Raw genomic sequence first — 139,745 nt, 5'->3', positions numbered from 1 at the left:
AAAACCCCTGTTGGTTACTCTGCATATCTAAGGATTGCAGTGAGCAAGGGCCAAAGCAAGGTAAAACCAAGTGGCTTTCTGTACTTTCCAGATCTGATAGTTAAGAAGTGCCCATCAAGAGCTTGTTTCCTTTCAGTGACAACATTTCTAGGTTGTAGGCTTATTAACCCCATCAGCTTTCTGCTGCTCCAACAACTTGGGAATTTATCTGTTTTAATGCTTACTATGGGGGAGATATCAAACTCTATGAGGTGACTTCTTCAGAGTTCTGCAGAACTGACACAGTCTGGGAAGACTTGTACCCTGGTAGATATGTTCCTGAAGTGACTGACTGTCTTTAGGTCTGTCAAGCTGAAAGCAGCTTGCACATGCACTGGGCATTTTCTTCTCCTGCTCTGAGATCACAGAGAACCAGGTAGATTAAGACATCTCCTCCTGCACAAGCTGTTCCCATATTTATTTATTTATTTTAAATTGTATTTTTTGGAAGACCTTTAACTTCATTCTTTATCTCCAAAACTAACAAGTGAAGGGGAAATTTTTGCACAGGAGATAAACAATTGCATGAGTAAGGCATCATCTTCCTGCTCTAGAATGTGTGATAGATACACATGGAGCAGGAACACAACAGCACAACAGCACACAACAGCAGTCCTTACACATGCAGTACTGGCATCTGCAGTGTGCACTTTTGGAATAGTCTTATGGTGAGCAGGTGAGGTCCAGTGGTGATCAAGTGATGACATACTATAAGAGAAGTCTAGAAAAAAAGAGATCAGTCAACTTGTTCACTCAGTATACTGTGAGAAGGTTACCCAACAGTTCATTAAAATCATTTAACATCTACATGGTAGTGTAAATCAGGTTGTGAAGGTTGAAGATTCCCTTCACTTCAATGCGCTGGCGGTATCCTTTGTCTACATCCAGTTGTGTCAAGAAAAGCAGGTTTGGCTATGGAAGGAGCTGCCTGATGTGGACATACTCCATATCTGAAGGAGAAGATGAATCTCTTCTCTGTGAGCCACATTTGCTATTTCAGTGGGGTCCAATGCTGTCTGGTTTTGACTCTGCAAGCAGGGAAGGGCATGAGCTAATTTACAGCTTTCTGAATTTGCTGAGTGAGTGCTGTGGGTGCCAGGGAGGCTACCAGCCTGCCACTCAGAATGAAAATGACGTAGAAAGCACTCTGCTTGAGGCTCCTGAAAACCTCACCATTCCTGCTGCTGCTGGGGATTGCTGTTCCCTGCCACAGGCAAATAGTTCTGACAGCTGTGATCATGAAGAAGAAAGTGAAAACCAAACACACTGAGCATTCATACCCAAATGACATAATTGAATTTCAACTCAATATTTGATGTTTTGGATCCTGTCCTATAATTTTTAAGGAACCAGAAACATTGGTGCAGATATTTTCAACACACAACTAATGTATTCAGTGCATCTAGCATTTCTGCTGGGCTGGTGGCATGTGTTACCCTAGCTGCAGCACCATGAGTCTTCAGCCCCCTTGGACATACTCCCCAGTGAGTTGGCTGATTCCCCTGCCATATGAAGAAGCCAGTTTCACAGCTATGACTTTGATTTCAAACACATCCCTCAGTGCCGGCAGTACTCAAAGGTGCCTTTTGAAGAGCTAAAACAAAGCTTTTCATGCTTTAGAAATGGCTTCAGGGATTTTCAGTTCAAAGAAGCAACATCCACAATGCAGCCAACTTCAAAACCCAACCATACTCACTGAGTCCCACTTTGCTTTTCCATTGGAGACTGATGCTGTGCCTGACCAAGAGTAAAAGAAATAAATTTGTTTGCAGTTGATGGAGCCATTTCTTTCTGTTTGCAACACCTGTGAATGGTAAGCATCACGATTCTGGCAGATTGCTGGATAGCTAACAATTCAAGCTGAAACATCTGTGCATCAGATATGCATCACTGCTGATCCATCCGCGAAACACATGAGATGGCAGTTGATTGACTTGCAATTGTCTGGTCTGGGTAACTGACTTGTAGGAGAAGAGAAATTACATAGCAGAGTTAAAGTTGGTCCCCCTCGCCTCTCCTTTTTAGCTATACATTTTTGTTACTCTGTTCGCGTTTTTGCAGTTGTTTTTTCTTACATGGTACAGTTATGGTGTTGAATTTGGATAGGAGAGTCAAAGCCCATATTTCAGAATGGTGGGAACACCACTGGTCCTATCAAAAATAACTGTATCTGCAAATACCATCAGCAGGAGTATAAATTAAATGTTACAAGATCTTCCAGAAACTGGTTTGGAATCTCAGTGGGAATACCGGTTATGTATTTTATATGTGTACAGACTGGCAGAAGATCTTCTTTAGAGAAGCCCTGCAGAGAAGGGCTCGGGGGTCCTGATGGACTTGGAGATTCTGGTGGATGAAAAGCTGAACATGAGCCAGCAGTGTGAGCCTGCAGCACAGAAGGCCAACAGTATCCTGGGTGGCTGGCAGCAGGGAGAGGGAGTGGAATCCCCCTCTATTCTGTCTTTGTGAGGGTCCATCTGGAGTACTGCATCTAGGTCTGGGGCACCCAGTGTAAGGAAGATGTGGTCCTGTTGGAATTGGTCCAGAGAAGGGCCATGAAGATGACGACAACTGGAGCACCTGTCCTGTGATGACAAGTTGAGGGAACTAGGCTTGTTCAGCCTGGAGAAGAGAAGGCTCTGGGGAGACCTTTTTGCAGCCTTCTGATGCTTAAAGGGAGCTTATAAACAGGAGGAGAGACTGCATTTTCCACAGTCTGATAGTGTCAGGACAAGAGAGAATAGTTTTAAACTAGAAGAGGGAAGATTTTGGTTAGATATTAGGAGAAATTTTTTTACTCAGAGGGTGGTGAGGCACTGGCACAGGCTGTACAGAGAACTGTGGATACGCCATTCCTGGAGGAGTTGACAGTTTGGATGGGGCCTTGGGCACCCTGAACATGGTGGGAACTGGAAATTGATGGGCTCTGAGGTCCCTTCCAAGCCATGCTATTCTGTAATTCTATGATTTTGGTATGTTTCTCAACTAGTTATAAGAAAAGTTTGGGATTTCTCTTCTTATTTTTCATTTGTCATTTAGGTCACATTGAATCAAAGAATGTCAACGGTTTACAGGCAGGTTCGGCCCGGTTCCATGACAATTGGTGCGGGGGACCCATGGACCCACACCCCAGGAAAGGGAAAGGGGGAAAGGGAAAAGGGAGATGGGCCTAGAAACAAAACAGCAGCAACGATCTGAGGAGGAAAGCTAATTTACTAAACAAGATATTGGAAAGGAAAATAACACAATATAATACAATGTAATTGGAATTGAAGCTAATAAATGAAATAAAATGAGCAAGAGAGAGTGTCCGATAAACCGAAAGCCTTACGCTAAATGCTGAAGGCAAGAAGGCAGCAAGCACCCACTGCTGAGTCGATCCCAAAGGAAAGAGTGTCCCATGACTGCAGACAGTTTTTATCTTTCCCTCTGAGCGTAAACACGTAAGAACGCAAAGCATCACAAAGTCCTCTGGGGAATGTAGTTCTTCTTCTCTTCTGAGACAGGAATACCCATAACTATTGATGAACCATGGAGTTGGAGCATTAACTCTTTAACTCCCAATACACCACACGATGTCAAGATGTGGAATGCCAATGCCAAAAATCATAAAACCATGACAAAGAATTAGATGTTGGAGGTTAAATTCTTATGTTCTGCCTCACTGATCGTGCTTATGTAGATCACTGCCACTCTCTTTGCTTCCTTTTGCCCAGTTCCTTGGAACATTGGCATGTACTGTTGCAGCCTTTGCTGGTTAAACTCTTGGACTTCTGGCTGCTCATGTAGTGACCTCTAAAAATGCAGGAACTCATGAAGATAGTAAGATGATGTAATATGTAAAAAAAATAAGCTGTAGCTCAAGAATTTATGTAGCCTAATTGGATGCCTGTAACTAGTAGAGTTCCCCAGTGTTGGTACTGGACTCAGTCTTGTTCAATATCTTCATCAGTAACCTGAACAAAGGGATAGAGTGCACTCTCAGCAAGTTTCCCTGATAATTCAAAGTTGGGAGGAGTGGCTGACACAATGAAGGCTGTGCTGCCATTCAACAAGACCTGGACAGGCTGAAGAGTTGAGAAGAGAGGAACATAATAAGGTTCAGCAAGATCAAGAGTAGAGTCTTGAACCTGGGGAGGAATAATGGCATGCATCAGTACAGGTAATGGGCTGACCTGCTGGAAAGAAGCTCTGCAGAGAAGGACCTGAGTGTGCTGGTAGCCAAAAGATCATGAGCCAGCAGTATGGCCTTGTGGACAAGGAGATCAATGATGTCCTGGGGTACATTACAAAGAATGTGGTCAGCAGGATGAGGGATGTGATCTTCCCCCTCTACTCTGCCCTGATAAGGTCATATCTGAAGTACTGTGTCCAGTTCTGGGCTCCTTGGTTTAAAAAAGACAGGAATCTCCTAGAAGGGGGCCAACAGAGGGCCACAAAGGTGATAAAGGGTCTGGAGCACCTCTATTATGAGGAAAGGCTAAGAAACCTGGGACTGTTCAGCCTGGAAGAGAAGACTGACGGGGGGTTTCATTATTGTTTATAAATATTTGAAATGCAGGAGTCAAGTGAGTCGGGGCAGACTCTTCTGGGGCATGCAGCAATAGAACAAGGGACAGTGGGCATAAACTGGAACACAGGAAGTTTCACAATAACATGAAGAATTTCTTTACTCCCACAGTATTCTCCTAAGGAAACTGGCAGCCCGTGGTGTGGACAGGTTCACTCTTCTCTGGGTGGAGAACTGGCTGGAGGGTCGTGCCCAGAGGGTAGTGGTTAATGGAGTTAAGTCCAGCTGGCGTCCTGTTATGAGTGGTGTCCCCCAAGCGTCAGTTCTGGGGCCCATCTTGTTTAATATCTTTATTGATGACCTAGACGAGGGAATTGAGTGTAAGCTCAGTAAGTTTGCAGATGACACAAAGCTGGGAGGATGTGTCAAACTGCCTGAGGGTAGGGAGGCCCTTCAGAGGGATTTGGATAGGCTGAACAGCTGGGCTGAGCAAAATGGGATGAGGTTCAATAAGACCAAGTGCTGGGTCCTGCACTTTGGCCACAATAACCCCATGCAATGCTATAGGCTTGGGGCAGAATGGCTTGAAGAATGTAGAGAGGAAAAGGACCTGGGGGTGTTGGTTGATGCTCGGCTCAACATGAGCCGGCAGTGTGCCCAGGTGGCCAAGAAGGCCAACAGCATCCTGGCCTGTATTAGAAATAGTGTAGCCAGCAGGAGCAGGGAGGTGATCATCCCCCTGTACTCAGCTCTGGTACGGCCGCACCTCGAGTACTGTGTTCAGTTTTGGGCCCCTCACTACAAGAAGGACATTGAGGCCCTGGAGCGTGTTCAGAGAAGGGCAACAAAACTGGTGAGGGGTCTGGAGCACAAGTCTTATGAGGAGCAGTGGCTGAGGGAGCTGGGATTGTTCAGTCTGGAGAAGAGGAGGCTCAGAGGAGACCTTATTGCACTCTACCACTTCCTGAAGGGGGGTTGTGGTGAGGAGGGGGTAGGCCTCTTCTCCCTGATAAATAATGACAGGACGAGAGGGAATGGCCACAAGTTGTGCTGGGGAAGATTTAGATTAGACCTGAGGAAGCATTTCTTTTCTGAAAGAGTGGTCAGGCACTGGAATGGCCTGCCTAGGGAGGTGGTTGAGGCACCATCCCTAGCGCTGTTCAAGAAGCGTTTAGATGAGGTGCTAAAGGACTTAATTTAGTAGTTGGGTAGAGATAGTGATAGGAGGATGGTTGGACTAGATGATCTTATAGGTCCTTTCCAACCTTATGAACTTATGAACTTATGAACTTAAGAGTAACAGAGCTCTGTTACTGCTCAAGAGAAGTTGTGGAGTCTCCTTATCTGGAGATATTCAAGACTTGTCTGGATGCTTTCCTGTGCTACATACGTTTAGGAAACCTGCTCTAGCAGGGGTTGAACTGGATGATCTCCAGAGGTCCTTTCTAACTCCCGCAGTTCAGTAATTCTGCTATTCTGTGATAACTGTCACAGTAACCACCATATCCTCCAGTAGAATATTAAGAGAGTAACATATCCTAGTTTGGAATGGAGTGGTAATGAGCATCAATTCCTAGCTTCACACAGGACCACCCAAAATTCAAACCCTGTGTCTGAGATTGTTGCCAAAATGCTCCTTGATCTCCAGCAGCTTGGGACCATGATCACTGCCCTGGAAAGCCTGTTAGCCTAGAACTGTGGCATTCCTCTGTCCCTCTAGCAATTAGAGAAGGATTCACCTATTTTCAGTTCAGTGGGTCTAACAGCACCTAAGGTGACAAAAAAAAATAAAATAAAATATCTGCCTCAACTCACTTAGCTCTGTGTTGCTTCTGTATTGCTATGGGAAACAATAACGAGGTGTTGCTGTGAGGTCTTCAGGCAGATGTGATCAAACAGTTATAGTACAGAAAATATTCAGTAAGTTAGAAGGTGACAGCTTTACATAGACATTTCTGACTGTAACTGCTGTTGATCAGCCATATCTAAAAAGCCAGCAACCAAATCGTTTGCTGAAATCATGCCATGCTCTTGTTCCCTGTGCTGCTCTGAGACCAATGAGAATGGAGTGCTTCTGTGCAGGCATTATTGGTTCCTTAACCTGACATTTCTGAGATGAAGAGAGATGAAGGCTTGTTTTAACTGCCTGGTGAGACACTGTGGCTATTATAGTTGAGAGAAGGGATCTGCCACACAGTTTAAAATCATCACCACTTTAATGATCTTCTTTCTGATACTCAAGAGTAGCTTTATTAGTACAATACTTACAAACTTCCCAGTATGACTGATATTTGGGTAACTGCTTTACAGAATGCCTTTGATTCTTGGTAAGAGCAGAGCAGTCATTTAGCAGCTGGCCTACACAGCACATGAATCCCCTTTTCTATAGGCATCCACTGTGTCAGCGAAGAAATGTCCTCATGGGAGAGGAATCTTTTTAACCTAAATCTGTGGTTCAGGTAAATGCGCGTCAGATGCTTAGTAGTATCATGTTAGCTAGAAGAAGAATCCCTTTGAAGAAGTGATATTTCTGCTTAAAGAAACAAGATATTGGAAGAAAAGCATGGATGTCATCTATGTGCACAAACACCCAAAGGGAGGGTGTAAAGAGGATTCAGGCTCTTTCAATGATGCAATGGGCACAAACCAGGTGGTGCATTGCTGGCACAAGTTGCCCAGACAGGCAAAGTCTCCTTCTTTGGAAGTCTTCAAAAGGCATCTGAACATGACTGTGGTCAGCCTGCTCCGGCTGACACTAGGTAGTACCACTTACTGCATAAGGTTGATTTGCACTGTTGAATTTGGGAATAAAGAAGAAATGTGTTTCAGCATTTTTCTCAGAAGGAAAAAAAAACACAAAACAAAAACAAGCAACCAACGACCACCAACAGATATCCTCTAAGATACCTCTCTTATTCTTATGCCTGGAAACAGGTTGACAAATTTGAGACTGCATGAAGCGTGCCCAGCTCAGATCCAATCTATCACCTACAAGTAGAAGAGGTACACAAGGTGAAATGTCCCCAAGTAATAAAAAGTAGTAGCAATCTGTTACATTATTTCACACTTGAAACTCAAGCAGAGATTTGGTTTGCTCTTTCATAACTAGACAATTCTTTGACTCAAACAACATGCAAAGCCAGCAAAGAACTTTTTTCTTTCACAGTACAAAGGAAATGTGATCCAGATGCTTGCACAGCTGCTGGTAGTGAACAGCAGTACAGTGGTCTGGATGAATTTTAAAATGATGCCTTTAACTGACTTTAAGAGTAAGTAATGACAAAGTGTTCAGTAAATGTTTGGTTGGATATAAAAAATGAAAAACTACAACAAGGTCTCATAGATGGCTCTCACTTGATTTTGGCGAAATTTTTGAATGCTATCTCCCCCAAAACAGCCCCTGACACTGAGTAATTCATTCTCTACATGTGTTGATAGGGGTAGTTTTCCTGTGCCTGTCTGGGCTAAGCCCTGCTCACTAGCCTCATCACACAGCACAGGAGATGAGTAACACTATTACTGCTGGGATGACTTGCTGCTTGTGGAAACTGGCCTTGACTGTGTGAGAGCTCTTGGGATCTTCTACTCCACCACCAACATACTCTTGAAGAAGAACACAGGGACTGCAAAGAACAGTGCAAAATGTCTGAAGACATGGAGTTTCTGAAGCTGTTCCAAATAACTCAGAGCACCTGCTACATGAGATACAAATGCCATTTTTGAATGGTCTTCTTCCTTTTGCAGACTTGGTGGAGACAATCTGGGATTCTGAGGCCAGGGTCAGCCTAAGTTTATGCATACCCAGTTGCGCGGCAAAGCCCTGAATGAGATCCCATATTCTCACTGTTCGTAGTTAGACGCTATCTCTACAAAAACCATGCACCAAATTTAGCAGAGGCTTTATGGGTATAACAGATGCTTACATGCACAAAAGCAGCATTGTGATTGGCTAAAGAAAGGCCCTCCTACCACTGAGTTGGCCACTGTAGCATGGATGTACCATGTCTCCTGTAGTTTCTGTGGGGCTTACTTCTGTTACTCTCAACTCTTGTCATTCATCTTGTAGCGGTTCAGCTATGGTGGAGATGCAGGTATTTTTACATGTGTGAAATGTGTTGGTATTGTAGTTATCACCTCCTGATTCTGGTGGGCACTGGGGAAATGACAGATGTCATTTGAAGACTCAGATGTATGAGGCAGAGCCTCTGGCCTAACTTTTAACAGACAAAAATTTATCTTCTGGTGCAAGTATGCACCTCTGGGCTACTTTGTACACAGTGCAGACAAAAAGACAATGCCAGAAGATGATTTCTCTCAGCCAAAGATTTCTTTCTGAAACCAGAAGGGTTTTTTCTCAGTCCTTGCCCTTGCTAAAGGAAATAGGTGTTACCAGCTTCAGTGAAAGCTATATAAACTGCAAGGAACCTGTTGCTTCCATTTCATGGCTAGGTTGGCTTGAAGTATGGCTTATTAGAAATGAAATTTTTGTCATACAGATAAAAGTTTCAGGCAGTCCCTGGGGGAAAAAGAAGTGGTTCTACTTTGATGACAGTGTAAGTTCTCTGACTTTGATGAGGCATTGGTAAAAGGCTTAGTAGTGAACTCTGGTTTTAGAGACCATGTAGGCTGCAAGGAGCTCTGCACAAGATCTCAGCTGAATGCCGAAGAATTCACAAGACATTCAGAAACACACAACCCTTGTTTTGGAGAATTCATCATGGAAAGGGTGGTGGTAGGCAGAGTATTCTTCTGTCCTCAAGGAATTTAAAGGTGGCAATTTGGGTCAGATTCCTTGCAAAAAAAATCAGTAAAACTGGAGACATGCAAGAAGCCACCTGCCTTCCACCACCCCAGTCCGGTAAGCAGCATGCCATGAACAGCTGAGAAAGTGTAGTTGCCATTAGACTTCCAATAGCATCACCCTTTTGCAGGGCAGAGGAGTGATGGGTCTTAAGAGGTAGGAACTAATTCATCTGACAAAATAGGCATAAAATAAGCAGAATATTGGATAAGAAGTGCAAATTTTTGTATGAAGGAACCAAAGAGTGTTCAAGTCAGACTAAATTCATTTACCTGAATTTACTCTGTTTTATTTAAGTGAAGTAAAAATAGCTTTTTAAGAATGAGTTACACTTACGACTTTGCGTAATGTATGACTTCATGAGGACAGTGTTAAGCTAAGCTGGTCTGCTGTTTAGAAAGACTTCTATACAGAATTGGATCAGGCAGTAATTCAGTAGTGTTGATCACAGGTGCAATATTTGCTGGAGAGTTGATCTCTTCCATCTCATGCAGTGATGCAGCTAGATTTAGAAAGCAAATGTTTGGGGGCAAAGGTTTTTGGAGTGGTTAGCTGAGTAACATGACTTGTTTACTGAAGCATAATGAGAAATTACAGCAGAAATGTTCTGTATATTCCTTACTATTGGTTGTAAAATGGAACATTCTCTTCCTAATATCTTAGTGAGTTTACTACTGGAACAGCTATTTATTGTATACATAGACATAGATCATGGATTCAGTCCTAAATTTCAAAGGAAACACTATCACCCTCTTTCCCTCCAGTTTTGAAGGCATGTTGTCTCCATGACACCTAACAAAAGCAAGTCTTAGTCCTAAACTTTCTTCTGCTTTTTCCAGTAGCATTTGAGACAGTAAATATACATAAATATATCAAAAATAAATATACCAAAATTTCTTAATTACAGAGAGTCCTGGTTTTAGCTGGACAGAATTTATTTTCTTTATAGTGTCAGGTATTTCTTTATAGTGTCAGGTTTTGGCTTTAGGAGAAAAACAATGTTGATAACACACTGATGTTTTAGTTGTTGTTGAGTAGTGCTGCACAGTGCCAAGGACATTTCAGTTTCCCAGCTTCTTGAACATCCCTGCCAGCAAGAGAACCAAGGGCAGAAGGAAGGGGGTGGGGACAGAACCAGCACAGCTGACCCAAACTGCCCAAAGGGTTATTCCATACCAAATGGTGTCATGCAGAAAAGGCTTGAAAAGCAGTGGGGATTTGTCTGGATGGACAGCTGTTGCTTGGGGACTGGCTGGGCACTGGTTGACAGGTGATGAACAACTGCTTGTGTATCAGTTGGTCTGTATATATGTATATACATAATTATCATTACTATTATTTCTCTCTCTTCCTTTTATGTGTCAATAAATAGTTTTAATCTCAATCCATGAGTTCTACTTCCTTTTTTTCCAATTCTCTCTCCCATCCCATGGAAGTGACCCTTTGTGTGGTGCTGAGCTACCTGCTGGGTTAAACCCAATACAGTGTTTTACACTGGGGTCACCTTATTCTTATTCGTCTTGATCCATGACCCTGACCATCAAAAGAGAATATAGACAGCAGAGGCAGGACCAGAATAGTGTGTTCAGTGTAATGCCATGTGGACAAAGGTAAGCACAGATATGCAACCTGGCCCTTAAATATGTCACAGTGTGTGAGGACATATGAATTTCAACCCTTCTGAAGAATAAAGCCTGCTCTGGGTGTGGAGGCACTGTCTCATGATTAGCAAACAAGGTGCCAATCCACATTAAGTCTTCATCTCTGCATTGCAAAGTTCCTCAAAGAGGGTGAGAGAGAGCAGGCTCATCAGTACTCTGGAGTCCAGCATGAAGCTGGCCTATGGGTAGGGACTGAGGTGCAAGGAGGGTGCACTAAAGCCATGAGAACTTGACCTGTACATAGGGCAGGAAGTAGCAAAGTATAATTGTGTCCCCTGGAGCTATGGAGAGAATCTCAGGAAGCAGAGTGTAAACCATCCTGCTTCCTGTCTCTGGGGTTTTGCCAGGGATTAACAATCCTGTTTGCTTAGGAAAGGTACTCTGGTCTTGGGAAAAGTACTCTGGTGCCTTTCATGCCTGCACTGCTGCCACTGCACACAAAAGCTGGGGAAGAAAACTTCTTAAGCAAGCATCTTGAATCAACATGGGGCAGGGCTTGGCAGAAAACACAGCCAGCCAGTACTCTCAGCTCCACTGAGAAGAGCTGTGTAATTTATGGGCACGCAGGGGCACACTCATGTGGAAGTGCAATCTCCTCCCTGCGTGTAGGGTTACAACCTGTGGGCCATTTTCAGTCCTAGCCAGAAGCTTACTGTGCCAACACAGGAAGACCAAGTGGTGAGGAAGTGAAGCCCTTTCACAACTATGGCCACAGACATGCCAACTGTGTGACAAGCTTCCTTGCAGGCTGTTTTTTAATAGGGAACTTCCTTGCAGGATGCTGTTGGTTTTTTTTAGCACAGACTGGGAACTGCTACCTCTCAAATCAGCTTTTGTGTTTCTAATGTTACCACCGCAGAGACAAATTAATCTTGCGACTAATTCACCTGTTTTCTATCCTGAAATACCTAGAAGTCAGCATCAAAAACAGAGCAGTAGCATCTTCCCTTATTCATCCTAAGACACTGTACTCACCCTCCATGGCCCTACTGTCAACCTCCACTGAATGTCTAGCCTTTAAGTATGGTGCTTTTTAAAAAGTGGTTTTCTTAAGTGGAGATGTTGACTTATTTATGAAAAGCTGCAGGATGCAATTACATGGTAAAGAAAGCCTTTTCAGTATAAAACTGATGCTCCAGTACCCACTGTTGCTCAGTCAGTTTGCAGCTAAACCATGCCCGTGAGCAGTCATTTTAGTGGGCTTCATACATCCAGCTTAAGACCAGAAGTGATTTCGCTGTATTTGTAAGCCTTGCCAGGCTTGAGCTGTATGCTGGCAAGGGGGCTGGACAAAGAAGTCCTTACTAGCAGTGTGTATTAGGGGCACGGTAAGTGCAAACAGGCAGAAAGCTTCTCCTTTGAAGGCTCAATTCAGGAAAACAGGTATCTTATGATGCAAAAAGCAGAGGCAGTGCAAAGACTGGAAGCAGAGCTTGGGCAGCAAGGCTACAGAATACATCTCATTTAGGGGGTGAAAGAGGTTGTGAGCCATGTTCTTGCATCACAGGTTTTGTGATATACAGAAAAACACTTGCGCCATAGTCCTAAGGTGCAAGATGGGTATTTTGTTATGATTCCTCTTTCCTTATAAGGAACTGCAATTCTACAGGAGCACATTTCATAGAATCTTAGAATTACAGTGCAGCTTGGGTTGGAAAAGACCTTAAAGACTCAACCCCCTGCCATGGGCAGGGCTGCGACCCAGCAGATCAGGATGCTGAATTACTCATCCCAAGTTATTTTTTCTGCAGATGACTATTGGCCTTAGAGAAATAAGACTTGGAGTAAGTACCAAATGCTCTTTGAAATCTCCCTTTCTATCTTTTGCAGTTCTGACTTGCGCTTAAGTATACACTTAGGATGCAATCCTGTGCAGTCTGAGTCAGGAAAATGTCTCCTACCCTCTGTGTGCAGTTTCAAGAAAGCACATGGAATAAGCTTGTGGGTGGGCTCCTGTCACTGATAAAAGCCAATACTCAGTGATGTAGGGAGAATGAGGACTATGGCAGTTAGCTCAACTTCTCAGTGTAGAGACAAGGAGGCCTGTGTAATTCACGGAAGTCCTTCTTTGGACCTTCTTACATTATCCATCTGACAAGTGTTTCTGCCTGACTGGAGATGAGATGCGATTCACAGGTCCTTCCACTTTCTTATGTCAGAAGAAGGTTTTTCTATCCAGAATCTCACCTACAGATCACCCTCATAAATGCTTCTAAGGTTTAAAAGAAGCTTTCATTTTTAACAGTAGCAATCATAGCAACTAGATAGGAGCCCTGCCCACCGCTGAAAGCCTAAGAAATGTGGTAGAGTAGCTTTAGAGGATGGGTCTTGGGGTCAGAGAAGAACTGGCTGGCTTGGCAACGATTTCATACAAATGGCTTGGTACCACTGCTTCCATGATGGATAAAGATACTTGGGGAAGAATGTTTACCGAGCACCACTCAATGGTTTCATATGTACTCAGTGTTAGCCTCACACAGCAATGGTGACTCCAGCCACATTTGATGGTTTTGGATTATGTTCTGCACAGCAGCATGTTTGATTCAGCCTTGAAGTGGAGACATGGTTCACCTATCTCCTTCGTATTAAGTATGCATTCAAGAACCCCACTGCAGCTTGTACATGCTGCTGTTACTTTCTTGTTCCTGGCATCACATTTACTTGAAAGACCCTGTAATGATGAAAAAAAATGTGTCATCATGATAGTCAAAGGAGAGATAACTGGAACTCCATTTGAGCACACCTTCAGGACTTAGAGACCAATACAGTAATGGACAGAGCTACTAGCAGAGAGTGCAAATTCAGACTCAGACTACACAGCAGACCCTGTAGAAGTTGTCACCCTACCTGACAAGAGCTGGACACTCTTCTGCCTCCTCAAGAAAAAGAAAAAAAATGACACAAACAGTTGCCATGACTAAAGGGCAATTATTACTACCCTCACTCTGCAGTGATATTTCAGCACATAAATTCAGAATTAAAAATTACATGCCCTGTATGTCAAGACACAGTTCTGTTTCTTAGAGCAAGTAGAAGGCATATTTATCTGTTCATTTTTTTTGTTTGTTTTTATTGATGGGAAACTGAAGTTCCCAGATGGCTGAAACTAACTCAAGTTCTGACTTAATACCAATGAAAATAAAGGTGGATTTGAAATTTAATTCAGGTTCGCTGCATTGATGGGCTGTCATACAAGTATCTTCACAATTGCATAGAGGATAATCACTTACAGGCTCATATTCAGCTATGTGGTCTCCTGAGAAAGAGCAAGGCTAACCCCAAACTACATGAAACTTTTTCATTTTTTTAAATTTTATCTTCCTTAACCATTTTGCAGTATGTGAAGAAAACTGCTTATGTAATTCTTTGCAGGATCTGAGCTTTTCTGCCCTGAAGCAGAGATTGCCATTTTTTGTGCATGACTGTATAGCAAATAAGGCAGGAGTATCACTGGTCGCTTGCAGGCCTGCAAACAGATGACCATGAAGACGACACACTCAGTTGCTTCTCAGAAGTCAGGCCTGACTGAGTTTGCTTATACAGGGCAATTCACTGACAATACAAATTGCCTGACTTGACCCTAACACTACAAAACAAAAAACAAAAAACAAAAAAACAAAAAAACCCCAAAAAACAAAAAACAACCCAGCCCCACTGAAGCTGGTAACAAATTCATGTTAGATCCAGCTGGCAACTGGCCATGAGTGGCGTTCCCTAGGGATCAGTATTGTGGCTAGCCCTGTTTAATATCTTCAGTGATGATCTGAACAAGGGTATCGAGTACACTCTCAGTAAATTTGCAGATGACACCAAGCTGGGAGGAAGTGCTCACCTGCCTGAGGGTAGGAAGGCTCTACAGAGGGATCTGCATAGGTGAGATTGCTGGGCTGAGGTTGTCTGTATGTGTTTCAACAAGATCAAGTGCCAGATTTTGCACTTTGGTCACAATGACTCCGTGCAATGCTACAAGCTTAGGACAGAGTGGCTGTGAGGCTGTATGGTGGAAAAGTATATAGAAGTGCCAGCTGACAGCTGCTTGAACATCAGCTCATGTGAACAATGTGCTCAGGTGGCCAAGAAGGACAATGGCATCCAGGCTTATATCAGTAATAGTGTACCCAGAAGGATCAGGGAGGTGATTCTCCCTCTATATTCAGCTCTGGTGAGACTGCACATTAAGTACTGCATTCAGTTTTGCGTTCCTCACTACAAGAAAGACACTGAGGCCCTGGAGTGTGTCCTGAAAAGGACAATGAAGGTGACAAGGGGTCTGGAGCACAAGTCTTATCAGGAGCAGCTGAGGAAACTGGGACTGTTCAGTCTGGAGAAAAGGAGGCTCAGAGGTGACCTTATTGCACTCTGCAACTCACTAAAGGGAGGCTGTGGTGAGATGGAGGTTGGTCTCTTCTCACAGGTAACAGTATTGGGATAAGAGGGAATGGCCTCATGTTGCACCAGAAGTTTAGGTTGGATATTAGGAAGAATTTTCTCTCAGAAAGAGTGGCTGTCCAAGGCGGTAGTGGAGACACTGTCCCTGGAGTTGTGTTTCTCTTTTCAGCCTAGCACAGCCAGTTCTGGGACCTTCTCTCTCTTATCGATGCAATTTCCTGATATAGCCATGACGCAAGCGCCAAACCATCAGATGAATGCTAAGTCAGGGACTGACTAGGATGAGACATCGCTTCCAGTTGTGGGAAATCAGTTAAATTCACTCAGACTACTTTAGTTTTATCATAGAGGTGTGCTATCCCAGCTGCAGTACAATGACAACATGATTCTGTCACCCCTTTGAAATGCTCCATAAACACACTATTTTCAATTTGCATAAATTTTGAGTTCTCTGTTTACTATATTACATTAGATGATGCATTATTTATTTTTACAATCTTTTTATTTTTTCCTCCTAATTGTTGTTTAGAGAACATAGAGTTGTTTAGAGAACATAATTCTACTCTATTTTTGTGATTTGGCTGACTGTGCCTGATACTTACAAGTAACCACTTTACTCTGTAATATATTCCCCCTATTTCCCTTCAAGCTGAACTAACACTTTCATACAGTAACATACTACAAAGTTCATCAACTCTTTTCATCTTGAGGTGTAACTGGGGATCCATGTTTCTGAATCTCTGATGCAGACATCAATACTTCTAAACAAACTTGATTTCAAATGCAGATAAAGTAGACTACTTTTTCTCAGCTCAATGAAGAAAGCTCCTTTGCCTCCTTTATTATCTGCTTTATGATATCTGTTCATAATTTAAATGGTAAGAAATCCTAACATCATCTTTCATGGTATTTAAAATGTATGTTGAATCTAAACTCATGCTAACTGTGCTAGTCAGAGGGTGAATCATGGCTGACCAGCCTTTAACAGCTTCAACATATTGTGTTCCAGAGTCTGTGCAAATCTCTTTTGTGTCTTATTTTGCTCAAGACTGCGTTTGCCTGTACAAAGTACTTTTCTTTCATACTGCTAATTAATACTAGGTAGCAAAGGCACTCACACAAGCTCTAGAGGCCTTTCAGAAGTGCCCATCCTGTACCCATGAAGTGCTGCACACACACATGTAACTGCAAAAGCTCTGGGCTGTCTCTTAAAGACCTGCTGGCAGTAGGACCCACCTCTGGTGTCCTCTCAGCCATCTACATACAGCTGCTTCTATGGCCTGGGAATGTGATTCTAGTTAAACATCAGCAGCCTTATGAAAGAGACAAAAATGTGCTAATTTTGAGTACAGCCCAGTTCACAACTTGGCCCTGAAATCTTAAGGCCCTAATTCAGGTGAACGCTTTAATTAACCTCTTCTATGGGAAGTACAGAAGCATGTCCTTAACATCAAGCACACGCTGAAATTCTGTTGAAATCATTTTGCAGGGGATGGGGTAAATCTAGCAAAGCTATAAACAGGACATTTTTAAACGTAAAATGCTGATTTTATCCCTTAGGTCTCTGTTAGTAGGTCTGGGATGTGGCTTTCCTTTGATATGTGGCAGTGAAAGTATAAATTACTTTGAAAGTCACTACAAAACATTCTCTGTGTCCTTCCTTTTCTGCTATTTTCTATCAGCAATTCATCACAAAGAAAGCACTTCCCACCAATTCAAAAAAGCTGAGCAGCATCTTAATTTGCATTGTCTGTATGCACGTGAGATGTGTGTTTCAGAAAGTGTTGCTACTTATTTTCCACTTCAGAACTGAAAGAAACTAAGAATAATCACACAGGAGGTACCTAGTCAGCCTGGCAACACATCTTTGTCCCCTGGAAGATTTATTCTTATTCTCTGCAGCTCAATCTGGGCACTCTAAGAACAAATACTATCTGGCTTCCATGCCCAGAAAGCCATCAGTCTGGGTTACTACATTCCAAGGCAGAAACATACTGTTGATGTGTTTTACGCCTATCTGCTAGGGTGACACTTGTTTGGAAAAATACTTTACTGGAGGGCAACTCACTTTGACGTTTCTAGCATTGAATTGGGGATATTCTGAGATGACGGAGAAAGATGTCACATCATCTGTTCTTGCTCTGATAGGCACAGGAATTTCTGTCAGGCTGGCAGATGGCAGGTAGCACTATTCCCCTCCCCCCCCCCCCCCCTTCACCTCCCTTGTTAAAACAGAATAATAATTGAAATAGTTGAAATTACAGTTACCATATATTGCATGAATGCCATATTCTTTGCAAGACAATACTTATGTTTTTTGTTACTAAATTGTCAGCATGACTTAAAGGAAGAAGATGCATTTAGTATGTAATTGGTATCATTCTCCTTTTCAAAGTCCAAAACACAGTAATGCACATAAAAGGCAAAACAACAAAGAGTTCTGGCTGTTGCTGCCTTCTCCTTGGGGACAATGCTTTGTACTGCAAAACCAACCTGTCCAAATGAAGGCACAGATAGGGATCTCTGCTCTCTTGGAGTTAGCGGGAAATTTGTCATTGATTCTGAACCCTGGATCTGAGATTTGGATCTCCAGGATCGAAAGAGATGTGCTTAAAATTAAAAATAAAGCTGATGGGACAACAGCTGCCTGAGTCTGCACACAGCCCAACAGTTAGCCAGCACTTTGCCCACAGTTTGGCCTGGGGTTTTTAATTAAAACAACTGTGGATGATTCAGGAGGAATAGCTCCATGCAACATCTCGGTGGGCAGTGGAGGGAGAGTTTTCCAGCCTTAAGAGGTTTACTTCCAATAAACCCTGAATGTGCTAAAGCTAAGTTATTTAGTACTAAAATGATCAGAAAGATGCTATCGTAAACTCAAAGTTAATAAAAGTTTGCTATTAATATACACATGACAAAAACAAAATAACACCAACAGTTCTGGCAGGTTTCACATTTGATCATCAGCAATACAAACTTCTACAAGGATTAGATATCAGTCTCCTCAGAAAATACTGGCGAGGTCTACAAGCAGAGATGGCGATACGCCCTTCAGCGCATTTTTTATCTTTAACAGATCGCACCACTTATGCAAAGCATACTGGAAACAGTACTGATGGACAAACAGCACGATGACACAGCCATGCTGAAACGAGTCAAAGGCTCTTGCGTGCTACAGTTGGTCCGAAGTCGGACGGGCAACTAAGAGGCTAGCTAAAGATCGCAGCTTCGATTCTTCACTACGGGAAGGGCGGCAGGTGGGCACAGGGAGGGCAGGGCCGGGCCAGGGGCACAGCTTCCCAAGGTCCTGGGGCCGAAGCGGGCCCGCGCGGCGATGCGGACGGCGGGCAGCGGGGCCGAGGGATCTCCAACAGCCGCCGCCACTGCTGCATCTCCCGCCCCCGTGCAGAGGGCCCCGCGCCCTCCCCTTCCTCCCCCCGCGACCCCCCCCCTCCCTGCGGCACGGGACCCTTTAAGAGGAAGGGGGAAAAACTGGAGGGCTTGACCCAGGGGATGAGACCGCTCCCACGAGGGCCCTGAAACTGAGTGCCCCGAGTAAAAGAAGTTTAAAAAAATAACAATACAGTCAGGAGAAAAATAGCAGAAGAGACGGATATTTATAAAGAGAAAAAAGAAGGAGAAAGAAAAAAAAAAAGGGGGGGGGGGAGGGAGGAGGGGTGTGGAAACAGGAGAGAGGAGGGGAAAGAAAAAAAAAAAAAAAGAAACGCCGTCCTCAGATTGTGCCAACTCCAGGATCGAGCAGAGATGGTGCACCCCGGCTGGGTCTGCCTGCTGCACAGCCTCCTCCTGCTGGCCAGAGCGCGGCAGAGCCGGGGCCCCGCCGACGCCTGCTCGCTCCGTGGAAAGGTAAGCTACTTGTGAGAAGGAGGAGGGGGTCTCCTTCCCTCGGGGGCAGCCCAGCGCTGCGGGCGGCTCACCTGAGGATGAGCGGCGTGGGAATAGCGGGGCCCCGGGGATCAGCGCCCGCGGAGCCAAGCCACGCTGCGATCTGGCTGAGCCCGCGATGGGGGACCGCCTTCAACCTGAATTTGCTCCGTGAGAGGAGCCGTCTCCAGACCCGACGGCACTGCTGTAGAAGGAGCGTCCGGGAGGAGCGCGCTCCTCGTGGGGACAGCCGGTTGGTTTCCTGCTGGAGCCGCAGTGTAGCGGGGAAGGAAGGCTCAGCGCAGCCCTTTTGGCAGAAATACGGCTACAGGTTGTGTGGGGTGCTGTTTGTGCTCTGATTCCACCAGCTGCATGGTTTGCCACGGGGAGAAGCGCAGCTGAATGCTGTCTGCTGCAGGTGATGCTAAGGTTGATGTGACACTTGTTGGCAGTGTCATGCCCGTTCAGATGCAGGGAAAACTTGTTTCTTGGTGAAGCTTCTGTGGTAAAAGCGCACAGAACTGTGTAAGAAAAGCCATCCTGAGCTTACAGTCTGTCATTAGTTCTGACAGTACATACAGTGCATCCGTGTTCTCTGTAGGCCTCTGCTCGGACATGGAAGCAACCTTTCACGGTCAGGGTGGTGTGTATGCTGCCACTTGTTACAGAATTATCTGAGTGGGTCTACCTGGTCCTGCTCCTCTGCAGTGGGCACATAAAAGTCAGGTGCTCAGAGCCCCTTAAGTGTATCCACCGAACCCACTCAGCCTGACCTCAAGTGTCTCCAGGGATGGGGCATCCACCACCTCTCTGGGCAACCTGTGCCACTGCTTCACCACACATTAAAAGACTTCTTCCTTATATTGAATCTAAATCTTCCCTCTTTGAGTTTGAAACCATTTTCCCTTTGTCCCATCACCACAGGTCCTGCTGAAGAGTCTGTCCCCTTTGTTCATACAGCTCCCCATTAGATACTGAAAGGCCATGACTGCGTCTTCCCAGAGCCTTCTCCAGGCTGAACAGCCCCAGCTCTCAGCCTGTCCTCACAGGGCAAGTGTTCCATCCATTGGATCACTTGAATGTTTGCCTGGCTGAGGCAAGGAGGCCCCACCACCATGGTCACAAAGAGAACCAGAAGGCATTGGAAGGAAGTGCAGCGGTGCCACACAAGGGAAGTAACAAAGCCTCACGGCAAGATGGGAGCAGTGAGAAGGCTTGATACTACCAGGAAGGCCCAGAATGCTCCATGGCCTGCTCTTTCCCTCCCCATGAACCTAAACATATCCGTTTCCCTAGCCTCAGGGCCTTGCTACCTCTTGCTGATGGTAGTGGGCCCCGCTGTCATGGAGCTGAGGCATCTCCAGTAGCCCAGGACTTAGGACACTGGCCAGTGGAATGGTCTGTCTGCCTACGTGGCCACCCTCCCCATGGCAATGGACTGCAACTGGGCAGGCCTTGATGTCCCTTGCAACCCGTGCCATTCTGTGGTTCTGTTATATGGTTCTGTGAGACTTCGGAGACTTATTGGAAAAATTGAAGGTGAAGTGCTCAGTATTACAGTTAGAGCTGCAGTCAGTAATGAGTCTCATCATTTTTTTTTTTTTGCATTGTAAAAGAGAAAGACTCAAAGACAATTAAGAATGTTGGAATCTGGTAGCACTTCCTTTTTGCTTAACGTCAGAGCGTGCTGTTAAATTTCAAGCCAGAATCAACACCGTCATGTGTGTGTTTGTAGCTGGTTAGTACTTAATGATATGTGTTCCTGGTAGGGGGCTCTTTTCTTTCTTATATGAGCTGCTCTGAAAGTAATGCCTCCTAATTTATGATGTCTGCCCACACCTTCAGAGGTGGATGTTGATGGTATGGCAGTAGAGGTTGGACCTTCCAGCCAATATTCCACTACATTCGTTGACATGTGACAGATGGCAGCAGAAGAGCAGTCAGTCAGAATGGTGTCTGATGTGGAAATGAAGAGGAAGCAACAAGTGTGGCAGTGAATTACTTCCATACAGAAAAAATAGCTCCCCTGACATTCGCTGATGCTTGTTGAATGTTTCTAGAGACCAAACAGCGAAAATATGAGCATGGTGAGGCAGTGGGTGGTGTGTTTCAGCAGTGGTGGTGGCTGCAGCGTGTCACCTCTGCTGGTGCAGATGTTTATGAGTAAGGCATGCAGGCCTTTGTTTGTTGTTGGTGAAAATGCACAGCTAATGGTAGTGATTGTTTTGGAACTGAGAATTTGCTCTAACAAATAGTGTTATTATGCTATTTGTTGTAGTTTCCATGGAAATAACTGGGAGACGTTACTTTTGGAGTGACCTCTGAATTTACTTCAGTAGAGCAAGTAGTGAATGTCTGCTTTTTTATTTTTTATTTTTAAGTAATGAATGTTTTGGCTTTTTAGTTAAAAATTCTTTAAGAATTTTTTTTTTTAAATTTTTTACTTTTGTCAAAAGGAGACTAAATTGTGTGTTTTTTGATAGTTGTAATAGTAGCCAGCACAGTGTTTATCTCTAGGTGAGTTCTACTTACAGTCTTAGCTGAGTTTTAGTGTCAGTAATGTAAATGGGCAAAAGCTTAACAGAACAACTTAAAAATGTGCCTTACATTTCTCTGTGCATTATTGTAGTGGCATGAGGGCATGAGCATAAATGAGAAAGGCATGATCTTTGCCTCAATTAGGTATAAATGAACACGACATTGTAGATGAGGAGGAACACTATATAGGGAGGGCTACAGGACTGCCTGCCTGGGTAAAAGGCATGCCACGTGCTCTGGTTTTTGTAGCAAGAAACATTTAAGAGCATTTTTTTGGACTGAGAAACAATGCAGTTTTGGGCTGCTGTTTGGAAGACTTTGCTATGGGATCAGTGTGAGGGTTTGGGGCTCTGGAGGACTGTGAAACAGCAGAAGGCAGCTGCCTACTTAGCAAGTAACGCACTTTATGCTGGAAAGTTTGTAGTCAGCATAAACAGGGATCAGAAGGCAGAAGGAAGCAGACGCAATGTGACTTGCTCAGTCACTTGGGCAGACCTGGGACAGGCTTCCTGTGTTGGGAGTTCCTATCTAGTTCTTCACTCCTCATACTGCAGCTGTCCTTCCCTTGAGATCCTCTGTTCCCTGGATCTCCACTACCTGTTCCTCTTAAATTTTCATTTTTTAAAGTCCCATTGCTCTGTTTCTCCTTCTATGGATGCTCAGAGTACTGTCATTGGAGGCATTCTTTGTTTCTCCTGTTTTTCTTTGTGTTATTTCCTGGATGTTTACCATTATTTTATTCCTGACTGTCAGTATGTCATGTACCCCACTTTGAGCTTGTTTCTCAGAAGAAAGATAACAGGTCCTTTTGGCACTTCTCTTCCAGGAGAATTGTTGCCTCACCTGAAGGGATTTGTGCATTAGCATTTGTATACTTAAAAACTACTTTCCTTAGTAGACCTAAGAAACCCTGCAGGAAAAGTAAGCTACTGGAGGTCATTAAAATGAGCTGTATTGGAGGCTTGGCTTCCTGAAAGCTGGAAAAAGACTGGAAAGATGAAGAACATGCCTCTCAGTCAGAGCCTCTGTTCTGCTGAAGCAGACAGAAGGAGGCAGGAGGTAATGGGAGTTTCCAAGACCACCGGAGGACAGCCAGCTTCCTGTTTCAGGAACGATGCTGGGATATGGAGCTGATGATGTACTTGGGGTTCAGCTGTCACTCCTCAATACTTCACTTTAGTCTCCCATTCCTCAAGCTTTTTTGTTCATTCCCAAACCCTCTCTGAGCTGCTGGGGAGAAACCCCTTGAAGTGCACTACACTTTCCCTGGTTTTCTGCAATGCCTGATACTTTTAAACTCTCATTTTGCGAAACCATTATCTGTCCTTAAATGCGGCCCTTTGCAGCTCAGGCTGGGTGCTTGTGTAGACACGTTGGGGTGGGGCAGCGAGGCTTTCCCCATCTCATGGCAGGGAATGAATTCCGTAGCTCTGCGTGTCCATATGTTCAGTGTTAGCTTGAGCAGTTCCTTTTCCTTTCCACCCACTGTTTGCACCACCACCTTATTGTACTTCTTCTGTGTTCAGTTGTATGGTCTGAGTTGGCTGGAGAAAAGGTTTATTTCTTCTTTTTACTTTTTTTTCCCTTTTCTTTGCATGTATGTGTGTTCAAAACAAACTTTTTGCTGGGCTGGAACCCTGAATCTGTTCACAGTCAGGTCTTGTTCCCCTGGGAATATACTCATCATGCTGAACATCCAGAAATAATTGGATTCGGGGCTCCTCAGCAGAGATTAAACTCAGTCCTAGTGGAGGCGTGCTGTAGCAGAGAGCACATGCTGTGCTTCATTTGATGTTGCCTGAAATCTCAGTTGAGCACTGAATCAACAGACCTCACATGGGAGTGCCACTCTTCCTCAGACTACCCTCCAGTTCTCTCCTTGCTCCTTGTTTTAGTGATAGTGAATAAAGTATTATGTGCTACCTGTCAAATCTGGGAGTGGAAATAGAACACATTGAGAACTGTACATGAATCTGGCTGTTTTCTTATTGTGTTCATGAAAGGGAAATTCGTGGAGAGCCCAGCACACTCTGCAGCCTCTAGGAGGCTTTCATTCTTTTGTGCCCCTTTCTGAAGAGCTGTGTAGAAGGATCTTGCTACAGACTGGCTGTAGTACCCTTATCTCTTGCATGCTCTCAGAGAAATGAGGTGAGAGAGAGAGGCTGCCAGCCATGGCATAAGTTGCAATCTTGAGCATGCTTTAGCACTGCTCCTGCACTGTCTCACAGCCACCTAGCACATAGCTTAAGAGTTCCCCCTTTACGGACTTAGGGAGAGATCATGCTCTTGCTTTTCCCTCTCTGAAACTGGACTGAAAAGTGGTGAGCTTAAGGAGCTGCATCAAGATGAAAATAGAACCATCCTTCAGCCTTTGCACCAGCTCTGGGTAGTGCTTGTGAGCCCAGGCAGTCTGAGACAAAGGTCCGTTGCCCTGGGACAGACTGCTGACCGTTGTGGAAGTGCCTGCAGTGTGCCCGGCTGTTCTGTTGCGGGAGCTCTTGCTCACTGCAAGATGGAGAAATTTTGTACTGGGGAGTCCAGAACTGGACACAGTACTCCAGGTGAGGCCTCACCAGGTCAAAGAGAGGGAGGATCATCTCCCTTGACCTGCTGGCCGTGCTCTTTTTAATGCATCCCAAGGATCCCATTGGCCTTCTTGGCCACCAAGACACACTGCTGGCTCACGGCCAGCCTGTCATCCACCAGGACACCCAGGTCCCTCTCCTCAGTGCTCCTCTCCAGTAGATCATCCCCCAGCTGTACCGGTGCATGTGGTTATTCCTCCCTAAGGTGCAAGACTGTACACTTGCTCTTATTAAATCTCATCTGGTAGTATAATTACAAAAGTTGTGGTGATTTATAGAGCAAAAGAAATGAGAGTGGAGTGCCAAACACCTTTCTATCTGGTTTGTGTGCAGTGGTCTGGAGCAGAACTAGCACTGCCAGATATCCTGTGTCTGGGCTTCAGCCTGCTAGGTGGCTGTATGCAAGAACTGGACTGAAAATGTAAGAGGGCTGGTGGCCATTGGTTCCTTATGATTCCTGTGGTTATGCCTGTTTCTGCATGTATGCAATCAGACTTGCATGAAGTGGTTGACCTCCCAGCCTCATTCCTGTTCTAGGTGCATCTTACGTCTTTTTGCCTGCTTGCAGGTAGAAAACAGCACTGCTGGTCATTCATTCTTGCTGTCTGCTGTCTACTTGTATTTTTTCTCAGTGCAGAGGTGTGTTCTTCCATTTTCCCTCCTGGCTAAACGCAGGAGTAGATCCTGTCTGGTTTCCTTTCTTGTCTTCCTGTGTATTCATTTTCTCATGTACTTTCTGAGTCTGTGTTGAATTCATCCTCTGTCCTGTATCCTCCTTCTCTCTTAGTACCACGTATCATTTGTTCTTTTCCTTGCATGGTCTCTAGGAATGTTTTCATGGCCTGTAATTTAGGAGACTGTTCCAAGACTGTCTGTTTGGATACAGAGATTAAAAGGGCGTTAACCCAAACTCAAGTCTTGGAGGTGTCTTCCCAACCTTTGACGTGCTGCAAAAGTGTCTGAAGACTGCTCTGGTGTTGACTTGATTGGTCAGCATGCTGGTGAACCATGCTGGCAGCAGCACTTCACTGAAGTGCTGCTTGATCCATGGCTTAGGCTCGATGTAAAGTTCTGGAAGAAGGTTGTCGGGAATGAGCCAATCCAGAGCATTTTTGTAAGATAAATCTTCCTGACGCTTATTCTTTAGCAGTTCTTATAGGCAATGAGTTTCCAATAAATTACTCCAAGAAGCCTCTTCTGCATTTGGCAGTCAGACAGGTATCTTAGATCAGCGCACATGCACACAGCCTTGGAGCTGAGGTTAGAGTTATATGTTGGCTAAAGACTGACCAGATGTTTGAATGCATCTGGAAGCTGGTCCTCCTTCTTAGATATGCGAAAGTGGTATACCTCTTCCTGTTTGCTCAGGGAGATATGAACTGTTCTAGTAGGGACCACTGCACCTGAGATGAGAGTCATGTCTGCTGCTGGTGTAAAGTGACTTCTTGGATCCAGGAAGGACCCATTTCCCCTATTTGCTCTCCTGTTCTGGGAAACTACTTAGGGCTCAAGCACACTCCACACACTAGTGTTTCTGGAAATGGTGTGAGGCACATTTTGCTGTAGAACAACGTCTGATTCTGACTTAATGATAGCTGCAAGGTTCGAGAGACTTCTTAAAAACTTTTACAAATTTTCTTTTAAAGAATATTTTTTTCTGTGGCCTGGGAACACAGGCTGAACTTGGCCTGCAGAGTTTCTTTCATTATTTTTCTAAGGTATTGCATGTGTTTTTCTGGTTGGTGAGAAAAAGAATTGGGCTGAGGGGTCTTGTCTACATATGCCACATTCTTGTAAACTGTATTCCTAACTGCTTCAGCAAGAATTTCTACCATGTAGTAGTAGTTGTTATTCATTTGTTTATTTCTTGTTCTGGGTGGAAAGTTCTCTCAGGGTGACCCCTGATTATGTGTCGTGGCAACTTCCTTGAGGGAAGAGTCTTTTCTGTGCTGACGTAAGATGTGCCAAGGTGATTGACAGCCTGCTGTCCCCTACCACCTCAGCAAAGCGATAGCAACTTTTGACTTGATGAAAGATGGAAGCTGGATAAGTGTTTTGCAGAAGCATGGCCTGCTTGGGCTCTGCTGTTGCTACTTCTGGTGGATACTGAGGACATGCGCTGGGATGATGTTTCTTTTGAGAAGCTATGATGCTGCCTTCCAAGAGGAGAAAGCGAAGGCCATCCCTGTAATGCTTTTCATTAATTAAAAGTGAGTTTTGACCTCAAGGCCTGAGAAGAAAAATACTCAAGGAAGACTTTGTATGTACAAAGCCTCTTTAGTAAATGTATGTGCTAGCAAACTGCACAGCCAGGTGACCTGCTAGGTTGGCATATTGTTTCCCATTAGCCTTGTACTTGGTGCCTCGTGTGAGTGTTCGTACATACTGAACTGTGTCTCCCTCTTCCCTGGCAGAGTGAGCTGAACTCCTTCCTGTGGACAATCAAGAGAGATCCCCCATCTTACTTCTTTGGTACCATCCATGTCCCATATACCCGTGTCTGGGATTTCATCCCAGAGAACTCCAAGAAGGCCTTTCATCAGAGTCACATTGTGTACTTTGAGCTGGACCTCACCGACCCCTACACCATCTCTGCTCTCACCAGCTGCCAGCTGCTGCCTCAGGGGGAGAATCTCCAGGATGTACTGCCCCGTGACATCTACTGCCGGCTCAAGAGGCACCTAGAATATGTCAAGCACATGATGCCATCTTGGATGACTCCAGACCAGCAAGGCAAGGGGCTGTATGCAGACTACCTCTTCAATGCCATTGCTGGCAACTGGGAGCGGAAGAGACCAGTGTGGGTGATGCTGATGGTGAACTCTCTGACAGAGGTAGACATCAAGTCTCGAGGAGTTCCTGTCCTGGATCTGTATCTGGCCCAGGAAGCAGAGCGGCTTAGAAAGCAAACAGGTGCTGTGGAGAAAGTAGAGGAGCAGTGCCACCCACTTAATGGGCTTAACTTCTCTCAGGTGAGACAGTGGCTTGCAGCATGGCACAGGGCACTGGGCTGGCTGCTGGGGTGGACATGTAGACAGCAGGAGCAAGGGGGTTGGCCTGGAGTGAGTGCTTTCCACGCGTCGTGTCTGGAGTCTCACACTTGCTGCCCACAACCCTTGTCTCACCATGTACCTGTGGGAGAATCTGCTTAGCTGTAGGAGTTTAGATTGCCTCCTAAATTTGTTCAGACTTGGCCTGAGGATATCCCTCTCCTCCTCCCTGGAAAGCTTTTGGCAGGCTCCACCCCAAATTACACTGGACCTTTCGATGTCTGCTCTCTGACCCTGCCAGGCACATTCGTAGTAAATGCCTGGGGGAGGCTGGGACTCAGTGTCTAAACTTGCTTTTGTAATAGCTAATTAAGGGGAGAGGTGTAATTACTTGGGAGAAGGGGGGCCATTGTGGGTGAAGTTGGAAGCTACCTTTCCAACCTTATGAACCTATGAACCTGTTGTTTGGAAAAGTAGCTCAGCTGACCTCAGTACCCTGAGGAATAGGCTCATCCTCTGTATTAGAGTGATTTTATTTATCTATTTATTTATTTTCTTCCTGTGAAGCACAATGAGAGTCAGTGAACCCCTCCCCCGCCTCTTTGTGGAGCTTCATGGATTAGTGCTGGCTCTTCTGTGCTTCAGACCAGGTGGAATTTAGTACAGGTGTACATTCAGTGTCACACCAGACAAGCTGAACAACATCAGGTTGCTTGTGAAGTCTCCAGACTTGGACTTACTGTGCCAGGACACCATGTGTATTGCAGCCCCAGTCTTGACTGGTGGGACTGTAAGCATCCAGAATGTCCTTCTTTGGGATGGGAAGAGCTGAAGGCAGGGTGCAGTCCAGCAGGAGCAGGAACAAATATCTGCTACCCCACCTAGTCTTGTCTGGTTCCATCAGTGCAGAGTGCAGTGTGTGCACTTGCACAGTCTTTAGCTGCAAATATGTCACCCTCACTTTCATTGTTTGGATCAGGGCAGCCTCATGTTTGCGTTCAGCCTTTGCTATCGGAGCTCTTAGTCCTTGAGCTCTTGCTGTCTGCTCTCAGCTGATGCAGTCTCATCTCCTCCACCTCCTGTGTGGCTGAGGCTTTTTTGACATCACTGCCTGTATTTTCCTTTTGCTGACAGTGCCCCTGTGGTTTAATGTGATAGGAGGAGGGGGCTGCATGATTTCTGCGCTGTCTTGCAAGGTGGTGACAGGGAGTCTGAAAAACATAGGTTGCAAATCGTGGCCTGGTTAAGTCTATGCAACTGTTGACATTTAGTTTGGGCTTTCATGCAGCTTTTTTCAAAAAGTGGCAGTTGGTGTGCTATTTTCCAAGCATAAGAATATCAGCTGGCAAGTCATGTGGGCTGGGGACACTGAGATGTGCCACCCAGAGTTGCCTAACCTTGTGACATTTACTGTGCATCTTGTGAGACCTCAGAGCCCATCTGAGGGAGTCATGGTAACCAGAACTGCAGGGGGAATAGCCCTTGTGAAAATACAGCCCATGAACTACCTCACAGTAAGAGGAAATAGGTATGCAGATGCTGCTCCTTGCATGCCTTCTGTTGGAGCACAGCAGCTCATTTGCAGGGAGAAAGAGCAGGTCCAGAGCAGCTAATGCACTGTAAATTCACTTCTTTCTTCCTGCCCACTGCCATCTTCCCCATACAAGTAATATTCAGGAAGAACCACAGACAGTTGTTTTTTAAGTTTCTAAGCAAATGCTGTGGTTGTTTCACAGTCTGACTTGTGAACTGCTATTGCTGGCAATTCTGTAATTTTTAAGAGCCCTTTTCTCAGTTTGTTCAAGCAGTTGAATTAATTACGTGTTTATTATAAGTCAAATGAAGATTCTGAAATAGGCTCTTTGAAAATTATTTCCTTTGTTTTCATGCCACTATTTGGGAACTCCTGGTATCAGACCACTATACTGTGTCTGCCTTTCAAGTAAGTGGCAGACACACAGAGATGACATAAAACTCTTCCGAGGAATACAAAGATTTAAAACTATAAAGAATGATATATAATCCATTGCAAGCATGGCTTTTTGTTGTAGCAAAGTTGCAGAAAGATGATTTCCTTGGCCAACTCATAAGTTTCTTGCTCTGAATTCATGTTTTTTTCACAAGGCTTACTCTTTCTTCCGGTTGTGCTATGTTCTAACAGCTTGTTGTGTTACCTGGTGATGAGGACTTCTAGGCTACTTGCAGGCAGTACTTTCTTATTAGCTAGGTCCCTTCTTCTATCTGTGTGACCAGACAGGGCCTCATTAGTATGAGTATGTAATTGCAGTTAAAGGTCTGGAGCAGTTGATCATTTATTAGCACCCCAGAGTTGCTCGAAGCACAAGATGTGGACAGTTCCAAGCTATACACTTCCCTTTCTCTCTCTGTGGAAAGTGAGTCAGTACTCCTTGTCATGGGGCTTTTTCTCTTTGTATTTATTCCAATTTTCTCTTTACTTTTTGTTTTATGACTTTTTTTTATGTGCCATATCTCTTTGTTCTTGCTCAACTCAGCTGCAGAAATAGCCAGGCTGTAGAAGTATTACTTCTGTATGGTGCACCATGGTGCGTACACAGCCCATGCTGTATTCTACTGCCTTATCAATTCCAATTCTTTTCCAAGATACAGGCATCTTTTGGGAATGTGGAAAGATCTGTTCTGGGACCATGGTGTTAGTTTTCCTTTTTCATGCTGACCTGGGATTGTTTGAGTTTTTTTTCCATCCATGCCACCTTCTTTCATGGGTAGTGCCTCCCTCATTGCACTACCCTATAAGGATGCAAGATTCATTCTTAGTGGCATCAGAGCTTCTAGCAGCTAAAACCTTTGCCGCTAAATGCAGTCTACCATATTCTGTCTAGAATCAGTCCTTCAGATCTCATAACCATTTCTTTAAAGCTGTGCACAAGCTTGTGTTTGATGGATAATGCTTACCCCAACCTAAGGGCTGTGGAACTTTGCTTTTGACTCCAGACGATAGTGTTGTGAATATCAGTTTGGTGTTGGCTCAGAAAATGAGCTGGCCTTGGCCTGTGCTGTGCCATGCCCTTGGAATTGTGCTTTGGCACACACTAGTGGTGCCAGGCTGTTTCTATAGTCTAGATGGAGCTTGAACACAAGAACTTGTGTCTTCAGTCTATGTGGGAAGAATGCTACAGCATATGAACTCTGCCCAACCATCACAGCTTCTCAACCATGGCCTTGGCCAGTTTGGCTTCTGCAAGATCACAGAATAGCTTGGGTTTGAAGTGACCTTAAAGACCACTAGTTTTGAACACCTCTGTGTTGGAAGAGTTACCACTTACTAGATTAGGCTGCTCAGGGCCCTGTCCAACCTGGCCTTTAGCACCTCCAAGGATGGAGCAAGGCTTGGACACCTTTTGTGAAAGAACTTAAAAATTCTTGATATGATAATTGTTTTCACCACACTGTTGTCCTGTGTTTGGACCTCACAATAGTGCTCTGATCCTACCTGAGCGTCAGGATACATGACTGCATCTCCAAAAAGTACTCAGCTTGCTGTTTGGCAGTAGGACACAGAGAGCCAGGAAGGACTGCTCCTGAAATGGTGTCTGGAATTGGGCCTTAGCTTTAAAAAAACAAAAATAATGAACCTGATCTGTCAGCTCCATGTCTTCCTGGACTGGTGGCCCTAAGCCTGGATGCAGTACTGCAGGTGCACTGTGTGTGCATGTTAGCTACCTGACATGATTTTCCCATTGAAAATGCCATTTGCTCTGCATATTGTTCAGTGGAAGTAGAACACATGAGGCAATAAACTTGTCTTTCCTCCCAGCTCACAAAGATAACCCCTTCCCGGAGGCTTTCTCCCAGTGTTGTATGGTGACTGTGCTCACATATGCTTCTTTCCTCAGTTAGGAGGGACTAGGAAATGAATTATCTGAGAACACTTGTGACAGATTATCTTTGTCTTCTCTGACAAGTCAATACCAAGCTGGTGGACTGGCTGGCAGGAACACCCAATTGAAATCCTCTAATTCTGGTTCAGAGCACTGTTGCTATGCAAGAAAATAGGTGCGGCAGAATGGGCTAGAAGGAGGGAGCACATAGAAGCTCTGTGCTGGATCTCTGCTTTTTTCAAGCAACTAAACCAACAGTGGAGAGCAGGGAACATGGAGAGGATGTGTGCTTGGTGCCTTGCTTAATTAATTTTCACCTTGGTGTTTACTAGGACTCTTAGGTACTTCTTTGCTAAACTGCTTTCCAGCTGGATGGCATCCAGCATATCCTGGTGCCTGAGGCTGTTTCTGCCCCACATGCAAGACATTGCATTCTCCTTGAGCTTTTGTGTAGTTCTTGTCAACCCACCTTTCTAGCCTGTCAGGAGTGCCTGTAGATGGCTACCTAGCCCTTCGATGAGTCAGCTACTCCCTTAGTTTCATTTCATCTGTGAACTTAGCAAGGCTGCAAGCCATTCCATCTTTCAGGTTGTTAATGAAGGTGTTAAACAGGGCTGGACCCAGAACTGACCTCTCAGGCATACTGCCACTTGGTGGCATCCAACCAGACTTTGTGCTGCTGATTGCCACCTGCAGGACCCAGTTTCTCACTGTATGATCATCCAGTCATTCAGCATATTCTCTGTTAGGATCTTACAAAAGGTAGTACCATAGGCTGTACTGAAGTCTGGTTTCTTCTGTCCTAAGCTATTGTCCCTTCAACAGATAGCTGATTCTCATGGGCAGCCCGCGAGAACTAGGGCTTGTGAATGTGAGGCTGCTCTGACCTGTATGAAGAACGTGTCAACTGCATATTCTTCTTAGTCGGGTGGCCTGTGTCAGACACCCATTACAGTGTCATCTGTCATCCCTTTAATTCTGACATATAAACTCTCAGTCAGTTCCTCTTCCATCCCCAGGTGGAGCTTCAAGGACTTCAGCTGTTATCTCACATAAAGGGCAACATCCCTCCTTATCTCCCTAGCTTGTCTTTCCTGAATATCCTGTATCATAGAATCACTTGAGTTGGAAGAGGCCCCTATAGGTCATCTAGTCCAACTCCCCTGCAGTGAACAAGGACACCTACAGCTGTATCAGATGTTAAGAGCCTCATCCAGCCTGACCTTTCTGGTCTAAAAACCTCTTTTAAAAACAAACAAACAAACAAACAAAATTATTCCTTACATCCAGTCTAAATCTCTCCTTCCTTACTTTGAAACCATTTCTCCTTCTCCTATCACAGCAGACCCAGCTAAAGAGTCTGTCCCCTTCTTTCTTACAGTCCCAGTTTAGAAATTGAGAGGCCACTACAAGGTATTCCTGGAGTCTTCTCCAGGCTTCTTCCATCCCAACACTCCAGTCCTGGAAGACATCCCAGGTCCTTGATCCTTTCCCAGCAAGGCACATTTTCTATGTATTAACTGTTCTCTCAGCTCTTCCCAGGCTTTCCATGGTTGACCAGCACCTTATATCCGTGGTTGTCATGTGCATGCAGTGGCAGTGTACTCATTCTCATGTTTACTTCTTTTTACATTTTATTTTTTCTGTGGTTCTTGGAGGCACAGTTGTTTTCTGACTGCTTGGATGAGTCGTTTTCACTCAGAATAAGAATGAGAGTATTACTCTTTTATCATGTTCCTGCCTCTGTTTTGCTCCCTTGCCAAGATGAACTGCAAGCTAGCAAATGATCTGTTTTAACAAGAGATCTGGATTAAACAGTACCCCTGCTCTGTTCTAAATATTTTGCTCACCAGCCTTTGCTTTATCTGCAAAGTTGATTACTTACAGCCTGCTTTTTGATTGTTTGCTTGGTGATTTTTTTTTTTACATCCTCTAGGACATTGATATTGAATGTATGTTGAATTCTTGGAGGACAAAGGACTTACTCTGCAAAGCACATCAGTAGATGACACTGTTACTTGTCATCTGCTGTACATTTTCAGGACTTTTATCTTCCATTTCCTTTCCAACCCCCTGTGATTCTGTGATTTCAGTTTCCTCTAGTTTTCAGCAAGTGATTACTTGTTTATGGATTTCTCTGAATTCCTACTGCTATACAATCTATTCAGAGATGTATTCATTTATTGCCTTTACTAAGTAAACTTCTTGTAAAAATATGTGAAGATTTTTGTCTGGAATATGGTTTCCATATATCCTTGTTGTCTCAGAGTTTTCTGTAATCCTATAATTATTTCCTGTAGTTTTTGTGGAGGCTTTTATTAGCCATATCATTAGAAAGGGTGAATGCGGTCTGCCCGCGGTGGTGGAGTCTCTTGCTCTGGGGATGTTCAAGACCTGCCTGGACACCTACCTGTGCAACCTGAGCTAGGGAGCTGCTTTGGCAGGGGGGTTGGACTCGATGATCTCTAGAGATCCCTTCCAGCTCCTACAATTCTGTGATTCTGTGATGAGGAGGCTGAAAGACAATTTTCAGATACTTATTGCTCTGTCTGGCCTAACACAGAGAGGGAACAGCAGGAATAATTCATTCTTGTTTTCAGCAACAGGTAAGATTGGATCCTTTGATGAAATTGTTGGTCAGCCTGCAAGATAGATCATGTTCACAGAATATGTTGTTCATTTCTAGCATATCTGAATGAGGGATGCTTGGAGACCAGGAGTGTGAGCAGTTTTAAAGGAAGTAGACAGGTCCCTGAAGGAACAGTAACACCAGTGTGTCTCACACATACCTCAAATGCTTCTTCTCATTCAGGATGTCCTTCTACCTCTGATAACTTGAAGTGGTGACAGGGGAAGAAGCATTCAGTAAGTGCTCTGACATTGGAGTTAGGCATGTGCACCTTCTCTGAGCAGAGGAAAGTCAATTGCAAAATGTATCTGGGGCATTTTTTTTTTTTTCCCAGAGAGGAGACAGTGGTGAGCAGCTGAAGTGAAGGGTCTGAACATTGTAGAGATACTGAACAATGCATATGTTGCTGGTAGGTGTGCAGCCCCCTGGCACTGCCTGGAAAGCCTTGTGCTGTGCCTGCCGCTGGTTCTTGCTGAGAGTGCTGGCCACTGGCTGCCTGCACTTACCTGCTGGTGAGTGCTCCCTGTCCTCCTGGTCCTCTTGATCACCTTCACAAGACAAATGCCACAGTGGGCTGGGTTGGTACTATTTTTCCCTCAACACTGGACATGCTGTGCCTTTGGAAAGCTGCAGCTTGTCCTTCCGGGCAACTGGACAAGGCACTGCTTCTATAGGGTACAGTGGCCTTTTTCCTTCAGAGCTTGAACCCTACATGTGCAGTGCTCCCAGTCCAGTCTCTGAGGGCCATTCTCCCTGTGAAGCAGCAGTGTGAACTTGGCTGCAGCTTGCTGTACGTGCTGGGTCTCCAGAGTGGATTCTTAGAGACTAAACAACAAAAGGGACCACTTTGGTGTAGCTTTCCATAATGTGATCTGTGTGTAATGGATTGAGGTGGTGGAAACACAAGCTGATGCTGAGCAGTATAAAGCTAATTCTCAGACTCAACAGCTTCCAAGTCCCACTGGCTCACTGGGAGCAGGAGGCAAGTGTGGAAGCTGTTGACATGAGCATCAGCTGATCCAAGTTTGGCTCTGTCCTTGCCAAGAAAAATGAGTGCTTTTAATCCACATTTCTCTCCTTTTGATTAGGATTAACTTTTTTGAGCATACGGTGGTCAAATGTGAGCCAGCAAGCACTAGGGGAGCAGCTGACTGGAGATCCGAAACCACTGGGTGTTTATGGAGGGACTCATAGAACTTAAGAGTAATTCTGTCAGTCAGAACCAAATGCGTAGCTCTGTTTAGGTCTGCAGTTTACCCTGATCACAATCCTGTCACATAACTTTGTAAGGGAAGATGTGGCTGGTCTTGTACTTTAGTTTATTTCTTTACCTTGCTTTGACAATATTAGTAGGATTTCTAGCTTTGGCCAGAACTGAAGTGAATCCTTGGCAAAAAAAAGAAAAAGAAAAAGAACTACAAATAAACGCAGTGTTTCAGGCTTGAACTTATATGAAGCATCTGGCAAGTGCATCACAGGAATGTTCTAGCAAAGAACATGGAATTGTTGGTTCATGGTGTTTTATTTTTATTGTGTTTTTTTTTTCTCATGTGTTTTCATGTTGATTTATTTTGTTTTCTGTGCAAAGTTTTTTCCACAGAGGCTTCATTACCAACAGACTTAGTGCTATGAATCTGACTCTCATCTTGTTTAATCAAATGCTTAATTCCTGTTTGAGTTACTTGTCACTTATCAGTGTGTCTTGTTCACTCCCTTTCCTCCCCACAAAGTAATACATAAGCTCAAATTATCTGGATTCTCAGTTTCTGTGTTTTACTGTAAAGAACTCAGAGCTAGCAGGTGCAACCTGATCCAGACAGCAAGCTTCACTCATCTCATGTGTATATTCCTCTCTCCGTAAGATAAAAATAAGTTGCTTGCTGCCTTTGTTGGATATGTCTGCTGGTGAGGTGTTGTTCCCTGACGGAGTTGTGACCAGTGCTGGATGCTCGCAGTAGCTGTGGCAAGAGACCCTGCTGAGATGTACGGCTTCTGGGTAGAGCACCATGCCAAACTACTGGCCTGAGAGCCAACCTGAATGCAATTAGCTCCCTCCACTTTTTAGAATTGGCTCTTGTTGTGTTTCTGGAATGTTGCAGGGAACGAGCTGTCCTGCCCAAGGAGCGATGTGCTTTGCCTGACTGAGCTTGGAGCCTGCTCCAAGTATGTGATTGCTCATGCTCAAAGAAAGGGAGCATGGAATTACATTCCTCCTGCTTTTCTGGTGGGCATCTGGTGGCATTTTGAAGAGCTTACTGCAAACTCAGAGGAAATATTTGGGCTTCTTGTGGAAAACTATTGCATAAATAACATGAGAAACTCTGAACCAGAGGGAGGGCTGCAGCCCTGTGGAAATGTGCTGCTCTATGCATCCCTGGGCAGGGTGTTGAGGACCCTAATATTTATACTACAGCCTTGGATTCCTCTGATGCAGTGTAGGTAGAATTTTCATGTGGTGACTTGGCTCTTGCTGGGATTGCTGGATTAGCTGCTTGAAGATTTTCACTGCTGCAAAAGCTCTAACTTTTATCTGGATATTGTCTTAAGCATCTCCCCGCATCTCTGTCTTTCATCAGACCATTCAGGCCTGGTCCCTGGCATGCCTAAAGATAAAGAGTGGAAGCCAAGCCTTGTTACTGCTTTGGTCTTCCTTTCTACTTGCTTTGCACGAGAGAGCTGCCTCTGTTACTCAGGTGCTCCCTAAAATGGTATCTTTCTTTACTTCTTACTCTTCCACTTTGCAGACAAAAGGGCACATCGCAATCTGTGGAAAAGAAGACTGAAGCCGCTTAGTTCTACAGTTGTACAAGTTCAGTGTAAAGCTGACTGTCCCACGTGTTTTGTAGTACTCACTGGTGCGTGCAGTATGTGCGCGTGCGGTGGCTGCCGGCACACTTGGCTGTCTCAGCAGTGAAGACCTACTCTTATCCAGCACTGCACAGGCAGGTTTGCTGCTGAAGGCATAAGATCTGTTTAGAAGCTCTTACCTTATTAAGGCCCAACTAACCCATTCTGCTGGGAATCAGCAACACTGTGACCACTTCTGTGTACTGGTTAACTTAAGCAATATTGTATTCCATGCAAGTCTTACAAGAATTCCCCGGTTTCCATCTCTGTGGAATTTAGGGATAGGCGATGAAGTACAAGCATGCCAAGTTCCTCTGTAGTTTTTTGAGGGAGGAATTAGAATCTTGTTGCTGTTGGTAGATCTGGTAAAAAGGTATTTGGGGATGTTTAAGATTCCTTCACCCAACATGTTGCAGGTATCCTGAGGTGAAATGTGTGTGTATATACTCTCCTTGGAACCACCAGTGGGTATCTGTTGGACAAGTGGTGGTGTGCTTGGTGACAAGCTTAAGATGTTTAAGTGTCTCTGTTCTTACAAGTTCGGCTTTTTGCTTTCAGTCTTTTAGCCATTTGTGCTCAGTGAGAGCTTCAGTGTTTGAAAAACCACACTGGGAGCCACATTTCTAGTTTCCCATGTGCCTTCAGAAAGACTTGACTGCAAAGCACAGGGATGGAAGGAGCGGTAGGGAGGAGCTGTTGTGGGAGTTACCACTAAAAAATAAACATAACAATGCAGCCTAAGGCTGCCTTCTGGGCTGTTTCTGCCATGCAGCCAGTGGTAATGTGTTAGGCTAGGGTAATTTGATCACTGATTTCAGTCCTGTGTGAATTTATAAGGCCTGTTAATTAAGATTAATGGGCTATTGTTACAGATGGAGTCTGGTGAGATGAGCTGCATGTTTGGAATGCTTAAAAATAAAGAAGCTACGACCATGCTTTCTAGAAAGTCCAGCATGGAGAAGGAGGAGAGGATTGCACTGAGTATCTTTATTTGCTGTGAAGGTGTTGGCAAGTTAAATGAGGATGACCTGAAGAGCATGGTGCTGTAGCTAATGAACACTGCTGCAGGGGGTGGGTATGCTTGTTAGCCGTATTACACACAACTTGGGTGAGCAGGTTCTTAAAAATCTGCTAGACAAAAATTGTTCTTCCATTTTTCAAGCAAGTTTTTATGGCACTGGAAGAAACTCCTGACATGCTGAAAAGTGTAGGTGAATAGCTATCCAGTAGATATTTAAAGCTCACTTTGAAGTTACATGATTTTAGAGCTCATCCAGGTAATAAAAATAGATTAATTGCTGAACTGATGAAATGTTTGCTCATGGCTGAACTTAATTTGGTATGTGAAAAGGGAATACAGAGTCCTGACCAGTAATGTGTGCTGTAAAGGGGGCCAATTTCCCCAAGCTGAAAATAATTACAGGCCAAATAAAGTGGGAGGAAAAACTTTTCTTTAGTTAAAAAAAGCTGTTTGGGTTAAGAAATGAAAGTGGCAGTAAAAACCCCAAGATACAGTGAATGAAAAAACAGAGGAAGCAATGTGGACAAGTAATCTGCAAGGAAATGCAGACAATTGATGAGAGAACTGAAGGGTACCACTGAAGAAGAGCCTTTTGGCAGTGAGTTTGGAACAATAAGAAGGGATTCTTTAAATATGTCAGAGATTCGTGAAATTCTGTCAGTGATACAGGCTCCATGTTGAACACAGTTGCAAAATTGTTGCACATGAAATAGAAGGGGCAGAAATAACCAGTAACGATTTCTTGATGTTTGGAAAGAAGATGACTGTGTATTCATGGCTTGGTCATAAGGGAATATTTTCTGCTTCTGTAAGAAATAACTTCCAGTAATCAGGAAAAATGTTAAATGTCAGTATTTTTAAATGAATGAAACATTAACAATGGTTTACTTACAGTCCAAAATATTTAGACTATAAGCCAAAGATCTCCTTTAATTGTTAATGTAAGCACTTGAAAAATTTCAGGGAATAGAAAAAAAGCTCCTCTGTCAGTATTATTATGATAGTTTGTCAGGCTAACCCATCCCATTTTCACAAAGGATAAAGCCAGTAGGCACTGGAGATGGTGAAGAGCTGTAAGAAGGCAGCAGTATGACAGTCAGTTTCACTTGTAAGGAAAACATGGCCTGTCAGTCATACATTATCTCATTTTTATATGAGTTTTGGTGATAAATGTCATGTTGATGTAAATATATGAAGACCTGAAGAATTCTGATTTCTGTATAGAAGTAAATGTTACATAAAATCAGTGGCTTACCGCAAGATGTACATGAGAAAGGGAGAGCCAGACAATAGCTGGAAATGGAGAGCCTTCCTCCCCCAGGAAGAAGGGAAACTGAAAATCACTTGCAAAGGAACAGTGAGAGTGCTTTTTGTGGCCATGCACTACGCGGTGGCTTTGTCTGTGGTTTAAATAGCAAATAACTATACAGAGATGCAGTTCATGTGGGAGATGGAGGGCTGATCAGTTACGCAAGCAGAGAGAACCACCCAGAAAATTGGACTCTTCTAATGCTGCCAAGTGTGAGGTCTTAAATCTAGGAGCAAGGCGTGGAGGTCATGGTAGCAAGGCTGGAGGCTGTATCTGGAATACACCTCCAGTGCAGGGGGCTGGGAAAATAAGAAACTGACATAAGAGCTGAACAGAGGGCTGAAGCCAGGAAAGAGATTGCAGTCCTCAAAGGAATGAGTGGTGTGAGCGGGAGTGAAATATGCTGGGGAGCCCAAACCTGGAGCCAGTGCTTCTGGGAGCACTGAAAGAGAAGCAGGGTAAGAAAAGAGCATCAAATTCAGTTTGGGTACAAAAGGAGAGCAGAGTGATTTTTGAGTGAAGAGATCTGTGAAGTTTGTTCAAGACCCAAGCCCAGTAGCCTAGTTGCTGTCAATGCATACCATCAGGCTGGAAAATATCATTGATTTTTTGGGAGGCAATTCACCGGTTGAACAAATTTCCTCAGGCCCTGGTGGAATTGCTATCATTCCAGGCTTCAAATGGCCACTGAATAGCTCTCTGTAAAGTAATATTTTGCTCAAAAAGATTGCTAGGTGGAGTTTAAGGGCTGCTGATTCATACATGGAATCAATGTACATTTCACTCTGTCTTATAGAATACTGATTTGGGGCATTTAGACATCTGAAATTAAGGCTAGACAGGCAGTTTCAAGCAGCTTATAGATTCTTGAGGGTTTTTTTTTCGATCTCTGTCTTTCAGGTTAGAGCTTCTAAGTTTGTTTTCTAGTTTTTCATGTTGTCTCAAAACCACCCTGTGTTTTTCTTCAGACAGTGACAAGTAAGAAAAGAAATTATTAAAGAAGAAATGCACTGTGCTCGAGGACAGGGAAGGTGGAGGCCAAGTGCCATATGTCAGAGCTGTGTACCTTGTGCTGCACAACCTCTGCCCAGGAACTGGGATTTCAGCAAGACTGGAACGACATGTTGGACCCCTCACTAGAAGCAAGATGTTGAGGCCCTGGAGTGTGCCTCGAGAAGAGCAATGCTGTGAGGGAGCATAGGTCTTACAGGGAGCTGCTGAGGGAGCAGGGATTGTTCAGTCTGGAGAAGAGGAGGTTCAGAGGAGACCTCATCACTCTCCAGTCTCTATACCTACCTGAAGAGAGGTTGTGGTGGTGGGAGTTGTCCTCTTCTCCCAGGTAACAGCAATAGGGAGAGTTGCAGCATGTCTGCACAGTAGCATTGTAATGATTTCTCTGGGAGTGATCAAGTTTCCCTTGCCAAAAGTTTAGTTATTATTTTAGGCTAGTACTGTTTGGCATTAAGAACTTACATTTCCAGGCCTATTTCTTCAGTCTGCGCTGAATCCTGGGGCAGTGGGCCAAAGGAAGAGTTGGAGCTCATTCCTGCTATCAGAAAACTGCAAAATGTCACTGTGGTGCCTCTGCTATAGAGAGCATCCTGACTAGGTGGAGAACCTGGACAAGCATACTGGCTTGCTCAAGCAGCCTTCAGACAGGAAGCATTTCAGGACTGTCATGGCATTTTGAGGACTTGCCTCAGCCTGGGGCTGATGGAGTGTAATGCTGTATGATGTCTTGAAGTTGTGAGTTTGCAGGGGGCAGTCCTTAACAGACAGTCCATGATCACTACTTCATCTGTTTAACCTGAGGCAAGTGGTGTCACTTTGAAAGGAGTCCCATGCTGGCTCCCACTTGAGCTGAGCACTGGTCGCTTGGAAGGGTGTCTGCATGGCTGTTTGCTGGTGTAAGGTGTGTTCCACAGGCAGTTCAGCGAAGCTGAATTGGTGTTCTCTGCATGGCTATGCAGTTATGATCTCTGGTGCCCAGGACTTATGGTATGTACTGGTCACTGGAGAGAGAGGCTGTTTGTGTCTGGAGGAAATGGACAGATGGCTGTAGAACTGTAGACAGATCGGTAGATCCACAATGTGCCTGCTAAGCCAGAACCTGGGGTAGGAAAGACTGGAAAAAGGAATCCTGCTGCTCCTGGGTGGTTCTCAAAGAGGCCTGTGTAATAAAAAATGAAGATAAGTAGCCTCAAAGCTACTTCAGATTTTGCAGGAAAGCTACCCTAGACTGTGGTGGCATTTTCCTTTTCTTCCTCTATTACTAGCTGTGGTGAAACTTGGGAGTCCAGCAAAGAGCTCCGATTGCCAACTGAGCACACAGACTAAGATTGGCTGGAGTGAAGCAGGTGGACCATGACAAATCAGAAGGGTACCATTATTCTTGCTTTGTATTAATGGATTTTGTGAAAATTTATCTGCCCTCTGTTGATGTGGAGGCGTGTGAGTCAAGAAGAGATCTCTAGAGACACCAGTGGATTTCTGCTTCAGAGAATAGGGGCCTGGTGGAAAAGTCCTAGAAATAAATTCTTATGTTAGTTCTCTTTCTCAGCATTATATAAGCATTAATCCCTTAAGCTTTTAAGGTTGTGATAGTGGCCTTTCTCAGGAAAACAGCAGGTATACAGTGAGCTTATAGCTGCTCCTCTGTGAAGGTGGTGGGTTTGCCCCTCACACCTTGTCCCTCCCTGCACTCCAGTGATGTGTCCCAGACAGGTAGAGTACCACTTCCTGTATCAGGCAGAGTTACATTTACAGGGTACTGGTGCTTCGGTCATGTACTAATGCCTTAGTCACACAGACTCATTTCCAGGTAAGTCTTCACTTGGTCAAATGATCAGCACTGATTTATTGGTTTAATTATAAATATGTTTTCCACTCTCTCTTCTTAGTCTTCATCTGGGTACCTATGCCTGAATTTTGGATGGGAGCTGAATAAATATTAAATGGGCCAGAGCCAGCTACAATAATCCCAGTTTGTTAGAAAACTGTCAAGGTGACCATTCTGATTCCTGCTGTTTCAGATCAGTCACCTTTCCTCTGCTTTCTCTAAACTTCACTAGTTTTTCAGTTCATCAGACTTAGACAAAGATTTAGGAAAACTACTCTTCAGTTCCACTTTCCCTTGGCTTGTTTCCTCCTGCCTTCTCTCCTTTCTGTCCTGTTTTAATACAAATGCGGTCTGGGGTGCACTTGCTGCTGGTGCAGAAGCTAAATGTTCTTTTGCAGTGCCAAGCCTTAAGGTGTGCTTGCTGTGTGCACAGGGCAGCAGGAGGGAAGAAGGGATATTCCTGGTCTCTGCCTAGTGCTGTTATCCTCGTCCACTACCAGTGCAGGATACACAATGCTACTTTCTTGTTGCTTTCCTGTTTCTCTTCTGAACTCCATGGACTTCAGGAAATTCATTCCTGTTCCCTATCAAAATGAGCAGACTTTCTCATTTCTTCTTTCTCTCCCTGGACCAGACTCATGTCCTTTTTGGAGTAAGCACAAGGGGGCAGAGCTAGAGCTGAGTTTTACCTGCATTTCTGTCTGGCTCTTTTGTGCAATTTAATACTGCCCTTGGACAGAGTTTTCATTTTTCTTTTTTCTTTTTTTTTTGGTAGCTTATGCAGATACATTTATTCCCAAAGCAATCAGACTAGTCTGATATGAACCAGTGGCATGCCTAAAGATTAACTCCAAGCAAGGCACTTGGGCTTCCACCGAGGTTCGTATCTGAAAACAAGGTCAGACATTAAGCAAATGTTCCTGGACCCCCACATGGCAGGCATCCTGATGAGCACTTCTGCATGATCTGCATATGGTACAGCCAGAGCTTTTGGGGGGCACTCCAGCAGGAGGACAGGGGATATGACTTGGGTTTCTGGTCCTAATGCAGAAAAGCTTCTTCCTCTCACTAAGAAACAGAGGACAGAGCCCGAGCAGTGGGGTCAGAGTGTTATGTGTTGTAGACAGACCATGCTTTTCTGACAGTGGTTTAAAGGACTTTCCAGGCTCTACAGTGGTGAGAACTGTGCGGGCATTGCTAACTTCTGCCTGATAGAGGGAGCACAGATATAGCTTGTTCCAAAGTTGGAAAGGAGGCAGTTGCTGTGTCTTTATAGTGATCCCTATCCTGCTGAGGTCTGTGCTCACCTACTTTTCGGAAGGATTTCCAGAATGAACCAGAGGATGTCTGTTTAACTTCTTGTCCTGAGAACATGGCAAAACTTGTATTCTTGGTATTAGTCCAGAGCCTGTCTTAAGGCTTTTGATAAGAAGTGCTTTCTTTCTTTCTTTCTTTTTTCACCTATGTCAGGCAGAAGTGCAGCTTTGCCAAATTAAGAGAAAAACCTGTTCTGAATCTGAGATCTTGCACCTATTTGAGCAGCATCCTCTTTGACCACAGCACTTCAGCTTGGAAGTGTCTGCCTCTACACTGCCAGAGTGTGACTGTGTGCTTCAGTGTGTACTTGAATTCCTGACACAGCTGGTGCAAGAGCCTACCAGGGGAGATGCCTTGCTAGACCTGCTCTTCACTAACAGGGAAGGACTAGTAGGAGATGTGAAGGTTGGAGATTGTCTTGGCCAGAGTGACCATGAAATGGTGGAGTTTGCTATTCCTGGTGATGTCAAGAGGGTGACTAGCAAAACTGCTACCTTGGACTTCCGGAGGGCAGACTTTGAACTGTTCAGGACGCTTGTTGAAAGGGTCCCTTGGGACTCGCTCCTGAGGGGTAAAGGGGTTCAGGAAGCCTGGATGCTTCTCAAGATGGAAATCTTAAAGGCACAGGAGCAGGCAGTCCCGGAGTCCTGTAAGTCGAGCCAGAGGGGGGAAAGACCAGTGTGGATGAACCAGGAACTTTTGTTGAGACTCCGAGAGAAAAGAAGAGTCTATGTCCTCTGGAAGATAGGACAGGCTGCTTGGGGAGACTACAGAGAACTGGCCAAGATTTGCAGGCAGAAAGTTAGAAATGCTAAAGCCCAGCTTGAACTTAGATTGGCTACTGCTGTAAAGGAGAACAGGAAATCCTTTTACAAATATCTTAACAGTAAAACTAAGGAAAATTTCTCTCCTTTACTTGATGAGGCAGGGAATGTAACCACAGATGATAAGGAAAAGGCTGAGGTTCTCAATGCCTTCTTCACATCTGTCGTTAATAGACAGAGCAGTCGTCCAACAGGGTACTTGCCCTGACCTGTAAGTCCGGGACGGAGAGCATAATGCACCCCCTGTGATCCAAGCAGAGACGGTCAGAGATCTACTCCTCCATCTGAACTGCCACAAGTCCATGGGACCAGATGGGATCCACCCAAGGGTGCTGAGGGAGCTGGCAGAGGTGATTGCCAAGCCACTTTCTGCCATCTATCAGAATTCCTGGTTATCTGGAGAGGTCCCACAAGATTGGAGGCTTGCCGATGTGACTCCCATCTACAAGAAAGGCCGTAAGGAAGACCCGGGGAACTACAGGCCTGTCAGCCTGACCTCGGTATCAGGGAAAGTTATGGAGCAGATGAGGGAGATCACACAACACGTGCATGGCAACCAGGGGACCAGACCCAGCCAGCACGGGTTCACAAAGGGCAGGTCGTGCTTGTCCAACCTCATCTCCTTCTATGACTGGGTGACCAGACTGGTAGATGAGGGAAAGGCTGTTGATGTAGTCTACCTGGACTTCAGCAAGGCCTTTGACACGGTCTCCCAAAGTATTCTCCCGAGGAAACTGGCAGCCCGTGGTGTGGACAGGTTCACTCTTCTCTGGGTGGAGAACTGGCTGGAGGGCCGTGCCCAGAGGGTAATGGTTAATGGAGTTAAGTCCAGCTGGCGTCCTGTTATGAGTGGCATCCCCCAAGGGTCAGTTTTGGGGCCCATCTTGTTTAATATCTTTATTGATGACCTAGACAAGGGGATTGAGTGCACCCTCAGTAAGTTTGCAGATGACACCAAGTTGGGAGGATGTGTCAAACTGCCTGAGGGTAGGGAGGCCCTTCAGAGGGATTTGGATAGGCTGAATAGCTGGCTGAGCTCAATGGGATGAGGTTCGATAAGACCAAGTGCCGGTCCTGCACTTTGGCCACAATAACCCCATGCAATGCTATAGGCTTGGTACAGAATGGCTTGAAGAATGTAGAGAGAAAAATGACCTGGCGGTGTTGGTTGATGCTCAGCTTAACATGAGCCGGCAGTGTGCCCAGGTGGCCAAGAAGGCCAACAGCATCCTGGCCTGTATTAGAAATAGTGTAGCCAGCAGGAGCAGGGAGGTGATCATCCCCCTGTACTCAGCTCTGGTGCGGCCGCACTTCGAGTACTGTGTTCAGTTTTGGGCCCCTCACTACAAGAAGGACATTGAGGCCCTGGAGCGTGTTCAGAGAAGGGCAACAAAACTGGTGAGGGGTCTGGAGCACAAGTCTTATGAGGAGTGGCTGAGGGAGCTGGGATTGTTTAGTCTGGAGACGAAGAGGCTCAGAGGAGACCTTATTGCACTCTACCACTTCCTGAAGGGGGGTTGTGGTGAGGAGGGGGTGGGCCTCTTCTCCCTGATAAATAATGACAGGACGAGAGGGAATGGCCACAAGTTGTGCTGGGGAAGATTTAGATTAGACCTGAGGAAACATTTTTTCTCTGAAAGAGTGGTCAGGCACTGGAATGGCCTGCCTAGGGAGGTGGTTGAGGCACCATCCCTAGCGCTGTTCAAGAAGCGTTTAGATGAGGTGCTAAGGGATTTGATTTAGTAGTTCAGTGGGTAGGGATGGTGATAGGAAGATGGTTGGACTAGATGATCTTATAGGTCCTTTCCAACCTAATGAACCTATGAACCTATGGTTTGCTCTCTATTCTTGGTGATTCCTAATTCAGCCTGGCTTCCCTGGAAACAACCTAATTTATCACCCAGGGTCTAGTCTCAGGTGATGTAATGAAAATTTGGAGACCCACATAGGTCTTAGGCATTGCAAGTATTATGCACAGATTTAAACACCCTCTGGATAACTTACTCTGTTTCTAATTGCATGTGCCCTGGCCAAGATGTTTTCCTCCATCTATTTCAGTCCTTAAAGGAGAGTAATTGCAGATCAGTTAGCTGATAACAGCGTCCTTATCTTAGTTACAGAAGGTTCCAGCAGAGGCTTTTATTGATGACATCTCAAAACTAATAGTTAAAGCTGCTGAGAAGGCCACTTTCTGAAAGCTGTGCTGTGCCTGCTTTTAGTGAGGACAGAAACTACTCGCTTCACAGTGATTTAGGTAGAAGCAGTAGTTCTGTATCTCTGGTATGATTTCTAATATGAGGTACTGGGAAAATTGTTGTCCAGGCTCACAGGAGTAAAAGTCAGGAAAGGTCTCAGATAGCAGTGCCTGAAGCTAATCCATTTGTCAACTGAATTGTGGGGCATCAGGTGACATTTTGGGACAGAGGTGGTAAATAAGAAGTGGGGAGGGGGGTAATTAAGTTGGAGAGGGTTAATTAAGATGGGGGGCTTAAATAAGATGGAGGGGGATAAATCCCTTAGGTGAGCAGTGATGGGGATGAGGACAGCACTGAGGAGGAGTGCTGTGGGGCGTCAGGGGGACATTTGAGGAAGAGAAGGTAATAAAAAGTGAGGAGCTGATCTCATTTTTAGTCACATGCCATCTTACTTAGCTACTGCAGGGATCAGCCTTGTCCCATCATGAGTCAAAGAGCAAAGGGACTACTAGGGGGGGCTTCAAAACTGCACATTATGAGAAGTGGTGAGATGGTTTGTGTCAGAGTGGAGGAGGCAAGAGGCAGATCCCCTAAGGATAGAGGCTCACAAGCCTCAAAGGCATTGCAATCACTGAGTTAAGTGAGTGTGTGTGCAGGGAATGTAGTACAAGAGACCAGCTCCTAGGCTTGGTACTACTGCTTTCTCATCTAGTTCCCCAGTCTGCAGGCTTTGCCAATTGCATGTTTGTCATGTTCTTTGGAATTCTGGTTGCTCTTAAGTGTTTACCCTTCATCTACATCTGCTCATACTGCTTTTGTCTGATTTTCAAGAAATATAAAGCTTTGCAGTATTTGGCCCCAAGACTTTTTGAGATGGCTGGTATTTGTCTTACTTAGAGGCATAGGGGAATGCTGTGGAGGCAGAACTGTGCTGTGCATCATCTGGCAAATGCAGTGACAAGTAGAAAAAGCAGTGTTTAATGCCTGACTTCAGGAGAGAGGATACAACTTAACACATCAGAATTTACATAGCCCTTATCATTTCAGAAGTCCACATCTTTTGAGGGTACCTGTGGAGATGATCACTATTTGTCCTAGTAAGATACTAAGGATGCAGAGTGGCTTAGCTGGCTCCCTGTGCTTACCTGCTGCCAGGCAGGTCTTCCTAGGCTGAGTGCATTATGAGCAGGGTGTGTTACTGTGGGGCAGTGCAGTTGTGGTGTTGAGAGGCAGCGGTGATGTGTATTGCAGGGACAGTCCTCATGATGTGTGTTTTGAGTGCAAGCTTACAGTGCTGTACAGCAAGCTGTCAACAGAACTATGCCAAAGACTGCCTAGTGTTGTGTCATTAATTTTTACCAGTGTGTCCTTTGACATCAGAGGATCCTCTTACTGTGTGGTTGGTGAAAGCCATTCCTCAACATTTCACTCTCATTTTGTGCCTGGAGGAACTCATCAGACTGCCCCGGATTTGCAGCCCACTGCTCTGTAGACTGCTGAGTTTAATGTGCGGTGTTTACTTTCCACCTAATCAGTTATGGCAGGAGAAGCTCCTGTTCCATTCTGTGGATCAGTTCCCTTTGCCTGTCCAGGGGTGTTTATAGCTGCAAAGTGTGCAATCTGACTCTCCTTCAGTTGCATTCTTTCCAATGAGACGGAGAGAGCAGTGAAAGCAGAAATTCTCGGAAGTAGTGAACATAGTCGTTCTAAATGTTCCAGTTCAGAGTAACTCTTTAATGGCAGCTTTATGTTCACAGCTTTATGATAAGAATTAGTCATGGTTCTAGGTAGATTTCACCCACTGGCTACATGGGGAGTGAGCACAAGAAACACATTGTGAGTAAACTGTCTTTTTGCACCATCTCCAGATTCCTGCTTGTAAGAAGCTTAGGGATTTCCTGAAATAGAGATTCGTTACTGCTGGGATATTATCAGAACAGCTAGAATTCATTCACTAACTTGGCTAGCTGACAAAGTAGGTAGGGAGGTGAGGGAATTGTGTTGGCTTTGTGTCACTGCCTTGTAATAGAATTAGAGGAAGCCAACCTACATTAGCAATGCAGGAGAATATAACCTTTTTGGAACCACCTATGAAAATCATTCTGGGTTTCTCAGCCAGAGGAGAACTGCTGAGAGGAGACTGTAGGCAGAAGACATTACGTGATCCCAGTGGACAGCTACGGATTGAGTTGTACCGCAGGGAAATCTGCTCACTTGTAAGCCTTTGCCTGTAAGCCTTTGCTTGCTTATCAATTCCAAATGCAAGGAATGGGTTACTGAGAAGCTTTTGCATCCAACTAGCTGTACTGCTACTCTTGTAAAGAGCCACACTTAAATGGCTCACAGGCTGATGGAAGGTTCAGTGGTAACAGAGACAGCATGGGGGAAAATATGAGGAGTAATAAAGACAGAAGAGAATGAGAGGAGAAGCCAAATGAATTCTGTTAGTGTTGTATTGTTTAAAATAGGTCTTTGTCTCTTCTACAGGAGCACTGTGTGTGTTAAACTGTTGTCTGTGTTTATCTTTCAAATTGGAAATTTGTAAACCAGTCTAAGTGAGAGACCAGCCTAGAAAAAGGGCTGTTTACAATCTGCAAGCTGTTCTGCCCTCTCGTACAATTTTTGTGGGTGTTTGTCTGGACCTGCTGTTAGATAGTTTGGCTGTTCAGATAGTTCAAAGCATGTGAAACAGGTCAGCTGAATTAAATAAGTGTTGGCCTCTTTACCAGGCAACTGGGGCTCTGTGTGATTGCACAAGAACAGTCAATAGGCTTTGAAGTTCCAGCAGCAGGATTGCTCCTAACACAGCCAGGCATCCAACTGAGGTCTGGCCAGCATCTTGTCCCGCCTTGCACAGGAAGAAGAGTTGAACGAGATGTGATCCCGTATAGGAGTGAATTGCAGTGTAACAGATGCTGTCAAATGATGAACTTATTGTAGTATGTTCAGAGGAACAGCATGCTGAAGTATCCATTTTACGTGTCTGTATATAATTTAATCTGTCTTTGGCAGTGAAGTATGTTTTGCAAGTGCCCCAGTGATGCAAAATAGAACTTGCCATGAAAAATATAGAGCAGTATACTTTTGCAGAGCTAAGCTATATGAAGGGGGGGGGATCAGATTCTCCACATATACTCCAGGTGTCGGGACAACACATTGCACAGTGTTCTCTGCCTTGCCTTTCTCTGTGTTTTCTGTTTACTCAGAGGGACACTTTCTGACAAATGTGAGTTCTGCTACTGAATAATAATGAAAGGAGGCTGAGCACTGAGGACATGAACTAGGATGTCAAACACAGCTTGCAAAACAAGGGCTAGAGACAGGCTTCAGTAATCTGAAGGAGGGACGGGAGATGTTTGTTTGCTGGTGAAAGCTGAAAGGGAGCTGGTGTAAGTAGTTCCCATGGACTGGAGGGGAGGCAGACCCTGGAGGTGTTACTTGTTTAGGATGACAGCATGGTATGGTGTTCTCCACACCACTTTTAGCACTGCTTTCTGGGGCCAGCTCTGTGACAGCTGTGTTATTCCTCAGCAGCAGTTATGTGAAGATCTTTGATATGGTTTGCTCAAAGCATCTGATGCAGACCCTTTTCTAACAAAAGTTCTGTAAGCAAACAAACAAACAAACAAACAAAAAAACTTAGCAAGTTCTGAGTTTGAAAAAGACATTTTATATGATTTATTTATTTATTTATTTATTTTTGTTTTGCTTCTAGCAATACTAAGGCATTCTTTTCCTTTGAACGATACAGTGGTATGCCATGTGACAGAGAAAGAGCACAATGTCACCAGGCTGAAACTTGTAACAGAAAGACCTGACGTTAATTCCTAACCCTGCCATGGTATTCTTGCCATCTCTGAACCAGCAAAATATCAGGATTAACAGTGCTGATTAACAATGCTCTGTAGAGCTATTGAGAAGTTACTTCAATGAAAATACCTGTCCAGTACTTGAAAAAAGTATAGTATAAATGGATCACTGGAAGAGGAGGAGTGACAGCAAGTATCTACTGTTAGCTACTCAAACTGGGTACTGTGTGTCCATATGCTGTTATCACACTCAAGTTTATCTTTTTTTTTGAGGGATCTTCAGACGCTGATCCTTTCCTAGCTTGAGAATCCATTTTCCTGAACAATTACTGTGTTAGTCATCCTTTAGAGAGCTGGAAGTGGGGTGGATCCTGCAAAAGAAGCTGAGGATGCATGGGAGGTAGCCTGAAAGCTATGAGTGAAGATGGAGTTAGTCAATCAGAAACTTTGGATTTTTCACATGCACTGGCTCTATTATGCGCAAAAGAGATTTCAGAAGCTAGGAATGCCTCTTTGGACTGGAGAAAAGGGGAAAACATTAATCAGAATTACAGAAAAATTATTTTCGTAGGTGGGTATAAAATATGTTCTGTAAGCAACAGGCAAATCTGTTCTGTAAGCAACAGCCTCGGAGAAAAGGAAGTACTAGAATGGAGTTGTTTTTTGTATTTTCTCTGCTGTTCTGTTAATTTATCTATTATCCTTAGGTAATATTTATCTTGCTTGTGATATTTCCTATTAGGGGTTTGAAAAAGATGGTCTCATTTTCCTTGTAAATGTTATAGTGAAGTTGCATTCTGTTGATCTGTTGGTTTACTTTTACCAAAGGATTTATTAGGATTGATGGTGACTCTGAACACTGCAGAGATCCAGCTGTAGCATGTATCATATTTTGTCCCTTAAAAGATCTCTGTTCTTGGAATAGGTATTAAATGGTTACTTTGGAGAAGATTATCTTCTTAAGCCTTAGATCATAATGCTGCAATAGAGCAATTATCTACATACTTATCTGGAGAAAGGGATAGATGATGTCCCAAGTTTTCTACATTTTCAGGGCATTACTTGTGGTAAATTAAATGATTTTGGAGACTAGAACAATATTTCACAGTTCTGTTGCCAATGGATATGCTGAAAAACAACAGGAAGACATATCCCTTCAGACTTCAAAAGAAGCATTAAATAGTTTTCTGGCAGATGTTTTCATGTGGCCTGAATCTACTGTTCCTGTGTGCATTGTTTCCCATAGTCAAATCATAGAATCATAGAATCATAGAGGTTGGAAGGGACCTTAAGAGATCATCGAGTCCAACCCCCCTGCCAAAGCAGGTTCCCTACACCAGGTTGCACAGGTAGGCGTCCAGGCGGGTCTTGAATATCTCCAGAGAAGGAGACTGCACAACCACCCTGAGCAGCCTGTGCCAGTGCTCTGTCACCCTCACTGTAAAGAAGTTCTTGCGCACATTTGTGTGGAACCTCCTGTGCTGCAGTTTCTGTCCATTCCCCCTTGTCCTGTCTCCACACACTGCTGAAAAGAGTCTGGCCTCACCACGTTGTCCCCCACACCTCAGATATTTATAAACCCAGATCAGGTCCCCTCTCAGTCTTCTTTTCTCAAGGCTAAAGAGACCCATTTCACTTAGCCTTTCTTCATAGGAGAGATCTTCCAGGCCCTTCACCATCTTTGTGGCCCTCTGCTGGACTCTTTCCAAGAGATCCCTGTCTTTTTTACGCTGGGGAGCCCAGAAATGAATGATGTTAGGTCAGAGTAACTTTAGTTACACCCTGTTGGTGATTTTGCTGGGTTTGTGCCTATAGGGAATGGTACCCAGTGACTGCAAGTGCAAAGCTGAACAGAGGATCATTTGACAATATGCTAAATACCAGCTGGCGTATCATAGTATCATAGAACCATTAAGGCTGGAAAATACCTCTAAGATCACCAAGTCCAGCCATCAGTGCATGCCCATCATGCTCACTGACCATATCCCTCCATGCCACTTCCATGTAGTTCTTGGAACACCTTCAGGGACAGTGACTCCACCACTTCCCTGGGCAGCATGTGCCAGTGCCTCACCACTATTTCTGAGAAGAACTTCTTCCTAATATTCCAACATGAACCTCTCCTGGTGCAATTGTAAGCCATTCCCTCTCATCCTACCACTGTTACTTGGGAGAAGAGACTTACCTTCACGTCGTCACAACCTCCTTTCAAGCAGCTGTAGAGCACATTAAAGTCACCCTTGAGACTCTTTCTTGTCTATATGGAAAGATCCCACTTTACTTGGTCTCTCAACATAAGACTTGCACTCCTGACCTGTATTCTTAAACTCTGGATATTTCCCTATAGGCTTCTTGCAGTATGAAAGCAGAATGCACCCTTTGCTTCTAGATGTGGTGCTTTATCAGATAACAAATTTATGTTTGGTGAAGTATATATTGGAAAGTGAAAACAGATTTAAAAGAACACGTCCTATTAACATTAGGGTGTTTGTTTGGCCTGGAGCTGAACAAATCTTCTAAATGCTGGATTTTGAAGCAGTGTAGAGTGTCCATGTATTTTTCCATGATAGTTCATGAGAAGATGTGAGCAACTCTTCATAGATAACTTTGCCTGTGTTGTGACAGCTCTATCATCAGTATCACTGCATAAGGAGCTGTGAACAAGTAATTTTTCCAGCAGTTAGAAAACTGAATGTATGTACTCAGGTTTCTGGGGGTGAGGATTGCTGCTTGTCAATTGGACTTTGCTGTCAGCTGTATTGCTGTATTACAAAGATGCAAAGGAAATATGTCAGTAAGCTTTTGGGCCTAAGGCAGAGGTGAGGGTTGTGTGCTACTTCCTTGTGCCTTTCTGAATGTCCTTTCTTTCAGAAATGAAAGAATACGGAAGAGAGAGAGCAGACTGCACAAAGGCAGATGCAGTGTGATCCTGTGAGGATTTTTGGCTTATTGAAAATATGGGAGTGATATAACACAAATGGAAGGATGTTATTACCTTTTGTGCATGCAATTCAAAACTTCTCTTAGGATGCAGCATTGTACTTAAAGAAAATGGGAGAGCCTGAAATGGAGAAGTCGAGCCAAATCCTTGAGTTCTGCAGCTTATATGGTTCTGTGTTGTATTGTGTAAAGGGTTTCTTTATCCATGGAAATTTTGCAGGTTATTAAAATATCTCTCTGTTTAGAATTGCTGTGAATGGCTGCAATCTCAGTGTTATGAAACAAAGGATCTAGAAGTACTTTGGCTTAGCAAAAAATCCCTTTGTTGGCCCCAAATTGACTTAATTTTAAATTATTGTGCCATTATATTTCTTTATATTAGTTCATTTTGTTTCAGGTCTAGAAATTTGAATTGAGCCTTGGAGAGGTGCAGGCTCTTTTAAATATAGGCTACTTATATATGGAAATGTGAACTTGGATAGACTCGGGATAGACTTTGGAAAACCAGATCTGAAAATGATATGCCTTTCAGAACGTCAGCTAGGTATGCCTTGCGCTGACTTACAGGCTAGTTCTGTAGTTCTAATAGGTTTGAATTCTCTCTGCCTTAGGCACTTCCTAGGTCACCCATCTGTGTGCTGTCATGGCTGGCATTAAAAGATCTAGCTTCTGTATGCACATTTATTCTGGGTTTTCAAGTCACTGGATGTGTAAGGCAGTTTGGAAGGACAAGAATTTTCTTCCCTGTGGATTACTTTTGTCAGCGCTGTGAAAGGCAAAACAAAATGTATCATCTAGATTGAAAGACATCTGGATAATTTTGAAAGTTGCAAGCAATTCTTGGAGAATTTGAGGTTTGTGTAACTGCCCTCGTGCAGAATCCTTCTATGTCTGCTTTCATCTTTCATAATCCTGTGAACTTGTAAAATTTAGGGCTGATGACATGCCAGTCAAGGAAAACACGCATGTCATAAGACTGTGCATGTTGCAACGAGTTGGCAGCAAATCTCATCTCCAGCCAAGAGTTAAACTTGGCATTTGCTTCTGCTCTGCAGTCCTTCCTGCCAGTCCTCTCTGCAGCAGCCTCACCTCCTGCATCTTGCTGGTTGCTGTTGGCAATGTCAAGCCTCTGTCCAATAAGATTTTTGCATGTGGGAGCTTTTTTGCTCTGTGCAAACAGCAGACAAACTGCTTGTTATTGTTAATCCCTCTGCTCTTCAACCCGCTGCCCAGGCTCCATACCATGAGACAGTGCTAATATCCAGGCTCTCTGTGGTTCTTGTCATACTTTCCGGCTGTCTCCAGGTAAAGCTCTCAGGCAGTCTGTGGTCATGTGTGGTGGACACACCTGCCACCACACTTCTATTAACCCTTCCTGGCTGCTAGAAATGTGTCACAGGTCAGTCAAAGATACAGGAGCAAGTTAAGTGGCCTGTGAGCACTGTTTTTTTTGCACAAATTGTTTCTGTTTGGTAGCTAAATTAATAGGTAATTTGACAATGTCATCTGGTATGCAAAGTAGGTTTATAAAAATGCAAACTTGGTCTTTTTTAATAAGTTAGCAAAATCAAAATGAATAATTTGAAGGTCAAGTTAACTGCCTTGCAGCTATCAGTTACTAACATTTCTGATTGAGCTGGTCTGCAGACATCTTCAGTGGGTGCACAGCTCCTATGACATAGGTGGGTTTTTCTACTTGCCAGATATCACCATACAGGGAGGATGCTAACCACCATAATGTATGTAATCTCCAGGAGGAAACTATTTTGCCATGTAACAAACAGAAACATTTCTGATCTTATGGATGTACAGAGTATAATCAAGTTAAAAATAAAGGTATGGTTTTCCATAGACTGTCTTCTGAGAAATTATTCTTCGGGAAGATTATTATTTTGTACACTGTCTCTCTGCAATAGATGGCTCTTAAAGGCTTTTTATGTATATAATACTGTGTTCCATAGTCAATTTCAGTTTTGTATTGCAGCAATGTTGGGAACTTTTAAAATGAGAAGTCACAAAAAAGACTGCAGATTGGAGCAACATTCCAATCAGTATGACTGTTAGCATGATCTCAGTACTCAATTTTTAGCTACTGGAGAAACTGAATGTTCTGGTATCACTTGAAACAACTAAGTTCTGTGCAAAGTAGCTAGGTCTGGAATGCGAGGAATGTTGCAAAGATAGCTGGGAAAACAAGGCAACAAATGTACAAAATTCTCCAGTATTTTAAGCAATACATTTGGTTAATACAGAAAATAATAATCTTAGACACCCTGCTTGTTTTCGCTTTTTAATTTCTAATACAGTTTATAAAATCAGAGCTTGTCTGCTCTTTGCCTTGTGTGGCTAGACATGTTAATTACCTATATTTTATTACCTTTACTGTCTGAAATGGTTAAGCCGTTTTTAGAGTGTCCTTTCCTGAAGGATATAGCCTGAGGCAGATGATAAACAGATGACAGCTTAGGTATCAGAGGCTGAAAAACCATCATGTTTGCCTTGCCACACGGAGCTGTACAGTAGACAGTGTTAGTAGGCCAATGTAGTGCATTCCTGATGTGATGGCTTCTAGGACAGGGCAGCCAGGAGCACTACACTACCTTGGTGCTCCTGGGAAATTCTTGGAATGTCTTGCTGATGGTTGCAAGGTATGTCTGGGAGCATAGTGATGGAGGTAAGGGGGGAGGTAGGGGGGGGGGAGGTGTTGGGGGCGTGCGGCTACTGTGAACTGTTACTATTCTTTTCTGATTTGGGGATCATTAATCATAGTGTAGCAGATATCAAATGTCTTGTTCTAAGCAGGCAACTTCATCTCAGGAACCTTAGAAACCTCTGCTTAGAAAGATTAAGAGATGAAGACTAACCAGAAATACCAAAAGGGCAGTGTTTTTTCTTTTTCAAGATAATGGGAACATGTTTGTTTTTTTTTTTCAAGATAGTGGGAATGTGTTGTATATACAAACATAGCCTGACCAAATAGTTAGCTTATTGTAGTCACCTATTTTGTATCTCAGTCCACAGCATTGTGATCTCTAAACATTTTTTCAGGTGTCACTGCAATGCATAGATGCCTGGGTTGTGGAACTCCATCTCTAATGTTTGTGTCTGAAAAGACATGAGGGTAAGGGGTTCCAGTAGCTGTTGCCTGACAGAGTAGATGTGCGTTAATTGCATATAAATTACATATAAATGTGTAGCAAAGCAGAAGGATCCTTCTGCAAATATTTTCGTGGATAATCTAAATAATGTTGAAACTTTCATTTGTGTATGGTATGTTTTCATTCAAACTTCCGCTTTCGATTTTTTTTGAGCAAAAGACATTTGGGCTGTACAGGCTTTCCTGGGCATTTATTTCCCAAAAAGTGGAATATAATCAACAGGTTGATCCTGGGAGAGATCTAGTTAATCTGAAAGTCCAGCTTGCCTGAACATATCCAGCTTGGAGAGGAGCCATTAGAATTTTGTTGCTTTGATTACCTGCTTATTGTTTTCTTTCTGTCCTAATTTTATCAGATTGTCTTCAAATGACTGCTGTTGTATAACATTGTTTGCATATTATTTCCAAGACAGGATTTGGATAATGATGTTCTTATACACCATTATGTATTTAAGATTCTTTGAGCTTTGGATAATTATCACTGCATTGTATATTTTTGATTTGGTGTTGAAGTTACAGGTCTTTAGCTAATGTATTTTTCCATACATGGAACAGTGGTTGATTGGGTACTCATTGCACTAACTTTTCCACACACCTCCAGTGAACTCATTGTTCTCCCTAGTGTATAAAAATTATCAAAGTGTTCTCCTCCAAGGTCAAAGTACAACATGCCTGTGAGATAAATCTTGCTGGGCTTTGTTCTTGTATTATCAGCATGTTTCATCACATCTCAGAGCCATCTTCCTTATTGTAGGCCATTTTAATTTTAACGGACTTTTGTCATCTTTATGTCTCAGTGAAATGATGGACTCTTAGCAGATTCCTCTTCTTTTCTAAGAGGTCATTAAGCAAATGTTTATCCAGTACACTTAACCTGACAGTGAGTGTGTTTGACCATGTGCTGGAACTGATGTAGGGAACATGACCTGCCCTGGCCTTTTGCAAATTTATTTGGCTATCTAAGATTTGAAAGAGTGAAAGAAGACTAGTTTTGCACATTGTTGGGACTGCTGTCTATCTTGTTCACTGAGGTGATTAAGAGGTCTCTGATTAGTTATTTTAGAAGGTGTGGGTTCAGAGATACTCCATGTCTTTCCTGCTTGACAAAATATCCAAATAATTTTTCTGTGTTGCTTCTGTGATTCTTCTTGTTCCAGACCATTCCAAGTGAGAATGCTGGTAAATGCCTGTTAGAAGGCTACTGCAATCCAGTTTAAGCTATCATTGTTCTGACTTCATACATTAGTAGACTGCAGGTTTTTTTTGTTTTTAATTTAACACAGATTTATAAAATATGTTTAACGAGAAGTGACATGGTTTTGATTTTTTTGTTATCGATGTTCCACATCATAACATCATGTAGTCCACTGAGCGCTAAAGAGTTAATGCTCCAGTTGCATGGATGGTTTTTGGACACTCTCTCTCTATTGTTTTATTTGTGATTAGCTTCAATTCTAGTTATATTGTGTTACATTGTGTTATCTTGCATTCCTCCTCAAATCGTTGACGCTGTTTTATTTTTAGGCCCATCTCCCTACCCTTGCCACTTTTTCCCCCTTTTCCAGGGGCACGAGCCCATGGGTCCCCCCACCCCATTAGTCACAGAACTGGGCCAACCTGACCTGTAATCCATTGACAGTAAGGAAAGTAATAAACCTGTTATACAGCTGATAAACCTTGGGGCTAAAAGGGGAAAAAATTATCTTTTCTTTTTGCTTTGTATACATTGAAACTGGTACAGAAGTCTACAGATTAAAAGTCTTACATAATTTGAGGCCAATGTCTTACCTGATATGTGAGATTTATTACAGATCAGCTGAACAGAAGGAATCTCTTAAAGTTCCAAATGGATTCTTGTTCTATCACTACACCCTCTTTATTGTACACCCCCCTTAGATAGTGAAGACAACTGTAAGCTCTCCCTGGATCCTTCTCTCTTTTGGTCTTTTTCTCCTCCGGCTTGACTTACGGGACTCCGGGACTGCCTGCTCCTGTGCCTTTAAGATTTCCATCTTGAGGAGCATCCAGGCTTCCTGGACCCCTCTACCCCTCAGGAGCAAGTCCCAAGGGACCCTTGCAACAAGTGTCCTGAACAGGTCAAAGTCTGCCCTCCGGAAGTCCAAGGTAATAGTTTTGCTAGTCACCCTCTTGACGTCACCCAGAATAGCAAACTCCACCATTTCATGGTCACTCTGGCCAAGACAATCTCCAACCTTCACATCCCCTACTAGTCCTTCCCTGTTAGTGAAAAGTAGGTCAAGCAAGGCATCTCCCCTGGTAGGCTCTTGCACCAGCTGTGTCAGGAAGCAATCATCCACACATTCTAGAAATCTCAAGGACTGCTTCCTCTGCGCAGTATTGTATTTCCAGCATATATCAGGGAAGTTGAAGTCCCCCATGAGAACGAGTGCTGGCCATCGTGCAACATCTACGAGTTGTTTATAGAACACCTCGTCTATTTCTTCATCCTGACTAGGTGGTCTATAACAGACCCCCACCACGATGTCACTCCTAAAGACTATCTCCCTGATTCTTATCCATAGACACTCTACTTTGTCATTTCCAACCACTAGCTCTTCAACATCAAAACACTCTGATATAGAGAGCTATGCCACCACCCTTTCTTCCCTGTCTATCCCTTCTGAAGAGCTTGTAGCCATCAATCCCAGTATTCCAGTCATGGGAGAGGTCCCACCATGTTTCTGTAATAGCCACAAGGTCATAGCCTGCTTCACAATGGCTTCAAGCTCTTCTTGTTTATTGCCCATGCTTCGTGCATTGGTATAGATGCACTTCAGCTGAGATATCTGCCTCGCCCCTTTCTCCAGCACAGCCTCCTTAGGCTCTTTACTGGTGAGCCCTGTTTTATCCCCTTCCCCCGTCACAGCTAGTTTTAAGCTCTCTCAATGAGTCCAGCTAGCTACTGTGCTAGGATTCGTTTCCCCCTTTGGGATAGGTGCGTCCTATCAACAGATAACAGGCCAGGAGCCGAGTAAACTGTCCCATGGTCAAAAAACCCAAAGTGTCTATCTCTACACCAACCTCTCAGCCAGTTATTCATCACCTGTGTTTTCCTAGCCCATTCTGTGTCCTTCACCGCCCCAGAAGGTATGGAAGCAAACACCACTTGTGCTCCCACCCCTTGAACTAATCGCCCTAATCCCCTGAAATCTCTTTTCATAGTTCGCAGACTTCTCTGAGATATTTCATTGCAGTCTGCCTGAACTACGAGTAATGGGTAGTAGTCAGTGGGGCGTATCAAGTCCGGGAGTCTTCTAGTAATGTCCCTGATCCGAGCCCCAGGGAGACAGCACACTTCCCTGAGGTTTGGGTCTGGTCTGCAAATGGGGCCCTCAGTTCCCTTTGTTGGTTGATGATCGGCTCAACATGAGCCGGCAGTGTGCCCAGGTAGCCAAGAAGGCCAACAGCATCCTGGCCTGTATTAGAAATAGTGTAGCCAGCAGGAGCAGGGAGGTGATCATCCCCCTGTACTCAGCTCTGGTACGGCCGCACCTCGAGTACTGTGTTCAGTTTTGGGCCCCTCACTACAAGAAGGACATTGAGGCCCTGGAGTGTGTTCAGAGAAGGGCAACAAAACTGGTGAGGGGTCTGGAGCACAAGTCCTATGAGGAGCGGCTGAGGGAGCTGGGATTGTTTAGTCTGAAGAAGAGGAGGCTCAGAGGAGACCTTATTGCACTCTACCACTTCCTGAAGGGGGGTTGTGGTGAGGAGGGGGTGGGCCTCTTCTCCCTGATAAATAACGACAGGACGAGAGGGAATGGCCACAAGTTGCGCCGGGGAAGATTTAGATTAGACCTGAGGAAGCATTTCTTTTCTGAAAGAGTGGTCAGGCACTGGAATGGCCTGCCTAGGGAGGTGGTTGAGGCACCATCCCTAGTGCTGTTCAAGAAGCGTTTAGATGAGGTGCTAAAGGATTTAATTTAGTAGTTAGGTAGAGATAGTGATAGGAGGATGGTTGGACTAGATGATCTTATAGGTCCTTTCCAACCTTATGAACTTATGAACTTATGGTCTGAACAACCCCAGATTCCTCTGCCTCTTTTCATAGGAAAGGTGTTCCAGCCCTCTGATCATTGTCATGGCCTCCTCTGTACTCCAGTGTCCGTGTCCTTCTTATGCTGGGATCGCCAGAGCTGAACACACTGCTCTGAGTGGGTTCTCACAGGAATGGAGCAGAATTGAAGAATCATCTCCTTGCCTTGCTGGCCTAGTTTCTTTTTGATGTAGCCTGGGATGCCATTGGCTTTCTGGGCTGCAGGTGCCCATTGCTGGCTCACATTGAGTTTCTCACCAACCATCACCCTCAGCTTAAGAATCATCGCCTCTCTGAAGTCCATTCTTTGCCTAAATTATATCTGTGCTTGCTGCAGCTCCAGTGCAGGACCTTGCAATAGGTGGTGTTGAGCAGTCTGAGGTTAGCACAGCTGATTTGTCAAACCTCTCAAGGTCCTGCTGAGTGGCCCCCTCCAGTGTACCAGCTGCACCGTGATTGTTGGCATGAAGTAATCTCTCTTCCAGGAATTAAATTGAAAGACGAGAAATGCTATGTAAACCAGATACTTTTTAAGAACAAAACATGTCCTTGAGAATTTTGAACATACATCAGTTCTTTGATTGACAGCAGGTGAGTTTTCATGGATCTGGAAATCAGAGCATTTCAGATTGTACAGGGGGGAGCTTGGTGTGTTGGCTGAAATTGAACTACTACTCTTGTCCTAATGTGGAGAGCTGAGGAGGTAAAAATAGTTATTGCCTTCTGGTGCAGTCAACTGCAGTTGGTGGAATTTAAATTCCCAATCTGCCTTCAGGTACACTCATTTTTTTCTGTGACTGATCTGACAGTTACTCTGAGGAATTTAGATCTATGTTTCAGGTTTGTGTGGAATTTTTGTCAACAGTTCCTCTTGGAAAGCTTTTGCACAGAGAACTTTGAGTCTTTAATTTGCCTGAAGCCAGCTGGGGATAATTTCAGCTTTTTCTGAGCTTTTTCTTGGCATCTGCCTCTGATATAAACTTTCTTCCTCCCATGAACCTTGAGAAGGTCATATTGCTCTACAGTTCCTCATTTGGAATCCAAGTGCTTCTCTTGAAGGCACTTTGAGTTGCTTTGACATAAACACTGGTTTAAAGTTCTTACTCTGTTTGGAACAGCAGCCAGAGTCCCAAAATCTAATTGGTCTGTTGAGTGGAAAAAATATTTTATCAATGCTGAGTATTTTATAAGGAGTGTGCATTTCCCAGCTGACAGAACTTCAAGAAAATCCAAAATATTTTGTTGCATGGTTACCAGAAGGCATATGATAAATGCCTGGGCTTGGTCCTCACACTGTAATGGTAAGATTGTTTGCTCTGTTAGCTTTATAGTCTTGTTTTGCTCATGTTTATATGAGTTTTGCAAGCAACTTACATCTGCTTGACAGAAACAGGGAGAAGCACTCAAGCCACTATAAAATTCCTTTTCTAAATTATTCTGATCTTACGACTAGAGAAGATCCACAAAAAATGATGGTAGTAGTTTCAGACTTGAGTGCGCTGTGTATCTAAGACGTTACTGTTCCTGCAAACTTGCCCCTGTGTGCTCGCAGCCATGTTACTAGTTCTGTGGAAAGACAAGAGCAAGTGTCAGCAAGGCCATGGAGGTGTCCAGCTGTGAACTGCAAACTGACCTGTTGGACAGCAGCAATCTTTTCCACTGTTTGTCTCCACATTCAGCACTTAGAACGGTGTTTATTTCTCCCACAGTCAGTAGAAACAAGAGCCTTAAAACTGCGTAAATGACTCCAACAAAAGGCTATAGAATAATGCAGTCTATTACAGTCCAAATTGGTATTTCTTCTAGCAGCAATGTAAACAGTGTTATTCCAACTTGGCATAATCTACAATTCTCCTGCATCAGGAGGGGAATGATAAATTCATTCAGTGCTTCAGCAGTGCCTGACAAAGTATTGGAAGCCCCTTGTTTCTGTAGCTCCTAATTGGGGGTGATTGGTTTATGTATTATACATTCAGGTAATAATGAAACATGTTCAAAGCTTCTTTTTGTTCAGTTCTGCAAGAGGTTCTGCAAGGTCCTGGTACCAGAAATTGCCATTGTGAATTCGCTGCCAACAAACCAAGGACCAAGTAACTCAGTGCCATTAATTCTGCCACCATCTGAGTTGTCTGACTTGAAGCAAACTGTGTATCTGAGAGCCTTGGATGATGGTTTTAGGGAAGAGGTCTCCTTCTCTTTGCTGTGCTGTCTTTTGTGAGAAAATGCCATAAATAAAACCATGGGAAACTTGAAGCTCACAGGTAACTCTGAATAGTTTCTATTTCCATGTGTTTCAGTTACTTGAATGCTCATCTTTCATTCTTTAAGTGAGCTCTCACATTTGTCTTTTCCAGTCACCTGAATCACAGAATCACAGAATTGTAGGGGTTAGAAGGAACCTCCAGAGATCATTTATTCCAACCCCCTGCCAAAGCAGCTCCCTAGCCCAGGTTGCACAGGTAGGCATCCATGCGGGTCCTGAACATCTCCAGAGAAGGAGACTCCACCACCTCTCTGGACAGCCTGTGCTACTGCTCCATCACTGCACTGTGAAGAAGTTCTCATGCACATTTCTCATGCACAGTCTTATTTAAGAAGATAATCTTTTATCTCCACAAAAGATTTCTGCAGAGGTGACCAGGAACACCTAATCCAGTACAATAGCCCTGGAAGTGATTTAGATGCCTCTGAAGGATGCAGATGGCAAATTAAATTTTCCCTTGGTATTCTCAGTCCTTGCCAAAATCAAACTTAGGCCTGTGTGTGCAGAACAGTGTTTGCAGGGTTCCTCATGACAGCTGTGTTGCAACTTCCGGAGTCTGAGGTGCATGCGCAACTAAGAATCTGTCTCACACTGGAACAAGGAATCCCACTTTCTTCTCAGCACTTTGCTTGGAGGACCATTAACGTAATAAAGAAGGGTAACTGACTTTCATAGTCATGATGCCTTTGATTTGAAGCTGTCTTTAATTTGAGGCAGTAGGATTCATTGGCCCAGAGGAACAGTTGTCTCTTCCAGGTGAAGAGCAAGAAGAGAAGCATGCTTTTGAGAAGAAGGAAGGAGGAATGAACTAGCTGAAGAGGCTGAATGGAAGCTGTGATGGATGCAGTTAGTCACTAGGAAGGACCCAATCAGCCTGTGATTCCATAAGACAATTAAAAGCAAATTGTCTGGCTGAGTGATCGCAGGGCAAGGAAGATGCTGCCTAGAGTATGATTCAAGGGGCTGAATGGCCTCAAAAACTGAGAGTTGAGAGGAAAGAAAAAACAAAGATGAAGCAAATGATGGAACAGATGTGAACGCTTTTGTTGGCAAGACTTGGAGGCTAGCGGGATGGCGATAGGCTAATTTGAGGCACATAATGCCAGATCCTTTCATATGCAGAACAGCACTTTGATCCAGTATGGATGAAAGTGCTGAGAAATGCAGAGGATGGCAGGGGGTCTTTTGTCTTTGACAAAAAAGGCATCTGCTGGGCTCTAGCCTTCTTTTTTCCACCCCCTTAGCCTAGTAGGCCACTCCAACAATGCTGGCAGAGGGGACAAGTGTCTCCTGACAGCTGAAGAAATCTCCAGGAGGAGAAAGAAGCTTGCTGCAAGATCTATTCCAGAGAGCTTAATCGATTTTTTCCACAGTACAAAAAGGGAGAGGGCTGGGGGAAGACAGAGAGATCACAGTGGAAATGGGAGGTGGGAGGAAAAAATCCCTTTATAATAAACTTGTTACTTTTGTTCTCCCAGTACATCTTTTCAGGAGATGCTTTGATGCCAGTATGAATACACTTAATGGAGCAGGGTATGGTAAAGTTGCAAGGGGGATGGGGGGTGGAGAGTGTGAATTAAGGAAGAGTAGTCTTGCAGGAAGGGCAAATGTTGAGTGATTTCTGCAGATTCCAAAACAAAGAATATTTTTGAATTAATAGAGTACAGTGGAAGAAACAACTGGAAGATAGACACAAAACTGTGTAACACTTGTTTGAGGAATTCAGCACAGCACAGATTTTTGGCTTTAATTTCTAAGCAAAGCTGAAACAATATTTTCAACCTTTTCCTCTTTTTCTGTTGTTTTAACGGATTAGAAATGAAGGGACTCCAGAACTAAACTGAGATTCAGGAAGTCAGACAGTTGCATTTGTGCCAGTCAAATAGAGCAGTTGCAGATCAGCTGCTGATTTGATCCCTGCTTCTCTATCTCATGCTCTGTTGTCTTTCTGCTTTTTACCTTTGGTAAACAAGACTGGGATCCAGTCCCAAAAGTTTGATGACTCTAGTCTTCATTAAGTATTGTTTTATATCTAGTCTTATATTTTCTTTCAGAAATAATGACAGAAAAGAGCTATCAACATCTGACAAGACTCACCTTAGCAAATTAAATTGTTTAAGAACAGAAGGTTCAGGGATCTTCCTTCCTTTGAGATCCTGATGGTATTATCCATTACTATTTACCAAAGATAACCTTCACCCTGGGGCATGACTTTAAGCAACACTTGATGCTGCTAACAACTCTGTCTTTACCCCAACAGCTCTCTTTCTGCCTGGCAGTCACTCTTCCTCCAGGAAGGTGCACGTGATGCAGAAATGAAGATAAGCTATGACATTCCTTTGAGAGAGCTCTGCATATACTTACGCTAAGTTGTAATCCTGTGTAGTTGTTCCGTGGGTCTGCCATGATCCTCCTTCAGCAGGTGCCATCATTGAATTCAGACCAGCTAATGTGAAGGATATTTTTGCCAAAGGCATCTCCTAACCTCCAGTTATGCAAAGCCTGATGACATGAGTTACTGTAGCTCATTAGGGAGGACTAATCATCAAGGCAATTGATCCTCTTTTGATTCCTGACCATTTGTCGTATTTTGGCTTTTCTGCCTCTTAAGAGTTAGAGTTGTGATTAAGAATGGTGCTGTGGGAGGCTGCTGCTGCTGCCAGCAAACAAGCTGAGTTCACCTCTGTCCCTCACATAGCAACATGAAAGTCCCCTCACCACGATGTAATTCTTGTTTGACTTGACTCCTAGGTGCTGCGCATAGCAATGGAATGCAAGACAAGAGCCAAAGAAGCAAAGATGTTACTTGTGGGGAAATATGACCTGTCAGTCCTCCATGCCAAGGAAAAGTAGTGCACAAAGCGCCGTGAAAGCTGACCAGCAGTGCTGTGGGGTCCCCAGGCAGTTGTGATAAGGGCTGTGTGTAGGGATCTCAGCCAGTAATCTTTGACACTTCATTTGTTCTGTGATGTGAAACACGGTCCACCTCATTAAGAAAAGCCTTCCTTATCTGGGCAGGCGAGTCCTTCAGCTGCTGCTATCTTGAGATTTCTACATGCATCCAGTATCAAGTTTTCCATCTGCAGAAAAAAATACTGTAGGCCAGAGATCTGTCATGCAGGCAGTATGTCTGGAAACTTGAAAGTTGTGGGAGTTGTTGCTATTCTTGTGTAAATGTGTGCAGTAATCTTTCATATCTGCAGGTAGTCATTCCAGTTTTAAACTGTGCCCTCAAGGCAGATCTATTCAGCCATCTGCAGTTTACTGTGTGCTAGTTTTTTATTGCTATTGAGTGGGCATAAGGAAGAAAGTTGCCTGTGTGAGATAACCTGGTTGCTGCCTTCCAAGACACGTGGGTAAGGCTGACTCGGGGAGAGACTTTGTCTGTTTCCTCTAAAACATGAAGCGAGGCTGTAGGGAAGAGGTTTGTAGAGAGTAGCCTGCAGAGAGGCAGCCCAGAGAAAGCAAAAGCAGGAGCGCAGTCTGTAAGAGAGGAAAGGTTTGCTTTGGTTTTATGTCTCATCCAGCAAGTCACCGTTTTCTCAACTGAGATTACTACCCTCTGTTGGCTTGTGTTTGGATTGGAAAACAGACTGTAAAGATTGCAAAGCCTCTCTGGTATGCATTGAGGCAGAGCTATCTGACCAGCAGAGGAACCTTTTATAGGTCTTACTGCCACTCTGTGGACAGGAACCATCCAGTCATTGTTTCAAAGGCTGCAGAGTCTAGTAAGAACCATATTGCTTGAATGGTAAATTATCTCAATGCTATAGTAATTCAAGTAATGAAAATAATCAGCCGTTCGCATGGAAATGTTTTTGGTTGGACTGGTTGTATGCAGGAACTTTTGGTCACGTGACCTCACAGTCTTGGCTGTAGAAGCATTACATTTTCGGGATAGACTTGGCTTCTGTCTCAGTGGATCTCATCTGGTCATTAACATCCATTAGGGCTTCTCTCTGTGGGAACTGAAGCCAGACAAATGGAAAACAATGGCTTCAGATTACGACGAACTCGAGCCTCCATGAAAACTTATGTCCAGAAATAAAGTGATTTCCATTTGTTTTTGTTTACGTCCAAATAAAGCAAATGTCTTTGCAGTATCGCCACTGGTTAGTCTGATGCAACTTTCCTTAGTGACGACTTTAAAATGGTGCAGTTTGCATAAGCTGAATGAATTTTTGCCCTTTTTAAACACATGAGATGGGAATGAAATTTCTGTTCGTGAGCACATTTCTAGAATTAGCATTAAATTTTGATTATCATATTCAGCTCAATATGTGGTGATTTGGAGCCATGGGGGCATTTTTAGCTGCAGCGGGGACAGCGTGACTTCAAGTTCTATGTACTTTTCTGGACTGTACTAGGTAGGAGGAAGTCATTCCTACATCTACCCTGTCTGTCCTCAAAACCCAAGGTTTGGTTCACACAATATGAGTAAGCAAAGAATGTGTTAACTTATGTGTGAATTTCATGTTGGCAAATAACTCCAGTTCTGTATTACTTTGGATGGTGTTTAAAGCCAATCTCCAAGAAAAGTAAATTCTGTAGGGTCCTCATCATGCTGAACAGAGTCATCTGAGCTTGGAAAATAACCCTCTCAGCAGACATTCCTCAGCTGACTTGCTCTAGAAATAAATGACTACATGCCAGTAGTTAACATGAAAGCTTGTTGCTTTCTTTTGCCTTTCAAGTGCTGATGATCTGAGGGAGTGCCCATGGCAAGACATATTGGGTGGCAACTCTCTGGGTGAGGCCTTGAGGCCACCACCAAATGACACTGGCACAACAAGATCTGGAGATGACTCCTGCTCCTATCCCTGAGGGGTAGGACACCATTCTGGGTGGTTGTTCCGGTATATGCTCAGTTTAAGGCATAGGGAGAGAGGGCATTCATTTTCTGAGAATGCACCTCAGTGTGGAGGAGGGAGCATCACCCAGGTGCAGCTGTCCACACACTGCACCTGTGGGGAAGATGGCAGCTTATGGTGCTGCCAGCCACTCTCATGGTTCCTAGTGTGGGGTGTGGGATGATGTACCAAGTAATAGGGTGAAAACTTCTTTATGGATGAGAAAGAAGGGATGAACAAGAGCAAGCTGTGTTTATTTGAAGTGTGGGGATAGGAGCCAGTTTGGCCTAGGACTCTGTAGGCTGGGATACTGTTGTCTAGGGGTGCAAGAATGCCCTTCCTTCAAAGGACTGGAGAAATACAGAAGGCTCTTCCCCCAGTCTGCACTTTTATATCTTTTTATATTCTAGCGTGTAATTACATTACAGGCAAAACCACATGGAATTATGTGTTCATTTCCTATGCTTAGATTTGTGGGACCTGACATGCCAATAGCTATGGACCTGGAGGAGGCCTGGGTTGGTGAAATGTGGATTAGGGTGCTCAGAGTGGGAGCAGTTTCAACGAGTTCTCAGAGGTTAGCCGCATGTCTTTGACCACCTCAAGGAGCCAGACAAGAACTTACAAGGAACTCTGTCTTTTCCTCCCTCTCCCCTCGCCCAGGTGATCTTTGCTTTGAATCAGACTCTCTTGCAGCAGGAGAGCCTCCGAGCAGGCAGTTTCCAGATACCCTATACGACAGAAGATCTTATCAAGCATTACAACTGTGGAGACCTCAGCTCCATCATCTTCAACCATGACACTTCTCAAGTGAGTCTTGCCACCACAGCCCGTGTACTATGCATACATCCCAGTAGTACTAACCTCATCTCACGCTCGTCTCCCCTCAGGCAGGCCCTTAGTAGGCAAGTGCCAAAGATACCTGACTGGCTCTCTAATGTGTCTGCTTCCTGCATCTCCTCCTCCAGGAACTTGCAGTAGCTCACCGCCATCTTAATGCACACAAGCAGCGAAGGTGCATCTGTCTTTCCCTTGTGGATGAGTGCTGTATTTACTTTACCATAAATGCTCAATGCGTTAATTGTTTATTTTCCTAGGTATCCTTTGGGATTGTGATAACTTGGGTAGGAACAAATGTTAGTGCCAACAGAGAGCAGAAGTAGACTCCTTTGTGCAGTGATTTCTCAGAGAATTGATTTCTTGAGTGTGATACTTGGGTAAGGCTGAGTTGCAAGCTTTTTAATTTTCCCTATCAGTATGATTTCATACTATGGACAAGGCCCAAAGATGAGAAATTGAATGAAACAAAGATAGATTTAGACTGAATGTCAAAGAAAAGAGAATGTCAGAGGCCTCACAGACTTCATTTGTGGAGATGGTTTCCCAAGCAGCACAGAGGAATGCAATGCTCTGATCTTTAAACTACAGGAAAATGCCCAGCAGGGACCAATTTGGCCTGTTTGGGATGTTAGATTAGCTAACCTCGGTCTGATACATCATGTGTACTCTCTTTATTCATGTGTATGAGGAACTGCCTGGCTATTCATACACTTCAGTGTAAATGTTGCTATAGCCTGGCAGTGCTAACAGAGTGTCTGTTGGTATCTGAGCTCTCCCTGCTGAGTAGCAGATTTCCTATGAGCTTTTGATATGTATGGTGCAGTGCCACAGAGCTGGAAATACCATCATACTAACCCTTGCTTTTCTGGCACGGTGCTTTGCACTCTTGTGTTACCTTCCTGTCCTGTACACACTTCAGCCTGCCAGTGGTGGCAACCTGGCCATTAATAATACTTAGCTCTTCACAGTGCATTTCATTCGTAAATTTGAAAGGGCTTCTCGAAGGAGTTTAGCAATGTTACAGTGTACAGATGGTACACTACTATTCTGCTGAAGTGTCACCAAGTGCAGACAGCTGCCATTGCCTTGAGGGTCTTGGAGAGAGCAGCTAGTGCCAAGACATGCATGTCTCTGAAGAGGCAAATGCCCTTTACTTACAGAAGAAGTCCCTCTGCAGGGTAGTTGAGTTGAATAGTAATAGCTTGAAATACAAACGGCTTACACTTTCAAAGGGAACGCTGTGATCTGTGTATGACCTCTGCTTGACCAATAGATGTCCCATTGTGGACTAAACACCGTTTTGCAGCAGGTGGCGATAGACAGTGAATCAGAGCCTCTTCAGGTGCTACATCCTTGCAAAGGAAAGTACCTAGCTTAGTTGCTCTTTTTCCCCGGGAACTATCCCTTTCAGACCCTTTCCTTTATCAATCTCTCAAATTGCAGTGTCCAAAGCTACTTGTGGAAGATTCCACAGTGGCTGCAACTCACAACCTACAATTCTCTCCACTTGCAAGAAGTTGCAGCTACAGCTGTCCTGGCAGCCCTAGGAGAAGAACACAGCATTGGAAAAGATACCTTGAAAACAGGAAAACTAGAGCTGGTTTAATTGTGTTTTCTGACAAAATCTGGCCCTCCTTTTGGAAAATTTTGATATCTTTATGTTAACTAGTTTGGAGTGCATGCTTATTTTTTGACAACTCTAAGGGTCTGAAACCAGTCATACTCTCCTAGAAGAGTGTAATTATAATTATAGTTGTGTCATACACTTGGTTATTTCAGGAAGAGTTATGTAGCTAAAGATAGCTGGGGGCAAATAGTCTAACATGACTTGGGATCGATAGTGTGGAAATCTGCAAGTATTTATTCGCTTTGCATAAAATAATTACAGTAGTCTGGCTGGCTTATAAAATGATGTGTTGAGAGAAATGGCATTATGTATCAGTGTAAGTTTGTTATTTTTTGTCTGAGTTTTGTCCTGTTGGATGTGTGTTGACATTCAGTGATAAAGCAAAATGCCTGTGCATGGTGGCTGTCTGAAATAAACAGCCCTTTTTTTGAAGACTTCTTTCTTTCTTTCTTAGGTCCCAAATTTCATTAATGCTACAATGCCAGCCCATGAGCGTATTACTGCCCAAGAGATAGACAGGTACTTTCGTCAGGAGCTCATCTACAAGCGAAATGAGCGAATGGGAAGGAGAGTGAAGGACCTGCTGGAAGAATATCCAGACAAGAGCTTCTTTTTTGCATTTGGAGCTGGTATGTGATTGAGGTGATCTTCAACCTGATGGCATTCTTTCCACATCCATTAGAAACTTTGCACAAATGTTTGCCTTGGTTTAGAGAAGGATCAGTACTTTTTCTGTGGTGGACAAAAGTCTGTTCTGATAGCTGTGTAATACTAGGAGAACTTTCTCCAATATGCAGAGAGCTTGCAGTATGCACTGATTACAGAATTTATTAGTTACAGATTTGTTTCTTATTCACAGTCACTGATACTGAAAGAACTGTAATGCTTAGATGAAAACTCTTACACACAGTCTCTTGCCAACCAAGGTGGAATGTCAGAAGTACAGAGCTTAGGTGAAAGGTAGTAAGAGGTTATGCCAGTGATTGAATAAACCTTTCAAAAGCACATCCAAAAGAATAAAATGCCGAAGGATGTGAATCTAAGGGACCCTAGAAGTGGAAGGAGAGAGGCATGCTTTCACCTTTCTCTTTCTACTGTAGAACATTACCTCCTTCACTGTACCTTCATGACTACAAAGGAATTTTGTCCCTATTTTGGAGAAGAACATTTTTCATCTGGGAAAAAATACTCTGATTCTTAGCAGCCAGCAGGAATCCATACAGAGGCATACCTAACTTGGTAAGGTTAACCACCCATAGATACATTAGTCTGGCGATGTATGAAGAGTATAATCAGGATTGTTTTGCCGTGATGGTCGCCCTTTGTTCTGGCTCCAGGAAAGTGAAAAAGCGAGGAACCATGCAGATTATGATTCGTAGAGAGTTACTGCATTTTGTGCATTATTAACCATATGGTCCTTGGGACAGAGAGAACTGAAGTGTGGTCTGGATCCATGTGATGTTTTCTGGTCTCAGTGGCTACTACTTTGGTTAGGATGGAAGGCCTAGATATGGGAAGGAAAACGTTTATTTAAACAACATAAAAACATTTGTATTTGAACTCTGTGAGAATGTCTTCACATGAAGCAGGGAGCTGTGGTTACAAACTTAACATAAAAAAGGTCCTGTGTATGAGTGCAGGTAGGTAATGAAAGTTGGCTGATAATGTCTGTTAAAGCCTGCAAAAAGACTGTAATGTGTTATCTTCTTATGGTATCACTCTGCTCTGTGCAAATCCCTGACAGGAAGTAGGCATAGCTTATGTAGATCTTGTTCTCCGAGTTAAGGCTTGGGCTTTGCTGTACTCTCATAGCTGATGTGGTTCTAATGCTTGTCCCTACTGCTCTGAAATTCCTCATCATGATATACACCTGTCCTAAGTGTCACCTGCATCAGCTGAAGGTAGCCAGTTCTCTGATTGCCTTTTCTAGTAAAGCAGAGTTAAGATTTGCTCAGCATTATGCTGCTGCATTACTGCCAGGAGCCTTGGGCACATGTGAATACTATCAGTGACTTATGTGGATGTGGCTTGCTTTCCAACAACCAGGCAAGCTTTTCCAACATTCTTCTGAATCTAGATGGGTTCACTGTCTTCCCTAGAGACTCTAGGTCCGCTTTGAAGCTGTCTCTAATTACACTCTGGCTTTGCTACTAGACTGGCCTCCATTCTCATTTGCTCTTCTCAATAAATTTGCCTGAAAAGCAGTGCCAGCCTCCCCCTGCCCCTTTTGCATTGGGGATTTGAACACTAATATGTGTGGATACATGTGAGCAAGAGATCTGTTGCAGGAACCCACTTTTAACAGAATAATTCTTCATTATCTCCTTGTTTGTTTGCATCAAGGCTTCTTCATTTGTATTAATTACCTAAGTAATATCATAGAATATAATGCAGGAAACAAATCAATCTCTATGCAATCATGAGATTTTGCAAATTTGAGTGCAGGCTTTTGTTTTCCAGCATGCTAGTGTATTTTTTTTTTCTTATCCAGATTACTGTATGGTAGGTGATTCTATCGAAGATGTATTTTGATGGTAACAAATAATGAACTAATACATTTTGCCAAGTTTTGACCATTGCTCAAGTATTGTGCTTATGCTCAATTACTAGAAAAGGACTCTAAGAAAATGGTAGCACAGGACAAAGTAGAATGAGCAGCAGCGAAACACAGAAGAGAAAAGAGAAATACTGCAGGAGTTATCATTGCATTGTGATTTTCTTTCTTTTGGACATCAGTGAAAAAAAAATTTCCCAGCAGTGACTGATAAATTGCAGGACAGGACTGTGTTAAATAGAAGTAGGATTTCGAAGGGTTTCAGGCTAAACCAGACTTTTCAGCAGCATGCCTTTTGTCTTTAAGGGTTATGCTTTTAGCAAGGAAAGTATTTTTTTTTCTGTTAACCGAAATATCATTGAAAAAACACTTCTATCATCTATTGTATCCAAACATGGTCATGGTTTTCAGGTGGCTGAGGTGTTAAAAATACATTCTATTGTTTATGAAAAACTCTCAGCATTTTTATTATAATTGAGGGAAAATCAGAAAAAGTTGATTCTTTATTTTATATTCCAGGAGGTTGATTGGTGTTAGATATGTGTAATGCATTTTAAAAGAAAAGCTATTACATCCTTTCAGGTCCTAGTCTATCTGCATAACTACAGTTGTTGATTTCTTATATAGTTTTATATGTGGTAATTTGTACTGAAGTAGGTTTCCTTGATAGGCCTAGTGTATTTTATGTTTTTACTAGATTTCAGTACACTCCACCTGTGTTCAGTTTAAAACACTTCACAGTCAGAGTTCATTTCTGGAATTATTTTTGTTTGGAAATAATAAAAGTTTGCACAAAAGTATAGAAGAAAAAATAACAGATTATGCTGAAACTATTCAAAGAACTTTGCTCTTGGACAGAGTGGAAACATGGAAGTCTCAAGCCAAAGGAAGTCTATTGGGGAACTACAAAAAAGTATGTAGAGAGTGTGGTGGTAGTTCCGGTGACATTCTAGGCTCAGTAATTGTGGTCAAGCCTTTTTTATTTTATACTTAGACAACACTTAAAAGGAACAAGGTTACTTACTATTGCTTGTAAAAGAACTTGATAATAAAGCCGCCTATAATGTTTAACAAGCAGTCTTCCATCTGTGTTCATTTTTAATTCCTTGGAACTATATGTGGAACATTCAAGATTTGAATGCTAAACCAACTGGTGGCATTTTTTAATCCACAGCCAGGTATAGGTCTATGGTTTTTCCAGAGTTGCAAACTTACATAGGTAGGGCTACCATAGTTCTGCTGTACTGCAGAGTTCAAATACTTGTACAGATCAATTACAAGGGTGCTGTCTGCTTACTGAAACATCACAGAACAACATAATAGTTGAAACTGGATGGAGATCATCTAGTCCAGCTCCTCAAAGCATGGTCCTCTAGAGCAGGTTGCCTGTGTATCATGAGATTCTGAGCATCTCCAAAAATGGAGAGTCCACAACCTCTCTTGGTAACTTATTCTAGTGTTTAACCACTTTCATAGTAAAGTAGCTTTTTCTTATGTTTAAGTTGAATTTTCTGTGTATCCTCTTATGTACATTCCCTCTTCTTTTATATTCACTGCTGAGAGAAGTCTCACTCCATCTATTTTGTGTCCTTGTATCACTTATTTATACATTAATAATATCCACTTGAGCCTTCTCCTCTTCAGGCTTGGGTCTTCCAGCTCTTCAGCCACTTTTAGTGAGATAGAACAGAACAGTACAGAAGACAACAGAACAGAATACAAGAGAACAGTTGGAAGGAACATCAAGTTGGAAGATAATCAAATCCCACTTGACCATATCAACGCCAATTAAAAGTTAAAGTGTATTGATGAGAGTATTTTCCAAATTCATTTTGGGCACTGACAGACATGAACCAACTTTCTAGGACACCTGTTCAAGTGTTTTTGACCACCTTCACAACAAATAAATTTTTCCTAATGTTCATTCTAAACTTTCCTTGATGCAACTTTTTGCTGTGTCATTAGTTAACAAGGAGAAGAGAATGACACCTCCCTTTCAAATTTCCTCTCCTCAGGAATTTGTAGAGAGCCATGGGGTCCCCTCTTAGTCTCCTTTTCTCCCTGCTAAGCAAACCAGGTGTACTCCGCGTTTCCTCTTAGGATGCTGTAATTGTTTAGCATCCATTTGGCTCTTTACTGGTCTTGCTCTGTTATTTCCCCATCTCTCTTGTACTGTGGAGCCTAGATATGAACACAGGACCCAAATCTGTCTCTCCTTCTGAGAAGTAAGAAACCTTTCTCAACATTCTCATACTGCTACTCCTAATGCAGCTCAGGAGGACATTGTCCTTTGCCACAAAGAACATATTAGTAGCTCAAAGTCAGTTTGATGTCTTTAAAGGACTTGGTTTGTTGACCTTCCTGAACCAAGCTGTTTGTCCGTAATACATTTGGAAATTATTTGCAGGAGAATTTGCTCCATCATATTCCCCAGGAAGAGAGGTAAGAGGCATACCAGTCTGCAGTTCCCCAGGATCTCCTTCTTGCCCTTTTTGAAGACAGAGGTGACATTTGCGTTCTTCCAGTTCTTGGGGATCCAGTCCTCAGGGACCTTCTCCAGTTTTCGGTCATTCAGAGGTAATCAAAAGTGGCCTAGCTGTGGCATTGACAAGATTCCACAGTTCCTGTGTGTGCATTCTATCAGGACTTGTGCATGCCCAGTTTGTTTGAGTGTTTCCTAACCAAATTATCATCCCCCAGGGTTTAACCTTTGTTAAAACCTTGTTTTGTGTAGGGCTTTTCCTATGGTCACCTGAGAATCCTGAAGTCTGATTTTACCAGTAAAGATGGTGAATACGACAGTGGTATCTTGGCCTTTTCCATACCTTTTGTTGCCAGGCTGTCAGAAATGTCTGAGATAATTTTTCAGAGACAGGATCTTTGGTGAAGAAATTTATAATTCACGATTGCAGTGGTGGGCATCCTGCCAACAGAAGCGCACCTACAGGAAGTAACAATATTGTAGCTTTTGAACCATGTCTCCCCCATGCCCTCCCCCTGCCCTGTATTCCCATTGGCTGGGTCCTCCAGGTTCACAATACTACCAAAGGCTTACATTTGTTAATTGCACTCTGACGTGTTAATTTGTATTCTATCTTGTCGTCAGCAAAAGTTTGCATTTCTTAATTCTTATTCTATCTTGTCACCAGCCAATCACCATCCTGCTGTTTCCAAAGTGTCTCAGTACTCCTCTTACATATAGACATGGTGATTCTCTCCAAGGCCTCTTTCATTCTGTTCGGAGGATGCACAGGGGGAATGTATCAGGTCGCCATGATGCTTCTTCAGACAGGAAAGTTCCAACTTGCCTTCACTTCCTTGGGCATGTCATGTTACAGAACATTCCATATATACTCATACTGGCTAAACATAAATTCTTACTAGCTATACCTGTTAATTGCTAGTCAATTTATGATCTTTATTTCTAATTTCTGTAATGCTAGATGGCCACAGAGACCATGAAATGAAATTCTTATCTTATTCTTACTCTTGAAAAATGCATCATTTTGCAGCTTTGAAGTATTCTGGATGTCAGCAAAGCACCATTAATGCTAAGAAAAAGAAGGATGATGATGAAAAGGTCTTCATCTACAATTTCTTCCAATTGTTGATGGAAATAGCAAATGGTATTATTTAGTGTTATCTAGTTTTGTACAGGTTCAAACCTCCATGGACTAGCCATTTTTTTCCCTGTCACTTTTTTCCTCAAGACCTCCCAGGAGAAGAGTTGTTAAGAGCAGGCTGAATAACTAATGTCTGAATTAGCAATTCAGCATGTTGTTTCAGATCTTGTCTTCTTCTTATCATTTGAGTCAACTGATACTCTCTAAACTGAAGTTAACTCTCAGATAGTTAACATGGAATCCAAGAAGAAATGGAATAATAGAATATAATTATAGCATATCCTGTGTTGGATGAGACCCATGAAGACCGTCAGATTCAAATTCTGACTCTAGAAGGGGGAACCAAAGAGTTAAACCATATATATGAAGCTTTGTCCAAACAAATCTGGGCCCATGACTACTTCCTTGTGTTAAAGTGCATCACCACTCTCTCAGTCAAGAACTTTTCCTTAAGATCCATCTGAAATTCTCCTGACATAGCTTTAAGCTCTTTGCTCCAATCACTTGTCACTAGAAAGAGGAGATCACCACCTCCCTTTCTGCTACTGTACATGAGGAAATTGTAGTTAACCCAGATGTCACCTTTAAGAATTTGTGCATCATTGTAGAAGGGCAGTTGCCTCTGGATGAGGAAAACAGAGAACATGTAATCACATATAAAAGTCTACTATATGGCTTCCTCCAACTTGCCTAGGTTTTGAGGCAATCTTGAATTTTGGGGATGGGTCAATTATGTATCAGACTTAAGTGCCAGTAGCATTGGGCAGATGGACATATGTTTTGCTTTTTCTTTTGCTTCTTACATCATAAAACCTCAAAATTATACAGCTGAAAAAAAAAAAAACCCTGCAACACGTCTTCCCCAGAAGGAATAAGTATTTAGCCGAGTCTCTGTATTCAATGTTGCTTAAGGTGATGTAATTTCCATCTAGAGCTGTTTGCTGTTATTTCTTGTTATTTCTGTTCTGTCTTGCTTTCTTGCATGGGAAATTATGCAAGAGAAGGTTTATTTATGGTCACTAGAAAATACAAGAATGGAGAAAAGACCTGTCACCAGTATTTATACAAATAATAAGCAGTGCTAATCCCAGGATGTCTCTGTCCAGTGAAGCAGTTGTTTATACCTGAAAAATCAGGGTAAATTGTATGGCATTTGTCCTTGAAATTCAGCAGGAGTTCAGAAACTAACATGGAAATTTTAAGCCTGGCATCAGGCAAAAGGTGTGCTTGGAAAACATTAACGTATACACACTTTGTGTGAAGGACTTGAAATGTGTAACGAGGAAGCTCAGGAAAAATGGGTGAAGATGAACCTTGGCTGGTTGTGAAGAGGACAAAAATGGAAGGAAGAACAGGTAGTTGAAATAGTGATAAAACAGATTAAATGAGCTGTGTCAGGCCACCTTGCTTCTCTCTGGGTACAAAGGGCTTGCTGATTGCCCTCTTTCTTCTGTCTTTGGAATGCAGTATTATTTTACTGTCTTTGGGTTACCAGAAAGGCCGAATCCCTGAAGGTGTGCTCTGTAATCTGAGAATGACAGAAACAAGCCTGAAGCTTTGAGACTGTTTTTCTTAGTAACTTCTTAGAGCCTGCAGAATGCTAATGACAGGGTTTATTAGAACAACCCCAGAGGGCATAGTGTGTGGAGAAATGATCCACATCCAAAGCTCCAGGGTTCACATAAAGGGCACTTATCCTGATATCTGTGACACCTGAAATGAGGGAAGCTTTGCATTTTTGCAAACCTCTGTTTGAACATAAGAATGGAACTGTCAAAATCAATCTGGTGAAACAGCTGTGTGTTGTTTCTGCTGTACTGACAGTTTGGTGACCATCAGCTTCTTTTCTATGCTGGGATTTATCCATTGCTGTCTTTACTGGGTAGCAGCGGTAGGGAGTAATTCGTCCTGTAATGTGCTTTTAAGCTTGTGAAATTTCAAGCCCTTAATACCTGTTCTGGGAGAAAGGAATCTCTTGTGTGAACCAGGTGCAGGTCCTGTAGCAAAGGTGATTGTGAGAGTAGTAGCTCAGACATAGCTCTAGTATTTCCTTCTTTTACTAAGTAAGATAATGCTGCCTGCTAACAAAATCAGCCACATAAATGTCTCCTTGCCTAACAAAGCTGGGGCTTCATTAGTGGAAAACTTTTTATAAAAGCATTCATAGATGGAGACCTCATGGCTAAGGCTATCCTGAACAGCAGCTATTTCTTGTAACTTCATTTTTACAAAATATAGCGTATGATGTGAAAAATTTTCCTTACATTAACTTTGGTCCAAATTTGGCTATATAATCAGTGGAAAACTTCTTTTTATCCAGCTTCAATTTTGGCAGATATTGGGAGGCTTGATTTTGCTGAAAAGTAAAAGCAGGAATCTGTGGAAACAAATTTTCTCAGGTAACATGTTAAAGAGACTTAGTTTTTGACAGGAAACTCTTGCCTGGTAGACAAGTGTCTCAATGGTGGAATCGTGGATTAGTGTATTGTTACCTTCCACTAATAAAAATTAGCTTCATATTAGCTCATGAAATTGTAACTTCTAGGAGTTATAAATCCTAGTATAAATCCTGGTAATTGCATAGGAACTCATTAGCAAAGCACATCATGTTTAAAAAAAAAAGAAGGTTATTTTTTTGTTTCTTCCTGGATGGATGTAGATTTGAGGTTGCTTTCTTGAGTTTTCTCCATATCTATTGATTTATTTTTTCCAGACATAGCTGAATGTCCCTCTCACTGTCCTGCCCACAGGATTCTCCCATTTGGATTGAGAGTAGTGAAGTACAATTGATGAAGATGTTATACTAAAAAAGGGATGTGAAGGAAATGAGGTTTTTTTGAAAGCAAACTCTTACCTTGTGGCCTTAGTGGAGTAAAACCTCAAGTTCAGTATTTGTAGAGAAATATGTCAACTGTGATAATGACAAGGAGTATGATGGAAGTCTGCATTCTCAGCAAGATGGGGGGATGGGAGAGTTGCTTGCATTTTAGATTTGACTTACACATATGCAGAAGTATGATGCAGCATACTTAGGTTTCTGCACCTGAGAAGTGGGGAGACCTTGACTTAAAACTCTTTGGTTTTAAGGCCGCACTTCTTATTTTCCTCAATTCCTTTTCTTGATAACATTGCACTTACATGCGTACTGTGCTTTAGATGCTTTTGTTTGTGTTCCTATACATGAATTTTTCATTATTTGGAAAATATCTATAGAATGAAGATGTGTTGTATGTGGGCTTGTACACTGGAGAGACAACTGTCTGGTTTAAAATTACTCAATGATCTGAATACCAACTTGTCCTTAAAAGCTATACACATGTGTATGTGTAAGGCAAAGTGGTGAAAGTTCTCCCTGGATTTCTGAGCATCAAGGATAAGTGTTTTTCTTTTCTACTTCTTCTAGGATAGTTTGAATGGGATGCATTAAAAAGAACGTGTCCGACAGATCAAGGGAGGTGATCTTCCCACTCTGTTGTGCCTGTTTAGAATACTATGTCCAGTTCTGGGCTCCCCATTTCAAGACAGGTGACTTCTAGAGAGAGTCCAGCAGAGGGCCCGGTGAGGGGCCTGGAGCATCTCCCATAAGAGGAAAGGCTGAGAGACTTGGAGCTGTTCAGCCTAGAGAAGACTGAAAATGGATCTTACCAATGCTTATAAACTTCTTAAAGGTGGGTGTAAGAGGATGTGCCTAGACTCTTTTTGATGGTGCTTGGTGAAAGGGTGGAGCCAACAGGCGCAAACTGCTACACAGGAAGTTCCATCTGAACACGAGGAGCTTCCTACTGTGAGGTTGGCAAAGCACTGGAACAGGCTGCCCAGAAAGGTCTGTAGTCTCCTTCTCTGGAGATTTTCAAAATCCACTTTCCTGTGTGATCTACTGTAGGGAAACTTTTGTAGCAGGAAGTTGGACTAGATGACCTCCAGAGGTCTCTTCCAAGCCCTACAGTTCTATGATTCTGTAATCTCTTTCACTGTATGATTGGTTGGTTTGGTCCTGGCAAGAATCTTTTCTTTTTGTCAATAGCATCCTATTAAACACAAGCCTTATGGGAAGTGGCTGAGGGAACTGAGATTCTTCAGTCTGGACAGGAGGAGGCTCAGAGGAGACATTATTGCTCTCTACAACTCCTCCCATCTGTACATAGTGGATAACAATATTCTTTTCCACTATTTAAGTCTGCTTCCAGTTTTTCATAGGAGCCTTTAGAAAGTTTGGTGATAGCACAGATACACAAAGCTGAGGACTCTTTTATTTCGCTGTAGTATGACTGCTTCGGACATGGCATGATAATCTCTGTCAATAAAATCTCTGCTTGATTAGGGTTCTCCTTTGCTCACATAGTCCAGTGGGAACTTGGCCAAGTCATTTGGTGTTATGTTTGAAAAATGGACTTTGCTTGTCACTGAAAGAACATGAGCTGTCCATTGACATGTGCCAAAAGATTTGGGAAGCATTCTTTTATTTTTGCAGATTTGATTTCGTTTCTGCTAATTCAGATCTTGTCAGAAAATAACAGACTGTGGAGTGGGATGAAGAAAATCTGCCTGTAATGAGTCTTGCCTGAGGACACCATTCTGTTAGCATGACCCTGTCTATTCGACCAAGGGTGTACTTTCTGCCTACTCACTTGTGTCCTAAGAGCTGTATTTAGTGGGAACTCATTTTAGCTTTGTAAGATGTCCACCTCTGAAAGAGTAGTAGAAGAATACTGCAATGAGAGGCTCACACAGAGGGATGAGCAAGCTGCTGTCCTTTGTGATTCACAGTCAAGTGATAATTTTTACTGAAGTTTATTTTTTCTTATTCATGTATAGCATAGTGAACAGTCTCATATCATGCCTTTTCCACAGGCCAGTAACTTTAATCTACCCACCTACAGGTGTCTTGTTCTGAGGCATGTTAATCAAATTTATGCCATTCTTGGAAGCAGTCTAGGAAGGCAGATAGCAAATGATCCTTCCCACAGGCATTTCTAGGAAGCTTATTCTAAAGTATTTCAAACTACTCTGAAATAATTGGAAGAGCTGTACCTCAAAAAACAGTACTGAAACTATTTGTTTCCGTGACCCATATAGTAGTCTCTGGTGCCATCTGAGAACTCCCAGCCTATCAGAGAGATAAACATTCTGCTTTAGCAAGCACCAAAGGCTAGAATAATTTCTATCTTTTTGTGGTTGAATTATTACGATTATGTACTCTAGCAGTTCCCACCACTTCTTGAAGAGCAGCAATTCAGATCAGGTTTCCTAACAAGCACTTTTGTTTCTTACTGTCATGGGGTACTAGTATAATTTTGAGCTCCTAGCCTTAATGTGGGGCAGGTGGGAAGTACTGATTTTCTACTAAGGAAAACTTGTCAGACATAAGGAATAATGTGTTCATAGGGGCTTCCCTCTTACATGATATTAAAAGAAGCAAAAGGAAATCAGTGTATCATCTTGAACCAGAGCAATTGGTTGAAATTCAGAGAACAGTTTTCTTCAGTTCTAAAATATATGAAAAGTAAAAAGTCTGGATCAGAAACATAACTTCTTTTGTGCAGGCTTTCCTTGTTCATTGGGCTACATTTGAAAATATTAAAGATTCACAATTGCTGAAATTAGATTTCAGAAGTCTCTGCTGAAACCAGTAAACCTAGCAGTTAGCTAGATGAGAATACCCACATGTGCATTAGTAGTGCACTAGCTGCAAGTAAGAGACATACATTTCATAGTAATCTTTGACAATAGTAGTAGCCTGTGTTCTGCAGAATTAGGTATTGCTTCAGACGGAGTTCAGGGGTGCTCAATGCATGTTTGAGTTTTGGACCAGTCTGCAAGCAAATGTTAGTCTTACAGCATGGCTGTTCTGGCATATTGCTTGTTGCAGTCCCTGAAGGCCATCTCCTTTCAATGCAGATAAAAGGCAGAGGTCTCACTCTGCAGTAGAGTGCATGGTTGAGCTGATGCACACAACAGCTTATTTTTTCTTTGAGCCTGAAAAAAGAATAGAGATTCATGGTTCCCCACCCCCTAGCTGACTAAACTGACCTCTCAGAGACATTTCTTCACCTAGTGGTGTGAGGATAATGCAGGACTGTGTACAGAAAGAAAAGAGCGGGCCTTCTGTTGGGCCTCAGGCTTTTCTTCTCAGGGGCATTCAGGTGTGTTAGACTGAAACAGAAAACAGGTGAAAGAGGCCTACTCCTTGTCATATGGCTTTGGGCTAATTCTCCCTTACAGTCTAGCTGCTTGATAGGAGAGTCTGTCTTTCTCATCTTTCTTCCAGTTGCTTTTGGTGATCAGGTCTCTTTCATACCAGAAGGGTCTTTTTATGTCAGAGTCCAGAAAAGCGGTGAAAGTGCTACCTGAGATTAGAAAGGTCCTGTACCTGAAACCTTCACCCTTGTCATTTTGATTTTACACAAAACTGAAGTTGAGCCTGTAAATTCTCTGGGACCCAGGCCAGATCTGTCTAATGGAGTATGTGTGACCTGTCTTTCTGATAGAAAAAACACTGACATCTCATAATCCTTTTCGTGTGCCCAATCTGAGCTGTTCCTGATTGGTCACGTCTTCTGAGCAATTTCATATCATATACCTGTGTGTATTTTTATATATGCATGTGTATTTTTATACAATTTCTTCATTTGGCCTGTTGGGTTTTACATGGTTTTAGCACTCTTTCTTTATCATGTAGACATAACTTAATGCATTGCAAAGGCTCCCTGTGAAGGCTTGCACATGAGTGTGATATAAAAGATTTTCTTACGACTGCATCAAATTTAAAAGATGAAGACTGTGCTTCAGGAGTTCATGTTCATGGATGAAAATGGGATTAATTTATGTCCTCAGTCTAAATCAGTCTCAGTTACTGCTGTGAGCAACAGGTGCTTAAGATTGAGGGGAAATAGTGAATTTGATGGTGTGATATGAGCAGACGTTCTGTTGCTTTCTCTTGAAATGTGTGGGACCCTAAGTACTTAAACTGGCTCAAGGGTAGTTATTTATTACTAGAGATTGTCATGTAGATTGTTTTGCATCTTGTCTCCTTTCTCCGGAAGGACCTGTATTAGGAAAACAAGAATTCAGGGCCTTGGCATTTCCTTTCAGCACTGCAGAGGGGATTCAGCATGTCTAATGCTGCCTGACTGAGATGAGTACCTAGTGTGAGATTACATTACACACTGATCTTCACCAGTAGAGAAGCATTTCTCAGTGTGTGAGTTACTCCACTCCAATCTCTCAAGAGATCACCCCTTGGAGGTGCCAGATTCTCTGAAGCCTGGAGCCATGGGAGTCTGGAGAATGGTGAATTAATCACCTCTCCCCTTTCTGTTGAATGTATGTTTCCTTTCTGTAAAAGTGTTGTGGTGTTGTGGTTTTGATGCCGGTATTCCACATCAGAGCATCATGCAGCAGTTAAGGAGTTAATGCTGGGGGAGCAGCAGAGGGGAGGGGCGGAGCTCCGCACCGGATGCAGGCGGCGCTAGGTCTGGGCGCGTTGCTCTGGGCTGCCTTGGAGGTTCAGCACGTGTGCTTCCCCTGCAGGTCCTCCTTAACGTAAGCTCACAGCTTTTGGTTTGGAAATTTTTATCTCTCTTTCAATTGTTCAATTTTATTAGATTTAGTAAAGTTCCCGTTCCTTCTCAGACCGTGCCGTTGTTTTCTTGTAGACCCATCTCTTCCCGCTGTTTCCCCCTCCCCCTCCCGGAGCGCGGCTCTGCTCGGGCGGTCGCGCGGCCACTGACGCAGTTCTTTTTTCTCTCCCCTCTCCCTTCTCGGTTTTCCCTTGGGTCACTGTCACGGACAACACCGTGACAAAAAGATGAGAGATGACAACTAAGTTCAGTGCCTTATGAACCTAATGTTGAACTTCCAGTGGCTGCTTTTACTTGTTTGCAAAGTTTAATTACAATTGCTTATGTTCCCCACATCAGGTCTTTTCAGTGATATGATGAAATTCTCACTTTCCACATATTAACAGGACAACAAAACAAGCACCAGCATTATTAAATTAGGCCCACATAAAAGTTGAGCTTTGCTTTCTCTGAAACAGAAGCTAAAACTGAGGAGTTTGAGAAAACGTAGTTATTAGGTGAGAGAATATCGTGCAAAGCTATGTGCATATTGCATTGCTACATTAGAAAGTTTCATTTGAGCTAGGTCTGTTGGATTATTTAAGCTCTTTGAGAAGCTTGGCTTTGATAAGTACATGTGTTCACGTGGTAACATCCAAATATCTTTCTTTAAGCTGATATTTCATATGCCTTTTTCTATTGTGTCATGAAAAACTAGAATTTTGTGCTTCTGTTCATCCAACCTATTTTGATTTGAAAAATCATAAATTCCTTGGGGTGTCACCCCATACTTCACTTGTATTTCCTGTCTGTTGGAATCATTCTGGTTATTTAATCCATATATATATATATATCCATATATATATATGAAGAATACTAGCAGAATTTTTTTTTCTGGAAGTACCAGTGTTGGTACTGCTTACATCTATAAGAGCAAGAGAGTATTTTATTAAGCATTTGGTCAAGCCTAATTTTAATTAATATAGGTTGTTAAACTGACAGATGTTTTCAGAAAACCTAGATTTATAAGGGCTTGTGCCAAGTCTCTCTGTTGCTTCTCAGTAGCCTTGTCTGATGAGGTGCTAGAATGGTTGTGAATGTCAGTCAGCATTCAGAGCATAGAGTCCTTCAGAATCCCTATACACTTGTGCAATCATTTCTTCATTATGGTGCCAAATGACAAGCTGAAAAGACAACCGCATCTGTCTGAAAATGGAATGCAGCCATAAATTACAGAATTAGAGCAGAGATAAATAAGTCCTTCCTAAACTGTTGCCCTTTCCAGGAGTTAATGGCCTACGGATCCAGCCTTGCTAGCGTCTGCGCAACCGACCTGCCTGGCTGGAGCCAAATTACTGCACTTCACACCAATGTGGTGAGCAGCAAATGGCGTTTATTGTTAGCAGTAGCATCCCTATATAAGTTAGGATTGCGCATGCACATTACTACTCCTAAGTGACGCAGCATTCTACCTTCTAAAACTTTCTAGAAGCAACTTTGCAAAAGCGAGGAATTATCTCTTCTCGCGAGATCTTGTGCTGTGCCTGCAACATCTCCCCCCCTTTTTGCCAAAGCAAGTCTAATACAACTCAAGAGGACCCTATCGCATACATCCCGAAATCTATGCATTGCGCCTATACATACCATTGCCCTCTCGGGTAAGCTATGTAAGCCTTGCCCCATTACACCACGAACGCAATTATCCCAATCCTACACCCTTTTATCTAATGGCTACTTTTGTGCCTTAATCTACAAGCTTTCTTTGACCCTATGATAATCTATTCTTTGATCAAAAGCACGATCTAGTGCATTCTGCAGGCAATTCTATGTGCATCGGAATATGCATGGAATGATCAGCAACAATATGACAAGTGTCAGGAGGGCACCTCCTAGCCACTTGAATACAGGGGATAACCAACTAGCCCAGTTCCCAAAGATGTTCCTCAGCCAGTCCCCAATCGGGTCGTTTTGAACTGTTATCTTTTGCATGTTTTCCTTCAACCAGTCCAACCGTTTATGCAACGATGCTGAGTGGTCGCTAAGATTGAAGCAGCACATTCCTTCTAAGTCTGTACAACCATGACCTTGAGCCAAAAGCAGGAAGTCAATTGCAGCTCTGTTTTGCAGTATGGCATGTCTGATACTGTCGACATCCGTTATAAGATCTGTCAGAGGCTGCGAGGTGACGTTTGCTTGCTTCGCCGACCAACACGCCAGTCTCTCTATTTCTTCCAGGGCATGGGCTGTGACAATTGGGGTGATAATGGAGGCAAAAATCTGAGCAGTAGGTCCCCATAGCCGTACCTCGTCACCACAGTCCTCCTTCAGTGTGTGCATTGACCTTCTGCTCCATCGCTGTGTGAAACTCTGGGCTATGTTCATCCAGTCCCTCATCTGTGGTGATAGAATAGTTAACTTTCCCAGGTAGCACGGCCCCCCAGTCGCCTTGGCACATTGCTATGATGGCTGCTGCCACCTGGGTCGGCTCTATCGGGTTAATCTTATCCTTATCTAGCACGTATTTGATGGCCTCTCCTGGTGTTTGAAACTTAGTGGGAGCCGAACGCAACAGGGCTTTTACCTCCTCGGACGACTTTTGTTGAAGGCAGTCTAAAACAACCGGATTATGGACTGCTCTCAGTAGATCTGATCCCTCCACAGCTCTTATAAGTCTGTTAGCAAAATCCTGAAAGGACTCTGTCGGCCCCTGACTGATTGCCATCCACGGCATATAAGGTTCTGTGCTTTGTGCAAATCGTCTAAACGCTGTTAAAGCTGATTCTGAGGTGGCCAACATTTCACCCGGCCGCAAGTGAGCGACCTGGTCTTGTGGTGTTTATAATCCTTCCACAGCCCCCGTTAATTGGGTGATATCAGCCCCGTGGACTGGGTGGCCGGGATCCCCCTGAGCTGTAGCTAATACGTGCTTAAGCTGGCTAATCCATTCTTCCTTCCATACTGTAAACTGAACCGGCTGTGCTTAAGCTGGCTAATCCATTCTTCCTTCCATACTGTAAACTGAACCGGCTTTAAAACAATCTGCATAAGTGTCTCTATGTTATACGGCAACAGCGGGCCGGCTCCTGCTAAAAGCTCTAGCGCATTCAACGTTAGCAGTGATCCCAAGCCTTTTTTCTCAATTGCCTCTACTAAGCGGGCAACACCCTTTGGGTCCAGCGGGACCCAGAGGGGGCCTCCTTCCTCAACCACCACCGGAAATACAACTGCATCAGATGCGGATGTTCCAGCCAAGGCCTCTCTGATCCCTGCCCAATCAGTGTGATCTGGGACTGTGACCGCGCTCCGCCCTCAGAGGAGTGGTCCCGAGGGGGGCGGCAGGGATCCGCCTTGCTATGGTCGGGAGAGATAACAGGATCGTCCCGCCCCGCTGCGGGAGGTAGCGCCGATAGAGAAGGATACAACGGCGGGTAAGGAGGTGGAGCCGACGCGGGGGGTGGCGATTCTGCCGGTCGAGGCGGCTCCAGGGGAACCGTTTTGTTCTGATCATCATCAGGCACCATCTTATTCGAATCTAACGGTCCTTGTTGCGCACTTTTCTCCACGCGATCAACTGTGAAAAGAGAAGAGCCTCCCGACCCCCCTTTACCCCCCGTAACTTCCTCCAGGCTGTCAAGGTTGCGCACAGTGCGCGTGAGCTTCCCTTCTTCCCTGGCCGCTTTAAGCTCGCCCACCACCAACCCCCAGGTTTTTAACTCCGCGGCTTTCTTAGTCGCAGTATCCCGCATAGAATACTGTGCTAGGGCGGCCGTGATGTCATCCCACTTTTCGGGGTGAATAACTTAGGTTATTCACTTATGTTATCACAACTGAATTGGTTTTTTTCTCCCTCAGTGGCTTATAATGAAGGAACCAAAAGGGTTGACCTAAGTGAATGGCTTTCAGAGCTGTTATTGTTTTCTGCAGTTGTATGGTTCTTAATCATTTAAACATTTTTACTGATGTTGACTGACATCTCATTTAGTGCTCTTATGGTGTGAAAATGCTAGAATGATGCAAATGTTGAGGCCAGATGTTGACCGAGTTTGCACCACTACCAGTCATAGACTGGTTGCTGCTCCTGAACATGTCTCTCATGGCTTTATCCCAAGAAATCTACAGTGGTGTGAGGATGTTCTGTTTTTCTCAGTGAGTGGCAGCTGTTCTATCACATCTACATTTCAGAAATGCAGAATGTGGTAAGTTAAGTGAGCTTGGGAAGATTCAACACACCCTTATTAGAGATTGTCATGGTTTTATGATTTTGGTATTGGTATTCCACATAACATCATGTAGTGCATTGAGAACTGAAGAGTTAATGCTCCAGCTCTGTGGATCATCGATAGTTATGGGTATTCCTGTCTCAGAAGAGAAGAGGAACTATGTTCCCCAGAGGACTTTGCATTGCTTTGTACTTTTACGTTTTTCCAGTCAGAGGGAAGGATTTTGCATGTCACAGGACACTCTTTCCTTTGGGGATCAACCCAGCAGTGGGTGCTCCCTGCCGTCTTGCCTTCAGCATTTAGTGTAAGGCCTTCTGTTTATTGGACACTCTCTCTTGCTCATTTTATTTGATTTATTAGCTTTAATTCCAATTATAATGCATTATATTGTGTTATTTTGCTTTCTGATACCTTACTTAGTAAATTAGCTTTCCTCCTCAGATCATTGCTGCTGTTTTGTTTTTAGGCTCGTCTCCCTTTTCCCTTCCCCTCCTTCCCCTTTCCCAGGGTATGGGTCTGTGAGTCCCCTGCACCAATCATCATGGAACCTGGCCGAACCAACTCATAAACTGTTGACAGAGATCCTGTGTTTCTTGTGTGTGAAGTGATAAAATACTGCATGCTCTGAATATGACACACCTCCTGTGATCAGAGAGAAATTTGCTGCTTTTCTCTCTCTTCCCCTTTGCTCCTTAAGTTCTGATTTCATTTTTCTCTTAAATGCAGGTCACTTCATGGGCAACAACACAGTTATTGATGTTTTGAGGAGAGAAGGGTTTGATGTAGTGCACACTCCAGCTGGACAAGCCATCAACAAGTAATGCATGCTTTATTGTAGCTGAACTTCTGTTGGGAGGGTGGATTTGCAAACAATCATGAAGATGCAGTGGCAGCTGAAACTATACTAAACAGTGAGCTGGGTTCTTTCTGTCCTCCCATGCAGCTCACTTTTCTATAAGCTATTTAGTAAACAGGATTTTGTTGGGTTTGGCCTATGTGTTTCTTGAATAAAATAAACATTTTTTTATTCTAAGTTTTTAACTCTTAAACTTTTAACTTCCATAGAATAATGCATTATTAGTTCCACCTAGTCTCTTCGACTGTCCCCACCATAAGTGATAACTCTCATATCCTCTGCTCTTTCCTGCATTTATAAGCCAAGATATTTGCTGTTCTGGTATGTCTTGTAGCTGTTCTTTGGGTTATGCCCGTAGTCCCCCCCCAACTCTCTGGTGCCTTTATCTATTTCCATGATCTCAGTTACTATAGAATGCCGAATAATCTTCATACTCTTCAGGGAATTACCTATGCTTTCTGAACTATCTGCCACCAGCTCAGACTCTGCAATACTGCTCTCCCCCATCTCCAGTCTCTTGCCAAACAAGTGCCCTTGTTTCCCTCAGATACCTCCATTCTTTCCTACAGCCACTGTTAGAAGACCACAGTGGAAAAAAGTTTTTATCATTATGGTACCATTTCCCTTTCATCCTCTGCACCAGACATGCTTTCCCTCCCTCAGTGTGTGTATCTTTGTTTCTCCTTCTTCACACTTCTGATAAGGGGTTTTTAGGATTAACACTGAACTTTTTTCTTTTATGTGGATTGTCCAGGGACACACACAGAGTCTTATCTTGTGCCAGGGGCTTTAGTAAGATGTGGTGCAAAACAATAACAAGTATTCTTCTCCTGCTGGGTTTGCTTCACATTTCTTTTTGCATCACTTCTGCTGCCTTTTTCAGACAGTGAAATTCAAATTGTGCCAGGCCAGATTTTTGCCATGATTACTGACATTGTCTTCTTGCACTGAAGCATTATCTAGCCCAAACACATCCCCTTAAGTACATCATTGCATCCCCTGACCCTATTGGCACCAATGAGTAGGTAATCTGACAAAGAGAACTCCTTTGTACTTCCACACAAGACTTAATGATGCTGCATTACTGAAGTAATGCTAGGCAATTCAGTGTATCAGTGTTTACGAGGATAATAAAAAAAATATATTTTTGTCATCTTTTTTTGTTTTTAAGAACATTCGGAGTTCAGATATTTCTATCTAACAGCTATAGCCGCATCTTAAAATGTAAAGAGAGCTCAATATGTACTTTAGAATAGAGAAAATCTTCTCATTTCTGCTAGGAGCAGGAGGAGTCGCTCTTTTTCTCCCAGAGTGTCCTTATGCAACATATGAGGTTCTGGGACTGGAAAAAGAATAGGGTATGAGTAACAGTCAAGACCCAGGAGGGACAAGCACATTAAGTTGATCCAACCAAGCACCAGTATTAGAACCAGTACCACAAAAAAAAAAAAAAAAGGCAAAGTGTGTTAGTGATTGAGAGTCACTGGAGCACCCATTTCCTTCTGGACAATCTCTCTGGAGAGAAAAAGCTGAACATTAGTCAGCAGTATGTGTTTGCAGCCCAGAAGACTGGAGGTATCCTGGGCTGCATCAACAGAGAGTTGGCAGCAGGGTGAGGGAGGGGGTCTTTCCCATCTACTCTGCCCTCATGTGGTTTCCCCTCAGCATTACTGTGTCCAAGTCTGGTTTCTCCACCACAAGAACAATGTGGAGCTGTTGGAGCATGTCCAAAGGAGACCATGTAGATTCCCAGAGGTCTGGAGCACCTCTCCAGTGAAGAAAGGCTGAGGGAACTGGGTTTGTTCAGCCTGGAGAAGGCTCCAGTGAGAACTCATCGCTTTCTAGTATTTAAGAGAGCTTATAAACAAGATGGAGACTGAATTTTTCCATGGGCAGATTGTTGATAGAACTGTTTTGAACTAGAATGGGAGATTTAGATCAGATGTTTCTAAGAAATCCTTTATTCAGAGGATGGTGAGGCAGTGGCATGGGCTGCCCAGTGAAACTGTGGGTGCCCCACTCCTAGAGGTGTTCAAAGCCAGGTTGGATTGGATGGGTCCTGGGCGGCCTGAGCTGATGAGTTTCATCCCTGCCCACAGCAGGGGGTTTCAACTAAGTGGGCTTTAAGGTCCCTTCCAACCCAAACCATCCCACAATTATATGATTGTATGAATCTGCTGCTATGTAAAGAGGCAGATGCAAGGAAATCAAGGGCAGATGACTGTGAGAAGGAAGGCTAGAACTTCATGTCTCAGGAAGGTGGGTATCAGTGTTTCTTAGGGCAGCTAGACACCTGGTTCCTCTGACCACATCATCAGAGTTCACTGTCCAACCATTACCCTCTGTGCCTTTGTAAGGACTCAGTTTGTCACTAACTGCATCTCACTTTATTAGGGGTACTGGATAGGTCTTTCCTGGAGGCTTGACTTTAAAGCTGAGTGAACAACTTGAAGAAAAGGACACTTCGGTGTTTTCTTTGAAAAAACTTCACTAACTTCTGGATGACTTGGTAGAAAAGAGTATCAAGAAAAAAGTGAGATCTGTGGCAGGAGGACATTTGAGATAAAGACCCACGGCAAGAATGTGTCAGAGACCATGGGGAAACATGAGAACATTTCTGCATCTGTCCTTCTCTTCCAACAGTTGCTCAGAGGGCTCTGGGAGAATCGCCTCTAGGCAGTGCTGCAGAAGAGGTTATGTATGAGGTTATGTATGAGTATCTGTTGTTAGTGGTGCTCTGAGGCTGCAGGTATCTAAATAAACAGCTAGCCATGCAGTTTGGAGGTTGTCCTGGCTGTGCCTGTAGTAAAATTCCAGCATCTTCTGGACACATATTTGTTAGAGGAGGCTGCAGACAATAAGGTAGTGTTACCTACAGAGGAGGGGTAGTCATGCCCACTCAGAGATTTTCACTGATAAAAGGACAGACACAGTGAAGAAAAGTCAAAGTAAAGGGAACCATAATCAGAGGACCTTTAAAGAGATAAATCATGTCCCTAGAGACAACAGGGTATGTGTCCATCAGTAAAGGAAAGATGAAGGTAGGGGGCTATGAGGACGTGGAGGAAAGCTGAAGTATCATGACACCTCGGAAGTGATAAAAGTAATACTATGACAATGAAAAGAGGTAGAATCTCTGTTCTAAACAAGGAAGAGAACTGTGGGTGAGGAAAGCAAAGACTATATAGGAGAGTGCATGCAGGCTGCTTATCTTGTAGAATGGGTGGGGAGATGCTGGCTGCTTGAAGTATTATGAATTGAGGGATCTCTTCAAAAAAGTCCAGGGGAGAGCTACAAAGATGATAAAGAGTGTGGAACACCTCCTCTATGAGGAAAGGCTGAGAGACCTGGGTCTGTTCAGCCTTGATAAAGAAGACTCAGAGGGAATCTGATTCACATCTATAAATATCTAAGGAGCAGGAGGCAAAGGGTTGAGGATGGACTCTTCTCAGCAGTGTGTGGTGATAGAATGAGGAGACATGGCCACAAACTGATGTATAGTAGGTTCCACACAAAGGTGGGTGGGAACTTCTTCACAGTGCAGTGACGGAGCCCTGGCACAGGCTGCACAGAGAGGTGGTGGAGTCTCCTTCTCTGGAGACGTTCAAGACCCACCTGGACACCTACCTGTGCAACCTGGGCTAGGGAGCTGCTTTGGCAGGGAGTTGGACTCTATGATCTCTAGAGGTCCCTTCCAACCCTTACAATTCTGTGATTCTGTGAAACAGAGCTTGAGTAACCAGGGGGAAGCTGGTTGTTTCTTTGAAAACATCCCCTTCATTCTACACTGGGTTAGAATAGCCATTTCTGGGGTCTTGACTGAGTGATCTCTTGGGCTCAGGATCATAGAATCACTTGACCTGGAAGGAACTCTAAAAATCAAGTCCAACTCCCCAGCAGTGAGCAGTAACATCCACAGCTATCAGGTGCTCAGAGCCCCACCTAGCCTGACCTTGAATTTCTCCAACCTCCCTGGGCAACGTGTACCATTGCTTCACCACTCTGATCATAAGAAAATTATTTCTTATATCCAATCTAAATCTTCCCTCTTTCAGATTGAAGCCATCTCCCTTTGGCCTTTCACAATAGTCCTCTTCTTTCTTATAGACCCCTTTTAGATATACTGGAAGGCCACTCTCGGGTCTCTCCAGAGCCTTCTCTTCTCCAGGTGGAACAGCTCCAGCTCTGTCAACCTGTCCTCTTAGCAGAGGTGTTCCATCCCTTGGATCATATTTGCGACCCTCCTCTGGACATGCCTTAGCAGGTCCATGTCTCTCTTGTACTGAGGACTCCACATCTGTATGTAGTACTCCAGATGAGACCTCATAAGCACAGAGCAGAGGGGGCAGGATCACCTCCCTCGCCTTGCTGGCCATGCTTCTATGGGTGTAGCCCATGATGCAGTTAGCTTTCTGGGCTTCAAGGGCACACTGCTGGCTCATGTCCAGCTTGCTTCGGCCAGTACCCTCAGGTCCTTTTCAGCAGAGCTGTACTCTATCCTTACATCCCCCAGCATGAACTGGTAGTGGAGGTTATCATGACCCAGGTGTAGTCATTGCACTTGGATTTGTTGAACCTCATGTGGTTCTGCCAGGCTCATTGCTTGAGCCTGTCTGGATCTCTGTGGATGGCATCTCATCCTTCGTTTGTGTCGCTGCAACACACAGCTTGGTGTAATCTGCAAACTTCCTGAGGGTGCATTTGATCCCACTGTTGATGTCATTGATGAAGATGTTGAAGAACACTGGTCCCAGTGCTGACCTCTGAGGGACAGCACTTGTCACTAATCTTCATCTGGACATTGAGCCATTCACTACCACACTGTGGGTATGATCTTGTAACCAAGTCCTTATCCATCGAACAGTGCATCTGTCAGATCCATATATTTGTGATTTGGAGAGAAGGATATTATGGCTACCATATCAAAGGCCTTAAAACTATCAGGAACTGTGCCAAAGGCTTCTCAGACTTGGCATTTGAGAGAGCTGGTGTACCCATTGTCACGGTGTTATCCGTGACAGTGACCCAAGGGAAACAGAGAAGGGAGAGAGGAGAGAAAAAAGAAACTGTGTCAGTGGCCACGCGGCCGCCCGAGCAGAGCCGCGCTCCGGGGGGGAGGGGGAAACAGCGGGAAGAGATGAGTCTACAAGAAGACAACGGCACGATCTGAGAAGGAACGGTAACTTTACTAAATCTAATAAAATTGAACAATTGAGAGAGAGATAAGAATTTCCAAACCAAAAGCTGTGAGCTTATGTTAAGGAGGAACTGCAGGGGAAGCACACGTGCTGAACCTCCACGGCAGCCCAGAGCAACGCGCCCAGGCAGAGCGCCGCCTGGCATCCGGTGCGGAGCTCCGCCCCTCTGCTGCTCCCACAGCATTATCTCCTTCACTGCTGCGTGATGCTCTGATGTGGAATACCGGCATCAACACCACAAAACCACAACACCCATATAGTCTGACTGCAGTGTGTTTGAACTTAAAGACAATGCTGCCAGCCTAAGCCAGACATTTTTAAATCTGGGACCTATACAACGAGAAAGGTAAAGGCCTGACTCCTACTCCCTCACTGTTAGCTGTAAGAGCATGCAGAGCTCATAATTGCATGGTAGTAGTGCTGTAATTGCTCAGCCTCTTATCATCCCCCCACACATATGGACCTCCATACTTTTCTTAATCTCTTAAAAGCCTCCAGTTCCTGTTTATCAATATGCTTATCTGAATGGCAAGACAGTGTTATCTCCTTTTGCAGATCAGCATGGAGACAACACATATTTATGCTAGAATTAAGTACAACAGTAGTGAGATTAGTCCTGGTCTCATAGGTCTCAGAAATGCCCTCAACCAGTGTTTTAATAAATACTGTGTATTCACTACTTTGTATTACCTGGCTTCATGAAAGAAAATGCTATGGTAGTGTCCTTGATGCTGACATTGCTAGTCTGCTTGCAGTTGCTTGCAGACTAACTGGTCCAAAAGATTTCTTAATGATATATTGAGCTATTTCCTTCTAAGATAATCTTTTTCAAGATGCATTTCTGCAAACAGGATGATAGTCTCTGGACAGGCTCGTGGCTTGCCTTCTCTATCTTGCTGATCAAGAACTGGCTTTTGGTGTGCTTTAGTTGTCTCATACCTGCCCTCAATTCCCATCAGGACAGCAAACGATGTAAGGAACCAATTGGACTGTGTTCTGATGGAAATCAGATTAGAGGAGTATGGTTTGACCTTCTCTGACTTTGAAAAGGATTCCTCTTCTGTCTCTTTGTAGATATGCAAAGTTATTCCCAACCTCTCTTATACTCTGAGCCAGAGTGCAACTTTTTATATGACCCAGATTACCTGTTTTCCAAAGGTTTTTTTAATTACAAACAAATATTTCAATCAGAATATTTACTTCAGGAAGAAGAGATAGGAATAAAAAGTAGAAAAATAACTAGATTTTTATATCTGGAAGAAACATTTGTTTTACATGTGCCTTGATGATATCTGTACCAAGATTTTGCCTCAGAGCCTTTTCAAACATATTCATGTTCCCTTCTTCTTCCAGCAGAAAACTCCCCAAAACCTTGTTAGCCTTTTCATCATCTTCACCAGCACATCACCCCTACATAGTGTCCCAGGAGCTTCCAGTGCTCATGCATCCCCAGAAAGAGGAGGAAGAGCTCTTGCCTCACCTGCTACCCCCTGATGGCATTGACATGCTGGAGAATGGAGAGAGAAAGTACAAGAAGAAGAAGAAGAAAAAGCAGCAGCAGAAGAAGCAAAGACTGCGACAGTTTAATGACCTATGGGTTCGCTTTGAAGAAAGGTAGCTAATGGGTGGGAAGGGAGATGGGCTTGTTGTGCAAATTGGAATTTAGGTTGGACTGATCAATAAAGGTGACCAAGCTTCTGCATACGCTAGGTATATTCTCAGGGTAGGATCTGACCTGCCTCACCATGATTCTTGCTGAGATTTACTGAAGGCTGCTTGTGCTTGTGCTTTTAGTGATGAAATTGCTCCTTCCTGCAGGGTTTGTGGAAAATCAGTCATAACATGAGTGGAAGCCATGCCTAAAACATTTTCCATTTGAGCTCAAGAGAGTGAGCTCAATGTGAGGAAACGCTGAGAGACCTGGATCTGTTCAGCCTTGAGAAAAGAAGACTCAGAGGGGATCTGATCCATGTCTATAAATACCTAAGGAGAGAGAGGCCAAGGGACAAGGCCGGTCTCTTCTCAGTGGTGTGTGGTGATAGGATGAGGAGAAATGGCCACAAACTGATGCATAGGAAGTTCCACACAAATGTGCATTTGAACTTCTTCACAGTTCAGTGATGGAGCACTGGAACAGGCTGCCCAGACAGATTGTGGAGTCTCCTCTGGAGACATCCAAGACCCACCTGGACACCTACTTCTGCAACCTGGGCTAGGAAGCTGCTTTGGCAGGGGGGTTGGACTAGATGATTTCTAGAGGTCCCTTCCAACCCCTACAATTCTTTTGATTCTGTGATTCTGTGATTGGGTCCATTGGTAGATATACAGCCTGAAGTCTTGGATCTTACCCCAGGAGCGACTGCATATGTGGAAACTCATACCTAGCATATGCACTCCTTGCATTTATACAGTATTTATGCACTATTTCCAGTGCTGAAGAACATGTAAGCCCTCAGGCATTACTGGAGATTTGGAAATGGGGATGACAACCTGCAGCATGATTGAGTTAGGATGAAAAATGGAATATGCTGTGGGGAAAAGGTTTGCATCCTCCTGGCACTTTTCACCCAGATGAGCTTTCTTACCTACAGGAACTATAGCAGCCTGCAAAAAAAGCCTACTTCTCCTTCATGAACAGGTCTGCAGCTGAATGTGAACCTTAATGTTTACCTTGTGTCAAATGACACAAAGGCTTTATTCTAGCTCTTCTTATATCTCTACCATGTTTGGGTTGAAAACATTTTATTTTTGTGGTGCTATAAAAACCTGTGGTTGTTAAACTGAAGTCTCTGTGTTCATTTTTGCTCTCTCAAAAGTGTGTTTCTTCCTTGTCCCCGTGGTACTGAGCATATCCCCTATGCTGTGCTTCATCATGCCTCTTTGTCCCAGCTGTAGCACTGCTCAGTGAGAAATACATTGCTCACATGGCTTACAAAGGCTGCAAACGAGTGTAGCAGCGGTTTTTTTTGTTTGTTTGTTTTTGTTTTTGTTTTTTTCTGTTCCATGCATTCAGCCTTTGTCAGACTTTTAAGATCAAACTCCCTTCTCTCTTTTCTAGAGCAATTTTCACTCCTTCCTCCAAACTAAGTGTACATAGTTTGGGGGTAAAGGGGAGCAAATGCACATGGAAGTTGCAAGCCCGCTGGCAGACATAGTCCAAGCTTTGACAATATAACAAATCCTTATATTTATCACATTTGATACTCTTTTTTACTGAAACAATGTCATAGAGCCATAGAATTTTTTGAGTTTGAAGGAATCCTTAAAGGCCATCCAGTCCAACTCCCCTGCAATGGACACGGACACCTGCACTGAGCAGGTTGCTCAGAGCCCCATCCACATCCTTGAGTATCTCCAAGGATGGGAGAGAGCCCAGGGACTACGTTAATTTATGTTAATGAAGACAATACCAGCTATTCGTGAATTGGTTTTTGGAGCTTCTGTTGAGAATCTGTTAAGGTGAAACAACTAATGGTGAAGGTAAGGCATCCTTATCAGCGCAGGCTCCCACCCTAACTGCACACCAACATCTTCCATTTTTCATATTCAGCTATTCTTTTGAAGTGCCTTCAGAAGATAAAATACGGGAGGATGTGTTACTGTGACTGAATTGTAGATGTTTCAGGGAAGCGTTCTGGATTGCAAGTACCACAGGACAGAAGTGAAGTAGAACTAGAACCAATTGTGACAGCTTAGGAAACTATGACATGAATGTCGGAGCAGAAGACACCTCTCCTTTTTGTTTGTAATCTTTCCTGTCTTTCTCTACCAGTTAAGTCATCCTCCGAGAGCTGGAAGCCTGCTCAGGTGCTAGGCCGTTGCTGCATCTAGCTGTCCATCCATCCTTGTGCCGAGCAGACAGCCCCACCTTGTGGCACTGCGGACGCTCTGCTCCTGCTCGCGCAGACTCCTTGGGTGCCTTGTCACAAAAGTGCTCCCAAATCCCTGATGCATGAGCCTGCAGCATTCATAACTTCACAATGGAAATGCGAAAGATGCAGCTTGAGTAACCTAATGCTTTGGTTTGTGCTCCTTCAAGTATGCATCAGCCAATAGCTGTATTTCTTTACTGTGCTATCTGATGGCTTCTCTGTTCAGCCCTCCTATGTGGACCTTTGCACACAGAAGGGTAAGATTTTTTAATGAGGATGCTAATTCCCTTCCATTTCCTAAAGCATTTCTGCTTTATTCCATTAGCTAAGGTAAGGCAAGAATGGAGTGCCACAGTTAGGGACTGGGTGCAGAAAATACCACTCCGCTCTAGTGTGGCAGATAGACTTGCTTTTAACTTCATCACAATTTGTCTTCTTTGTGCCCTGGAGTGCATGTCAGCTTTGTAGCTGTGTCATCATTCACGGCTTTAATCCATTTTCCAAAGAGAAAGTCTCTGTACATACTCTTGTGCCTCAACCTGTGCTGCAGCACTGCAGGAGCTCACTCAGCTCTGGGCAGTTGATGTCAGCAGCCTGCAGAGTAAAAGTCCTCTTGTGAACAATGTGCTGCCATAATGGGAACATAGTATTCTACAGGATGTCACCCACTTCATGCTCATCACTAGTTCAGGGTCCTCAGTACCACCATAGAGACTTTGGGATACTGGGATCTTTTCCCTGTGACATTTCTGTCTTTAGGAAGTGTTTCTGGCAGGGTCTCTCATTTCATAGAGGATGTCATTTAAACCCTTTGTAGTTCCTGACCTGTGGAAGGGAACATGCAGCATAGGAGTCTAGTCCAGACTAAAGTGCACATAGAGAAGTAAAGCAGGGGAAAATGGATTCAGCTGAAAGCAGGTGCCTCACTTCTATAGAGCTAAGCTGAGCTGTAGTGTTGCTTCTCTGCAGCACAGGTGCTTTTATTCTTATTTTCTGCCTAGCTGAAAGGCAGGCTGGAAGCTGTTAGGAAAGCTGTCACTTTGCCCACCTGTCTCCCTGTGTGGAAACAAAGATCAGGCTGCCTGGGTAAGTCTGAGCAGTTCCACTGTTTCAGGGTAGTCCCCACCCTCCTTAGCTTATTCCATGTTCTCCCTTAAGTTTGATTCACACTTAGTTGGGCTAAAGGTTTTGTCCACATCAGCTGACATGGGAGCTGCCCATGTCCTTGAAGAAGGAGAGCGGCAAGTCTCTGCCATTAGGAGGCACAATACTTTGGTGAGCATGGAGCCAGCACAAGAGACCATCCCCAGCATGTTGGGTGCCCAGAAGATGGGCAGAGGAGCACAGAGGCTAGCAATGCCCTGCTGCGTGGGCTTCAGCCAGTTCTAGCCTAAGTCTGGACTGATGTTCTTCTCCGCTTGCCTTGCAGTGCCACCAACCCTCCTCCCCGGATCCGCATCATCAATGGCTACATCACGGTAGAGCCCCAGCCCCAGGGCCATGGTTGTTTCAGTCCCACTTGCAAAGACACCAGCAGCTCTCACCAGCTCTCCCACTCCCTCCTGCTCTCACTACTGACTTTGGCTATGCATATGTTTAGGTTGCATTGAGATGTAAGTGGAGCCAAGCAGCAGCACTCTCCTTAAAAAGCAAAAAAGAGACTTAAAAAAAAAAGGAAGACTTTGTGCGTGGGACACCTCTTCTGTGGAATGTTCTTAAACTGCTTCCTTTTCTTGAACCTGGATCACTGGAACACTGTTAACTGGTTTGACCTGCCCAATGCAGGAGAAGATATTTTAATGAAAGTGTTATTTATTCTTCTCTTGCAGAAGAGTGACTTCATGTTACCCATAATGCTTTGGGGAGATGTATAATGTCACTATAACATAGCTGTTGTTAAGCTGTATAAACCCAAGTGAGTTACACTTTTTTCACCATCAGTGCCTTGTGTGAAATTTACATACCACCAGCTTGTTTATTAGAGTATTTTTGTCATATGAACACAGCTGGGAGAAAGAGGTTGGTATTTTATGTTTCTTTTGGTAATGCTTTTAATTCTTAATTCTTGCATATTAGGGCCCAAATTATATACAAAGGTTCTCAACACCACCTACTACCATAGAATAGAACAGTAAAGTCTTACAAACAGAATGTTTCTGCTGTCTGTTTATGCTGTTGTAACATGGATGCAACTTAACTTCCAATGTCCAGACAGGTCTCTTAAACAGTAATGCATGTTTAAGGAAAAAATAGTTGCTGGGATTTTGCAGCTTATGTTTACTTCTGGCTTTTATATTTGCCTCCAAAATTAGAATTTTTCAATAGTTGATTTTGCAACACTGGAATCAGGTTTTCCCTCTTTATCTAAATCAAGAATGTATTGTTGATTTATTGTTGGATTCATTTTTTCAGTGGGGGAAATCCTTTCTAATGCTTCTGCAAAGTTAGATTCTTCTCCAGGAAACCTTTGCCAATTTTCTACTGATTATCAGACTTTCCAAATTGTTCTAGGTCTTCTGCTTTCTACTTAGAATGAACAGACTATTTACGCATGGTTCTAGGAACACTGGAAGTGGTGATGTGTGGTTTTCTGTCTCTGTGCAGGACCTCTTGTGAACATGCTGACTCATCTTATGAGAAACATGTCCTCCCTCATCTTAGAAAGGCTTAGAAGCACAGGAAGGTCTCATGAAATTTTTTGCCTCACTGTGGGAGGACTTAGAGCAAATTCAGAACTCGGTGCCTTACATATACACCTGCCTCCATGAGACATCAAAGGATATCATTTCTGCAGACTTCTTTTCCTATGCAAATGCTTCACTACTTTTTGTTGCTCGAAGAAAGCTCCCTTTTTCCTCATCCTTCTGCTGCACACTTCTGCTTTTCTCCAGTAGGAAAAATGTTTCTATATGTGCAGACAGATTTTTCATCCCAAGATCTCAAATTGTGATCCACTTCCTGAAGGACTATACCTAAACAGAGCCTCAGTTTGGTGAGGAAAACAATGAAAGCAGAGGCTTTCTTGCTGTTTGCAGCAGCACTGTTCTTATGCACTGGGGTAGAAGACAGCAACAAATCATTGTATATTATTTATCAAAAGACCTCAGGATCTCAGAGACATCCTGTTTTCCATGGGATGACATAGCAGCCAGGTTGGTGATGTGCTCTTCTCTGTCTCCCTCTCTGACTGGTCTGCTGGTGTAAATTCTCACAGACTTGGTGCATCTGGCCTTATTTTCTTTGGGCTCAGTGTGATCCGAACAATGTGATCAAGTGGAGGATAGCTTAATTACAATCATGCACTGCAAGCCTGACAAGCTGACCACAAGTGCATCTGAGGGAGACATGAAAAGCATTACATCAGAGTGTGTTCTGCTACCTGCTAAACCGTGTTTTGGCATTACTTGTCCTCCCTCTGTCCTTTCTCAGATGTGACACAGGCTCAGTGTGCTCTTAAACATTGGAAGATTGGAGAGCAGTTATGTCCTTTTGCCATTACCAGACAAGGGCTGCTCTTCATAAAATAGCCAGACTGGCAATTCCTTCTATTCCCTCCTTCCCAATTACTCCTGAGCTTCACTTTTGTGCTGAGTGGAACAGCCACCATCATTTTTCTTAGACTGGCATGAGAGATAGATATGTACAAGACACTCATAAGCAACAAAGACCAAAACTCATACTATGTATGACTCAGTTTTGGTGGTGTCTCTCATTTGTAGATTGTTACCAAGTGCCTGACTGTCAGGAAGACAGAGATGAACTGTGACAGATTGCTTGCTTGCAAAGACTGCATCTTAAGAGTCTTTCAACCCAGTTTCATTCAAGGTGTTTTTGAGAGTTACTTGGGCTTGGCTTAATGCTTGTGGACTGGCCTAGTGTTTTGTACCCTTCATGTCTTCGACCATATCAATCATTGGTGATGGGCTGTGGAACAGTAAAATCTTGAAACTGTGATTGGAATGGAAACAGCCTTATTCTTACTGCATATGCTACTCGGCAGTTGTGAGTGGCCTCTGTGGCAGGTGTTGCTCCAGTTTCTCTCTAGTTCCAAACTAAGAAATGTTCGCTTGAAGTTGGAGCAGTGCAAAGTTCCTAGGGCCTGCTAAAGTACCACCCTCCTATGGGCCATGGAGCGTGAGAAAAGCAAGCACTACATATGCCCCCCAAAAGGCTTCACTGTCTCTCCAACTGTCCCTGCCATAACTGATGTACGAGGGCTCCTCCAAAAGTAATGCCTCCTATTTCATTGTATTTATCCTCTGACACTGTGTCAGAGGCGGATGTTGGTGGTATGGGAGTAGAGGTTGAACCTTCCTGCAAATATCCCATTACATTTTGTTGCTGTGTGACACTGCAGAGGGGCAGTCTGACAGAATGGGGTTTCACATGGAAATGCTGATGAAGCAAAATGTGTTCCTCCCTGCAGAAAAAATGGCACCCGTGACATCGATCAATGCTTGCTGAACATTTATGGAGACCAAACAGGGGGTGTGAGCAGTGAGGTGGTGGGTGATGCATGCCAGCAGTGGTGACAGCAACAGTGGGTCACCTCTACAGGTACACAGCATGCAGGGATTTGTTCAGTGCTAATGAACAGCTAATGCCAGTGACTACGTTTTTTGTAGTTGAGAATGCAATGTCAAACACTGTTATTGTGATCTTTGTATTTGTTCTAGTTATGGAAATAAATAGGAGGCATTACTTTCAGAGCAATCAAGTAGCTTTTGTTGCCTTCTCTCTCCCAAGTCTCTTGCAGTCTCTCCCAAGATCATTCAGGGTTATGGTGAAAAGCAAACTTTATTCAGAAATGACTGTGAATCTCTAGGTGCATCCTTCTTTAGTGGAAAAGGTAAAACTTGTCTCCTGAATTTTCTAAGCATACATTGTTATGTCTGAACATCATTTTCCAGTCTCCTTCCTTTGTACTTACTAATTATCTGGTGCACTCTGCTCTTCCCTGCCTTATTGAAGCTATTTTCATAAAACATTTCTCCAGTGTTTTGCATTTGAAGTGATTGGGACTGTTGCCTGCATATTTCTTGTGGCCAAGATTTCTTGTCTGGGAGGCTGGTATCTGCAAAGTTATTAACTCACTCAGTTCAAAATACACTGGATTGATAACAAAATTACCTCTGGATTAAATTGCAACCTTAGTAAATACAGAACTTCTCTTTGTTTTGGCAGTTGCTCTGCTCTTGTAACCATCAGTGCTGCTCAGCAGTGTGTTGTGATTTCCTGTGAATATTTGTTGCTTGACTAAGCTTCACTAATGGACTCCTGTGCCACAACAGGTACGCTGTTTTATCTCTGCAAGACTTGACATTTAGATACAGAGCTAGAGGAAAAAGGAAGACTGACATCCTCTTTGGGAAAAGGGCTTGTGAATAAATTCCTGTTTCCCAAGATAGTTATGGTTTGCACCTTGCCTTTACTTGCTGATGAAATGGATCAGGCATTGGACACCATTTATTTTGAAACTGTTTCAACTTCCAACTATTTCCTGTAATTTCACAGCTTCTTCTTTTTCCTGCCTGTGACTTTTAACACTCTGAAGCTTTATTTTTTGTATGTATTTGGTTAGCAGCTGGGAACTCTTGTGAAAGATGGTGCGAGTCATGGCCTCACTCAGCATGCTTCCATCCAACTTAATATGCTTTTCTTTTTCCAGTGCTAATTTGCTTTCATACCTCTTCAGAGTAAGACTTGAAAAATAAAATTACTGAAAGAAATCATTACTCTTCAGGTAAGGCCTAGAAATATCATACATGTGCTTTCTAGGTGATGGTAACTATGTGAAGGGAGATGCATGAGCTGTGCAGATTGTTTCTGACCCTGATGCTTAATGATCTTAAGGATCTCACACAGTTGTTTATTTTAAAGGTGCAGTACTGAATAAGAATACATCTTAATGCAAACAAAACAAATAAAAATGACCCCACCTTGCACAGTGATTCATGTATTTTTTTTTCTGCTGGATCTTTCCAAGGGGCTCAATTTTTTATTTTTTTCTGCTGTTAACCTTTAGTACAGCAAACACTTCCAAAGCAGATTTGGGAAAACAGTGCAGGTGTAATGGAAGGTGGATAAATAAATAGAAGTGAAGAAATCTAAGCAATTTATTTTGTTATTTTTTCCCTTTCTCTCTATAATCCTTTTTTTTTTTCCCATCTGCAACAGAGCTCAGTAGGGAAAAAAGGATGTAATGCTATAGCATATCAAGAGGTGAAACTTGTCTTCATACACTCAGGGTCTGATGACTGTTCTGTGCCCTGTAAAGTTTAAGCTGCTGTAAATGAGATAGGTGGTATAGCTCAGCAGGTTGCGATGGTCCTTTTTGATTAGCTGTTTGAAACACTGTGATGCAGTCAGCCTGTAGAAGGTGAGCGATAGAAAAGGGATAAAAAGCAAAGAGTCTTGGTAGAAAGCAAGAGAGACATAATCACCACTGTGGGTCCAGCAAGGTTCATGGTAGGTCCTGTCTGGTCACTGCGGGGGATGGGAGAAAGCCAGGAAGAAAGCTTCACAGCAAGCAGGCCAAGGGGATTCCTCAGGGAATCCTCCGTCAAAGATTTTTTCTCTTTGGGAGTTCTCCGTCAAAGGTGTTTTATTTGGGATTTCTTCTCCAAAGTCCTTAGTTTAGTGGAGGCCTTTTATCCCCCATTTCTATTTTTTTTTCTTTTCTCTCTGTTAGTGTGACATACCTGGCCCAACAGATAAGCCAACAGGGAGTGGTACCTTCGTTGCCATGCCCAAGCTTTATCATCTTTTGCACTGATCGGCTTCTCCAAGCCAAACCCCAAAAAAGTCAGGCTTGTCCCTGCTTCTACTTATCTTTACAACGATAAGCAGAGGCACTGTGGCACAGTGACACCCACCTAGATAACCTGCAGTTCTCACTTAAGAGTCTTATCACCAGAAAGGCCTCACGAAGCAAGCTTTGGGACAAAAAAAAGAAAACAGTTTCTGTCTTTCACACTTATTCTCTAGAAAACTGGGCTCAAGCATGTCAGTTACCCTTATGTGACATCTGGTTTACAGGCTGGTTCGGCCCAGTTCTATGATGATCGGGGCGGGGGACCCACAGTCCCATGCTGAGGGAAAGAGGAAGTCGGAAAGGGAAAACGAAAAGGGAGATGGGCCTAAAAACAAAACAGCGGCAACGATCTGAGGAAGAAAGCCTAAATAAGATAGCAGAATGCAAAGTAACACAATACAATACAATATAATTGGAATTGAAGCCAGGAGTGTGAGAGAGGGTTCTGAAGGCTTCTGAGCTGAAGGCTTTACGCTTATGCTGAAGGCAAGATGGCAGCAAGTACGCACTGCTGGGTCAATTCCAAATGAAAGAGAGTGTCTCGTGACACGTGAACAGTTTTTATCTTTCCCTCTGAGCAAAAACTGGAAAAAACACGAAGCAACGCAAAGTCCTCTGGGGTACACGGTTCTTCTCTTCTGAGACAGGTATACCCAAAACTATTGATGATCCACGAAGCTGGAGCATTACTCTTTAATTCCATGGACTACATGATGCTGTGATGTGGAATACCAATAGCAAAAATCATAAAACCATGACACCTGGTTGTATTACAATGAAAGACCAGAAGGCCACCTTCTGTCAGCTTTTTCTGTTCTGTGTATTGGCTAGTCACTGGATCTGTCATGTCTCATTCCCAAGACATGCTCAAGTTTTTCAGGCTTTCTGAGAAGATAGGCACAGTACTGACAATCAGCCCTCTGAATGACTGAAACCTCACATAATCATAGTTACTAGCATTCAGAACTAGCATGCATGACATGGTTTATGTACATCATTGTCCAAGATGGTTTTGCTGATGATGCATCTCAGTGTGCCACAGTGGGATATACAGGAGTGCTGGTGGAGCCAGACTCCTTGTGGTCTACAGCTGTTGCTACCTCTGTGGAATTGTGTAAGGTGGTGTAGACAGAGGGAGACAGCTCTGGCCCCATGATTAATGGGTAAATAGTGCTATTAACAAGGTTGTACTGAACATATCAGAAAACATTCAGATTGTGTGTCTCCTTCTCCCTTATTGAAACTGAAGCTGTGAAAATTTTAAGCCTGTTGTTAATTTAGTGAGCATTGCATATATTCCTTTATATTCAGGCTAAACTGCAATGGTTTGTGCTTCCACACAGTCACATACCATGCTACTGTGATGACCGACCGAGTAAATGTGTAATATGGTGTTCGAAAAATGTCCCAGGAAGTGAATTTTATACATCTAATTTAAACATTGTGTAAAGTATGAATTTGCTGACTTTCCTAAGAAGTCACTAGAAAGCAAGAAAACTTTCTCAGACATTCTGATGGTAAGTACCAGGTCTCGGCTTCCTGTAGAAGATTAAATGGTGTGTGAAGCTTTGTGCTGAACTTGTGTGTCGTACTGGGTATGTACTGGGTATTATCTGTATCCAGGCCTTCAAGGATATGAGTTTGTACTTGAGTGGATCAAACTTGATAGATTTTAAAGAACTGGGAAATAAATGCTATGAGACAGAGAGATCTTGAGTAGTAGACTCCTAACCTGTCATGAAAGGGGAGATGTGCAACGATGTTACATATACATATCCTTGCATCCATCCATCCATACCTGACACCAAAGTTCCACATCTGGAATTTAACAGACCACCTAAACCAGATTTTTTTTTCTTGGGACTTTGATATTTTTAAGCACTCTGCTGTTCCACTCTGAGGAATTTTCATCCACAGGTAAATATGCAGGCTACTGCAAGACATGCATGAACACAGGCTGCTTTTCCCACAGTAGCCTGAGTGCTCTTAAATACTTTTTATTTTTTTTTAAGACTCTTAAATACTACTCAGCAGTTCCTATTTCTTTTTTACAGTGTTATATACTTTATCTGTAGCTTATGTGGCTCACTGGCACAGCTGTGCTGTTTATGACATTGGAATATGTTCATGGTTATACAGCTTTGTAATGAACTTTGTTTGAACCTACTTTAGGGAACCTGATGTAACAGGGGGGTTTGCCTTGATGATCCTAGAGGTTCCTTTTGGCCCCTGTAATTCTGTGATTCTGTGAAGAAGTTTTATACAGTAAGGGTGGTGAGACACTGGCACAGGTTGCCCAGAGGTGGTGGATGCCCCATCCTTGCACGCACTCCAGGTCAGGATGGAGGGGACTCTAAGCAGCTGGTCCTAGTGTAGGTGTCACTTTCACTGCAGTGGAGTTGGACCAAATGGCCTTTAAGGGTCCCTTCTTTTGCAGGCAACTCTTATGATTCCATGATTCTGTGACTAGTCTATAGTTTTGTGGTATTCATAATGATGCAGGAAAATATGAAGGCTTTGCCACCAGAATAGGGTGTAGGATTCATCTGCACTGGTTCAAAGGGCTATGACATAGCTGGAGAGCCTCTTGATCAGACTTCTTGAAGCTTGATGCTTCCATTGCCTGGCTGTGTGTAGTTTAAACAGAATGAAGAATTCCATTCATCTGCACTCAGATTTTTTTTTTCTAATTATTATTCTGAATGCAGTTATCCATTATCTGCAAGAGACATAAAGCCATAATCCTGAAATTGTTTTACATTGTAGAACTCAGATTTGAGGAAAATGAATTACGTTAGGAATACTAAAAACATTGCTTGCAATTAGCCTAAGAACTGAGTAGCTGGAAAGAAAATTATACAAAAGGATGAGCTCACAGAAGAGATGACAAACTCTCTGTTTTAACAGTTCAGAGCCCGGACAACAAGAATAGGAACAGGTAATCCAGAAAACTTTTAGATGTTCCACAGTGAGCAAATACACAATGACCTTCTCAGGAAACCAAGTGTCACGATGTTCTGCAGTTTAGGAACTGGTTTACAGCTTGAGAAGTGATGGCAATATCCTTTTCCAAAATTTCACTGCTGGTTAGTTAGAACATGGTGAATGTTTTTCAAATATCCAGTTCTTTACTGCATATATTATTTATTTAGTGTTGTTGACTTCCTCTGGTAATATATTCAAGATCAAACTCTGAAATTTTTAGCCTAAATTTCACTAGAAAACAGAAATTTGTATTGAAAATACTTCAAGCCTGTGTGTTTGAGTTCATTCAGTTCCTTTAACCTGCTTTCCCAAGGATCCTGATTATGTTACTACATCTATGGAAAATTACTACATCTAAATAGAGAACTTGTTACTAGCAGCATTTAGGCATTGGGATAAAGCAAGCAAATAAATGCATGGCATGCGTTTGTTGGTAATGTACCATATGGTAAGAGGATCTGGTTTTCCTAGAAGCATTTTTGTTGTCATTGGTTTTGTATGTTTCAAATGTTTAAGCATTCATGAAGATGCCAGAATCTGCAGTATTCGTCAGCTAACACTAGATGTTGCTCACGTGCCTTGAAAACTAGCAAGCGCCACGACAAGTGTAGCAAAGCTTCCTTTAGGTTTTAGAACAGATAACCCATGCATTAGATAGTGCTATCTTATTCCAGAATGGTTCAATTCAGCAGTAAATACATATCTCTGCCTCATTTTTTTCAGAGCCTTGCTCGGGTACCCATCTTTAATCAATCTATTTTGGATGAGTTATTTTACATAGTTTGTGCCTTGCCTTCCCTTTTCTAAGAAGGTGCTTCCTTCCCACCTGGGGATGTTACGTTCTTGAATGCTGTCTAAATGTCTGAATGAAAAGGATAAAATAATGTGGGAGAAAAAGTATACTTTAGGGCTAAAACTGCTAAAGACATTATCTGTATTAAAGGTATTAAAGGTCCCTCAGAATATTCAGCTTTCTATAGTATCACAAATTTGGGTGAAGGTTAGTGGCCAGTGTGCAGTCCTGGCAGGATTCCAACCTGAAATCCTGGCTAGACCACTTCTCTTCCTTTCCACAGAATGTGGGGGTCATCTGGTGCAATCCATTTGCTCTAAAAGGGACGCCTAAAGCCAGTTGCCTAGGGTCATTTTCAGATGACTGAGTTTGAAGATCTCTGAGGAGGAAGGTTCCACAGCCTTTCTTAATTACAGAAGTTCTCACTGGATTAATTTTTCCGTCTTTGTGGCCAAAACTGTGAATGAGCCATCTCATTCTGGGAGTACGGCATTACTTTTCATCTTCAAATGGAGTAAATCTGTCATGTTTTGAGATTCTTTAATTAGTAGTAAGTTTCAGATAAAATAGCTTAGTTGCAATTAGAAACTTTTTTCTTTTCTTTTCTTTTTTTTTTTTTTTTTGTTCTTTTCTAGGTCTCAATTATCACATAAGAAATTTAAACTAAAATTTTGGCTAATTTCTTAACTAGCTCCTTATTTTGCTATCATTTTTAAAACCCGCTTTCCAACACAATGTGGGGACATTTTATGGACAATGTGAATTTTTTAATATCTGTGAAAAAAATAATATTTGTGTTTTTATTAGTAGTACTCCAAATGTGATTCTAGCTCTAATCCACTTTTGCTCTCGTTTTCTACTGGGTAGGCTAAAAATACTAATTTGAATGAAATGCTGTAGAGAAACAATTTGTGAGAGAACATTCCGTTTAATATTCTGGTCACTGGCAAAAAGATCAAGAAGAAAAGCATTATCTGTCTTCATTCAGCCCAGAGCCAAGTTCATGCATGCTTTTTGCAAGGTCTGCAAGGCCCTTTGCTTTGCCCTGACACTTCCAGACAGGCAGGCACCACATCCTCTGAGTTCCTCTGCACTCATGCTATGAGCTAGGGGGGGAACTTGTTAGATACTGAACTATACTCTATTGGAATAGACCAGTCTCAGACTCTCTTGATAGAACTTACTGAGCTCAAATCTTCATAGGGCCATGCCCACCCATGCTCGTGGAGAATGTAGGGTACTATTTGCATTTAGTACTTCTCCATAAGCAAACTGCATTGTAATAAGCAGGCTGTCAAGGCATCAGTTCGCCAAGATTTGATGTGCTGAGCTAGGCAGAAGATTTCTCTAATTTTATGTACTTGAGATGAGGAAAAATATTCTCTTTAGAGGGAAAGACCCTGTAGTCCTGAGCAAGTTTATCCAACTTGTCTGCCAGCCCTGGGAGTGTGAAACTTAATCTATCCCTGTAAGTCGAAGTTTCTTTCTAATTGACTCATGTTTTGTTGATGACAGTGAGCAGCAGACTGCTCTATGGTGGGAGACCAGGTACTTGAAAGGTAAAGGTTAAATGCTAATTTCCTGGTAACCGTTTCCCTGTGGTGAAGAGGTAGTGGACAGACCTCTTTGAAGAACTCCCACTCAACTACATGTCTAAGCATAGAAGAGTCAACAGAATTAGTAATATATTTGTTATATTCATGTTTAAATAATTTCTGTATCCCAACTGTGTAACATTTAATAGTTACAGATTTGCCAGCCAACAATTCAGAGAAGACTCAAAATAGAAAAAGGATTGAATCATGAGAACAGCTTCTCTACAGAAAAGACAACTGTAAATCATCCAGATAGAAAGGTGCTATTCCCTGTTGATATCTGTTGGTCTAGATGTGTTACACAAACAGAGAACAAAACTTAAATCACACTAATAAGAAAGCAGAACAGACATCCTGTTGTCCCAACAAGATAACCAAACAGATGTCTCTCTTAAACAAAACACCCACAGGAGTGATGAGGAGCTCTCCCCCTTCAAGGTTTGAAAATTTACAGCAAAATTGACCCTTAGGTTTAATCCCCTTGATAACCAGAGTTTGGAGTGTGATGAATATGCATATGCTATACCTTTAAATATGTATTAGTTTCTCTCTTTGTTGTGCATGTTTGGTGGAGGGATACCCCATGCACCCACAGTGCTGTAATAAAAGGGAACACCTGCTTGACATATTTCATTGGTGTGTCAAGTTACTATGTCGGATTTCTCAGCATCAGGATAAAGATAAAATATGTAGTTGTGGGAGATGATTGATTATAATAACATTCTTTCATACATTCTTCCATAAATAATGATGCAAAGGAATTGGGGCAAGAAGAGTTTGTGGACACTGCTGATGGAATAACTCAAGTGAGATATCAAAATAATGATTTATTTAACACTTTTTCCTTACTCGAAAGCATATGCTGAAATGAAATGAGGGGAAAAATGAGTTGACCCAATTTTGGCAGTGCTTTTCCATTATTTCTTTATTATGCTAGTTTATATTTTTGCGCTATTTTCCTATACAAGGAGAGTGTATCAAAATAATTTGTGTGACAACGGATCAGTTTGTTGCTGTTCTGTGTGTGATGGATGTTGCTAGAATATGGCTTGGCTCAACGAGTTTTAATGAAACAGATTCAATTTGGAATATTTTATCAAATGTTGGTAATCCAGGTTAGTACAGGTGACTGGAAGAGATTTTCTAAAATTCCTTTGTGACCAATGAAGTAGAAAACTGTTTAGAAAGATCAGAGTATCTTGTACGAAAATACCAAGAACAGAGGAAATATTTGAGAGTTATAATGCATTTGTTAATCAACTATGTACTATACCTTTGCTATATGTGAAAAAGGGAGTATGCTTTGAGGCACTAGCTTTGCCTGTAAGGACAGTAGGTAGAGTTTGACTTTCACCTTTCTTACACTGCCAATGATAGCAACATGCATGAGTGCAATTCAGGCTTCTCTGCTGCCATCTTGGTTTGAGAGGAGTGATTTCATGAGTGGTGTCCCCCTGGGCCCTGTCTTGGAACTGGTACTCCTTAACATCTTTATCAGTGACATAGATGATGAGATTGACTGCACCTTCAGCACGTTTGCAGATTACACCAAGCTGAGTGGTGCAGTCAGTGCATATTTTAATTTTGTTTTGTTTGTCTCCTTCCACCATCCCTTCACCTACTGTTGATGATCCACAGAATGCTACTTCCTGAAAACATTTTTGAACGGTTTTATGATTCTTGTTAAAAAGGAAGCAAATCCTAAATGCTTTTTGTTTTAATTGAACTTTTTAGAACTGACTTCTGATTCATAGCAGAATTTATTTCCATGCTATTAAAAAAGAAACCCAACCTCAAATGTATTTTGTCTTGTGCCAGTGGCTGTTTGACTCTGGGAGTATTTCACTGCAGTGATGTTCAGTTGAGTGCTTTGCTTCCCAGTAGATAGTGTGAGTGTTCTCCTTAGTGCAGTCTACCTGAATAATGCCTAGAATATCAGCTTTGCACTTCAGTCATCCAAGCAGTAAAACCTGCTGTTTCCTCTTTGCAAACGAACTTCAGCTAGGTTCAAAATAGAGCTTGAACTTCTTCTGCTGAGTTGAAGCTCAGGAGTTGTTTTTACTTCAGCAAGCTTTTTGAAAGATCAGAACTCTGTTTTGTGATTATTCTATATATATAGAATAGATATATTAGATATATTATATAGATATTATTAGATAATATTAGATATATTAGATATATATCTAATCTTGTGTGCCATATGAAGCTCAGGCTGTCTCATCAGTGCGAAGTTGGGTTCAAGTTGGAGTGTGAAGGAAGCTTGTAGATGTGCACCTAGGTTGTAAGACACTTTGCTCTGAAAAGAGGTTGTGAAAATAAATTCTTTTTTTCCTACTTAAAAGGGCAGTGCTCTCCAATGACCTTAGCAAGTGTATGAATATTTCTGCGGAAATACTGAGAAAAGAAGGGCTTGAAATAGCAAGTGACATAATTTAAAAAGCTGAAAATTCGATATAGATTCACTGGGAGATGGTACATGTCTCGCAGCCATCAGATGACAGGCTAGCCATCCAGGTTAGGAGAAGATCTGGCAGTGTCACTTTGATGTCTGCCAACAGCAGTAAGCACTTCAGGGAGCTGCATCCACACAGAAGCTGCAGTTTGTACAGAATTTGTTGGCTGGCTAATTTGCAAACCAGTTTCCTGAACATCATATAACTATGCTGTACAAAAGGTCTGGTGTCATCGGAGAAAATGGACAGAGTCATGACATGCACCAATATGGTTAAACTATACTCTTTATTACCCGGACAGCCTGTCAACGGTTTGCAGGACAGTTTGATCTGGTACCGTGACAATTGAGGCAGGAGACCCACGGGCCCACACTCTGGGAAAGGGCAAAGGGGAAAAAGGAGAGTGGAGATGGGCCTAGGAACAAAACAGTGGCAACGGTCTGAGGAGGAAAGCTAGTTTACTAAATAAGATATCAGAAAGCAAAATAAAACAATATAATACAATATAATTGGAATTGAGGCCAATGAATCAAATAAAATGAGCAAGAGAGAGTGTGAGATAAACCGAAGGCCTTACGCTAATGCTGAAGGTGGACGGCTGCAACAAACACCTACTGCCGAGCTCGATCCCGAAGGGAAGAGAGGCGGTCCTGTGACTGCAGACAGTTTTTATCTTTCCCTCTGAGCGTAAATACGTAAAGTCCCCTGGGGAATGTAGTTCTTCATCTCTTCTGAGACAGGTACACCCAGAACTATCGATGATCCACGGAGCTGGAGAATAAATCTTTAACTCCCAATGCACCACATGATGTTATGATGTGGAATATCAATAATACAACAAAAATCACAAAACCATAACACAGCCTTATTCTTATAGTGTTTAAGACAGGAGCGTATAGAAAATAGCAAACAATCATTGGTGGAGAGCCTTGAGTAAAACACTCCTGGCAGTTACAGTTCTGCAAAACACATCCTGGAGGAGGTAACTTTTGATTGTGATATCATCAAAAGTTCCAGAGGAGGTAACTTTTGATTGTGATACCAGCAAAAATGTCACCCTTTTGCGGGACAGTTTGACCTGGTACCGTGACAGTTGAGGCAAGGGACACACGGGCCCACACTCCGGGGAAGGGGAAAAGGGAAAAAGGAGAAGGGAGATGGGCCTAAGAACAAAACAGCGGCAACGATCTGAGGAGGAAAGCTAATTTACTAAATAAGATATCAGAAAGGAAAATAACACAGTATAATATAATATAATTGGAATTGAGGCAAATGAATCAAATAAAATGAGCAAGAGAGAGAGAGTGTGAGATAAACCGAAGGCCTTACGCTAATGCTGAAGGTGGACGGCTGCAACAAACACCCACTGCTGAGCTTGATCCCGAAGGGAAGAGCAGACTCTCTGCAGACTTTCTGCTAAAGGTCAGCTCCATGAGTCATTCCAAGCCATGCACTCTTCCTCCAATTAGGGTCTGCCATCCCACAGCTTACTTGAACTTGTTTTCCTTTTTATCTGGAAATGTCCTTGGTTCTCAGCCTTCCTTTCTCATGCTGTTTATCCTGTTCCACAGCTTCTGCACTAAATACACTTTCTTTTATTCTCACAGTCTAGGTCCTCCTTTCTTCAGAGTGACCCTTTTTCCAATGGTATTTGTCAATGATTGCCACCTGTGTAGGCAGATGCCTTGTTGTGGCACTGAGGAAAAAAGAGCGTGAGTGTTCACTTAGCCCAGAGATGTGATTTCTTGTGTTATGGAGTGTCACTCCCATAGAGCAGCTTTGAAACCACCTTTCTGTTCTTCCCACTCAGCCCATGGGAAGGGTTGAGCAGTGTCTTGCTGGTAAGAGGCTAAGGGATTCCTGGGGTGATGTTATGCTGACCACGTGGAAAGAATTAATTTCTGAACTTCTGTTTTCCTTGTTTCAACAGGCAGAAATTTCAGACTGGATATACTGATATGTATACATGTATATATACACAGTATACTGTATATACATGTATACATGTATAAATATGTCTACATATACATATATATACATGTATTACATATTTTCAAATATTTAAATATTTTAATATTTAAATATCAAATACATATTTTTAAATATTACATATTACATTACATATATACATATACATATATATACATGTGTATATATACATATATACATTACGTATACATATATATACATGTATACATACATGTATATATGTATACATATATATACAGTATACATGTATATATACACAGTGTAATATACACAGTATATTACACAGTATACTGTGGTATACTGATGAAATTGTATATACAGTTTCAGACTGGATATACTGATAGTCAGAATGCCATCAGTACTTTCCATGGTTTTTTATTTTTTGATGCATAAAGAGACAAAGAAACAGATCAGAAGTGCTTCAAGTGTTCTCTGATGAAGCAGAGGATAGACCAGAAATAAACAGAAAGATGTGTGCCTTTCCCTACCCTTGAACAAACTTTCTTTCCTTTTACTTCTGTTATCTATGCCATACTTTGATTATCTTTCCCAGTATTTAATGAATTTTATGAATTGAAAAATGTTTTTTTTTTCAGAATGTGTTTTTATTTTCAGAATGATCCAAGCTACTATTAAAGTCAAGTTGGAGCACTGAAAATAAATTTGATTAAATCAGTTTACTTTCAGAACTTCCTGACCCATGAAATACTTTTGCTTACTGTACTAGGTATGGAATAAATATATAAGGCCAATTTCCAAGAAGAAGTTGTGAAAGAACACAGCATAATCATGGTGGAAAGTGTGTTGTGAGCATAGTTGAAGCTATTGTGGAACTACTGAGTTTGCATTAGTACAGAGCACATCACTCATAGTTTAAAAGATAATTTTTCTTTTTGCCTGTGATTCACTTGCTAGAATCACAGACCTAGAATCTAGAATGATATTAGGACCAGAAAAGACCTGCAAGAACTGTTAGTTTAGCTCTAGTTCAAATTTTATTTTTTAAATATAATCAAGCAAGCGAATTTTCAAAGAAGAAGGACCTGTCAGTCCTGCAACCCCTCCCTCAAAATAAAAAAAATAAATAAAGCAAAGAAAGAAGTCCTTATACCGTTTTGCTTTCCATTGTGGTTATTTTCTTCATAAGCAGAAGGCCAAGGAGCAATGGTTTGGTCATCATCTACGGCAGCAGGCTTGTTGTCACCCAGGGGACAAGAGTTTAGGTGGCAAGGTAGAAGCATTACAGAACTACAAGGGATTTGTTACACTGAGTATGCCTGCAAAGTTGTTGTGATTTCTATCCTGTTACAAAAGCCTATGGGAGGATGTCAAAATAATTTCAGCATTCCCCAGAGACAACATTTTATCTTGGTTAATTGTACCAAACACTTGTTTATAAGAAAGGAGTTAACATTTGGACATACCTTTTGCAACTAATGCCTCTGGAATTACCTACAAATGTTTGAGATGAGAGGGCAACCTCTGGACCCTACAGCCGTACTTGTGGGGAGCAGAATTAATTCTAACAGGTGGCACCAACCAGAGAGAGAGGGAAATGAGGGATGTGATAGCAAGATGATAGGTGTCGTGAGTAATGGTGGGGCCTTGGGCGAGTCATACCTGCCCGTAATGCAAATGGCAAACGAGAGATTTCCTCTCTGCCTTTTATCTATGCACTCTCAGTGAGTGCATTCACCTCTTCCCTTTCCCAACTCTCTTTTAAATCAAACAGGCAAACAAAACTTTCCAAACCCACCAGAGTTGCCTACCCTGTTCAAAAGAGAATCTGCATGGCAAAAGAGGTCCTTCCTAAAAGAGGAAGGAAATAAAAAAGTGAGAAACAGAGAAGGAAACAGTGAGGTCAGAGAAGAAGGTGAAGAAGCCTAAAGTGAAGTTGAAGGAGAAAGAGGATGAGAAGGTGAAGAAGGGGAGGAGGATAAGAAGAACTTAAGGAAGAAGTAAGACATTTCAAAAATTCATCAAAAATCTAGTGATAACTTCAGTTAGTCATGATACCCTTCTAATGCCTTAATACAGTTTATCTTTTCTGAAGTAACTAATCAAAGGAATGTAGGAAAAACCTGTTTGTCAGGGCTGACATTTTTTCTTAATATGAATCCTCCTTTCAAAGCAAAAATATGTAAGTTGTCATGAATATGGAAAGGCTTGTACATTCTATATTTTCTTGCATTAGTGTAATTTTATGATCTTTGAAAGTATTCTTGGATATCTCTGAATATGAAGGGTACTTTAATCAGACTAGCTACTCTTCTGCTGTGTGTGCGTTCTTTTTAACATCTCTCCTTAACAACTAAACTCTCACCTCTTTTACCAACTTGTTCACTTTTTCTTACTGAAGTATACTGAATTAAATATAGTCCATTCAGTCACAGGTATAAAACTGTCTTGGAAATACATCTTTCCCTCCTGCTCTATTTTTTTATTATTTATTTTATATATATATAAAGTTTTATTTTCAGTGTCTTGTATTCTTTTGGAGACAATACTGTATTCTGTAGATAACTTTTCTGTGTGCATGCCAGTATTTTTGTATTCAGACACTTGCTGAATTCAAAAGTCACCTCTCATTTGCTTATGTTTCCTTCCAATCATACATGAGAGAGAGAGTTCATACATGAGAAAGATTTCCAGATTAAAATACAGTTACTGCCTTCAGCTGTAATAGCACATATTTAAAACACTTGAATATAGCTGAGTTGCAGTAGACAGAATTGAAAAAACTTCATCACTCCTGTGCTGTCTTTTAAGGACAGTGATTAATGTACCATTGCAGGATGATATGCATGCCCATAGTGAATTACTGTGTGAATTACTGTGCCTACTTTCTGTCTTATTATTCATCAGAGATCTTTGAACATTTTACTTAAAGATTAGAGAAGAACAAAAGAACTTTCATTTTCACATCAGCAAGGCTTATGAAATATACAAAGGCATTAAATGACTCATTCTGTCCTGAAATTAAGAATTACAGAGTCACAGAATTGTAGAGGTTAGAAGAGACCTCTGGATAGCCTCCAGTTCAACCCTCTGCTAAGGCAGGTACCACAGAATAGGTTACAGAGGAGAGTTCTGATTGTTTCTAGAGAAGGAGATGCCACAACCTCTCTGGGCAGCCTGTTGCAGTGCTGTCACCCTCAGAGTGAACAAGTTCTTCCTTATGTTGAGATGGAAAGTTTCATGTCCATTGCCTCTTGCTCTGCCACTGGGCACCATTGTAAAGAGCTTTGTCCCATCCACCTGACTCCCATCCATTAGATATTTGTATGCAGTGACGAGATTTCCCTCCTCCGGACTGCACAGCCCCAGCTCTCAGCCTTTCTCAGAGAGGAGAATGCTGTAAAACACTGGCTTGCAAATGATGCCTCTTTTTCTGATAGTGTTTTGCTGGAAGTATTTCTAACGTGCTGGGAGAACTAGTCATTTGAATATGCCCCAGAGGAATGAGATTTTATTACTTCAGTAAGCTAAGTCATTCTGTGTCTGCTCATGAGTGCTCAAAGTTTAGGAAGAGCTACTGCCATACTTAAAATAGGGTGACGTGTCCTAGCCTGGCTAGGACAAATATTAAAGTTTCCATTGTTATCCTTCATTGGGGGCACAGTGTAAGAGACTAATATTTTATACCATTGCCTCAAAGTTTGCTGATGAACATGTCCGAACATGTCCAAGCTAGTCCTGGGCAAAGGTTGTGAAATCCTTTGTCTAAGGGACAAGCAGATGGGCATGTCCTGGGGCAACGAAAGAGAGATAAGCTGCAGCTCAGTGTCCGCTGAACACTCTTTTGTGTGGTACTCATCTCCGTGGGGAGATAGCCATCTCAGGAGAAGCTTGCCTGGCAGGCTAGCACGGGGTTTGTCACATAGGCAAGAGAAATGGAGGATAAAACAGGGATCGACCACCATGAGATTGGTTGTGGTTTTGTTGTTGTTGCTGTGTTGATGTTCTTCCATCGGAAACCTCATGAGCTGATCCCTGCTGCTGAACTCCCTCCTGGGCCTGCTGCCTGAGACATGCTGCTTTCTCCTGGACCTCGTCACTCCTTCGAGGTGTACTACCATCTGAACCCTCATGAGCTGATCACTGCTGCTTCTCCAGTGCTGACCCCTCGCTGCTTCTCTCCAGTGCTGACTGATGTTGTTCCTGGACTTTCCCCATGATGCTTCTCCTGCGCTGACCCGGTGCCACTTCTCCAGACAGCTGCTTGCTGCTCAGGGCTGCCCGTCGCTGCTGCTGTTCTCGCTGCTTCTGCCACCCCTGCTCTTCTGCCTTGGACCATTGGAACCACTTGCAACCGGACCGCCCCTAGGATTCTGGCTGGTGACTTTCCCCGTGTTGTACAAACCCTTGCTTCTTTCCTATCTTTCCTATTGCTCGACTTCCCTTCCCCATCACCCTAACAGTGTCTGCTTTCCTCATCTCCCTGGTTTATAGTGGTAATAAACTGGTCGGACCAACATTTGAACCATTGTTTCTTAATCTCACACTGGGTATATACATAATCTAAGAACCTCATCGCCCTCCTTTTTATTGGATCGTGACACACAGTTCTATGATTTAGTAGATTCCATGACTATACATCAGGAGGATGAGAGGTCAAAGTGCACACTCTGAGTTCTTGTGTTGGAGTGTCTCAGTTAGAGGTGCTCCTGGCCCAGCTGCGTATAATTGCACCCCAAATGGCGGAGAGAAGATTGGTATAAAACACAGCAGGTGCCCTAGTGGCTGGTAGGGGTTGGAATTCTGCTTCTTGTGGTGGTGGTTGTGGTCTGGATTCTTGGAGTTTTTCTTCCTCAGAAGGTAATTTACAAATGGTTTTGGAGTAAAGCAGCAGAAAATAGAGGGCTTTCATGCTTCTAGTCTTATATTGTTGACTTTCATAGAGTAGAATGCTTTTTAAATTTGACATTCAAATTAATTAGTTTTGCTAAGATAATAGTAAGCAATTGAAATGAATGTTGCACTTAAACAAGTATGAAGGGAGAGTGAGAAAAAACCCATAATATTTCTCAAAATGTGTTTAATTTTTTTTATTAGAGGAATGTTAGTTTTGTCATGCTTAATTTAAATGATAAATGTCAGGATTTAAAATAAAAGTAATGACAGTTTTGTAAGTGTTTATGAGGGTGTAATTTTGAATTTCTAAGTGTAATTTTCAGGTATGTATTGTTTATAATCAGGGTTCAAGCATGTTGCATAATATTTCTGGCCAATGAATGGAAATCTTGATGTCTGAAGTCTATGAGGTGAGAAATCCTTCTGGGCAGCATTAATTGTGAGAAAGTAGTTAGAGTTCTTGAGTGATTTGATTTTTAAGAGTCTTTCTTCACTAAAACTGGTGTGGAAATCAAGCTGCACCCCGTGGTAAATTCAACCATTTCAGAGATGGTAATCATTATCTACTTTGTCTGAAAGTCAAATACAGATAAGAAGACAAGGCAAAAGTTACAGGAATAGTGGAATATGTGCTATTTCTGTGATATAATTCATGCTCCTTTTTGTTGTCATTATATTAAGTCACTTCAATATGAAACATTGGTGCTGCTGTTTAATAAAATAGATTAAAATAGAACAATGGAAAAAAAACTCAGGAAAGGTGAATTTCATGATAATTGAACTACAATATATTGTTTTGAAATAATTTTAACTTGGAGATAACTACATATCAGTGTCAAAGTAATGGCTAGAGAGAACACTACTTCCATTGGACTAACATGGCTTTGAAAATTCTCCAGTGAATTTGAACTTCTTTTTCCCCTAACTAAGTAGGTAACCAGCTAATAGATGCAGTGTTTTGTCTGCTTGTTTGAAGTAGGTCAGCAGCTGTTGCACGTTGTTCATTTGTTAGCTTTTTCTGGGGTCCAGTCATCAGTGGGACAGGCATGTGTGATTAGTGTAGTGCTGTGATGTTGCATGCTACCACAGAGAACTGCAAGAAGTATCAAATATAATGATTTCTTTGCTTTTCTTCTATGTGTAACACTATAAGCTTTTTTTTTCTTCTTTTTCTAGTTGGAAAGTAGTAGAAGCCACAGTAGCCCTTTTCTGAGACTACTTGCTCAAAAGTTTTCTTAAGTAATTCCTCTGAGATACAAAGAATGACTGAGCCATCCATTCTCAGGACTTTCCTTTTCTTTCCTCATTCTTGCTGCTCCCTTCCAGTTTCTTACAGATCTCTGCCCTAGGTCATAATATATTCTCTATTATTTGGAGAATGTTTTTAGTCATGTAGACTGTTGCAGTGTTGATGAGCTAGAATCCTTCAAATTTTCTGTTATCACATATTGAAAAGCTCTGGAGTTGCTTCTTATCAAACAAAGTAGCTGATAGGTACCTGATATGTGATAGATGGAGATGCAACAGGATTTGCATTGTGCAATGGGTATAAAGTTTGCTCATTCACAATATGATGTTTACTGCAGCGTGTGGCATCCTTATATGAGCCTTTTGATAACAATGCCAGGCCTTTGCAAAGAGGCAATGTTTTTTGTGGTACAAACAGTATGCTTCTACTGAAAACAAACAGTATGCTTCTACTGAAAACCTCCTGGATGAGAAATTTTTATAGGATCTTTTGAGTTGGAAGGGACCTTCAAGAGCATCTAGCCCAATTTCTCTGTAATGAACAAGCCCACAAACAGCTTGATCAGGTGTTCAGAGTGCTGATCAGTCTTGTCTTGAGTATCTCCAGGGGCTGAGCATCCACCAACTCTTTGGGTAACCTGTTCCAGTGTTCACCACCCTTATCTTATAAACATTTTTCCATATATCCAGTCTGAATTCCCCTCTTTTGGTTTGGTACTGCTTCCATTTGTCCTGTCACAACCCTGCTAGAGTCTTTTTTTTTTTGTTTGTTTGTTTTTGTTTTTTTTTTGTAGCCTCCCTTTAGATACTGAAAGACTGCTCTAAGGTCTCCCTGGAGCCTTTTCCTCTCCAGACAGAATAGCCCCAGCTCTCTCAGCCTGTCTTCATAAGGGAGTTGTTCCATCCCTTGGATCATTTTTGTGGCCTTCCTCTGGACATGCTCCAGCAAGTCTATGTCCCTCCTATACTGAGGACTCCATACCTGGATGCTGAACTCCAGGTGAGGCCTCACCAGCACAGAGCAGAGGGACAGGATCACCTCCCTCACCCTGCTGGCCATGCTTCTTTTGATGTAGTCAAGGATGCAGCTGGCTTTCTTGCTTCAAAGGCACATTGTTGTCATGTCCAGCTTGCCATATTCCAGTATGTCCAAGACTTTTCTGGCCGGGCTATGCTCTATCCTTTCATTCCTCATCTTGTTTTGATAGCATGTGTTCCCATAAATGAGATGTTGCACTTGGATTTGCTGAACCTCAGGAGATTCTCCTGAGCCCACTGCTTGGTACTGCCCCTCCCCTGTGAAGACTAACTTTTTTCCACCTCTTGCATTTGAAAACTATGTGGGAGATAAGAATATTATGAATATGATGCTTGATTGTTTTGCTTAAAATCTCTTGTTTTGATGCCCATCATTGGTTCATTTCAGCATTACTGTTACAGAGGAAAGAAGTAAATGTACCAAAAGCATTTTATCTTGCTTTTTTTTCCTCGTATTAGATCCTAGTTTTCATCTATTCACAGATGAGTAGGTAGGCACACACATGGATGCGTACATAAACACACAAAAACTCTCACTCCAAAATGAGAGGGGGGAAATGGCCTGACTTCACTGAAGTAGATGTATAGATCTTTGGATATTCAGATTACAAGTGAAAGCTATTCTGCTTATCTCCATTTACTTAAGGATCATTTAACTTTGAAGCATATGAAAGAATGAATTGAAGATCAAAATCATCAGGGTTACTTGGCTTCATCTGAGATTTATGGCAGTTGCTTTCAAGGGCAACTAAAGCCAGCCGCAAAATTCATATCCCTATTGCTTTCTTCTTTTCTCTTTCAATTCTTTGTAAGTGTTAGCGGAAGAGTCAAGCTTTGGAGACACTTAAGATTCTTTTCCCTCCTTGTCTCCTGGAAACTTCAGAGATATCTTCTGTTGGCAATCAGTATGTAATAGCTTGCTTAAATATCATCTCTCCATGCTTTCCTTCTTTTAGTAATCTAGAGTTTTTTTTGTAGTTTCACATCTCTTTAGCAGATGTGACTATAGTGTTTGTATTTCTTTTATTTCATATCAGAAAATGTTGTGCTTTGGTGTACACTGTTAGTCTTACTGTATCCATTCCTATTGGCTTTTAACTTATATTTGTTTTTAAACATTTCAGTCAGTTTATATAGACACATGGAGAGATGTGCTGTATGTCAGTGCTTAAAATGACTACAACATTGGAATATCCCAAATATTCCTTCCACGCATAAGGAAGCGTTGGGTTTTTTTCTTCCTGTTGTCTCTCTGCAAATGAATAAGGTTCTTTGCTTTCTTTTAGATTCTTTGATGAAATTTGACAGGGGGAAATTTATCTTGTTTATTTGATGGAGGAGGACAGTATGTGTGAGGACTGATAAAGATAGAAAACAAATTTACTTTAAGTTGCTCTGAACTTTTAAAAGTTTACTTGTAGCTGTTGCTCTGGTATTTCAAGGTTAGATTATTTAGTGGGATAATGCTCGCTAAGTTCTAGGGCACCATATTCAGAATGGAAAGTTTTACATCTAGGAATACTTGGAAGTCTTAATTAGTTGGAAAAAAAATGTGAACTGTTCTGTGAAAATGCTTGATCTGCATAAGCAAATATTTCATATATAATCTGAAGAGAACTATAGAATAGAGTAGCTAAGCCACTGTTTTCACACTCTTTGCCTTAGATCCTGATGCCTATCTGGTATGAACTTCCCAGAATTCAATTTTAGAAATGTTCTTCACTGCTGTGCTCAATGGCAGAGAGCTTTCCCGCTAGGAATAAGCTACTTAGCTGCTAGGCTTTGAAGTGGGTGCTACTTTCTCTCAGGCCTTTGCAAATTCCAGAGGAGCCCGTGAGGCTTACACAAGCAGAAAACTAGTTAGTTTTGAGCTCCCAGAATGGCTCAGAGCTGTTATGTTGCCTACTGTGCTGGTTACAGACAAAACCGTACTTGTAAAAGTGGAAAGTTTATGAATTGTGTTAACTGTCTTCAGATAGGATTTTTTTAAATGGTAATGTTAAGATCAAACTACACTTTTATTTTTGTTTGTCCTTTTTTTTTTAGCTAAGGATATTGGACTAGAAAGAGTTATCGAGGAGCTAGAAATGGTATCTTAGTGTTTTTGTTGTGGAAAAACAAACATGCATTCAGCAAGAATCACAGATAGCAGAAGTTCACCAAGCGTGCCAGACTTCCAGGTATTAAATCCACAGGAAACATTGTTCTCTAGATCCTAGAACAGGAGTTTTGCACAGTGTGTTCAGTTAACGCAGTAGTCGCGTAGGACAAAGCAGTATTTGAGTGGCTTCTTTTGCAACAGGAAGTGTTGCGTATCTCAAAATGCTGATATACCATCTCTTATGTGTTGGCAATTCATATTTAGTTTCTTCCATACTGATATTTTGGGTTTCAAAAATTAATCAGAAAACGCTTCTACTTTTTGTTGTGAATTGGCCTTAAATTATACTTCCCTGGCTTTTCAACATTCCTTATATCTAAATTTTCTGAGTTCAGGTTGCAGGGTGCTGTTCAGTAGTGAGGTCTTGTTACTGGGCTGAGTAAGTCATCCTCATCCCGTATTAAAAAGTGAACTTCTGGACAAAATGTAGTTTTATAGGATTTTTTTTTTCCTGAAGTTTTAATCAAACTCTTGACAGAAATTCTTCCAAAATCAGATGTAAACTCAGTGGGGCATGTATCTTGCCGAAATGTTTTTGCTGTAGTTGTCAAAATTACATGTAATCTGACAGTTCTAACATTCTAGAAATGGCCAAGCCTTTGTTTTTCTTTAGTAAAATAATTTACGACCATTTGGGCCCCGAGCTGTAGTTTTAGGGTTAAATTTTGGATTGGCTTTCATAGGGGTTTTTGTATTGGTGGGGATGGGGGTAGGGCCAATAAGACTAAGGTGTTTTGGTTTTTTTTGTGTGTGTGAAATATGAACGATTTTCCTGCCATAGATTCTCACACAGCTTTTTGTCTCTTTGTAGAACACGGTTTCTGCAGCCTGTTTGCAGAGGATAGCAGCTGTTAGCCCAAACCTAGCACCAACAAGCTGGAGACCATGCCATTAAACGTCTCTCCTGACTCTAAGTGCCCCATTTGCTTGGAGAAATTTGACAGTGCTGCATATCTAGATCGTTACTGGCACAAGCTCTACTGCTGTTGTGCCCAGGAATGGTCAAAAATTAAAGCAGAATGCCCAATCTGCAAACAGCCCTTCCTTTCCATTTAGTTCACACTGAAAATGATGTACCTAGGCCTTCAGAAAGTGAATCTCCTTCTAGCCCTAATCTCAGCACCATTACTTTTGGACAGAGCCTTTCAGACTTTGAGGCACAGGGTCAGCGTGTCAGTTGTGACTGTTCCACACCATTACATGCTGAAAGAAGCAGCTCAGACATTGTTGCACTTCTTTCAGGATTTTCAGCTGATTCTCAAGAGCTAGAGCGTGGTTCATCTGATTGTAGTGTTGGTTAGGCCCCATGGGCTGATGAAACTCCAGGGCCTTTGTATTCCCCTTCAGAAGAGTATGGTGCAACCATAGCTTCTTTTTCAGAGTTATTAGAGAGATCTGGTGATGGCAGTGCTGGGAGAAGAGCCATGCTGCAGTCTCAGTTACAGGCTGGTGGTGACCCTTCATCAGAGTATCATGATGTTGCTGGCTGTGTTAATTTTGATGCTGACATGGCACCAGAACTGGCTGAGCTGTACACAGACTCTGAGGATTCCTTCAGGGAGAAGAAGGAAGATGTGAAGAAAGAGCAGTCAATCCAGGATTGCAGCTGGAGTGACAGCAAACCAAGCAGGGCTTCATCACTGGCTCCCTGTAGCCATAGTCTTCCCATAAAGAAAAAGACCAGAAGTCTGCAGGCTTGTCCACAGGACAGTGATGACAGTTATGGCCATCAGCCTTGCAGGGAGTGTCACAGTGAACATCAGCTTAAAAAGAGATGATCAAAACTGAGTTACTCCATGCAGAAAAGATGGCACCCACTGACATTTATCCATGCTTGCTTAACATTTATGCAGCCCAACTAGTGGATGTGAGCGCGCTGGAGTGATGGGTGTTGCACTTCAGCAGTGGTGACAGTGGGTCACCTCTGCTACTGCAGATTGTTACAGGTGAAGTTGAATTGCTTGGCTTACTTCATTGCTGCTCTAATCCACTCTAAAGCAATTGTGTGTACCAAGTGAATAGTCTGAGTTTGGTGTGGGAGTGTCGTTCTGTTTTGATAGTCATGAATAGTGGTGTTTAGAAACAGGTTTGGTAAACACCTGTATATAATCTGAATATTCCTTTAACACATTTTTTTGTGATGGCTGTGTATGAATTGGAAACAGCTCATCAGGAACATAAGGAAATAAAGTATAGGATGTAGCTATAAAAAGAAAAAAAAGAGGAATTCAATTCTGTACAGTATGACTTTCAAAGAATTAAAGAAAAAAATAGTTTTACAACATGGAAATGAGCATACAAGCTTTGTAGAAAAATCATATGGGCATTTTGGATAAAACAGGGACTTTTTTTCTCCATTTTCTTGTGCCTGAAGAAAATGATGCCTATATTATCTTTTCAAATGACTTATCTTTTTACATAATAAAGCTTTTCTTTTTTCGTCAAGGTAACATGGCAAGTTCCCAGTGAAGCAATCATACTGCAAAAAAGAAAAAAGGTCACAGTGGAAGTGATACCAATAACGGCTAGCTAGGACTCTCTATCAAGAGAAAAAAGTGAACTGGAAAGCATACTATATGCTAATGCATGTTGGCAGTAACTCCTGTTGTGACCCAATACTGGTGCACATACTGTGCATCTCTGATGAAAGAATATATTAAGGAAATGCTGTTGTTGCCTTGTTGCTGCATTGAGAAGTTCGGAAATGAAGAAGGCTGATTATACAACCTTCATTCTTTTTCTGCACTTGTGCTGTGTCACATCTTCTGTCTTGAGATCACATAACAGTTCTTAAAATTATCAACAGAGCCTTCACTTTTCTAGAAATACAAAGTTTAATCATATTTTTTATTATTAGTAATGTATTTTTTTCAGTCTAGAGTATTCATCAGATTAGGTTTAGTCTCCATAGCCTTCTTTATTCCTGTGTGGTCTTGTGTGTGTCTCTTTTGGCCCATTTTATAAGATTGGTGAAAATATTCTTTTCTCATCTTAAGAGCAAGAATTTGCTGCAAACTCATATAAACAGTACTGCAGCTGTGACTTCAGTTCCTACTAAATACTAAGAATGTACATGCTCTGAAATGCAAATCTGTCTGTGGCCCTGCGAGGGAGGATCTGTATGTATTGACCTTTTACATCAAAAGAAAGATTTATGGACACTTTCTGCAGCTTTTATAGCACACACACATTGCTAAATGCTCTGTGAAGTTTCAACATTATATGCTTAATTAAAGATCTGATTTTTTATAATTTATGGGTTTGTTTTTTCAGATGTGAATAGGTGTCACAGAATTGTAGGGGTTGGAAGGGACCTCTAGAGATAGCGTCCAACCCCCCTGCAAATCAGGTTGCTGTATACTAATAAAACTTAATATTTATCATAACTAACAAATATGAAATTGAAGGAGAATTATTAACTGTAATCACAAGACTAGCTGGAGGGAAAAGGATGGGCAAATGAAATGACTTACCAGAACTGAAACAAAGATTTAAAATTCTAGGTCCTTGGTCCTAGTCTGATGTTTGTGTCCCTAGCTGGTACCTAGTGCTTTGTATTCTCTTAACTAAAACTAAAACCAAATATTCTGAAATTATTTGTTGCATATTTGTATGCATTATGTTTATATGCATGTTATGTTGCACATTCAGACCTTAAAAGCAGCTGGTAGCCCAGACAAGCCATCACCAATTACAATTTCAGATCTCACTGGGATTTTTGCCAGCACAGGGATGGGCTTAGAAAAATGGCTAATAACTAAGTCTATCTTATGTTTATTTTACACAGGAAGTGATCTCCGGAACTGTAGCTTCAACATTACTTGCCAAACTTGTACATAACCTTCTTCCCTGAGCTGTTCTGTCACATGTTTCTCCTTGTCCTTTGTGATAGACAAGAGTAATGATGACTGTGCCAACACAGTTGACATCTACAAAATGGTTTATTTTCTAAAACATCCAAAAGTGCTGCCTCTGTCTTTCCCTTCCCAAAAAGGTTCTCTTTGTGGTGTCTCCTCTCAAGCTTTGCTGAGAGCTTGAGATTGATCCCTTCTTTTGGGCTTGTATAGATTAATTCTTTATGACTCATGGCCTAAGCTGGAGAACAGAAAGAAAGTAGTTTCTTCTAACTCATGTTTATATCAGCTTAAAGAAATTATAATATAAAGGCGCTATGTGTATTACTGCAGTCTTCCTTTCAATGATTCTTGTACAACCTGGTGATATCAATTTCTAGTGTTCAAAACTTCTTAGTATTACCTGGAGCAAGGACTTAATTTTTTTCCTGGAGTTTGTGGCTGACCTCATAGAAGGCACTGTTACCATCACGTGGGTGCCTGGATGGACCCGTGTTTCTGAACATGCAACAGCAGCGGTGTTTTCATAGTATTCTGCATGGAGCGATCCTGAATTCTGTGGGCATATTTTGGGGATAAAAAGTCATATTTCCAACAGGAACTCACCTGGGTGGAATCATGTCTTGTGTTTATACAAGGTTATTTTTTCCTGTTGATTTAAAAAGGGAAATTGTTCATCTAAAACCTTTAAGTATAAAAGCATTATTTTAAACAATGAAAAGAATTAATTAGAAAGTTGTTTCTAGAATGGTAAAAAAAATTATTGTTATTCTTTCTTTGTACTTTCTCTTCAATAGTTCTGTAGTACACGTTTGTATATTACTTGCATAGGCTTGAGAAACATCTCTACTGTCTGTTGTGAAAGAGCTGCTTGTTCTCCTCGTATTTAGCATAGAAGCAGTGGAGGCTGTGATAGTACATGACCCATTCCTGATATAAGGATGATCTTTACTACATAGCAAAACTTGAAAGAAGGCTACCTGCTATAGAAGTAATGACCACAATGAGCTCCTAGTCCCTTCAATGAGTGGCTGCCACTAAAGGCAGCACTACTTTTCTATGTGACGTTGAATCAGGTGATAAACGGATTGTTGTGGTTTTGTGGTTTTGATGCCGGCATTCCACATCAGAGCATCACGCAGCAGTGAAGGAGTTAATGCTGTGGGAGCAGCAGAGGGGCGGAGCTCCGCACCGGATGCCAGGCGGCCGCTCTGCCTGGGCGCGTTCCTCTGGGCTGCCGTGGAGGTTCAGCACGTGTGCTTCCCCTGCAGTTCCTCCTTAACATAAGCTCACAGCTTTTGGTTTGGAAACTTCATTTCTCTCTCAATTGTTCAATTTTATTAGATTTAGTAAAGTTATCGTTCCTTCTCAAATCGTGCCGTTGTTTTTTGTAGACCCATCTATTCCCTCCATTTCTCCCTCCCCCCGGCACGCACCAGCTCTGCTCGGGCGGCCACGTCGCCACTGCAGGTTTTTTGGGGTTTTTTTTTTTTCCTCTTTCTTTTCTCTCTCCCTTCTCGGTTTTTTTTTTTTTGTTTGTTTGTTTGTGTGTTTGTTTGTTTTTTGTTTTTTTCCCTTTGGTCACTGTCACGGATAACACTGTGACAGTTATTGGTGGAGAATGTGGGCAAAGCAATATTTGTACTCAATTGTAAAACTGGTGCTAAGTGGCCTAAGGGTTTTCATGTACTTATTTAATGCGTGTTGGCATTTTAAGCTCCTCATGTTCAGCACCGGAGTCATATCTGCATACAGCTACTTTAGTGTGCTGATGGGATTTACCTGCCTCTTGCCTAAACACCCTGGCTAATGTGACAGATTATGCGGCATTTGGATTGGTTTCCAGGTACTCTTTTCAGGTCTTTACCTATGTACAGGATGCCAGCCTAGCAACTGTGTTATCCATTTTCCTGAATGTATTCCTTACAATAGGATTTTATATCATGTGGAGGAAGCTTTCCTCAAAACCAGAGTGTCAAATGTCAGGGAAGGTGGAAAAAATTAGGAAAGAAATTTGAAGCATGGGGACCCCCGGTGTTATGCAATTTTGATCCTGAGCACCTGTGGGATCCTGAGAAATTCAGTGAGTGTTTAGGTAAGGAGTCATGTGGTTCAGGATGATCTGAGAAGGAATGTATTGTTTGGGGTTTGGCTTGTGCTTATCGAGCTATAATTGATATTCTGGAGAGAAATGGTTTCCAAATCGAGGTCCTAAGCAAAAATGGAAACCTCCAAGTTAGACCTGACCAATCACAGGAAGCACTGGCATCAATGTCGGTTGCCCCTGTGGAAGGCCAGAAATGGAAACGGGTATCATAGGTTCATAGGTTCATTAGGTTGGAAAGGACCTACAAGATCATCTAGTCCAACCATCCTCCTATCACTACCACTGTATATCACTCCCTCATCCGCTCCTCATAAGACTCGTGCTCCAGACCCCTCACCAGTTTTGTTGCCCTTCTCTGAACACGCTCCAGGGCCTCAATGTCCTTCTTGTAGTGAGGGGCCCAAAACTGAACACAGTACTCGAAGTGCGGCCGTACCAGAGCTGAGTACAGGGGGATGATCACCTCCCTGCTCCTGCTGGCTACACTATTTCTAATACAGGCCAGGATGCTGGCCTGTATTAGAAATATTGATATGACTTGTGGAAGAAGCATGAAGAGATTCAGACTATCATTCTCACATGCAGATGAGATAAGTTGCATAAAGCAAATGAAAGAAAGTACATAACCGGAAATAGAGAAAATAATAAGATATTGGTAGTTGCACAATGGAGTTACGGAAAACAGTGTTCTGAGTGAAGAAGGTATTTGTCCCACTAAAGTTCTAAAGTGCCAAGAGGACATGGGCCTGCTGACTTTTGCAAGTGCAAGTGCAGAATTTTGATACCTTTGACTGGAAAAATTATGAAGAGTCAGTCGTATGATTTGTTTCTCATACATAATATACCTTGGTTGCAAAAAAAGCATTCATGGAACTTGAAAATATATTATTTCAGGTTTTAAAATATTCACGTTGTTGATCAAATTCCTTGTCAACTATAAAAAAAATTAAAAAGTTCTGAATTTTAAAATTCAGAAAATCAAAAATTTTTCACAAGTCTTCTAATATGCTTACACTGCACGTCAGAGAGAAGATGATCTACGACACACAAATTACTTGATTTTTCTAAAGAGGTGTGATATGTCAGGAGGTCATCGATAATGCTCATTAATTCTTTTCATATATGAATAACTTAAGATACAGCACAGTATTGAAAACTTTGACCACAATAGTGGTCACTGTACAAAAACAGTTACATACTTGGTTTCTCTGTTGATTCTTCTTCGTGTATCCCATGCTATATAAAGACCTCTGGATTCTGGAAGAATTTTCAAGCTCTACTTTTCAAAGCCTAGCTAAACAGTCTTATCTCAAGTTGAAATACAGGAGCAAGAACTGATTCTCGAAACCATGTCATTTCCAAGACATCTGTCAAAATCAGAAAATTCAAATATTAATAGCACACATATTACCTGTTTGTCAGGAACAGATAGATGATTCTGTCACAGCAGAAAATGAGCTTCTCATTCACAATCCTTTGGTGTCTCCGAGTTGGGAAATCAGAGCTACAAAAACCTCTTGAAGCCCCCTGAGAAATGCACAGCTGTACTGTGAACCCTGTCATAAAATCCTCTGATCATAGCTGTCTGCACATAGAAACAATGAATCATAGCATGGTTTAGGTTGGAAGGGACATTTAAGATCACCTAGTTCCAGCCCTCTGCTATAGGCAGGGGCATCTCCCTCTAGATCAGTTTGCTCAAAATCCCATCCAGGCTGGCTTTGAATGCTTCCAGGGAGGGGACATTCACAATTTCTCCTTTTCCAGTGTCCCACCACCCTCACAGTAAAGAATTTCCTGATACCTATTCTAAATCTCTTCCAGTTTAAAGCCATTTCCCCTTCCCCTTCCCCTTATAAAAAGTCCCACCCAGCTTCACCGTAGGGCCCCTTCAGGAACTGGAAGACTGCTGCCATCTTCAGGATGAGAGCCCCAGCTTTCTTAGCCTTGGACTTACTGAACTTCATGAAGTTGGCATGTGCCTATGTTTCAAGCCTGTCCAGGTCTCCCTGGATAGCAACCCCTCCCTCTAGCATGTCAACTGCACCACTCAGCTTAGTGTCATCAGCAAACTTGCTGAGGGTGCACTCAACTGCACTGTCTATGTTTCTGACAAAGATGTTAAATAACACCGATCCCAGCACTGATCCCTTAGGAATGCCACTTGTCACCAGTCTTCACTTGGTCATTGAGCCATGGACTGCAACTCTCTGACTGGAGCCATTCAGCCAACTCCTAGTCCATAAAGTGATCCATCCATCAACTCAATTTTTATGCTATTTGTCAACCAGGATGTCTTGCAGGACAGTGTCAAACACTTTGCACAAGTCCAGGTAGATGACATCTTTTAGGTGAAAGAAAGAGAATGAACTGGAGTAGCATGTGATGCTATAACATCTACCATTGAACCTAGAACCTCTGCTTTTTATGCACAAATAGAGATTTTTTTAGTGTGGAAACAGAATTAGCTTTGGTGCACTTTTGCTATGTCTGCTATGATGAATGAAGTCACTGAGCTGTCCAGAAATGGAGATGAGATGCAGAGCACACTCCTCTCTTTCTTCACGTTCCTCAGATTCTATCGTTATCTTTGTACTACTTTCTAAAAGCTGTGATAGTACACAAAATTTTTGAAAACAGTAATGAATGTTTGATGACAAGGAGGGAGAAGAAAATGATTCGATAGTAGTATGCAGGAAAAAATGATGGAAGCTCTGGGAAATTACATATTTTCATTTTTCTCAAGAGTAAGTTCTTTTAATCAACCTGTGTCATTAGTTCAGCAGGTGACAAACTGCAAGTGGTACCTTTTGAGAAGAAAAAAAGATTATGATGACCATCCTGAGTGCACAAGTAAAACTGAGATATTTTCTGATTCCTTTCCGTAAGAACATGCAAGGTCAGAAATACCATAGTCTTTTGAATATGCACAGAATGTTTTCTTCAGAAATACACAGCTCTGAAGAGGGCAGTATTAAGCCATAGTGACTTGTTTTGTTGATATATCAGCATCTTTGATGTACCTGTATGATCTGTATAAAGAAAGAATAAATCAATTATTTGGAATATTGAATGTTGACCTACAAATAAATTAGTGTATCTTTTTGGTGAGCTATAATTATGGATATGCAACCTGTGCCAGTGAAAAAAGAATTGAGAGAAATATTGAGAGAAGTGTGTGTGAACTGGATGGTGTAAAACCCAAGGAATTTGATTTAGTTTATTGTCATTAGTAGATGTGATGTTATGTATCTTCTGGAAAGCATGAAACATCAATCTATCCAGAGAACCGGCATTGTCTTCTACAATCTGCCTCATGTTATTTCCTATTTATAGCAATTATTTACAGTAATTATAATTATTACTATTTAAAAAATGGTGTTTACTCTCAGGATTTCTTTAGTACAATGCAGATCAGTCCTTATTTTGTCTTTGAGTAAATTGCTCTGATTATTATCTCAATTAAGCATCCCACTGATGCTTATACACATCTGCTTCCATAGCATGAGCTTCATGATGCAGCCTGACTATCCATTTTTCTCACTCAAAAGAATTCTGAATTGAAGCCTATGGTACTGGAGGTATGTTGAAGAAACTGTGAAAAAGTAGCTGGTACTGCTGGCAGTACCACACAGGTTGTACAATTGTTTTGAAAACAGAGAGCTCTATGCCTAAGGAGAAGGCATGTACTAAATGCTTAGTGACCTATTTTAATATTTTAAAACTAGTACAGTGACCTTTTCCTGGTATTTCAATTCAGTTATGTTAGAGTGGAAGAGTAGTACGTTTTCAAGATAATTTGAAGCCAGTACATTTTTTTGTTGCACAAAGAATTGTGAACAAATAAATGGTGGTTTAAATCTGTTCAGTTGTGATGGGTAACACAGTTAGACCTTCTGTGAAGGAATATGACAGATGTGTTGTGGAAGGGAATGATTGCCTTTAGTGGGTTGTCTGAAAGTTAGCCCATAGTCAGAAGTGAAAAAGATACAAAGCAATATACCAATAAATGGAAATTTAGGTATTGGTAAATGTGCCTAGGTGAGAAATGTACAGTTATGCATATATTTATTTTTGAACCACATACTTTTCTGTAGGACTTGAAATTTCACATGATTTCCTTTCTCCAGATCTCCATCTGATCCAAGACTGTTCACTGAAGTCTGAATGAGAGTGCTTCATTTCAGTCAGAGCATCTGCTGTAGATAAGTTGGAAAATCTGGCGTTTTACCATCTTCTATGCATTTACTTGATCTTATTTTAAGGTCAGTATTCTATTCTAATGTAAGTTCTTATTGATGGAGTACATTTTAATGTTAGAAAACTTGACTAACGGAGCATCTTTGGAAAAGAAATAGGAAGACTTGTTATGTTGCTGTATCCATCTGCAATCATAACACATTTTCTAGCTGTGCCCATTAAGACCTCCAAAGTTAGTTTTTCCATGAGTTAAAGGAAAAGATTTTGCCTCATTCCGATTCTGATGTCTTTCACTTTCCTCACCAGTGGGGACTCCTACAAAAAAGAATCCTTTGAGAAGAGGATAGGAAGTGGTGCTCGTGTTGGGGGCTCCCCATTTCAACTGAACAGAGTATGAAGTTAAGAATATAAATGTTATTTTTTTCTGCCAGTGGAATTAGTAGACAGTAAATATGATGAGCTATTAGAACTGACAGTATTGTTGCCTCACCAACAGCGTGACTTGTAACTTGTCCAGGGACTGGCAGAAGGGCTGTGCTGTGTAATAGCTTGCTAGTCATTTCTATGTTCTGTGTGTTGGGAAACATCTTGGAATAAAATAAGGTCTGCACTCATCACAGTTGTGTGAGAGACTGGAAGTTTTCAGTGCTGTTTGTGACAGAGTGAGCAACCACAGAGGAAATAGCAGCTCATAACAGGGACTTGATGCCAAGCAATGAATAGCTTAAAAAGCCATGTATTATTGAGGACAGAAAGGCTGCAGGCCCTTGGCAATATGTTGAGCAAATAAGTGATTATTTTCTAATGTAGCAGAGAGAGAATTATGTGAGGTTGTCTTCATTTCAAGCATCTTTTTAATCAGCTGCTGCCTTATTCTAGAAAATGAGTGTATGCAATGCCTTTGACGGGGCTGTCATCATTTCAGATTATTTCAGACAGGAGACAGAAGCGCTTTGCTTTTCCTTCCCACAGTACTTTTGTTTCCTCATGAATACTTCTGCAGAACTCTGCTTAGACTTCATGTTTCTTTCTTCCAGAAATCCCCATTAGAGTGCTAAGATCATCACAATCTTCCTGAGGACAGTATGGCTCAATTTCATTTTATTTTCCCTCTGCTCACTCATAGAAAAAAAACAACAGACAATGAACAAAAACAGCAAAACCTATCTGTAGAGTGCAGAACACAAGGCACATGCATCTGCCTGCTCCATTCCCCTTCACCTGCTTTCACTGTATTGACTTTTCCTTTTCAAAGTCAAAGGAACTTTCCCTGCAATTAGGTTCCATTTTATCAGATATCATTCTGCATTTTCCTGTTTCTTTCTTCATGTTTTTTGGAAGAAAAAAAACAAACCTGCCACCTATGTTTTAGCTCAAGTTGAAAAAAAAATAGATCATTTCTTACATACAGATTTTTTTATTTAAGTTTTTATGTGGATTTGAGGATGACATTAGGACCCTTTTGGCAATTATGGAATACAAACACAAATGAATCTGGGAGATAAGTACAATTTATTTCTAAAGTAGGTCAATGGACAAACAGTTTTTTGTGGGTATGCTCTGGTCCGGTCTGGTGTTGGTCAGTGTATCCTACCTCCAAAAAGGAATAAAAAGCCAGTTTCAGAATGTCACTGACTTAGCGCAGAGGCCATAGGATAAAATATTTGATATCCTGATGAGAATGGAAGGGAGCATACATACTGTGTCATGCATTACTATTTATACATGTATGTGACACTGCATTCAGAGAGAAGTCAGGCTATATAAAGCACTGAGATCTGAGAAACATTTTGGAATTAACATTTTTTCTCCCATTTACCAGCCACTGTCAGAGATAAGCAGACCTCAGACAAGTGTTTTGTTGTTCACCTGAACCAAAGAAAATTAAAATGATGTCGCTTGGCTGGATTAAACTCCGTGACAAGCAGCTTTCTTATAAATATGAAATGATGCAGTGAAGGTGAACTTGGTATTCAGATAGAACACTCATTGTAGAGAACTACAGAATTTCTTGTCATTTCCTCACTGATATTTCATGTTGCTTCTGATTTGCTTTCTGGCTTACAAGTTGCACCAGGAAAGTACTGCAGTGTATCAATCAGCTCAAGAGGTAGTGATAGCTTGAAATAGAGATGGCTGGAAATTCATTCAACTACTGATCCTTTCCTTCCTTTAAAACAATATTCTCTGTAAAATTAAATTCTTCTTACTTCCCAGCTGTAGAGCCTTGATGAGCGAATGACAACTCCAGCTGGGGTTACTTTCAGTTTTCAGCAGGGCAGAGGATGATCTTGAAGCTGCCCATCATTGATCTAACTTGTGCTCTTGAGCTCGGGAGGGTAAGTACACAGAAAGGTGAGAAATGTGGCAATGGAGGAGACACTTCCAGCTTCTCACTGTGCTGCTGAGGTCCAGTGCTCTTCAGGTTCAGAACATATGGTTTTGTCTCTTAAGTGCTTGGAGCATTTGTTTTCATACCTTGACCTTCTCTGTGTTCCATTACATCTACATTTAGTTATACTGTTATCTACTTACTTTCTGTTTCCATAGTGGTGAAAATTTGTTTTTCAAATCTCCTGGTTGAAGAAGTTTATGTGAAAAAAAGCTTGGGAGTATGGCCCTCCCATTTTCTGACTGCGGTCAGAGCTGTCAGCATTTCTACTGTGCCTTTAACACCTATCCCACACACCGAGGTTCATAATAATTATACATACAAAGCACAGCCAAGACAAGTTCATCTGCTGCTGAGGAAAGGAGCTGCACTGGGGATGGATCTAACCCTCAAGAACCTTTCCTTACATATAGCACTGCTAATCGAGGAGTTTCAGCAAGGTTCTACAAATCTTTCTTGCTATTTACTTGGGAAGGCAGTGGAAACTTGACAGCTCTGACAGAATACTTCTGTGGATAAAATGCATGGAGACCATGGAGAGAGTCGGCTGAAACCATTCTTTCAAACAGTCGATGTTAGTCAGCAACTTTAACTTCTTCTGCTAATCCTCTTTTTTTTTGCCAGAATTTGATGTGGAGAAAGAGAAAAATTGAAAGCTGACCTGTACAGTGGAAAAAATTCACACTCCTCCTCCTCCCAGGTCCTCTGGAATATAAAGATCTATCTAATGTAACAGGGCATAAATAGCCTCGTATCTAAAGAATGATTTCTGACAATGGGTCAACTCATGGTCAGCGTAGGAAGTTTCATCTGTTTCTGAAAGAAATTCTCATTAGCAAGCTGAAAGTTTCTCTGTAGTTCTGCAGTAAAGTTCTGCAACCACCAAAACAGCTAATTTCATTTCATTCTGAGGGATGTTCTAGGCACTTCATTGTTAGCAGTTTGCATAGTGTGAGCTCATTAAAGCTCAATCTCAGAAACATTTTGGAGCAAATATTCAAGGGAGTCCCATCTATTTTGGGAAATTCTGGTCTGCTAACAAGACTAAACTTGGGCAATGAAATGAGTGGTAAAAAAAATCAAAGTGCTTCTATTTGAGCTCTATTTTGGTACAACTAAAAAACAATCCATGATTCATAATAGAAAAATCTCAAATTTATGTGGCTTTGATCTTTGCTTTGAGCGCCTCAGAGTCCATATCTGAGAACACTGCTGGGCGAAAAAATGGGTGAAAAAATGACAACACAATGACTGTTTCAAAATTTGGATTTTCATAGTATTTTCAGTTTTCATTCAGGTATTGATGAAAACAATTTTCTTTGCTACTGAAATTTCAAGAGTAGAAATACATAGAGTTCTCTTAGAAATGTACAAAGAAGAGTTGTTAAACCAGCGTCGAAGTTGTTCTGTCTTGGAGATGCAGTCAGCTTTTTCAAATGAATTTCTTTAAAAAGGACATAGAAAATGAACAGCTTTGAAGTAGTTACACAGAAAAATCAAATCAAGTTAAAAGAGTGTTAACTAGCTAAGGTTAGTTTTGCATTTATCAAGTGTGTGCTGTAAGAGATTATTCTTTTAAGCCATTGACTCAAAGCTTGCTGATGATCAAGTCCTGGGCAAGGGTTGCAAAATCCTTAGTTTGAGAGACACAGATGGGCAAGGCCAGGGGCAACAAGAGGGAGAGAGAGAGACAGAGACAGAGACAGAGACATGGAGGGGAGAGAGGTGAGGGGGAGAGAGAGAGAGTCTGTCCTCCCCTTCCCCATCTCCCTGATTAAGATTAGTAATAGTCTGGTTGGTCCAACATCTGAACCATTGTTTCTTAGTCTCATGTCATGTGTACATTTATCAAAGAACTTTCCTCTCTCTCCTATAAATTGGAGCAATACATCTGCATGTTAGAAATTTTTATTTTTATTTTTCCTGTTGGAGATATTAGAAAGCATATGGATTTTCAGAAGAAAACATGAATTTGGCACTTTCGTGGCATTTTATTTCTCTGATTAGATCACTTTTGCAGTGCAAAATCTGGGTCACTTTCATTGTTGAATTTTGCTTCCAGAAGAGCTTGTATGTCCATCAAAGTTTAAAAGTTGCTCCTTTTATTGCTTGAAATAATTTGTATATTATTTGTGAAATTTCTGCAAAAAGTGAATAAGGGACATTTTCAACACAGACAATGGAACTGTGTATATTAAAATCCCTCCTTTGTGTGTTTAGGGATGCATTTGGGTACTCTGTTCTTTACTGACCTGCACTGTGCACTACAAAGGTTGAAGGCTTTGGAGGGATATAATCAAATTGTTCATGATTCGTTCATTTTCCAATTCACTCTACAAATGACTGGAATTGCACATTTGTTTTCCATCATTTTCTCCACATCTTACAGCTGGCTGTGTTCTCGCTTTGAAGGAGCATGACAGTGATGCCCCACTGCTCCATTCTGGTTCACAGGAAACACAGAATATAAATGTAAATGAATATTTTTTTCCTGATGTGCTGCAACATCTCCTCTGACAGATTAAAAAAAAAAAATTGCAAATTAAACTGAAATGACAACACAAGACAGAAATTACACAAGGCTTTGTCATTTATTTATTTTTCTTGTCTCCCCTATTAACTTGCAACAGATCTGCATCTATGGCTATGACATGCAGAGTCATGTGTCTCAGGCACTTGATAAACGCTTTCCAACAACCTCCAGTGCCCAGATGAAAGACAGCTATGATTCCACTTTTGCTAGGCTTCAACCAGAGAACTTTTGGTAGAGGGTTGTGAAAGCTTGTGAGAAATGCAGGGGAAAGGGAAACATGGCCCACAACAAACAGAGCACCCCAGTGTGTATAGCTAGCTGGTAGCTCCTAGCTATTTTCCATCTTGACAGAATAAAAGCCTTCTGACTACAGCTCTAGCAAACTCAATATTTGATGTGCATTTACTGTAACAAACAGCAGGAGAGCTGGCACTGAGATGTTTGTTTTTACTGGTCTGATAGTTTACCTTTTGATTGTAAAACTGAGAAAATGTGATGAAAATATACTGTGATAATGCTTCTAATAGAATTAAAGCAGAATCCTCTTGAGAGAAGTTTGTGTACAGAAACATTAGTAACATGAAGGCAAGAGCAAAGGGGCCTTGTTTGCTGAGTTGGTCTGCACAGGAGAACATTACACTTTCAATACCAGTCAGCAGAGATGCAATTCAGAAATGCATGTAAGTGTTCTCTCGTTGCCATGGGTCAGATATGAATGAAATAATGACATTACATAGTTAAATATTTCATGTGGACTTATAACTTCAGAAGCCAGATAGTTAATTTCTTGACCTTGCATGAGGTCAAGTTTTGCAGTGAAATGTAGTCATAACATTTAAAAAAACAACAACCTGCTGAATTACTTGTCTACTTTCTCAAATCTCTGGAAACAGTAAATGTTTTACAGAAAGCAAATTATTTCCTTACCTGCTCATACAAAGCTAAATGGAACTGTACTTCACCAGCATTTGCTACATGTGCTCTAATGACTGCTTTTCTGCAGGATATGGACATTTAGGAGCAAGTTAATAATGACAACCTATGTCATTGACAGTGCAATGAAAGACA

General features: G+C 42.4%; 1 protein-coding gene across 1 annotated transcript; it reads left to right on the top strand.

Annotated features, from left to right (window-relative positions):
* The first annotated feature begins 19,165 nt into the window (after positions 1 to 19,165).
* TRABD2A (TraB domain containing 2A) lies at positions 19,166 to 99,329 on the top strand. Its single transcript, XM_065740558.1, has 7 exons — positions 19,166 to 19,267; positions 26,823 to 27,380; positions 67,976 to 68,122; positions 70,234 to 70,408; positions 88,462 to 88,552; positions 95,143 to 95,403; positions 99,091 to 99,329. The coding sequence occupies exons 1-7, from the start codon at positions 19,166 to 19,168 to the stop codon at positions 99,269 to 99,271; spliced, it is 1,515 nt and encodes a 504-aa protein (XP_065596630.1). The 3' UTR covers positions 99,272 to 99,329.
* Positions 99,330 to 139,745: the final 40,416 nt, after the last annotated feature.

This window comes from Cyrtonyx montezumae, unplaced genomic scaffold (genome assembly GCF_038088225.1).
Source record: "Cyrtonyx montezumae isolate F1298 unplaced genomic scaffold, pur_monq_1.0 scaffold_29, whole genome shotgun sequence".
Taxonomy (NCBI): domain Eukaryota; kingdom Metazoa; phylum Chordata; class Aves; order Galliformes; family Odontophoridae; genus Cyrtonyx; species Cyrtonyx montezumae.
The sequence above is the reverse complement of the archived record's forward strand: the minus strand, read 5'-3'. Positions and strand labels throughout refer to the sequence as shown.

Coding starts and splice junctions, on each gene's coding strand:
- TRABD2A (XM_065740558.1), top strand. CDS start 19,166: ATGGTGCACCCCGGCTGGGTCTGCCTGCTGCACAGCCTCCTCCTGCTG. Junction 68,123..70,233: donor TCAACCATGACACTTCTCAA/GTGAGTCTTGCC, acceptor TTTCTTTCTTAG/GTCCCAAATTTCATTAATGC. Junction 70,409..88,461: donor CTTTTTTGCATTTGGAGCTG/GTATGTGATTGA, acceptor TCTTAAATGCAG/GTCACTTCATGGGCAACAAC.